This window comes from Sylvia atricapilla, chromosome 2 (assembly GCF_009819655.1).
Source record: "Sylvia atricapilla isolate bSylAtr1 chromosome 2, bSylAtr1.pri, whole genome shotgun sequence".
Taxonomy (NCBI): Eukaryota; Metazoa; Chordata; class Aves; order Passeriformes; family Sylviidae; genus Sylvia; species Sylvia atricapilla.
Genome location: NC_089141.1, coordinates 26,885,638 through 27,014,472, shown reverse-complemented (window position 1 = coordinate 27,014,472; position 128,835 = coordinate 26,885,638). Strand labels below are relative to the sequence as shown.

Genomic DNA, 128,835 nt, shown 5'->3' with positions numbered 1-128,835 from the left:
ACATCTTCATCCAGGGAGGGCAGCTGGGACAGCCTCAGCTCCGTGCTGCATTGCTGTGTTACAGGCAACACGCTTTTAGAAATGCCTCTTCTCTGGTTTCAAAGAAAATGACATTGCCTCTAGGTGTGTTTGTACAACTGCATATATGATGTGGAAATACAGGTACATGCATGTCTGTGTACATGCTGTAAGTACATATACAACATATACGTAGATGTGTACTTGTAGATGTATATAAGTGCATTTGGTCAATGCCTGCAAGGCATTAACCAACATCTTTACATATTTATGCATTTTATGTGTGAGGCTGAGCCTATAAGCAGGCAAAAATTGGTACTTCAAAATGGTAAATCCTCAAGCAGGGGAGGTTATGGGTTAAACTGATGGCAAATCAAGCAATCAGGAAAACAGGACTCCTCAGGAGAAAGCTGCAATAAATTTTTTTTTAATAGATGTTTCACTGCTGGGAGTTTACAAGATGAAGAAGATCTGTGTCTCTGTAGTTGTAAAAAAAAAAAGACAGACACAATTCAACACTTTTCTGGCCTAACAGGGAATTTGAAGGTTAACACTTAGAAATCTTGTATAAAACCAAAGGGGGAGGGGGCTGGAAAGCAGAAGGAAGGGGTATGGAAAAGAGGTATATGGCACACAATAAAAGTGAGAATTTATGAAGCATACAAGGTGATAAGGAGTGTTCAAAATAATCTGGAAAAACTGGATTGCTGCAAGTGCTAACGGCACTTGGAAGCAGTTTTTTTCAAAATACATTGAAAACTAAGAAATAGCAGTGAGAGCCTAGGCTCTTACTGGGTGGATATATGTAAAACTGTTGATAGTAAAGACTTTTAATGGGGGCTTCTTGATACAGAAAAGTTAGTTTTTTGCATATAGAAAGAAACGGATTTGAGTATTCACACTACAGGAGGATAGTAAAAAACTTCTTCATCTTTCTGCAAACTAAGGAAAGTTTTAACAGCATCTATTAAGCATAAGTATTTTCAGATCAGTAGCCAAGCAAATTTGCATCTCAGAGTAATTAAAAAAATTGACTGAGGAGGCATCTGGCCCAATGGAGTTAGATATTTAAAAACTCTGGTGCAGTAGAGAAATCCCAAGATCTTGGAAAAACCTGTGCCAGAGAGAGAGAAAGCGAGATTACACCTGACTGTTAGATGGTCCTGTAGTAATAACCATAGGTAAGAGAGTGTGAAGTTATTACAAGTCAGCTAACAGATGCTCCAATAATTAATATAATTTTCATAATTTAGTATTTAAAAAAGAAAGTTGTGAGAAACAAACCTGACTTCATCCTTTTACAAAATAGTGCACTTGGTTGATGAAAGCACGGGTGCAAACAAATCAAGAAAGTTGTAAATTCTGATAAAAACAGAATAGCATCTGTACACATGACAATTTGCATTACAGGCATTAATTAGCAGGTAACAGGCAAAACTTCAGTGTCCAAAAAGAAGAACCAACCACTGCTGAAAATGTGTGTATCTCTGCAAGAACTGTGCTGTTTAATAATTGCACCAGGAGATACAACTGTAAAAAACACTGTTGATAAAATTTGCAAATGTCAAGGTCAGCAGCTAAAGGAGAGGGAGTCCTTCAGATGAGCGCAAGTCACCTGTCCTGGTGAACATCCTCAGCCAAGACAGGATGCTCAGTGGTGGTAGTGGAGTCTCTTCAGGTCCTGGACCACCTATGGTCCCTCAATATTGCTGATCCTTGAATCCCTCTGAATTGTCTGACCTGTGGGAACATCAAAGTGTGACCAGGGGCAGAGTGTAACTGCTGGTGGAAGCAGTTCTTGCTTATATCCTTTCCTCTTCTCTTCTGATGCTGCTCTTGTGGCTCGGGGCTCACAGAATCTTTGTGGACAGCCTGCTGGAGTCGGACATCCCCGGACATCCCCGAGTGGGTGTGTGACTGCTGGCTCCTGTGCAGACAGCCAGGAAGGACAAGCTGCCAAGAGCAGGAGCCTCACTGGCAGCCACTGGAGAAGTCACCTGTGACTGACAATGCGGCGTTGAAAGCCCAGCAAAGCCTGAAGCTGCAGCACCCACCCACTGAGCAGCCGCCCACACGGCTCTTTATTACCCTGAAAGCCTGGAGAGGGGCCAGAGCAAAATGACAGGAGCAATTAGGAAGGTCAGACAATGCCTGATAGGGGACGCTCTGAGCCATTACTCTGGTCTGGCTAAACCAGAACCTCCCGGTCACACCACAGAAAATACAGAGTATTGGTGGCACCATCACCTGCAGAGAAAGGCACGGTGAAAAACATCCACTGCAAGTTATATTTAGGCACGTTCAGAGCAGAATAAAATATCACACCCTCAACAGTGAGGATGACTGCCCTAGCTATCAGTTGATAAAAGGGGTAGACTATCTTTCAAGGTATTCAAATAAAAGCCAGGTTTGTTTTTTCAAGCTGTCCTTTCATAATAATTTTTTAAGAAAGAAAATTAATTACATCAGTGAAAAGAGACACTGGGTAAAATTCCAAGGCCTGTGTTCCACTGGAAATGAGTGCTGGCAGTTTGTCTGCCTTTTTGGCCCATAAACTGACTTGGAATGAGAGGAAAAATAATGGAGATATGGAAGAAATGCATTTGGAGTGGCCGTGTTCCTCATAAGGAGGAATATACCATGGCATTTGATTCTGACTACCTGCTCTCTGATATTCTCCACTGTGCAATATGCAATTACTGTGTCCCTGAAGGTCTCAAGCTGGCTTTAAACCACAAAAACAAGTGAAGCAGATACTCTGAAGCAGAAAGAAGTAACACTTGCTGATAAACAAGGTCACCTTGTGCTTAAGAGCGATATTCATTCCATTTTAAATATAAAACACTTATTACAGAAAATGTCACTGAGACTAAGAGTGCATCAAATATAAACTTGATTGCATTAAGAAGACAGGGATAAATAATATTAGTCATTCTGCTTCTTTGGGGGACAGCCATGCTGCCTTCCAAGGTCAAATGTGCCGTGGCCAAGTGCCACATGGCATCACTGCCTGGCCACGTGGATCGAGGAGCAGGAATCTGGTCATCATCTGAGTAGCAGCTGGGCACCCCAGCCCATTGCAAGGCACATTGTGTCAGTGTAAATAAATATTAAATCTAGGTGTTTAAAACTAACTCTTTAGGAGAATTGTTGGACATGAGAAACAAAATTTTATACATGTTTTGCCAACCTGCAAAACAAAAGATTAAGTTCTTTGCACCTGAGCCAACAAAGATTACTTGGAGGCTGTGGCTGCATTGTTTTGTGGATATGGACAAGCCAGAACGTCTAAGGTGGTATTAAAAGAGCAGATATTTTTCAAACAATAAAACAAAGCTCAAGATTATTTTTTCCCCATAGGTTCCACTTGTTTGATTATGCCTCTGCTCATTCGATTTAAGTTAGCAAAATAGATTCAGCAGTTTAACTCTATTGGTTTAAAAGCACTTTATGAACAGAGCTGAAGCTCAGCTGCCTCCAAGAAAGCATACAGTGACCAGAGGCAAAGCATTTAAATAAACTGTGTTTCCTTCAACCTCACATTGTATCATAATCACACATTCTGCAGTGCTTCCAAAGCAACTGTGGGCATTGCTTCTCCAGCACAGGTACAGCAGCACAGGCACCATGTTCAGCCAAAGGCCTTTTCTGGAATGTGGCAGACACAAGAACAGGAGAGGCCACTCCCAACCCTCCAGGTCAGTGTGCCAGCCCTCACCAGCCATGCACCTGCCACCTCTGTGACACCGGAATTCAGCATAAGTGCACCACAGGAAAGACACGGCTCACCAAGGATTGCTTTTTAAGCCGTGGAGATGTCACTCTAGAAACATGTGAGAATACTGGATGGAGCTCTGGGCAACCTGGTCTAGTGAAAGGTGTCCCTGCCCAGTGGGTTGCAACTAGGTGATCTTTAGGGTCTCTGACAACCCAAACCATTCTCTGATTTTATGGCATCTCTGAAAATGTCAGAAGCCTTGAGGGTTGTGCTCACCCTCACACATCATTGCCAAGTTCATCACAGAACAGACTGCAAAGAGCCCTTTACTGGGTCTGAAGGGTTACAAGGATGTAACTCCCTGAAGAGTACAAAATGCTGACCCAAGACACGACCTCACTAGTGCTGCTTGTTTGCTTCTCCTAGTGACACCAATGTTCTGCACTGAACACTTTCTCTGACGTGTCCTTCACCTGGACTTCAGTAACATGAGCAGTGATAAGCTACAATGGACAACAAAGTGCCTGTAATATTCCATGTCCTCTGCCTCTCAAAAAACCCACAAACAAACAGAAACCACACACACACAAAAAAAAGAACAAAAGGAGAAAGAAGAAAAGGGAAAAGGATTGGTCTTTTCTCAAGGCCTCCAGCTCTGTTACAACCAGTCCTAAATTGTGTCCCAGACAAAACAGGGGATCCATGCTTCTCTCCAGAGCGTGACGTGTAACATTAAGTCAGTCCAGCTTCCACCCACTGCAAAAATATGCTCCTCCTCCCAGCTCAGTTGAAAATTCCAAAATTCCATTTCTCCGAGGACACCCAGGTGGGTTCCCATGCATTTTCTTCAATGAGTGATGAGCAGATGCTGGAAAATGGCAGATAGTCTCTCCAGATGAAAAATTAACTGAGAAGTTCAAGAAGCCCATCTGGAGTGGAAAGGGTTGATTTCAGGCTCCAGGACCAGCAACAGTTGGCAGCAGCCCCTGGTGAGGAGAGACAGCAGAGAGGCAAGGACCATCCCTACCCATGTCCCCAGGTGGTTGCAGCATTGGGAGCTCCTTTTCCTGCATCAGGAAAGGAGAAAGGAGAGGGTCAGCACCAGCAGGGAAGCTGTTCATGACACAAACACATCCCTCTGTCACTGCTGCTGTCACCTTCACCAGGAGCTGCGTCAAAGCACCTGGACCACCACATCCCTTATGCCCTGCAGCAAGTGCCAACCACTCCACAAGTCCTGGCTGGCTCCAGTACCACAGGCAGCATTCTTCCAAGCATGCATCCAAACCTTCAGGAGGTGGACCATAGCACACATACGGTCAAGTGGGCAGAGGACAGTATGGATCTCCTGCTGGGGACACAGGCACCATGGAGTGGTGTGCCAGGCTGCTTCAGACCCTCTTAGACACTAGCTGTGCTAATCTCTCATCTTTTTATTCATGTTCTCTCCATCAGAAGCCCAAACAAGTCCCAGAAGCTCTTCCACCACCTGCCCCTGGCCAAACTGCGGCATCACATTCAGCCCTTTCCCCTCCTCAGGTACCACGCCAGGGGTAGACACTGGGTAACACTGCTCAGAGCAGTTTCACCTATTTTACTCTGGAGATCCTTTAAGACTCTTGGACAAATGCCATTGCTCCCAGCAAAGTTGTTACTGTTTGCTTTGTCAGTGTGTTGAACAGACTTTTCCGCAGCTACTTCAGTTTCAGACACGTTCGCTGGCAAACCCCACCCTGCTGAAGCATGGTTCTGCCACCCTGATCTCATCACTCAACGCTTCACACAGGCTGCAGAGGTGTCTGTGATGGCCTTATCTCTGCACAGTCCCTGCACAGCCTGATCACTGTTGTGCCCTTCAGAACATCTGGCAGGAGCCTGATGCATTTTAAGAGAGATCTGATAGTTTTGATTCCTTTTGCTGGTTGTTCCTGGTTTGTTCCTTGCTGCCTTTCTATGTGCAACATTACAAAGTTTCTCTAATTTTCCAGTTGTAGACAGCTCCAGACGCTTTTTGGAACCTCTCTTACCCCACTGGACATTTGTTTCTGTAGCCCACAAGAAAGGTGATCATGCCATTTTTCAGCCCAAGAGCATGCCCAGTTACTAAGGACAGCAAAGTGTGAAAGGAGTGAATTCAGGTGATGAAAATGGGAAAGGAGTGACACTTCTGGACACACAGCAGACAATAGTTGTGGCAGGTGCTGTTATAGGCCATCAGTGCTGGGCACTGGAGTGTCACAGAGAGAGGATGAAAGAGGGGTAAGGGGGAACACCCCCAGCAGGTAGACAGATGTGGTTACAAGAGGAGGCAAAAGGGGTTAGGGACAAATGAAGGGTAGTGGCAGCGGGTTGCATGGGATGATAACACTGATACGGTTTTCACCATATCCAGGTGCAGCTGGCAGAGAAGGAGAGCATAATTTTCTTCTTTTTTGAGTTCATTCACTACTGTTCTTTCCATTCAGCTCCCTCTCCTTCCCTTGTTTCCAACACTACATTTTATCATTTTCTTTTTCCTCTTTTTAAAACAGTTCTGAAGTCCTATGTTTGTTTAGTATTGATTTCTTTAAAAATTGCTGGCTTTCCCTTTTATATTACTGTACATACCTAAACCATCCTCACAGACCTCTCCTCCCATGAAATACCATCAACATCTTAGTAAGTCCTTAGCATAAAAGATCTATTGCTTCAGCTGATAAAAACGCGCATCCTCATACCAGGAGTAAAAACTTTGAGATTCTTTACTGCCAGGGGGATGTGAAAGACAAAAGGCCTGAGACCCCTTGAAGTGGACCATTTTCCAAGGTACAGAGGAATATTTTTTCTGTAAAAAAACAACCTATGTGTCTCACTTGATGAAAATCCCTTCCTACCCCAAAATCCACCCAGGAGTACAAACCCCTTGGTACGTGAGAAGTATCTGAAGCTGAAATCTTGATATAAAGTTAAAACAAGTAATTACAGAGTGGGACAGTGACTACAATGAAGAAATCTCACTCTTCTCAGTATCACTAGAAGTAGTCACATGGCTTGACTAAGATTCATGTTTTGTTGGCCAACTTCTTCTGCTTAAAAGAAAGGATGAAACTAAAAAAAAAAAAATTAATATATGAATCCAGATATTCTGAGTCCCACAGAGGACAAAACCTCAGATTATTTCATTCTAAAAACCAAGACAACACCAAAGAGTATCTTGTTACCTAATGCTTCACTTGAATCTATCAAGCTACATCTTGAACAAAATTTAGGTTCTTTGCCTCCTGGACCATTCCAGAGCTTTCAGACCATTTCCAGACTATTGCATCACTGCTAGCCTGAGATCTTGTGAGGCAAGACATAAAACCTCTCAAGCAGAAGAATTAATTGAATGCACTGGAACAAATAAAAGGGAGGCTGGAAAGTGGGGGTGATGCCTTCTGCTCCTCCTTTTGAGAAGGGTGTGGTGGGAGGCGTCCCCTTGGGCCATTTGGCTACGAAATCGGGCCTTGCCCATATGAGAGTTGGGATTTATAGATTAACTTTTATTCTTAAGGGCTTAATTCCATTTGGATTCCCTTTTCAAGGTTATGTGTTTCGGCTTGTATTCCAGAGGAGGAGAGATCACCATCAGCAGAGCTGAGAAGCAGAAGCAACATGAAACCACTGGGGTGGGAGTGCCTGGGGGGGCCGTATCTGAAGAATCACACGAGGCAGTGTCAAAAATCAAGCTAAACATAAGCAAGGCTGTCCTGTCAGCAGCTATGGTAAAGCTGCAGGCAGGCAGCAGGGAGCACCAGTATCCACTGAGCTGTGCCGAGGTGGGTGCTGCCTTGGGCCGGCAGGGGACCAGCCCCAGCCCTGCCATCTCTGCTGGCTGCCGAGCAGCAGCCGCCGGATGAAAAACTGGTCTGAGGTGGCTGCTTCTGCCTCCGATTTCCAAAGAACAGGCAGGAGAGATCAGGAAAGGGGTGGGGACACAGAGCCAGGGAGTCAGGTGGCTGTGAGAATGATTATATTGTTAGGGCTGGAATGAGGAAATTGAAGATTTCACCTGGGGAGAGCAGTGGAGGGTGGGGGGACGTCAAAGAGGCTCCGTCTTGATTTCCCACTCATTAATTGCCCCTCAGGACAAAGCAGATGCAGAACCAGTCCTATAGGTTTGCTGGCTGCTGTTCCAGCCTGGACTGTCCACCCAGCTTCCAGATGTGCGTTAGCTTAGCTCTGCCAATGGGTGGGAATTTTCATCCGGCCATTTCCACACTTGGTCCGACAGCAGCAGGAACGAGATCATTGTCTGTGGATCTGGCTGTGTGATCCTCCATGAGGGAATCTGCAGCAGAGGTAGAGCTTGGTGACCCTCATTCTCTGGTGCAGGACAGCGGGTCACAAATAATGGAGATAGCAGCTGGCTCAGACACAAAGTAGTGTGGCTAAAGGGTCTGGGTCACTGGGCCTCTTCAGCACCTTGCCTGACACAGCACTGCCAGGAAGCAACATCTCTTATCCTGAAATATCGATGACAGGTGGCAGCCAGCTCCACTTTTCAGAAGCTAATTCAGGTTTGTTAGATGAGTCTTCTGGGGTCCACTCGCCTTGACCTCATTCTCCTAGGAAGAGAGACTAGGTTCTCTCCACGCAGACTCCAGCGGGACTTTCTCAGTCCTACAATATTTTATTTTCATGATTCTACCCAGTAGTCTCTCATTTTTCATGTGAATAACACACACAGCTTCAATTTTCCCCCAGGGCTCCCTTTTGCTTCACCAGAGTGGCTCTCTGCAGCCACTCGGCTCCTACAAGGTACAAATGAATACATGCATTGAAAATCAGCCTCCTGGGGACACAAAGGAGTGGAAGTGTGTACAGGGACATGCTCTTGCTGCTGTGGTTATTTGGGATAGACACCACTGCTGCCTGTCAAGTTACATCAGTAGCAAGGGAGAAGGCATCCAACAACCCAGTAGGTTTGCAATTCCAGATTGGTTTGCAAATTCCTGATGGTTTTTTAATAATGACCCTCTTTGGAGACCACCACCTCTGCCTCAAGGGAGTCCCTGCACCCTGGGGAAACACATCCCTGCTGAAGACAGCAGCCATTCAATGTGTAGCCTCACATTCACCCATCTCTGTCACCAACTGTGCTGCGGCTTCTTCAGCCAAACAAACTTACAGCAACACTCATGATGCTATTCCTTGACTGTTCAGGTCACTGGTTTTAATGTAGAAAAATATAAGCAGCTGCAGGTAATCCAGGAATAATCCTAAAATAATCACTGGCTTTTGATTTGTAGCAGAAGGAAAATACAATTGCATTTGCAGATATACAAAAGAATTAAATGGATTGAAGTCTTAGAAGTTGTTCAAAAACATGTATCATTTGTTACACTTGGAATCCATACTAGACAGGGAGATTTTATTTTTTTTTTTCCTTTTTTTTTCCCATGACAGTAGGGACAGCAGCAGTGTGTAGAAAAGAAGGTTGTTCTATTTTAAAATGTTGTGTGCACTACAGATCATTATCAAATTCCTACCTGGGCAGATAATCGACGTGGCTGGTAAGGGAACATTTCAAATTTGATGCCATAAAGAGTGATTCATGTTTACTCAAAGGTTGTTCAGTAGCAATAAAAAGCAATTGTGCATTCAGAGCTTGTGAAGATGTAATATACAGAAGCACTGCCCAGAACAACAGGGCACTTCCCATTTCACAAGAGAAGGAACTAGCGACAAAGATCTTCTCAGCATAAAGCTCCTTGGATTTAAAATGTTGTTAGAGGTGGAGTAAAAATTACGAACCAAAATTTCCAAAGAGAATTTGTAGTGCCTGATGGAAGATCTCTTTCACTCTCTTGCAAGACTTGGGATTTCGGAAGACAAATTATCCCATAATTGCTGAGCCTGAATGGCAGTGAGGGTAATAACCATCAGTGTCAAAACCAGTTCCATCAGGCGTGACTCACCTTGATAGGTCAATACCTCTGCATGGAAATATCCAGAAAGCTGTGGATGGGCAAAATGCTCACAAGATTCTTGTGTGAGGAAAGCTTGAGAGAAGAGTGAACATAATCACCTAAATGATCAACAGGAGTTGCTTTTGTAAACTGCATCAGTAACTCCTTACCACTGTCTTCTGTTACAGTGCAGTAACAGAAGGAGGCCCAAGGAAAACGGTACCATTTATGGCTGACAATCTGGGTCAGAAAATGGTCAATTCAGTAATCTATTTCATGTACACACTAGGAAAAAAAAATAACAAAATCTGGGGAGATGTAAGCAACAATTTTAAAAACCCTAACCCTGAAGACTCAGCAAATTCTGGTCTTCTTCTGATGGAGATTGAGACTGGCAGCAGAGCTGGCAACAGGAGACTTCTTGTTTGCATTTTCTCCAAAGTATTTGAAGAATCAAGTGAAATTGTGTTTGTGGCAATGTTAAAGATAATTTTTGGTTCCTTTGTGCATTGACAGTTGATCTGCAGCCTACCTGTGTGACCATGGGGACATAAGCACTTTTACAGAGCCACGGCCAAAGGTGATATTCGCATGACTGAAGCAATTGGAAGTCACCTCAGGGCTGATCCATGCTCCAAGGTGTGCCACAGCAGCAGATAACGCACACCAGCCCAAGCAGCACACTGGGGGGAGAAAGAGGGAAAGGAGAATTGCTCAGAGCACAGCTGTCACAGCCACTGGAAAAGGTTAAAGGACCAATAAATGGCTTTTTAATTCTTAAAAAAAAAAAAAAAAAAAAAAAACCACCAAATGACACATGGATAAAGTCTTCTGAAAAATAAATTTAGATGTGGATGTGTATAGAGCGATACACAGATCCATGTGTATTACCATTATCTGCTATTCTTGTCCAAACTTGGTCAAAGGCCAAAAGTTCTCCCAAACAACATGGTGATGAAAATTGTCAGCTATGACAAAATGTGAGAAAATTGCTTCAGACTGTCATTTGGATACAGCAAATCAGTCCAGATGTTTGAGGCTTTAATTATTCCTCAAGTCAAAAAATGTAAGTTACCTTTGACTCATACCAACAAAGAGGACCATGTTTGTGAAGTTGTCCTGGGGTGACAGAAGTAATTTGCAAAGATTAGTTGAAGACAATTTGAAGTCCTTTTACATGCTGTGGAAATTAGAGAATGCCCACTGCTTACCAAATTTGGCTGTAGCTGCTTAGTGGGTGCTGTTGACTTAAATGAATATAAAAGGGGCATTTTCAGGGGCAAAATAACTTCTGTCACTCCAGTAAGAGTCACAATTCCAGTAAGAGAGAAGTGGTACTGGACGATTAGTCCATTAGTGTAACAGTAATTTCAGCAAATTGTGACAATGTAAGTCACACAAGTTTCTCTCTGTGAAGAGACTGGATTAGAGCTCCATAGGTTCCATTGGCAATTGTAAGCCCCAATGCTGTATAATTCCCAGTCTCCAGGTCTATCAGAGTGCATGAAACTTGCAAGTAGCACAAGCCAGAAGAGCTCACACTCCTCCACTAAGTGACATTTCCTACTGGCACTGCCCAAGGTGGGGTACGGAGCTGCACGGACTGTCAGCCAAACCCAGGATACTTCTAATCATGGAATGGCTTGGGTTGGAAAGGATCTTAAAGGTCATCCAGTTCCAACCCCCCTTGCCATGGACAGGGACACCTTGCTCTAGATCAGGTTGCTCAAGGCCTCGTCCAACCTGGCTTTGAACACTTCCAGGGATGTGGCATCTACAGTTTCCCTGGGAAACTGCAGCACTGTTCCAGAACCTCATCAATCTCACCGTGAAAAATTTCTCCCTAATATCTAATTTAAACCTACCCTCCTTCAATTTGAAGCCATTTCACCTTGTCCTATCACTACATGTCCTGATGAACAGTCACTTCCCAGGTCTTCTGTAGCCCTGTTAGATACTGGAAGGCGGCAATAAGGTTTCCCTGTGGGCCTCATTTCTCCAAGCCAAACAACCCCAACTTTCTTCTCACAGCCTGTCTTCACAGGAGAGATGCTCCAGTCCTCTGATCATCTTTGTGGCCTCCTCTGGACTCTATCCAAAAGGACCATGTCCCTCCTGAGTTGGGGGCCCCAGAAGTGGACACAGTAATACTCTGAGGAAGCTGTGTTTTAATAAGCATTTGATACAATATTAGTCCATGCCACCCACTTCTTGCAACTCTCATCTTTAATGAAACTTCAAGAATGGTTTACTGGAGATATCGTTAAGTTTAGAACTGCAGGGGAAATGATGTTTTTGCTTTGCATTGCTCTTTGTCAGGGGATGGAGCTAGCGGAATGCTCCAAGCTGTGGCCGTAGGTTTGTAACAAGCACCTGTCACAAGGCTGCTCTGGCACGCTGACACTTAACTGCTGGCCTCAAAAGTGTACTGCTTGCCATTTTCAAGCATGGGATTTTGCAATATGAAGAGGTGAAAGTGTCTGAGTATTTTGAGTCACTAACCAAACCACAGCTAACTCAATAAGGATCAAAATTCATTAACCAAAGACTCTGAACAAGGACTTATCTGAAGGAGGTAACCAGAAAGAGAAGAAATAAGTGAAAGCTTCAGAGAGAGCTGGTTTGAAAGAAAATAATTTGGAGTAAAGATTGGTAAAGGAATTTCACTGTTATAATGACGGGAGAGTGTTTGGGACTTTCGGTCACATTTTGCTAAGGGTGTTCATTTCCGTGGTCCAAGGAAACACTGGAAGGCTTTGGGTTAATGCCGGGAGGCCTTGATTTCCCAGGCACAGATCAGCAAAACAAGTTCCCACTCGTGGTTGGGACAGGCAGTTACGAACACAAAAGATCGCTTTAGCTGAGGCACCACCAAAGGCGATGCGGTGTATCACTGACTCGCCCCCAGCCTTCTCTGTCCCACCTCTCGCAGATCTCGCCCGAAACTCGCGGCTTTGCCCTTGGAAAGCAGTTCGGCGATGAAAGCCGGGCCCTCACCGCCGGTCGGCGGCAGCGCAGGGTCCCGGGGGGACGGACCGTGGGGTCCCGGCCGGCCGGCGCTGCCTCGGGGACCGGCGCTGCCAACTTTCTTTCTGCATCGCCTGGGCTGGCTGGGACGCCGCGTCCCCGCCGGAGGGGATGGGAGGAGGAGGTTCCGGCTGCTCGGCGGCCGTACCTGGCCGGGGCCGGGCTCCCCTCGGGGGGCCGGGGGGCCCCGCCGCCCCGGGAGCGCCTTGACCCCGCCGGCACCGCCAAGGTCACCGCCCCGACGTGTCCCCGGTCCCCCGGCCGCCGCTGCCCCGCCGCCGACACTCGAGAGTTTAAAGAGGCTTTTCTTCCCCGGGAGCGGCGCCTGTGGGAAGGGGAAGGGGCAGGAGGGGGCAGGCAGGAGGGACAGGCGGGAGGGGCGGGGAGAGGCTGGCAGGGCAGGAGCCGGGCGGGGTGCTGGCTCCAACTGGAAAGGAACCGGTCCCAGCCCTGCCGGGGAGGCTGCGGGAGAGCCGGCAGCGCTGGGCAGAGCACACCGGCCCCGGCCCCGGTCCCGGTCCCGGCCCGAGCCGCCGCCGCCCGCCATGGGCACCGCGCTCCCCGTCAGTGCCGCGGCCCCGGCGGGGAGGGACGGGGAGGCTCCTCGGGAAGGGAGGATCGTGTGACATGTGGGACGGGAGGACTCGCAGGGGGACCTGCAGCCTGGGTGGGGGTCAGGGAGGAGAGGGTGAAAGCAGCGGGGCTCGGGGAAGATGGTGATGCAGAGCGGGTTTGGGCAGCGGGCGTGGATGGCTTCCCGGAGCCACGGTCTCGCTGCGTGACCCACTAATGCTGAGTTTGTGCTGCAGAGTGGGTCTGTGAAGGCAGGGAAGATGCCAGAAGGGGAGAAAATGAGACAGTGTAAGCATGAAGAGGAGCAGCAGCAAAAAGAAGAGAAACGGGAGGGTCTCATCGAATTCTACAGCTCCTACCAGGAGCTATTCCAGTTCTTCTGCAGCAACACAACCATCCACGGCGCTATCCGTCTGGTGTGCTCCAAAAAGAATAAGATGAAGACAGCCTTCTGGTCCGTTCTCTTCTTTCTCACCTTCGGCTTAATGTACTGGCAGTTCGGGATCCTCTACAGGGAGTACTTCAGCTATCCTGTCAACCTGAACCTCAACTTGAACTCCGACCGGCTGACTTTCCCGGCTGTGACGCTGTGCACCCTCAACCCGTACAGGTAAGAAAGAGACTTGCAGAGATGTTGACTGCCTTGACTTTGATGGGTGCAGGATAAAGGCAAATATTCTGGTTCTCCTCGTGGCCCTCGACTGCCCACTGTTGTAGTGGTGCCGGTGGAAAGGACAATTTTCAGAGGCCTTTGCTGCTGCAGGGCACTCACAGTAAGGCATGTGAGCTTAGGCAGCTCTCCTTGATGGTGCACTTAGCTGGCTGCAATGTAAACTGCCGGAGGGCTAGAGCAGATTTACTTCTCTCCTGCAAGATAGCCTCCAGCAAGGGGTTAGATTTGCAGCTGGTGGCAGGAATACCCGGAATCACCCCAGCAAGGGATTTGCTTCACGCCTTATTCCTAGCTGTTTGTGTGCATCCAGCCCTAAAACTGCTGGTCTTCTCTCCCTGCTGTGCAGATACAGCGCCATCCGAAAGCAGCTGGATAAGCTGGACCAAATCACCCAGCAGACACTGCTAGACCTCTATGACTACAACATGTCTCTGCCGCAACGGGACTGGTCCTCATCGTCCACACAAAGGCGTAGTTCAAGGAGCCTGCTCCATCATGTCCAGCGCCATCCTCTGCGGAGGCAGAAGCGGGATAACTTAGTGGACTTGCCAGAGAACAGTCCCTCAGTGGACAAGAATGACTGGAAAATTGGCTTTGTTCTGGTGAGATCCCTAGATACCCCGTGCCCTACCCACTCCAGTCTCTGCCTGGCTACTTTTGTCTTGTTAGTCGTCCCTTCCCCTTCCCTTGGCCGTGCCTTTCCTTACGTAGAAGTCTGATTAATCTCCACTGGCTTTTGCTAATGACAGATAAAGGTAGGGGTGAATCCTTTGCTCCATACTGTCCTGCTCCCCAAATTCTGTCCATGTTTATGCAGGCCCCAGGGGACATGTCCATGTCAGCTACATCTCTTCCCAAGAGCAGGAAAACCTTGTCCTTCCTGAGGGTACATCAGCCTTGCAGTTGCTTTTGAGAGCAGTTTATCAGCATCAGCTGCTGCATTGCCCAATAATAGCACAGGAGAAAGTATTTGATGGTCCTGGGCCACCTGAAATGGGATCATGGTCACAACTGCTCCTAGGTAGCAGCTTCCTCGCCCTAGGGTATCTGTGTTTGCATTTAAAAAGACACTGAAGGACTGAAGCTAATCGCTCAGCAGTTAACTGGAGTTCTCACAGGATCACAAAAACTTTTCTGGACACACCCTGAAGGAAGGGCTCTCCACGCAAGAATTTAAAGCTCCTGGTTTTATACCAGGTAGAATTTATGTGCAGATTACCCTGTACACCTTGCCACCTCCCGGGTTTTACTCAGCCTCGCTTATTCACCTGGCGTTGCCCTTCCACCGGGGACCTGCCCTGGGTTTTTTCCGTATCCTGCTGATCACTTCTTGGTCACACACTGGAGTCCTGTGGAACTCTTCACATCCTCGGTCATCTTCCTGTGCTGAGGGAGCACAGCTTATCCACGGGCAGAGCCTTGTCTCCTGGACAAAAACACTTCTCTGACACGGCTTTTCTCCTTCTTAACAGTGCAATGAGAACAACGACTGTTTCCACCAGGCGTACTCCTCGGGAGTGGATGCCGTACGGGAATGGTACAGCTTTCACTACATCAATATCCTGGCCCAGGTGCCTGATGCAAAAGACCTGGACGAGTCTGACTTTGAGAATTTCATCTATGCGTGCCGCTTCAATGAGGCAACGTGTGACAAGGCGTAAGTAGTAGGGGAAACACCTCTGAAAGCACTTATTGTGTGCCAGACGTTCGAGGGGAATCAAGGAACCCACTTTGGAGAACCTCTTTTCTGAGGTCAGATCGTTCCTTGTTCAGTTCACATTTGAAAGAACAAATGATCTTCCTTGAGTCTTTCCCGTGGGTTTTGCGTATCAGGGCCACAAGTTCTGTGACCTGGAACTATGAAACTCGAAGGATGATTTTGCCTTTTTCTGGGTTTCACACAAATTAAATAATTATACAGGTACAAACATCAGAGTGGGCACAGATGTACAGCGTAGAAGTATTTTTATTCTACCCTCCACAGTGGTAAAGTGATACATATCAGCCCACAAAAAGGAAGAAGAGAGTTGATACAAAAAATCAGTAAAAACATATCCCACTTTTCTCCTGCCATTATTGGTCAAAAAGGCCCAAGGAGATAGTGGAATGAAAACAATCTGCAAGGGAGGAAAAGAGGTAGGAAAAGCTAAGAGTTTCATCAGTATTAGGAAGATAATACAGTAATTGCTAGCACTGCTAGAATCCATTTGGGCTCTGAAAAGCAGCATGAAAAACCTCATGTAGAAACCTGTCCAGCTCCATGACATCTTTACAGCACATTTTAATTGCTTTTCCCTGTTCATGTGAGTTTACATAACAAATACTGCCCATCTGCTGTAAGCCCCTCTCCGTGTGGATGGAAAACAGAGTTGTTGCTTTCAGAAAGCCCTTCCCCTTGGTTTCACAGCCCTTCTCACTCGTCTGAATGTTTCTGTTCCCCTCTCAGGAACTATACCCACTTCCACCACCCCTTGTATGGGAACTGCTATACCTTTAATGACAACAGCAGCAGTGTGTGGACATCCTCGCTGCCTGGGATCAATAATGGTGGGTGAGAGCCACTCTTTGGTAAGAACAGCTTAGCTCTGTTTTCCCTAGAAGCTACGGGCATCCTGCTGTGCTTAGTACTGGTGGGGGGAAGATTGCAGCCCTGCTGTGTCTCTGCCCAAGCTGTTTACACCCATGTGGGGACAGATATCTCATGGACATGGCTGTCCTTCACCACTGCCCACTGAACTCTCTCTCCCTCATCAGTGCCTGATCCTCATGCTCTTTGCTTCCTCTGGCCCTTGTGCTGGCCCTTCCTGAAGTCCTCTGCTGAGCCATAGTGCTTGTGCTCCTGGTGTTCACCTTCCCCATTTTCCTCCTTCAAGAAACTGACCTGTTTGTGTTCCTAAACCCCCTGAAACCTCTCCAGACCAAATCGTCAGGCTTTTCTTCCATCTGGTTCCAAGTTTCTCCATGAAATCTCTCTCAATACCAAATTCTGTTTTTTCTAAGCCACAGTGATGAAATCCAGTTTTCTCTGGCCTCTTCTAGACCCTCCAGCTTTTTCTCTGGCCTCCCTCCAGCCATCCTCTATTGCTGCCATGCTCTGGTGCAGCCCTTGTCATTGTCTGTCTTCTCCTTTATCTCTTCCAGCCTCCCTTCCAACCATCCTGCTCTCCCTTCTCTGCTGCACCACAGCTGGCCATGACCTCCCTCGCTCTCTGATATTCCCTCAGGTCTCTCTCTGGTGGTGCGCACCGAGCAGAACGATTTTATCCCTCTGCTGTCCACGGTGACAGGAGCCCGGGTCATGGTCCACGACCAGAATGAGCCAGCCTTCATGGATGATGGGGGTTTCAATGTTCGTCCTGGCATCGAGACCTCCATCAGCATGAGAAAGGTGAGCAAGCAGAAGGCCTGGGAACTGTGGATGGGAGGTTTAACTTGGGGGACCTACAGTGTGTAAGGGAGGGGACCAATCACATGGAGTGAAGGGCGAGGAAGAAGAACAGCTTGCTGGAGTAGATGAGAAGCATTTGCCTACAGTTTATTTACAGTGAACAATGAAATGGAGGCAAGCAGGGGGAGCTGGAATCCGAAGAAAGCAGAGAGAGCAGACACTAAAGGATGAGCAGTGTGTGGCACGGGAGTGGGAGCAGGACAGCAAAGTGGAGTTGTGTGCAGTGAGAGTTTGCTGTTGCAGGAGATGACCGTGCGCCTTGGGGGCAGTTACAGCGATTGCACTGAGGATGGCAGTGACGTGCCAGTGCAAAACCTGTACTCATCCCGCTACACCGAGCAGGTAACTCACCCTCTCCCCTCCTGGGCAACCTTCTTTCTCCACTTTCCTGACATGCTTCAGCCCCCTAACGGCCATGCCTTTCCTTGGGCTCTGTTAACAGTGTGGTGTGATACAGGCAGCAGTGGGTTTGGTTCCCTTGATCAGCCTTTTCCACCTTATGTGCCTCCCAGGTCTGCATTCGCTCCTGCTTTCAGCTCAACATGGTAGAACGCTGTGGCTGTGCATATTACTTCTACCCCTTGCCCGATGGAGCAGAGTACTGTGACTACACGAAGCACAAAGCCTGGGGTAGGTGGACAGCAGAGCTCATGCCCACCTGAACCTGTTTGGTCAGCCCATGTCCCAGCACGTTTCATTGTCTTCAATGAGCTTCCTGGTGTGAGACATCCAAAAGACAGTCTTACCTTGGATGATCAGCCCCTTGCAGAAGGAAACCTCTTCTGGGTTCCCCTCGCTGTCACACACCACCTTTTGTCTAAAGATACTGTGAGCTTACCTGGATTTACTGTCTTTGCTGTTCAGGTTACTGCTATTACAAACTCCTGGCTGAATTCAAAGCTGACGTGCTGGGCTGTTTCCGCAAGTGTCGGAAACCTTGCAAGTAAGTTGATCGTCATTCGGGCAGGAAGATTGGAAAGTATTCCTGGAAGTGTTGGGAAGCATTCACTGACTGGGCAAAAACTCGAGTCAGTAGCTGAGACCCAACCTTGAAATGATATTGCTCCCATCAGGAAGCCAAAATGGCTAGGAGCGTCAGGGTTGGCTTAGCGGTGAGCTCCCAAGGACTGTGCACTCCACATGCTGGGAAGCGGGTGGAACTTCAGCATGGAAGGGAATCTCCAAGTGTGCCTGGGGATGGCAAGACCTGACCCTGTGGCTCCTACAGCTTCAACACAGCCTCCTCTTGCCTTGCAGAATGACAGAATACCAGCTCTCAGCTGGATACTCCCGCTGGCCTTCTGCTGTCTCAGAGGTAAGCAGAGGGTGTCCTGGCTTCCCAGCACTGCTCCCACCTCCCATTTAGTCCTTCCTCAATTGGTGCTAAACCTGCAGGAGGTGACTGTGATCACGTAACACAATTTATTGCACTTTCATTTCAGGACTGGGTTTTCTACATGCTTTCACAACAGAACAAATACAATATCACATCCAAGAGGTGAGAGCCTCTAAACAGAGACTGTGTCCAAACCGGAAACCATCCCACTGAAATGTGTGTGTTGGAAATGTCAGAGTTAAGATTAAATCGCTGATGGGAAGAGATCAGGCATGGGACCTGTGGACAAGGGCAGTGGATTTGAGTCAGAGTAGATATATACCGAGACTTCAGCGAGGACTGGGGACCCAAGTGAAAAATATTGAAGGAGGTCAGGTGCTGATATGAAAACAGTAAGCCCCAGCACATTAACTGCTCATGAAAGAGTGGGAAGGAGAGGTGTGCAGGAGCTTTTGCCACAAACATTAGGTTTTACAGTACAGTGTCAGAAGTGCACTTTAAGTACCAAGGATTGTATTTAGTGCAGAATGAGAAGCTGCAGAGATGGCAGAAAGCCTTTGGGTGGTATGTGTGGGAGAAGGATGGGGGGCAGAAGGGGACAGACAATTAGGCTTGGCGAGGAAACACAGGAATTGAGGAGTTTGGGTTACTGAGCATCATCTTTCATTCACAGGAACGGAGTTGCCAAAGTGAATATCTTTTTTGAGGAGTGGAACTACAAGACCAATGGGGAGTCTCCAGCCTTCACGGTACACACTTTACTACCATGTCTTCTCTGGCCACCCATTCCCCCCACGACGACGTCCCTCCACTGTGGCCAGCTTTTGTTCCAGCAGCATTGCTGGATATTGAGTCACTTTCCTTTGGGCAGGGTGAGGGAAACCCCCCCTAGCACCACAGGGAAGAAGGAAGAGGCAGGCAGACAGTCCCAGATGAGGGGTGTCATCACTGCTCTTTCTCCATCTCCTGCAGGTCGTGACTCTGCTGTCCCAGCTTGGGAACCAGTGGAGTCTCTGGTTTGGATCCTCTGTCCTGTCTGTGATGGAGCTTGCCGAGCTGGTTCTGGATTTCATTGCCATCACCTTTATCCTGGCCTTCCGCTGGGTCCGCTCTCGGCAGAAGCTGTCTCCACCGGGACCCCCTCCGAACAGTCAGGATAACGCTGCTTTCCAGGATGAGGCACCAGCTCCCAGTGCTCCACATCGCTTCACTGTTGAGGCTGTAGTGACCACGCTGCCATCCTACAACAGCCTGGAACCACGTGGGCCGAGCAGGGATGCTGAGGTGGGACACGAGTGAGGCAGCAGCTTCTTCCACCATTCAGATGGGTGGCAGCTGGAGCAAAGGCTGCACACTTTGTCTGCGGGGCCTGTGTTTCCTTCTTTCTGGGGTGCTGCACATGGACCATAGCAAAAGACTGCTCCATGGTTGGCCTGGGCTCACTGCTTTCACTTCTGTAGGCAAATTCTTCAGTCTCATAAAATACTATTGCTGTGGGATCACCAGGGATGAGAGTTGATCTACTGTATGTATGGGGGAGATGTCCTCTCGATTTCCTTATGCTCTGTGCATGTGCACACCTACATGTGCATGCATGCTTTCTTTTCCCTCCAACAAGGATGCTGCCACAGTTCTGGTCTGTCATTAATTAAAGAGGTTTGGCAGGTGTGACTGGCCTCCTCTGTGGTACGACAAGGAACAGGAATGGAGTCTCAGCTCAGCTATAAATCTCTCAACAGCCTGAGCTTTGTTAAGCTTTCCCTAAATTGGTTGCTCTTTCCTCATTCTTCATGTCCAGCTCTGATCCCAAGACTGGGTCACCTACCCTCTCCTCCCCCCCGAGGAGAGGCTACTTAAAACAAGAACCACTGGCACAATCTCAATCTCAATTACGCACAATGCTCTGGAGAGGTGCTCAAGGCTTGCTGCCACTCCCAGGTGTGGGACAAAACATCCCATGCAAAGTAAAGGCTCCCTTTTCAAGCTTCCTTTATGGCATTGGTAGATCCCCCCTTCCTCGGGATACACCATACCTGTGTACGTCCAGCTGTTTGATTGTTTGCCAACAGCTCTGGGACAAACGGATCTCTACGTTTGCTTGACCTTCCCTGCTTTCTCTCTGAGGGAAACAAAGAGAGTTTGGCAGGATTATGCACACCGTCCAAAAATCCCAAACAGTACCTCTGCTGCCATGGGATCCTGCAGAAGAGGATCAGAGCAGCACAGGTCATGCAGTGCCTGTTCTGCTCCTCCCAGCCCTTGTCTGGTCCACCCACAGAAACCCTGCAGAGCGTCTTCTTCCTGAGGGAAGCACGGGAAAGTACTGCAGGCTTTAATCAACAGTGCTTCCAAGGAAAGCCTCAGCCTGTTTGATTGGACCACATAGGCAAAAATGGTCTTCTTCTCAGGAACTAACTTGGGGACCTTTGTATAAGAGAACACGTTTCTTGTAGTGAGCTTGCCATAGTCTTTTCTTACAAACACTCAGACTTCTGCTGCAATGCTGTTTGCACTGCTCTTTATGGGGTATCAAGAGAGCAAGGGTGATGTCCTTAAAAAACAGGATTATCCATTTCAGAGGACAAACAGAGATACCAGAATTTAAGCAGTTTAGGCAAAGACCTGTGGAACCCTGTAACCAATCTCACTGCAAACAGCCACTTTTGAATTTAAAAACTAGTTAATCATAACAAAAGAAAAACTGAAACAATTCTAAAAATTAAGGTAGATGCACTGCCCTTGGGAAGTTGGAGGAGTTTACTGCAGTATCTAAACTGTTGTCTAATTTTTCCCTTTGAGATGCTAAACACATGCTGGTTGTATTGCTCTTGCCTTGATTACCTAAATGTACTTTTCAATTCCCAGCAGAGAGTGATTCTTTTTCTTCTACATATAAACACACACAAATGCTATGTTCTTTATTGCACAAATAGTCCTGGTTTTACAAATTTTATCCCAGTGCTCAGCTGACAACTCTTGTTTGAAAATAAAGATAATGTCTCTCTGCTAGGAACAGAAGCAAGTAATTCAGGGGGTGTCCTTCAGCAAGGGTGGCAGCCCAGCAGGGGGGAGAGGCTTGCAATAAGCATTTAGAGATGTGGACACATGTATTACTCCTTAGAGGCCCCACTAGTAAAAAAAAAAAAAAAAAAAAATCAGAGCTTCTGCAAACATGAAAAAAAATGCATTTTGTGTGTCTGGTTTTAAATGAAGTAAAAAAGAGTAACTAATGGAACCTCAAAACTGCCTCTGTGAAGGTACTGTCATGTTCTCTAAAAAACACTGCCCAAGAGGCAGAGCTAAAAGCTAGGTTTAGTTACTGAAAGCAACTTTGACCACAATTAAAATACAAAAGGCAGGCAGATAGAGGAGCTAGGATGCTGCACCCAGTCCTTGATCACGAATTCAGTTGATGCCTTGGGTGTTTTCTAGTGCATGAATGAGCACTAGAACCTGACACTGGACACAAAGCTGTTTGGTTCACAAAGCCACCTTCAAATCAAGAAAGGAGAAAGAGCAGGTGCAATACCTAAAAAACAGTCCTCTGTATACCATAAACATACGGTGATTCATATGGTAAGCATGATCTTTCCTCAATAACCAAAGAGTAAGGCACGATTGTTCACATCATAGAACCATAAATAACCTTGTAATAACCAAGAAATTGATGAGACCTGCTGCATCACGCATAGTTAAGTGGGTGATTAAAGCAAGATTAATCACAGGCATAACTACTTGCCACAGTAAGTTCTCTTCATCATAAAGAAATAGAGCTGCAGAAGGGGTGATGTATTCTCTGGGGGAAGCTTAAACCATACTCTATCTCTTCCATAACAGTGTTAAAATGTGGGGAAAAAAAAAAAAGCAAACCAGACTTTGACTGATGAACTCAAAGTAATGGCATCATTTAGGATAGCTGCAAATGCAGTTAAAAGCCTTTACAAGTGTGAGGAAGCAGGCATACAAATTGGTAAACAGATTAGCCCTACCTGTCCCGTGAATCAGTGCAAAAACTGCCGTCTTGGGAGAAATCAGGCGCTTGTTCCAGAAATAATCCCTGCATTTCTTGTAGGCTGGCAAGACCACAAATGAGCTCAACAGATGTATAGTGAGCTTGGTCTGGCTGAAAACAAGAGGGAAGGCCAGCAGTGGTGAGTGGTGGAGTAAGAGCCCCAAAAATGGGAGTGTTTCACTGAGAACATGAAAAATCGGAGAAAAGGGAAAAAAGCATGCATGTATGGGGATCTGCAGGTCAGCAAAAGGTATATTAAAAGGTCTGAGCTGGGGTGAATTTGTACAAGAGGAGAAAGTTGAAGGGATGTGAATGCTCAGTAGTCATAGGTGTGTTAAGAGGCATAGCAGAGTTATTTTGAGGACATGAAAAATGTGGGGTTTTTGGACTGGGAACAGATGTCAAAACTATTGTTTTTCCATAAGAATTAAGGTAATAGAGGAAAGGCATGGAAGTACAACATAAATGTCTAGGGAAGCTAGGAAAAAAAAAAAAAAAAAGAGAACCATCACTTTGGAAAAAAACCCAATACATTTAGAAGAACTAAACCCTGCTTGCTGGAGGGCTTAAGAGAAACTGGACAGATAGGTCAAGGTTTGTCTGCACAGACTGAGGTCAAACCCAGAAGGAATTTGAAGAAAGGGTTACCACGCTCTTGGGACAGGCTCAATAAAATCTACAGGCTCACAGGCTACATGAAGAAATGAAAAGGGCAGTAGTGCTGCTGGTGAAAGGACACGGGAAGCACAGTGATCCGGAACACACCAGGGGACCAGTCACAGTTCTTCGTATTTAACAATATGCAATATTTAAAGGGGGTTTCTAAGCACAAGAAGGGAAAATGTCTTCAGTTTCCAAGTGCATGCTTGAAAGCAATAAACTAAAAAGAGCTTATAATCTTCATTAAATTTCTAATAAATTTATGGCAAATTTAGTTTTAAAAAAATAGTACAAAGGCTCTTGGAAAAGAAGGCTCTGAGGAAAGAATATAAAAAGAAAGTGTCACTTTGTCCTCTTCAGAAATCATTTAGCGGGTCTGTGCACTGAAGGAAAGGACGTTATGGGGCTGAGCCTGGGGACCAAGTAAGGGTGTTCTGAATAAGTGTTGCACTCTATCTCAGGCCAAAAATAGGTCAAAGATTATCAGGAGTATGGAGGGTCAGGTATCCAACAGACATGGCTGAATTGCCTATTTGTAAAACCTGTATCTTTATCTGTTACATCTCTCAGAGCAATTATTTGTTTAGAGGTCAGAACAAAGATGAAACCTCTCCCTTATTATCTCTCTTCACCAAGTTAAGGCTTCCAACCCCAGTGGATACATCAGAGCAGAGACCTCTGTCACTTCCCAAGGAAGCCAGGCTCATTAAAGTACTGTTGATGCTTCATTCCAGCTCTGGAGAAAAATCTGTCTTCCCCACCATCATTTGGTTACTCTCCAGCTGAGACAACAAACCCCACCACTGATGAGAGCCTGCACCCAGAAAAGGCCTCAGGAAAGGCCAGAGCAATGCCTCAGGCATCTAGAAACAAGAAGGTTTAGGGTATATCCATTTAGGAGCAGTACAACTGAGGTTTTTCTTCCACATATGAAGACATCAGGACGAAGCAGTTGACATGGGAGCTGCATGGTGCACAGGATGGGTTGGAAGGGACCTTAAAGATCATCTTAGCTCCAACTCCCTGCCACAGACAGGGACATCTTCCACTAGACCAGGTTGCTCAAAGCCCCATCCAACCCAGCTTTGCACACCTCCAGAGATGGGGCATCCACAGTTTCTCTGGGCAATCTGTTCCAGTTCAAGGGCATGTTCAGTATGTTCAGTGTTTAAAGGCAGAGCTGGAATTTTTAATTAGACATATAAAGAACTGTTCTCCCAAAGCTTTCGCCTTGCTTTTGGAGCACATTTAAAACCTTGTTTTGTCTGGGATAACAGAGTGCAGGAGCAGCAGGAATGCTGATGCAGTAAAGGATGGCACCTCAGAAGAGCTTCCAGTAGAGTGATATTTTCAATGCCGACCAGAAGATTTATGACTAGACATGCAAGTCTTTGCAAACATCCACAACATGACTCATGAACTGGATTCAACCCTGGGGCAACTTCCAGCAGTATGCTTCAGCCCCAGCTCCATGCTCCAAAGCAGTTGCCAGTTTTGGAAAATGAGCATTCAATCCCCAGCTTTGGCTAGGGACTTAGACACTGCATCATCAACAAACTAAAAATGCATCTGTCCTAAGAAAACATCTTCCCTATCCCCCTACATGAATGAGGCTGAGAACTGACAGGAGCGCAACACAAAACTTGGCAGGAATTGTAGCACGACTCGTTTGTTCAGGTTCTGCAGGCCTGTGGAATTTTAGACTGTACATGCTGCTTTAATCCACCAGCCAGTCCAGACACCCTCCTTTCCCAGGAAGACTTCCATCTTTGAAGAATTAGTCTAGCTGCCTTGCTCCAAATTCATCACTGAGAGTTGTTCTGGTGTGTTCATTGTTCTGGTGTGATTTTAATGATGTTTAAGACTGGACAATGACTCATCATAAGGGAACCAGAAGCCACAGGGAAGACTGTTTTACAATCTAGCTTTTGTAGCAGCAAGGACAGATAAGGGCACAAATAACTAATTTTAAAAGAAGTCTGCACTGGACAAAGCTCTGTCATTTCCTTTTAATGAGTTTCAAATGTACAGTGAAGCAAAACAAAGGGACACTTACTTTTATTCCAGTGATGCTCCAAGATATGTTGTGAACAGCATCCTGCTCTTGGAGGTCTTCATTTGGTTCCTGAACTTATATTCCAACACCAATGGAAAATTGTTTTCTGGGCTTAAGGATCTGAGGTTATTGAAATCTAAAGACAGCACAGCCTGAGAGCCAGAGCTGCCACTAACACACTAATGCACAGGAGTCAGTCCCCTGAACAGGACAGTGGCTGGACATTTGGTGGCTGAAAGTAGACTTGGCTCGGGCTCTTCCTCCAGAGCTGCTGGTTCTCGTATTTTGTTAGACTTACCAGAGACAGTCCAGCACAACTGGAACTACCATCATTTTACAATGGAAAACCAGCCACTGCGTTGAGGGACAGAACTTCAGGAATGTGTATGCTATGGAAGTCACAAAAAAAAAAAAGAAATCCAAAAGTTTTGTATCCCAACCCCTTCCCGTTCACTGACAGACCAGACAGACTCAGTAAGGTGGTGAATTGTGTTTCTTAGAGACCATTAAAAGTACATGAGCTGATTTCCAGAACATGCCAGAGGAGATTACAGTTGTGTTTATAGAGGAAGTAAATAAACTGCACGTGCATGAGTGGCTGTGATGCCGTGGGCAGCAGAGTCCCTTGCTTTTACTAAGAGGGCCTTGGTGATTTGTTTTGCCCATGCACAGAGACACAGAGGAGGGGAAAGGGAACAGAGGGGGAGGCAACATACAACATCTAAGAGAAAGAAATGAAAGAGACAGCCTAGGGGGACCTCAGCTCCCAGAGAGACAGAAGGAATGGGGCACCAAAGGCTTGTTTAGAAGAGTTAGAGAGAATTGCTGGTCTGGGGGCCTCAAGCTTGTAAGTCTACCCCCTAAAATGAGAGCAGTAAGTAGCACAAGCAGGCCCTGGCTCCTCTTCAGTAGATGCACTTCTGACCGTCCATCCCATCTCAGTTCCACAGGGAATTAGGGAAGTGCTCAGGGGACGAGGGCTGCTTCACTCCAGATCTTCATCTCTGCCCTCCCCTGAGGTGGAGAGGAATGGGAATTGCAGGGAGATGAATTCAAATGAAAATGCTGGGGTATGGAAGTGAGCATGCAAAACCTAGCCCCTTGCCAGGTGCCCTGGGAGGTGGAAAGGGCCTTCCCCAGCACATCCAACGAAACAAAAAGCATCTGCTCCTCCCATCTTTTGTACTTTGCTCCTATCCGGGAGGACATCCAGTGTACTCCCAGCCTCCTCTTAAACCTAAAGAGATCCCAGTGTATTCTAGAACAGAGGCGGAGCTTTCTAAATTAGAGTACCCTCTTTCCAGTTTAGATTACAGGCTACAGCTCAGCTTGTTAAAAAAGTTAAAAGACAAGATACATATTCCTTGGAAGACTCTACAGAAACAGGGCAGCTCATTTAACCCATGTCTGACAACACATTCAAACAACTCACAGCTCTTGTTACTTTTGATGGAGAAGAACAAGGGAATCGCTCACAAAAAGCCAAGGCCACAAATTCACTTCCATCACAGAACACTCCAGACCTAAACTCAAGAGAACCCATAGCAAGTAGGAGGATTCAGTTTGATCAGCAAGATCTCTAGAGACATAAGTTGCCAAACTGAGACATCTGATGTCACTTTGCAATATCCGTGCACCATTTCCCTTTGAATCCCCAGCTAGCCATTTCAAGTGTTTTCTAACTCCTGCTGAAAGTTAGGGCTTTGAGGCAGCAGAAACAGAGCAAGCGGATATTCTAAATCAGAAAGCTATGCAGCTCATTCGGTCTCATCTGGAATACCTCCAGCCCCCTTCACCTCTATCTGCTCTGGCAGTGAGCTTCCTTGACGTACAACCCAGTCACACAAAAGCAAAACACCAATTCCTGTTCTGCCACTGCTCCAAAGTCTTCCTTCTGGAAAGCTACAAGATAGTAGGAAGCTACAGGGTCCTGGCTTGTGTGTGCATAGATGAAAGGCATATTTGACACTCCCCACCAGACTAATTGTTCATTTGTTGCTTGTGGAGACTTTACTCCCACACATGCCTTTTAGATAGCAGCAATGCTCCTTTCACTTAACTCTGTTTAGCCTGATGCACTTGACTGAGGTAATCATGTAGGCCCTCCTTTATAAAAACTGAAATGGCCATGTTCAGGCAGCAAGTCATCTGGAAATAAGGACAGGCAGAATAAATCATTTCTTCAAGTGCTCACCTCTCCATGGCTAGAGAAATCTACATTACTACGTGTAGCTTAGATGGCTCACAGCCACTGGCCAACACAAACTAGCTTTTATTTCAGAAGCTCAATGAAAAGCTCAAGTCATGCTGCCACTCTTTTTAGGCAGAACACTAAAGACTCTCACATGCTGAAGTCCTTCATCCCAAAAGGCACTGTGTTAAGGCATTCTTATTTTGCTAGAGTTCACACAGGCACTATTTGACAAGCTTACACCCAAAAATAAACGCAAAAAGTTCCCTGCAGAAGAGCTAGAGCAAATAGCTACCTACTCTTCCTCAGCTTCCCTTTCCTCTAAACTTAGAGGACACTCCTTAAAGCTGCAGCAGCTACTGAAAAGTCTACCTATGTTTAGTAAGCAGCTCAGAGTTCTATACAGAAGATAAATTAAAACCAATAAAGAAATCAATGAAGAAGCCAGGTGAAAGGGAAGGAAAGGAAAAATTCAGAGGCAAGAAGAGACAGGCAAGGTAATAGGGGACAGGAGGGGAAGGATCTACATTTAAGTAAAAAAGTAGACTGGAGACAAAGCAATAAAAAAAGAAAAAAAGGAAAGAATAAAAGGGCAAGTTACACCAAAGGTCCCTCAGAGGATTTCGAACCACCCACCAGGGAAGGAACTTGCCAACCCATCCACTCCAGGGTAAATGCCCCTCATACAGGTTTATCTGACCTGGCAGGCAGAATTTCCCATTTCTACAATGATGGCATCCCCCATTCCTCATATTACTAGGTAAAACATACCATTTCCACACTAAGTGAGGGAGTTCCAGCACTTCTATCTCCCTTTCCCAAAGACTGGAGTTGACATTATGCAACTAAGACCATCAAGATCTCAAAACAAAAAGGAAAAGTTTAAAGTACTCTAGAGCTAGTGTTTCCTCACCTTTGAGCCTGAGGTTCTTGGTACTTACGTGCAATCACCACCACCACAAGGGCACCAATCACTCCCATAATGATCATCATCTGAAGAAAAAGATTGTCCAAGAGCAATACTCAGAACAGATTGACAAGTTCCCATCCTTCCTGACAGCCAGGGAAGCAGGGCCCTGAAGGCAGGACAGCCAAGACCTCAAAGCCTTCCCACAGCAAAAGAATCTTAAGCATTTGAAATGGTCAGTAAGCCCCAGCTACACTTGCAAAGTCCTGCAGGAGAAGAGCAGCCCAGTTCCCTCCTGAGGAAGGAGATCACAGCACTATGAAACTCACCTTGCAGTTCTTCCACCAGTACTTCCTTTTGAGTTTTGCTGCGCTACTTTCGAATACCGAGGCTCCAGCCTGAAGTGCATCTGCCCGGTCATCCAGCTCTGACAGCTTCTCGTCTCGCTGCAGCACCTTGTCTACATTCACACACATTATATCAACCACCTGCAGAAGGAAGAATAGTAGGAGAAGTTACACTGGTAAAAACACTTGAAAATGTAAGAGCAGCAACTTAGCCAATATTTGATGCTGCATCACTAACAAACAAAAAACACAAACAAGGAGGAGGGAAGATCGGGGTAAAAGAAGTAATTTCAAGTATTTCAAGTCACTGCCTACTTTGAAATGAAAAAAAAAAAAAATCCGACTCACTCTTAAAACATCAGTTCAAGTACACTTCAACCAGGTTCTCAGCCTCACATTCTCATCTGCTTATAAGAGCTCTCCATTCCAGCAGCAAGCCAAAGCCACCCTCCTTATGAGAGGAGTCATGTGCTCACTCCCCGAGAGCTGCAAAAATTACCTTATGAGCTTCATGTTGCTGCCCCGGTGAGGCACAAAGGCGCTACTGCGCGTCAGCAGCCAAGCCACTGACATTGATCCCGGGAAGCCAGGCAAGGGTTCCCCCACATCACTGCACACAGTGTTCCCTTGAAGCAGCCCGCAGGGATTAAGAGCTGTCCTGGATGCTGTACAGCTTTATTTCCATAAGAGACGCACGATAACGAGGTACCAAAAAAAAAAAATCTAGCAAGCCTGGCCCTTGGAAGTCATATCTAGAATTAAGTGGCTTTTAAACATAAAGCAATCTCTCCTCCAGCCTCTTTAATAGCTCTGCCACCCTATTTTTGAGTACTGAGAATTAATTAATCTTTGGCACGATGAAAGGAGCCACCTCCTCATCGACAGACACCGGTGAAGAACATCGCTGCCGGAGAGCAGCGGGAGAAGGGTCCAGGCATCCATCAGGCAGAGCTACTGACCTCCTGCACCTGGGCCTGCGTCTGCTGCAGGCGGCGATTGCTGGTCAGATTGGGGGGAGCCCCGGGGGGACCCCCACCGGGGGCTGCCCCTTCGGGAGCTCCTCCTTCAGGAGCTCCTCCTTCGGGAGCCCCGGGAGCAGGCTGCTGAGCTGGCTCAGACCTAAGGGAACACACACATTAAGGGAAGAGAAAACGCAAGCTTGAGAGAGAATCCACGCGAATCCCCAGTGTTCCCAGGTTGCACCGTCGCTGGATCCCGCCGGATGGGGAACAGGCGGGCTCCTGGGAGAGGCTAAAGCAGGGGGGTAGTGAAAATAGAACCGGCCCCTCTTCAAAGGAGCTTGCGGGTGCGGTCGCCCCAAGCACTACGGCTTCCCGGGGGGAACAGCGACTGGGCGCACGGACGTGACCAGAAGAGGGGATCGAAGCTGGGGAAAGAGGGACAGGGTGGCAGCGCGGGGCACTCCGGGGAGACCAGGCAGGCACCGAGCTGGGCGCAGTGGTGGCAGCCAGCCAGGTTGGCTCCAGCCGGGACCCCGCACATCACCACTGGGACACGGCCCACACACCCACTCCCCACGCAGTCGGCGGGGGAGCAGGACCGCCCGGGGGCGGTGCGGGCAGCCCTGCCTGCGGCTGCTGCAATGCGCCACCCGACCCCACCACCGCCGGCCAAGACGCGGGCTCTGCACTGACCCCCTCCCTCACGCTCCAGCCACCACCCCTGCGCCGCTCCCGCTGCATCTCGCCCGCGGCCGGTCGGGCAGACACTCACATGGCCGGGCCGGACAGAACCGAGGGGCACCCAACACAGAGCTTCGCACCGACAGTCCCCCAACCCCGGGACCCCGCACTTATAACAGGCAGGGCCCCGCCCACAGAGCCACCAGCCTATCAAAAGTTGTTTCGCCGGGTGCGGCAGCTCGGCACCGCCCCCTGGTTTCCTCCTCAGCCAATCAACGCTCCGCACCCTGCGGAAACGACCAAAATGTTAGCCCCGCCCCTATACCGCCATCGGTGAAGCCCCGCCCCGCCGTGCGGCTGCCCAATGGGAGCAGCGCACTGCGCCCCGCCCCCGCCCTGGCCCCGCCCCCTGCGGAGGTCCCGGGGTGCCCGGGCCGGGAGTGCCCGACGCTCCCTCCGCCCCACCGGGCCCGGCCTCGCACCGGACCCACGGCCCTGCCGCTGGACCCGCCGGCCCCAACATCCCCGAGCGGGTCCGCTGCGCTCCGTGTACGTCATGCAGGGCCTGATCGTCGTTACCTGCCCCGTGCAGTTTTCCTCTTGGAGCCCAGCCCGGCTGGTGCCGTTGTGGTGCGGAGCGCTCCCGAAATCCCACCTCCGCAGTGTGTCTGTTGGCTCTGGTTAAGCCGCTGTCCTTGCAATTAAGAGATGGTGCTGCTGGCCGACTTCCACCATACAGCACGTCATGAAAGCGAAGCTGAACAAGCCCCAATAGAGCTTCTGCAGCCTGCTGGGAGAAAGGAGGCTCCCACAGCAGCCCCAAGAACAGCAATGTGTTTGGGGTTTTTCCATCTAAATCTCTGGTAAAGCCTCCTGGATCAGAAGGGGAGATTCTCCAATTCAGGACAAAAAAGGGAGCAGGAGATCACTGGAACAAGACGACTCTTCATAGAGAATTTTGTGTGGTGAGTAGAGAGTGACAAGCGTGGGCTCACATCTACACTACGTTATCCTTCCATAAGGTGATGCAGGACAGTCATGTAAGTTTTTAGTGTCAGATCTCACAGATTTTTAGGTACACAAAACAGATATGTTACAGATTACAACATGGTAACTAGAAGAATCATGGTTACAAGGTGAAGAACAATGCAGCATTGTGACTAGAGACGTGATTTTCAGATAGGAGCAGACGAGCACTGACCTCAGAACTCCAGGTTTTTACATTCTGCCTTCAGATGGAAGGGACAAGTTGAGAAAGAAGCTTCTGTAGCCTGCCAGCCTTTCCACTGCAGTCTGAGGAGCATTCCAATAACCACTGCAAATACGCTTGAGCTTACAGAACTAGTGGCTACAGAGCCCTTGCCAGGTTGGTGCTTAGGGACTAAGAGAAAGGGTACAAGATACTTTCTCTGATACTTTTCCAGTTTCTGACATATTTTTAGTCAAGGATTTGCTATACCTGCTCAGTCTCCACTTGTGCAAGCTTCCTGAATCCGTAATGCCTTTTGGCAAGTCCCACAGGTCTGTCACCTTGTTCCAGTGAACGTGGACTTCAGCTGTTTAAACAGTTTGCCTTCACTTTCCTCAGGCTTAGGCCTAAGGAAAGTTCTTTCCATTCATTCCCTGCCACTTCCAACCAAATGCTTTTGGAAACAGAGCAGCGTTGCAGCAAGATACATCAAGTCAGCAGATAACTCCCCAATTACTTAGCAACTAAATTAAGGACCAAGGCAGAATTGATACACAAATGCCTGCTCATCTAATGGATTTTTCCCAAGTGTACAGTGGTGTGATGTTGGACTAGAGAGATGCCAGCTGTGACTCACCGTAACTTCTCCTCTAAAGGAACTGGCAACAGTTAGGGAAAACTAGAAGCTAGAATTTTTAAAAACATTTAAATACCTGAATTACTTTTGCAAATCTTGCCTAAATTATAAACAAAAGGCCATTTCGTCATTAAGCGTCATTAGCAGGGGATCAAGACATCATGAGTGTGGAATGAGAGAAATCCCATTCTTAACATAAGTTTTGATGCATTTCAACTAACATTTGGATCGTTCATACTTAACCACACATGAGTGGAGGGCAAATGGGAAAGCTGTGACGGGAAGACATATTAGCAGGACCTCATGGCAGTAACGTGAAAAATTTGGCTATGAGGGTAAGCTGGAGAATACTGCAATTGTCACGTTAGATGTGTGAACCTCGGGCTCAGAGACTGAAAGGATGGTCAAAGCCTGGCCAAAAAGCCAGAGGACCAGAGGGTCAAGTTCAGGGATGCAGGTTGAAACAGATGCCTGCAAGAACTACGTTAGAAATGACTGAGGGGGAACAGAGGAGCTGAGGCCTGGAGCAGCAGCAGAACCTTGGGACTAGGATAGAAATAAGCAGCAAAGGTTGTAGAAAGCACTGGGAACTCAACTGTGTGAAAGCTGGCTTTATTCTGACTGCAGTGCCACAAAACTACACTCCACACGCTGAAGCCACTGCTGTTCTCTAGCGGTGCTTTCCAGTGCGATTGAAGCGCTTGTACAAGTACCGGATCCTCTTGTTGAGTTTGTGATAGTCCTCTGCAAACATCCGATCGCCCACCATCTGCTTCTTGCGGATGCACCTCTGCAGCTCGTTCCCCCGCCAGCCTCGCAGCCAAGTGGGCCCCATGATGAGATTCTTCGGGTGGATCTGGAAGCCGCCTGAGAACAGGAGAGCAGAGACAGATGAAGCCAGGCACTGGAGAAGGCTGATCCCAGGGTGGCCGGCCCAAATCCTCCCCGCCCTGTCGCTGCTGGCAGAGGCGCCCGCCCGCAGGTGAGCCCAGCCCCGCTCCCCTCCGGCCCCGGGAGCGCTGGGGAGGTGCAGGCGGGGTGTGTGTCTTACCCAGGATCCCCACGTTATCGTACACCCCGAACAAGGCCCGTTTCTTCGTCCACCGATCTACCGGCTTGCGTTTGGGCGGCTCCTTGACGCGGATGGGCCGGGAGAGCCCTGCCAGGGGCGAGGAGAGCGGCACGGGGAGGCCGGGCCGCGCGGGAGCCCAGCGCGCCCCGCCGCAGTCGCTGATGCTCCGCTCGGCGCGGGGCAGGGGAGCGGCACGGCCCAGCAGGGCCCGGCCCGCCGCTCGCAGCAGCAGCGTTGCCGCCGCCGCCGCCATGGGGATGACCCCCGGTGCCGCGGGGACGGGAAGAGCGGCGCCGCCGCCGGGCCGCCCCTTCCGCCGGGGAGCGCAGAGGCGCGCGGGTGACGTTGCGCCAACGGTCGGGAGGGCAGAGGAGCCGGCGATTGGGCGAGCGGCCGGCGCGCGGCGCAGCCGCCGGGCGCTGATAGGCCCGTGGCGGGAAGGGGCGGGGTGAGCGCGGTCCGCGCGCGCTGTTTCGAGCCCCCGGGGCCGTGCGGGGCTGTGGCGGCCATGGCGGCAGCCCCGGAGTTCCACCTGCCCCTCGCTCCCGCCGATCTGCTGCAGGATGGCGGCCCCGGGCGCTATGTGGTGCGGGAGGTGCTGCTCGCCCGTGAGCTGCCGCCCGCACTCGCAGGTAAGGTGTCCCCGCGCCCCCTTCCCGGTCGGGCCCGGTCCTGCCGCCGGCTGACGGCCGTCCCCCCGCCTCTCTCCGTGTTTTTCCGCAGCGTTCCGGACCGCCTTCCGCGCGCAGGGCGCGCTGGCCGTGCTGCAGCACTTCGACTGCGTGTACAGCGTGCTGCAGTGAGTACGGGGCAGCGACGGGCGGAGGGGCGGGCGCTCGCCCCTCGGGCAGGGGCTCTTTGCTGGCCGCACTTACGCCCTGTGTTTGTCCCGCAGCCACTTCCGGTCCGTGGGCACGGCTGTCAAGGAGGATGCCCTGGAGCTGATGATGCGCGGTGGGTACCCGCTGTTTCCGGCCGACGCAGTACTAACGGAGAGGTTGTTCTTCCTTGGCAGCTCAATGATGATATAAAGGCTAATGTGACTCGGCCAGCTGGGCTGCACCCTCAGCTCACTCCTGTCATACGGGTCTGTAATCTTGGTGGACGATGCTGAGTTGTGCATGTTCGCTGTAAGGGCAGACCGACAGAAAACCCTCTTCCCCATGTCCCTGGCAAATACATCTGTGCGATGTATCAGCTCAGAGCGAGTGTTTCTCTGAGCTGACAGAGGGCTGTGGGGATAGGACAAGACAGTATGCCCAAGGTCTGGGTTGCAGGGGGCAGCCCATGTTACAGGTGGTGAGATGTGAGCACACATCTTTGGTAATCTGATGACTGCTCTAAGTCTTCCAAAGAGAGGATGGCTGAGGGACCTGGCAAAGAGTGCTCATGACTTTCTGCTTCTCCTTCTCCTAGTGGTGTCCCATCATTCCAGTGAACTTCCTGCTATCTTGAGCGACTCTGGGCTCAGCCATGCAGACCGCACTGCACACCTCAATGCTCTTAAGATGAACTGCTATTTGCTGACTGGCCTGATGGATGCCTTTGAAATGGAAACCTGTAAGAACAGCTGTTTGGAGGCAGATCCTGGTAGGAAGGTAGGTGAGGGGACTGGGGGAAAGATGATGAAAGTCAGAATAAAATTTTAAGCTTGTTGAACTCTGTAGTATCTGTCAGATTTTATAGCTGAGTTTATATAAACACAATGCCAGCAAGAGCAGTGAATAATGTGGAGCGCTGGTGCTTCTGTGAAGCTGTGCATGGAAAACAGCCAAAGGGACAATCATGTCTAAACATCAGCAGGGACTTGGATGACCTTTCTATTTTGTTCTTCAGTTTCTGGCTGGAACTTAGTGAGCCAGTATTTTCTCAGTATTTCCTTTCTGTGGGTAGAGATGGCGGCAGTGGATACAGGTATAATCCTTAAACCACACGGGGCACTGGTGCTGGCCTGAGGTGAGAGACAAGAATGGGGGGGGAAAGCCCCCTGTGATCTCACACATCTCACTGTGTGTCTCTTTATGTTGTAGAATTTAACAGACTTCTTATCTTTTGAAGGAAGCAGGGTAGTGATGGAGTTTTGTCTGTTGTGAAGCTGCTGATGTATCTCACAGTGTAATCTCCTTTCTAGAACAGGAAGAACCATGCCAAGACTTCTGGATCTTTGTGGGAAGAGGAGAGGGAGCCACTTTTACGGCTGCTTACACAGCTGCTGCAGCTGGATCTCCGTCCCCTTTGGGGTGGTTTAGTAGTGGAAGAAGAGTTTTTCAGGTATGAATTGGAGCAGGTGTATTTGTGGAATGAGTGATGATTCTGAGGGATAAAAGGTTAAATGATAAATCTGCCAATGACATGGTATTACAGCCCTCTGTGGGGTGCAGATCATTGGGAAACTGAGGAAAGAGCTTGAGGCAAAAGCAATGTGTATAGGAACCACCTCCTCTTCCCACATAGGCCACAGAAATTCAGATGTTTTGCTAGTTTTTGGAGGACTCTGGAGAATCTCTCTAACAGAAATATGTGGTGTGCTAGAATGATGTTTGTGCAAGTTGTGATAGTGAGGTTTGCTGTCTGTCTTCTGTGGGTTTAGCTTAATGATGGGAAGCTGCTACCGTATCCTGGAGAATCCAAGTATCGGCCTTCAGAGGTACCGGGTCACACGGGAGGCTGTGACACATCTGCTTGCTGCAGCTCTGGTTCACTGTGACCACATGTTCAGTGAGTTCCTGCTCTTCTGCCTTCTTCCTGAAGCCATTCCCAGTTACTTTCTGTGACCTCTTTCCTCCTTCTCATGTGTGAAAGGTGCCACTCTGAAGATCACACAGATGCTGCAGCACTTCGAACATGTAGCCTCAGTGTTTGCACAAGCCGTGAGCCTCTGGGCTAAAGAATATGGTCTGAAAAGCCTGGTGGGTGAATTGCTAAGGTGAGAGAAATACCTGGAGCCTTGCACTTCTATCCCTAGCAACTTGAGGCACTCCATTCCTTGTTTCATCTTTCTGTTTAGGGAAATTGGACAGAAATGTCCTCAGGATTTGGCTCGTGAGGGTTCTGGAGTCAAGGGTTTTGCTACTTTTATAAGTGAACTGGCTGAACAGATTCCAACTCTGGTGCTCGCCAACATGAGTGTTCTGCTGCCTCACTTGGATGGGGAGGTATGTTTCTGCAAAGTCACCTGTCCAGAAAATGGTAGAGATGCTGCTATCCAGTTTTTCTGTCTGGAAGCAAAACCTCTTTCACAGAGCTCAAGTACCCAAAACCTGCTTTATTGGAAGAGGTTCTGCCCTAACCTAAAAGATGCAAAGGGAACAGAAACCATGACATTTCCTGTCTGGTTGTTGCTATCAGATGTCAGAGAACAGGAGACTGCCTACTCGTTTGAGGTCCCTGCTGTTGTCCCTTGTTCTTCAGCACTTAATGAGTTTGTCACTGCGTTACCTTTTCTTTACCTGCTGTAAGTGTTTCTCATTTCAGTACTTGCTTCTGTGAACCTACCTGGATAGCAGGGTTTGGGTTGGAAGGGACCTTAACACCTCTGCCAGGGACACCCTCGACTAGACCAGGTTGCTCAAAGCCCCCACCCAACCTGGCCTTAAACAGTTCTAGGGATGTGGCATCCACAGCTTCTCTGGGCAACCTGTTCAAGTGTCTCATCACACTCTCAGTAAAGAATTTGTTCCTAATATCTAATCTAAAACTGCCTTCACTTTGAGGCCATTCTCGCTTGCCCTGTCACTGAATGCCCTGGTAAAAAGTCCCTCTCCAGCTCTCTCATAGCCCCCTTTAGGTACTGGAAGGTGCCTCCCCAGAGGCTTCTCTTCTGCAGGCTGAACAAGACCAACTCTTAGCCTGTCTTCATAGCAGAGTTTACTCTGTCTTGCAGGCACAGCTATGTTCACCCCAGCTTAATACAATATCCATACTGAAAAAATTCACTTAGGGCTGGAGACTGGATTTGGCAGGCCTAAACTCGGGGCATATCAAATCATGTCTTTTGGTCTGTTCCTAGTTCAACAATTCCTGTCTTGGCAGAGTTACATGATGCGAAATGCCATTCTGGCAGCCATGGCAGAAGTGCTGGTGCAGGTGCTGAATGGTGACCAGCTGGAGAAAGCTGCCCGTGGCACTCGGGACAGGTTTCTGGACACGCTGCAGGCCCACGTGTGCGACGTCCATAGCTTCGTTCGCAGCCGCGTGCTGCAGCTCTTCACTCGCATCGTTCAGCACAAGGCAAGTCTGGGCTGGGCAAACGGGCTTGCCTCAGTCATCTTCTTCCCATCTTGTGTCTTCGGAGGGAATTTCTGCCATCTGCTTTTTATTTGCAGAGATTGAAGTTTTAACAGAGAAAGGTGCTCTCCCTGTGTACTGTGGTGTCTGCAGTTTCTTCCAAGAGACCAAAGATCCCAGGGGTGGGGGAATTGGGGGGTAGAAATTAAATGCTGCTCATTCTTACCAGGACAAACTAGAAGAGCATACAGCCTCTTTTCGCACACTGGTATGGGAAAACATCACAGTTACCAGATATACTAAGACTCAACAGGATCCTGTATAACCTAAATCGTTGCTTTCTCTGGAGCCTGGACCAGAATATATCCAGAGGTTTTTTGAGCCCTAGACTTTTCTGTAAATCTAAAATCTGTGCTTTTTAGTACATGAATATGTCTGCAGTAAACTTTTCCCAAGTCTCTGAGCCTTCCTGATAACTTTATCTGTGCTCTCGTTGTGTTCTAGGCCCTGCCTTTGACTCAGTTTCAGTCTGTGGTGTCACTGGCTGTTGGGCGGCTCAAAGACAAATCTGTCATCGTGGTTAAAAATGCCATCCAGCTCCTGGCTGCCTTTTTGTCCAACAACCCCTTCTCCAGCAAGGTAATTCTGATTTATATGGTGAATATGTTAGATATCTGTTTGCAGGCTGAATATCTGCAGTGTGCTCTAGCCAGGGCAGTAATGTGTTTCTGTGTCTTGTGGAAGGAACAAAGTAGCCTTTGACTCTGAAGGTGGCAGCTTTCTAATCTTCTCTGGTTCAGATCTTGCCTTCTTGGGCTGGTCCCTCTCTTGGTAAAATTCCTAGCTATGCTGAAGGCCAGGAGGGATGTGATTGAGGTAAAAAGCTGCAGCAGTTTTGAGTCCATTGAAAGGTTTCTCTCGTTAGGATCAAAATTAGTTTTTTAGAATATTCTTCGTGGATCTGCAGCTCTTTGTGTTCAGCTGCACCTTCTCCTGAGTTTCTGATCCCTAGACTGACAACTTAGAGCAGTTCTCATTCTAGGATTGGGGCCAGAGTGTACTATTCCAGTTCCCCAAAACAGGGTTATCTATAGGGATTCACAACTAAAGCAGGGAGTGGAAGTGAGAGAATTCTGGTGTTTCAGGAAAAGGAGAATAACTAACATGTTTCTTCTTCTCTTCCTGACATCTTCAGCTAAGCTGTACTGACTTGGATAAGCCACTGAAGAAAGAAATGCAGAAACTGAAAGAAATGAGGGATCGTAACAGACCCACAGCAGGTAACTTCCTTTCTTCTTTCCACTTTCTAGGACAGTCCAGAATTTACTTTTTCTCATATTAAATTTGCTCCCAGGTTGTGACAGCTTTTGTCTCAGATCTTACCTGTGTGAAATGGTGAGACTAGATAACTGGGATTAAACTCACAACAGTTTTCCTTATGGTGGTGTTACAAAAAGATCATTTTAATATCCATGTCTAAATCAATAGTCCTTATAGCTATATATCCTGTTTTCAAAGTAAGAACTGAAAATGTCTATTACCTATGTCTAAATCAACAGTCTTTACAGCTATATATCCTATTTTCAGGGTAAAACCTGAAAATGTCTATGAACACCCTCCCAAGTTTTTCTTTTCTACCACTCAAGGACTGCTTGAGTCATGATTTTGGTCAGATATTATTTAAACTTGATATGTAGGTAGCACCAAAGTCCAAAGCTAAATAAATGATGGTTCTCTTACTTGTCTTTTTTTTCTACCTTCAGTGGTTTTTTTGCTATTTTGGTTTGGTTTTGGTTTGGTTTTTTTGTTTTGGTTTTGGGGTGGTTTTTTTGTTTTTGTGGGTTTTTTACGTCTCAGTTCTTGTCTTATTCTTACCACAGTCTGGGTGGGATCAGCAATGGGAATAGTGCCTGCCTGGGGAGGAGGTAGGGGAAGTAGAATTTCTAAGTTCCAGATGAGTTTTTCCTTCCCATTAAAGGTGTCACCTGAGTCTGTGTTCTTTATTCTCTCTGATTTTTAAGTAGCTCCTGTGGTCACCCCAGAAGAAGAGTGGGAAGCAATGCTGCCAGAAATTAGGGCTGCCACACAGCAGCTCTTTCAACCACTGCAGAAAGGGGAAGAGGAGGAGCTGGAAGTTGAAGAAACAGTGGAGAGGACAGTGGAGCAAATCACTGGGCTGTTGAAGAAGCTGAATTACAAGTAAGAACGCTCTGCAGTTTGACAGTGTTTATCTCAAGGGGTGATTTCCAGTAACATTACTCCATAGGAAAAGATTTATGTGGGCACCTACCACAAGATGCTGGTAGGAGCGGCTTTCTCAGGTGTTCAGGGCAAAGTTGGATGGTTTCCTTTGTGTTCTGCTGTGATGTGTTGCTGATACTCTCTTGGGCCATATCATTGTCCAGGAGCGCCACCCGCCTTGTGCAGAAGGCCCTGTGTCGCTTCCAGGGAAAGGAACCTTTCATTGGCCCTGATGAGGAAAACGAGGAGGCAACAATCCTGGGTGTTCTGAAGAGACTTTACACAGGTAACTATATCACTCTGTTCCGTAAGTCCAAGAGGGAAGACTGTTGAGTCAGACTAAAACCAAAGTAAAATCCTCTGGAATGCTCTGTCCTTCCTTCTGACCTGTAAGGCTCAGTCTGTGGGTACTTGACGTCACTCCGATCTGCAGCATCTCTGCATTGTTTGTTCATCTAGTACCCTGGCATTTTAGCTGGATCATACTGATCTTAATTTCTGGTTGGAACAGTTCCACAGTCCCAGTAAATGTACATTTCTGGTGCTTTAACTCATGTAATCTGAGGGGAGCAAAGCCAGTGTTGCCACTCCCACCCTTCTGCCCTGTCTGAATTTGTCAGGAGTTCTGCTTGCTGAACAGGTAGTAGCACATAATGCTTACCCCTAGCAGCCTTGACCAAGCATCTGGTTCAAGCAAAGTCTTGGTTATCTGGGGTCTGAGCCTCTGGGTGTATTTTCAAGACTTCACATACTTTATGTTTGGCATTTCTTTCTGCATAAGGTTGCTTAGCCAATCATGTTGAGCATATTTCTGTTGGAAAGCTGTTGTCTAAAAATATTAGTGAACTCTCCACACTTACACAAACCTTGCTTGGGAGCAGCAGTGTTTGCCTTCTCTCTGGTTCCCTTTTGGGGCCCTCATCTATCTTTGGGGAATTATCAAGTTCAGATTAACCCCATCAGCATTTTAATGGAGTTTACCCCAACTGGACCATGCCTTTCTATACCTGTTTACCCAAGCTGGCATGTCTCTGGAACATCACCGGAACTACTTGTAGTAGTACTGGAACTTGCTCCACAGCACACTGAGATTTTGTAACTAGGTCTGATGGCAGAATTTGGATTTTTGTATCCTGGCTCACGGAAGGTGTCACTGTGGGATGGGGAGAGGAGGGTTAAAATGCCCTGAACTGTGCCTGTTTCTCTTGTATCTTCAGTACTGCTCACAAACAAGTGTGCTGTGTAGGTTCATGCCCAGGTGAGAACAGTGAGGATCCTCCAGGTGACAACAGCAGTGATAAGATTGAAGAGGTTGCACAGGATGAGCAGGCTCAAACAGAGCTGATCAAACAGGAGATGTTGGTGCAGTACCTGCAAGATGCTTACAACTTCTCAGTGAAAATCACAGAAGCTCTGAACCTGATCAGCAAGATGATGTATGAAACCTCTGTCTCAGGTATGTGAAATAACCATGGGGCCCTTTTATTCCCACTCAGTATTTCTAGACCTTTCCTTGCTTGAGAGAAGGTGTTGGAGTGGTAGAGCTCCAAGAGAAGGAGAAAAGATTCAAGGAGCTGCTCTTCACTGAGTAGATGTCATAGACACTTCCAGAGTATTAGAAAAGCAAGCACCATCTAAACGAGTGTAATGAAGGGGTTGAAGAGGGCATGAACAGGGTTTTTAGGAATCAATTTTTTAAATACCAAGGTTGAAAAAAATCTATTTTATATGTTTAAAAGTTGTTTTTAAAAACATATGAAATAAAATGTATTTGAACTTCTTGAAATGAAAAAAACCAGCCAGGTGACAAAGGGAGTTTACTTGTGGAAGCTACCCTTCCTCCTGTGGGGAGGGATGGATGTTCATCAGCTCAGCTGAGGCTCTCCCAAAGTAAGCCTGGCCAGTGAAGCTGAGTTTGGTTATGTGCTCAGTGCCCTGATACAGCTTCAGCTGTTATGCGGGCCACAAGAGGGGAACTAAGCAGCTGCTCTCATCTAACTCACCTTGCCTCAAACTTTATTACCTGGTTAAATATGAGCCTGATCAACAGGTTCTGTGGCCTGGTCAACAGGTTCTGTGGCCTGGTCCTCTTCAATGCTGTAGAGAAAGGTGGTGATCAGGTGGCCTTTGAGTTAATTCAGCTATTCATATTTAATATTAGAACTACTGTACTACACTTAGGCTTTTTTTGTAGTGTTTATCAGAAATTGGCATTTCCAACGGATGAGGGGCACAACTCCTGCTCCCATCCTCTCCAGCATATCCACTTGCACAGATCTGGGGTATGGATAGGTGTGAGCACTGCAGTGCCCCAGACTTCATGCAAACACTTCTGAGGCTTCATCTCTGTTGAGGGCTCATGTTACTTGCAATAAGCACATGGGCTTCCCCAGCAAGGTTTGGTGTCATTAGCTATTTGCACACACAAAAATGAACTCCTGGGTACAGTGTCTTTACACGTCCTTTGACGTTCAAGGCCAAGAAATTGCCCTACCTGGTACTTAAACACCTGGGGGTTGATTGTGGGGGTGTTTTTTTAAGGGATGCACAAATTTTAATAACTTTTCATCTCCCTGTTGTCCTGTGCTGTAGTATAAGGAAGGCAAATTCAGTGTCTGAACAGTGGAGGTGTTTTGAGACATTGTCTCCATTTGGAGAAAGTACGCTGCTGGGTAAGGGACTGCTGCTAAGGGATGTGTCTGCTCAGATTTAGCCTTTTTTAATTAAAGATTTAATATTTGAAGACTTAAATTTTTCTTCTGCTGCAAATTATGTATTCTGGTGTGACTGGAGGCAGGGAAAGCATACCAGCTTGCCTCTTAGATGTTCCTAATTCTGATTTGTAAGGGCTTATATTGGTAAAAGCTCTTACTTAACCAGAGGTCAGACTTTATGAACTGTTTGTTGTACAACTCCTCTGATCACTGCTGTGGATGTCTTGTGATGCTAACTTGATGGGGTTTTTTTGTCCTATGAGGAGACTGGGCAGTCTATTTTAGGAGTAGTCAAGCTGGAACCAACCACAGTATTCCTTACCCCATTTGTACATCAAATAGCTTAGTTCCTCTGGTTATACCATTGCACTAGGGCTCATATTCAGCCGTCTGCTGCGACTATGAGATCTTTTTTTCCCAAAGCTACTGTTTCCTAGAAGAGAATTTTGTTCTTTCTCAAAGATAGTCTCTGTCCTCTTTCCCTAACTTTATCGCATTGGATTAAGCTGTATATTGTTAATTTGTGTCTCTTTTCTGGGACATCTACATCTTTGTACTAGTGATCCCATTCTGACTCCAGCCCTCTGCAGACAGTAGTAGTGATCTCTAGATGCTCGTACAGCTTGCTGTGAGAGCAGTACTCCTATGAATTTGTTTTAGTGGCCTCACTAATGGTAACTGGGGAAGAACTGCACTATCACAACTGTTCTCTCTGCAGTGGTGCAGGAAGCCATTGAGTTCTTCGTGACAGTGTCACAATTTGGTGTGCCCCAGGCACTGCTTGGAGTCCGCAGGATGCTGCCCCTCGTATGGTCCAAGGAACCTGGAATTAAGGAGGCTGTGCTGAATGCCTACAAACAGCTCTATCTGAGCCCCAGCGAGGATTCAGAGAGGTATGGATCTTCCTAATCAGATTTGGTTTTCCTTTCCCTCCCCCATCCCCTTTCTGCTTGGGAATGGGGTATGGACAGGAAGAGCACTGAGAGTTGCCATGCTTCATGCTGAGCTGAAGCATAAGGTTATTATCTGAGTATCCCAGTCTTCCTGCAGGACCTACTGCTGAGCTTCTGTTCTTTGTTTGTAATAGAGCTCATGTGTAGGAAATACATGCAGCAAAAACCTCTGTGAGACCTTGTGAAGCAGATGCTGAGAATTACTTGAAGTTAAGCTGTTGTCAGGCACTAATATTTACTGTTCTTATAAATTTCACTTTCGTACAAAGCATTGCCTAAATAGTCTGGGTAGGGTCCCTATCTGATAGGGAACAAGAAGTGTTAATTATGAATGTTTCTCTTGCCAGCAGGGTTCTTGATTGGCAACAATGAATTTCAGCCCGTTAGGAGTCAACTGTTGATATGGAGTCATCCCATGTCCAGGAATCTTATATATTCCACTCTCTGTGGGCAAAGGTGTTGGCCAACGCCAGCTGTCCCATTTTGAGTTTCTTATAACTAATATTTTATCCTGCTGGGATAATAAGAGGAACAGTGTGGTCTAAAGTTGAAACTGTATTTCTGTTACCAATGCTCAGGTTTTTTTGCTGACAAATCGTACATGCTATGGCCTTGGTCACATGTAGGCATTCTGCTTCTGATGTACACATTCCCCTTTCTTTATCCTTCACACTATACAAGGTTAGTTCTTATTTGGGTGCTTTCACATGTATTTCTATTTGTATTTCAGTCAGACCAATCTCAAATCTTTTTCATCTTAATGATTTCTACATCCATTAGACGGGAGGATGTTAAAAGGCTTTTGTTGTTTATCCCTCTTGGGGATTTGGTGGTGGGAGCTGGCTACCAGTTGCAAGTTTGCTTCTTCCATGCTAGGAAAGAGCTGTGTCTCCTCCCTGCTGTGGCACTTTATTTGCCCTTTTTTAGTGCTTACCCACTTGTAAATCCTGTTGGATACTTGTGCAGTAAGATAAGTATGATCCCTGATGAGATGCACCATAACGCACTCTCATTTGTACCGTCAGGGCAATAAAGAGCACCTGCTGCTTCTTATTTCTTCCTGATAATATTGCCTGGAGACAGCACTTCTACAGTTTGTGCTCCATCTTCATTTGTTCATAGGGAGATTTTTCAGTTTGTAGGGAATTATACTTTGACTTGTGGTTGAGAATAAAATGGGAAGTGGCTGCTTAGTGCCTCTGCCTGGATCTTTGAGCACCAGAAGGAGCACCAGTGCACAAGGCAATGGACTTTTAAGTCCACATTGTAGTCATTGTCACTTGAGTTGGGTGACTTCAAGAACTCAGGATTGTTGTGGGAGTTTTCCTGATCCTGTGGATCATTTCTATTATTCAACAGATGTTTTCAGCTCTTTCAATAGGGCACTAATTGTGACAGTTGCTTTTTCTTTACCTTTTACTTTTTTATTGTTATTTTTCCCCTTTCAAAGGGCCAAGGCACAGGCCCTGGTGCATTCTCTCTCTCTCATCATGGTGGATGCATCACTGGCAACGATACAGTGCTTAGAGGAAATAGTGAGTATTTGCTTTGACTGAGTCTGGATTGTGTATCTGTTTTGTTAAAATGGCAGTCACTGCAGATTACATCTTTACTTTGAAGTTCATTCTTCTTTACTGGTCTCTAATTTTTAAATTGCATTCCTTTTGCAGATCTCAGAGTTTGTGCAAAAAGATGAAATAAAGCCTGCTGTGACCCAGCTGCTTTGGGAGCGATTCACAGAAAGATCTCCCTGCTCGGCGCTCGAGCGCCGCGCTGCTGTGATGCTGCTGGGGATGATGGCACGGTGAGCCTGGGGCCAGGTCAAAGCCTCTGAGTGGAAGGATGTACAGGGAGTCGATTTTTATTGAACTGTGGGTGCTGCATCAGCTGACTCTTTGGCTCTAGCTTCAAAAATAGCAAGCCTGTCATGGGGTAATGAAGCCTGGAACTAAACATAGTCCTGCTAGATCCCACCAGCACGGTCTCTGAATGATTATGATGGGATTATTTTCCTTCTGTGAATGCCCATCCCTTCCCAGAGTTTACGGTGTCACAACTCTGCAGCTTTGTCTGTGTTTGGATAAGAACAGTGAGAAGCTGCTGAGTAGAGATGTCTGAAGCCTTTAGCATGAAGGAAAATGAATGTCTCTCACTTTCTGGGGGCAAAAAAAATGTATCTGCACTAAAAGGTTTTCACTTCCTCAATTTCCTAGCCCAGTTACCCTTTGGCATTCAACTTACCTACTCCTCCTGCTGTTCTTACTTCAGTCCTTCATTAGTCAGAAACAGGCCTGCATAATGATGATCCTAAAGTTCTTTCACAGGCAGAAAGGGGAACAGGTGGGTGTGGATTTGGGATTGGCTTTTTTTTGGATAATGTTGGTTTGGTTTGGTTTGTTTCCCACAGTAGGGGAAGGAATGGTATATATCACAAATCCTGAGCTCCTGTACCGTTTCCTACTTTCCAACATTTTTCTTTTTCTTACCCCTGTAAGTTTTTGTCCCTTCTGATAGGAAAGAAGAGTCAAGAATCTTCTTTCTTTACAAAAAGGCTGTGCCCACTGTTGATCACTTTGGAGAAACTCATCTCCTAGTGAGGAGTGGATGACACTGGCTTCTGTGGAATACTGCTTGCTGCTTCTCTAGCTGTATCTTGAGTCATTTGAATGGGTTTTATTTTTTCCCCTCTTACTCAAACCACTGCCTTCCACAAGGCACAAGGAGTATTTCTCTTGGTTGGCCATACTTCTGTAAACTTCCAGCAGCACCTCACGTGGTATCCCCATCCCTTCCATTCCACAGAGGAAAGCCAGAGATCATAGGTAGCAACCTGGACATCTTGGTGACAATGGGGCTGTCTGAGAAGGCATGTGAAGACTATAGGCTGCCTCAAGAAGTATGCAATGTCATATCCAAGCTTGCCAGTAACCCTAAGGTAAGGCGTTGGGTTTGTTCTTGAGGTCATCCAGAAACAAAGAAAGGGGGAAAATTGTTGGTATGGAAGAAGAGAGGTAATTAAATTTTTACAGATTTTGAAATTAAGTAGGTTAAGACCATTCAGCAGCACTGTCTGGAAAGCTTAGCACACATCAGTGAACATGTAATAAAAGAATTTTCATTAGGCAAGAGGCTGAATTCAATTAGTAAAGAGTTCAGTGCACAAGAAAATATGTTTTCCTTTCAATTCTCTTCTTCAGACTCCCAGTTCTAAACTGATTTGTGTTTTCTCAACCATGAAGCCCTTTCCTCTACTGATGTTTTCTGGTGGTGTGATTCTTTCGCCCTCCCTATTAATTGATATTCAGGAGTTGTCAGCTGTACAGCAGAATATAAAACATGAAAGGTTTACAAACCATGTTGTACTTAGAACAACATGACAGTTGATGGCTTCTTTCCCTGGGAAACAATTTATCCTTTTTTTTTTTAATGCACTTGGGAAAAAAATCTGGGTTTTGACTCAGTTATTTGAGGCATTTTGGTTCAATCACAAAACTTCTATCACAAAGTTCTATCACAAAAGCAGTCCCTTCACAGAGCAGCATCATTTTGTGACAGCCCCTTCCACTAGGGATGTTGTTGCAAGAACTTCATGAGTTAATGTGTATCACAATATTCTTAAATGTTTGAAGGATGGCTGTAATTCAATTTTTGGTTGACTTAAGTCTGCAGTTAGGCTTGTATGTGAAAAAGGACTGAACTGAAAATATTTGATTGACTGATTGGCAGTAGCTCTTCTCCCCCCCCACCCATCCTTCCAACCAGAAATTCAGCACAGAGGAGAGGACTGTGATGAATCATGAGTTCTTGTTTCAAGCTACTGAAAGCTGGTAAATCCTCAAGCAAATTCTGTTTTGTTCAAATATATATTCATCAGGCAGACATAGGTGTGCTGGGACACCTCAGGTATTGTCATACTTGGTTTGTAATCCTCTAGGTTATCTTATTTCCAACCTAAAAGGTGGTGTGACTGATACAGAATATATACAATAACCTAAGTCTGAGGTGGTCTTGGATCCAGACCGATCCTGTGTTATTTCCACTGATGGTATTTTGCTTTTAAACAAACCCATATGGTTCTGGAGTACCCCAAGGCAAGTTGACTTACTGTTGATGAATCTAAGATGCTCCAGAGGTTTCCCTCTTCATTCATTGCAGAGAGTGAGTAAATAATATCAGATTTTAAATTCTTTTGACATTTCAAGAGTTATTTTGATTTAAGGTGAGATGGTGGAACTGTCTAGGTTGGTCTTTGACCCAGCTTTAAATCCACCCAGTGTAGTCACCATGCTGTCATAAGTGACAGCAATGTCCCTGCTGCATATTTAGCTGCAGAGCAGTACTGGATGTCCCTGGCATGGGTTTCATTAACATTGTGCACACAAGAAGGTTAAGTACTGGGAAGGGCATGGGGGGATCTCATGTGCTGCTCCCATGGGTGTAACTCACCTGTTGTATCTGCAGCAAACACTGGAGAAGAACAGTGCCCCTTTTCGACTGCCACAGAATCACATGCTCTTTGGTTGCCTGAGTGAGACTGTGAGTAAAGGTGAGCCCAGGTCAGCAGGAGGTTTGGAGGAGATGGGGTTGGGCTGCAAGACCACCTGTGTTATCATTGGTATGTGTGAGTACATTACTCCCTCTTCTCATCAGGCTTTGCCCAGCCAAGCAGTCACTGGATCCCCTTCATGGAGTCAGCTATAACACTCATCTACCAGCTGGCAGAAGGGCCAGAGGAGATCTGTGCTGACATCCTGCATAAGTGCAGTCAGCAAGTTCTGGAGAAGCTGCAGGAGGCTGATGAGCAGAAAGCTGGTGAGGAAGAAAGCTCATGAAGAAAATCTCTGCCTATGGTTTCCAGTGCTGCTTTGGGTGGCCTTGAGTAACTGCAGAAGAACAAAGCTGAGGGCCTGTGGAAGTGTTGGCATGGGAGGGCATGAGTGCTGTAAAGGAGTCTGTGGAGTGTGGAGATGGGTTATACTTGAGTGAGACTTGGCACTAACAGGGAAGAGGTCTAGATCAACACTGAACTGTGGTCATTTTTCTCCTTTAGATGCAGGGGATTCTCCAGGCAAAGTCTCTGATGGTGCTGGCAGTCTCTCCACATTCCTGCTGCTGCACCTGGTGTCCCTTGTGGGACAGGTGGCACTGCAGCAGGTAGTGTATTTGGAAGTGTCTGTGAGTGCAGAGCTACGCCGACGCCGCATCCTCAAAGAGGAGAAGACCAAGAAGAAATCTGACACCAGCACAAGGAAACAGAGAGCCCGGGTGAGAACCGGGGTTTTTTCATATGGGCAGCTCTTCTAGTCTCCCAGTTACAGCAAACTTCTGGAGGAATGCAGTCCTGAGGTTGCATGAGGTACAAGGTGATTGATGTGTGCTTCAGGAACAGAAACAAACACATACTGATCAGGATTCACAGGAAGAGCTGAATGACGCTATTCACTAAAACTCCCACACTGGTCTTGAGTTATGAAGAGGCAGAGAGGAGGGAATGAAGGATGATGTCCTGGCTGTGCTTATCCTCCTGCTTCAGGTGAACATTCCCCTTTCACTCATCACTTTCTTTCTTACCAGTGCAGTCTTTTGCAACTGATGGAGTAGAGGTGAAGAACATCCATTTGTGCCCTGAGTTCTGGAAAAAGGCTTCCTAGAACCCCGGTCCAGAATATTTGAAAGTCCTATCCTCTGTTAGGTAGTAATGATGAAGGTTTAACAGTAGTCTTTTTAATGTGACTTGGATGCTACAAATACCTTGTTTGGTTAGGTCTACCTTGTGCAATAAGGCCCAGAGTTAGGTCCAGAGTGCAATGAGGCTGACTTCCCTGGGTAAGAATAGAGAATATTGTGTCCATCTAGGTATCCAGTCTCTTAGATGCTTATACTGCTAAGTCTACAGAGAACTTTGTAGTTTATTTCCTCATCCACCTGCTTATCACTGTCACTACCATTTTCCACACAGGAGGAGGTTATTATGAGATTTTCAAAAAAGAAGCAGTTGGATACAGAGTTAGTCTCCATTACAATGTCCATCTCTCTTCACCTGTGTTGCTTTTTATTTGCTATAAGGTTTCCCACAATCTTGCTCACAAAACCAGCAATTCAAAGGCTGCTTTAAGCTTCTTGCTTTTAGTATTTGAATGTCCCTTAAGTTATGCAAGACTCACACATTGTTGCTGGATGTCTCCTAAGTCTGTAGTGTCAGTAGTTTAAGCTTTCTTTACATTCTGGGCTCCTCATTACAAGAGAGACATGGAGCTCCAGGAGCAGGTCCAGTGGATGGCAATAAAGATGATTAAGGGGCTGGCGTATCTCTCTTAGAAGGAAAGGCTGAGGGAGCTGGGGCTCTTATAAGCCTCAAGACAGGGAGGGGACCTCATCAATGTCTGTAAATATTTGAAGAGGGGGTGCCAAGAGGATGGAGTCAGGCTGTTCTTGGTGGTGCCAAGCTAGGATGTGAGGCAATGGGCAGAAACTGATGCACAGGAAGTTCCACCTGAATATGAGAATGAACTTCTTTATTGTGGGGGTGATGAAGCACTAGAACAGGTTGCCCAGAGAGGTTGTGGAGTTTCCCTCACTTGAGATACTCAAGAACCATCTGTACACAATCCAGATGTGTTCCAGGAAGACCCTGCTGGAACAGGAAGGCTGGACTTGATTGACCCACTGTGATCCCTTCCAACCTAACTGTGATCCTGTGATTGGTGATTGGTAGCATGTGGACTGGAAGATCCTGGACTACCCTTCACAGCTTCATTCAGTTCTTGGGGGAAAGTGGGTTATTACACTCTGTGTCAGTCTGTTCTCCACTCCACTTGTGCAGCTGGTAACATGCATATACCTCACACCTGAGAGAAGAGAACCCTGTGAAGAAAGAGGTTATTGTGGCCTGACATCTTTCTTACAGTCTCCTCTCTGCACAGAGCACAGGGAACGAGACCACTATGGAGGAGGAGCTGGGCCTTGTGGGAGCCACGGCTGATGACACCGAGGCCGAGCTCATCCGTGGTATTTGTGAGACAGAACTTCTAGATGGTAAGTGTGGCTGCCACCGAGGATTACTGGCTGTCTGCCTGGATGAAAGAGCAGGTACAGTGGGTCCTGAAGGAGGAAGGCTGTTTCCTTTGGAAGGAAGCACTGTGATTTTCCATGGTGTCAATTTCAATGTAGGCTGTCTGTTTCTTGGCTCTGCCTTTCTGGAGGTGGTTATTCAGTGGTGAAAGTGAGTCAACCACTTTGCAAACTAACCGTAGTTTGCAGCAGCTCTGGGATAAATGGAGTAGTTGTTCTTAAAGCAGGATGCACAAACAGCGCTCTCATGCTCACTGTCTTTATCCCCACACTCTAGGGAAGCATCTGCTCTCTGTCTTTGTTCCACTGGTGCTGAAGATCTGCACCAACCCTGGACTCTACAGCAACTCAGCGCTGTCAGCTGCTGCAGCCCTCACTCTTGGCAAACTCTGCATGGTCAGGTATGCCATGCCAGAGTTCTTTTCCTAGCCTTCCTAAGTACTAAAGCACAAGCAAATGTTGCAATTCCTTTTCCAAGGAAAGAATAAACACAGAAGAGTGTTCAGAGACTGCTTTTTTTTTTTAACTGTTTTTTTCCTCTGCTGAGAGATGGAATTTTGCTATCTATCCCTTCTTTCCTCTACCCTGTCTTGTTAGCTCTGAGTTCTGTGACTCGCACTTGCGTCTGCTGTTCACGATGATGGAGAAGTCCACCCTGCCTGATGTGAGATCCAACCTCATTATTGCAGCAGGAGATCTAGCCATCCGCTTCCCCAACCTGGTGGAGCCTTGGACATCACATCTCTATGCCAGGTAATGCTAAACACATTGTCAGGAGAGGACATTTGATGAAAACCCTGTGACCCTGTGGAAGGGTGACACTGGACCTCCAGACGGTGAGAATGACCCAAGAAAGCGAATTTGAAGATGCTGGTGCAGGGAGACAGAGCTGTGGGCTGTCATGAGACACTCCCTCACTGCTTTCTGCAGTAACTGTTTGCTCCTGTCAGGTTGCGGGACCCCTGCCCGAGTGTGAGGCAGACGGCTGGGCTGGTCATGACTCACCTCATCCTCAAAGACATGGTGAAGGTGAAGGGCCAAGTGAGTGAAATGGCAACTCTGCTCATAGACCCAGAGGAGGAAATCATGGGAGTGGCTCAGAACTTCTTTGGTGAACTCGCCAACAAGGCAAGTGGATGCTCAGGGACCTTATTTCACAAGAGCAGGGAAGGGCTGTTGGTGGCTGCATCAATTACATAAGTCCTGGAGAAGGTGCGTTAATGGTGTAGAGCCATTGGTCTGTCTCTCTCTGGACTAAATAAGGGTAGTTAAAAGAAATTTTGCAATACAAGTTTTGCTTCATCCCTGCCTGATGTTGCTGAATTTGACCTCATCTATTCACACTGGAAGGCAGGCTCCAAACCACTGCCTTTTCCCTTTGCTTTCTTGTGTATGCCCACTGCAGGGTTAGGACCAGTTTTCTGTAGCTCACCTTTAGGCTTTACAGCAGATTTCCCTAACCTTATGGCTCAGGCAGTGCACCTTCTCTGAAACCTTTCTGAGTTGTTCTTGGCTGTGAGACACTTAAATTGTAGCAGTTTCTGCCCAAGCATGTAAGAACAGGAGCAGCTTTACCCCCAGTACACCATTTGTTCCATGTGCAGGCTCACATGGGCCCTTCAGAGTTTGAGATTTACTGCCTGCAGAGGCTGCAGTGACACTGGGGCTTTTCTTGTCTTGGTTTGCTTTGTTAAAGCAGAGCTGGCCACCGACCACTGACTTCCTATCTCTGCAGCATGTATGACAGAGCTATGTAAAAGCAGTTGGAAAGAGAATATGAATTGGACCTTCTCAGGCAAGCTAGGAAGCAGTTCCATGAACTGTTGGTTCCATGAAACATGGCTGTTTCCTTTCTCAGAAAGCTTTTTTTGTTGGGTTGTGACAAGGTGGGAAGGCAAAGAAACTGCATCCAAGTCTGCCAAAGAGCAGAGCTGGGGTATAGTGTTTAGTTTGTTGGTTAGCTGTTTTTTTCCCCCCAGCCAAACAGTCCTGGATAGGTTTGGCTGGCTGTGTAAAGCTTGTTTCAAAAAGCTGATGCTTTCAGTCAGTAGATTTGGGGTAGAGAGAAAGGAGGTAATTTTAAAGGGGCAGCTTATTTGGTTTGACTCAAATTATCCTTTATAATTCTGTATCTCATGTAGAAATTTGTGTTCTGCACAGGGTAATGCTGTCTATAACCTGCTTCCAGACATCATCAGTCATCTCTCAGATCCTAACAGCGGCATAGAGGAGGAATCCTTCCACACTATTATGAGGTATTCTGAGGTTAAATAAATCTCTTATTACCTAGGACTATGTTTAGGCAAAGGGGATGTCATCTAGGGAAGAAAAATTGTACACTGACATATACAAAATGCTTTTTCTGTTTTTCTCTTTGATCTGACTTTTTCAGTCTGTATTGGAAATAGAGTCATGCTGAGGGGAATTGATTTTAAAGCCACACAGTTGGGGGTGAGGAGAGACCCTCCAAGGAGTAACCACTAACTCAAAATTACTTTCCCTCTAGAAAAGGAAAATAGTTGGTTTAGAAATAGAAAAGTTACATATCAGAACATGCAACACAAGGAAAACACAACAGGTTTTAAAGACTGCTGCATTTGCCATTTTGGTGGCTACTGGAGTTTTGTAAGCAGTTTTAGTAAAGCTGTAGTTACAGTAACAGATTTGGGTCTGGGGTGGCTTTCTGGTGTTTTGTGTGGGTTTTTTTCGTTTGGTTTTTCGGGGGGGGGGGGGGGGTGGTGGGGTGGTGTTGGTTTGGTTTGGTTTTTTCCAAGAAAGCCTGACTCTGGAGTATAGAGATACTGGATTATTTCAGTCTGAGGTTATTGATTGCTCATAGACATCACTAATAATGTCCTGGTAAAGTACAGACATTTTCTTCTTATTTCTGAAACTTAACCACATGAGGGTTTTTCTGAGTCATTTGAATACCTATGGATTATAGAGGGAGGTGTTAGACAAAAGTATTGCTATTGCTGAAGAGAAGAACAAGAAAATCTCCTGTGATTTTTCAACTAGTCTTTCTATGAGAATCCAGTGCATTTAGGAAGAGGGATGGGATTTTGAATAGGCAGGAATTGCAAGACACAGAAAAGGTCAATTAGTGAAGGTGCAATTGAGAGTAAAATTAATTTATGGTGGCAAAAGTAGATGGATGTTTTGCTTTAAGCTTTAATTAAGAAGGGTAATGTGAAATACTGGGAATTATAGCTTGTGGTTCCTGACAGCACACACAAGAAAAAGGAAGTGGAAGTTAATGTCTGAAGTGAAGCAAACCATCACAGGGAGACAAGAGGCAGCATGCAGAAAAATTCCAGATAATTTTGGAATTTTCAGTACTGTTTTTAATTAATATTAAACTGGGGGTATTGCCACACAGAGAGAGCATAATAAGTGTAGCAATTGCATTAAAGTGTGATTGGTGGGGTTAAAACAGGTGTTAGATGGACTTTTGACTTTTTGACAACATACATGGAGACAACTGGAGGTGTCTGGCAAATAAGAGAAGAGGCAGTATTGATTTAACAACGTGGACACATATCAAATTAGCGTAAGGATAATCAATTTTAAGGACCTGATCATCAGTTAATGCACCACGTATCCTTTAAATAGGAAAAGAAAGGAACTGGTAGTTGAAACTGAACTATTTCCCCATGCACCATTATTTAAAATGCTTGTATTGTGGAGAGGATCAGGTTTAACTTGGAAAGCATGGTGGACAAAAGCACAGGCTAGGAATGAAGCAGAGTTTTATGCTCCAGGGTTCCTTACTGAACATTGAGAATAGGGAGGTGTAAAAAAGATAAGGTTGTGTGGGAACCATCACAGTTAAAGGACTAATTTTAGAGAATGAGAGTTACAGTAATAAAAACTGAGATCAAAACTGGCAGAACAAAGTATAAGGTGGAATGTTTAGAAGTTGTTTAACCTCTTATTTGAAGGTATTGCTAAAGTTTGCTTCCTGCTTTAGCAGCCCAGTTTTTTCTGGTAGAGGGAAGCATTGGCAGTGCTGGTGAGACCTTGTTTGGAATGCTGTCACAGTTCTTCTCATTTAAGTTAAAGATGAATTGATGTTGGAACAAATGCAAAGGGAGGACTCTTGAGATTACTGTCTCTGTGATATATCTTAGAAAAGCAGCTTGGTGTGGTGGTTGTAGACATAACAAAGTCTGAACAAGAAAGTGCTTTAGAACAATTATATCAAGGCCAGTGGCAACCTGACTGAGCTAAAGTTAACAGAAATGTTAGTACAAGAAAAAGGAAGAGCAGCAGGACCTTCTTAATAAATAGAAGTTATTCAGTGATTTCTAAGAGGACATAGTGCAAAATACACAAGTACTTAACTGTGCTAAAGTCCAGGTGTCTCTGTTTCTCAAGAAGCTAAGGAAAAATGAATTAGGTTAGCATTTAAGTTCTGTTAGGCTTTGTTCCCATTTTAGTGCAAAGTAGTGCTCACTTTTGCATTGATCCAAAATGCAACAACACACTTTCAGCAACTTAGTAGTGAAAAAGTCACAAGTTTTTGAGGGAGAAAAATACTGCATGCTATAGTGTTCCCCTCAAGCTTTGCTTGTCAGACAAACTAGTCTGTCATTGCAACCTGTGAAGTGAGGAGATTGCTGGAGGTGCTGCATGCTCTTAAAACTGGATGGAAGGAGCAGATAAGAAGTCAGCACTGCTGCCTTTTCAGCATGCCTCCTACCTGAAATGGGGATTCCTCTGTAGGCTCCAATCTTTTGCTTTTTTTTTTTTTCCCCTTGCAGACATCTGTTCTCATATATTACAAAAGACAAACAAACAGAGAGCTTGGTGGAGAAACTTTGTCAGAGATTCCGGACTGCCAGGTGGGTTATAATCTTCATTTTCCTGCCAAGCACTTCTGCTTGTCAGGATTTTTCAGAAGAAATGAGCTTGTATGTGGTGGTTGTAAAAGGTTCCCATTAAGTTCTTCATGTGGCAAAGTGACAAATGCAGCATAACTTGGTTTAGGTCTCCCTTTTTTCTTTTAACTGCCTTCTCCTAAAAATACATGAATACTTATAAATTAATTCTGGCTTTATTATGCAGTGACTGACCCCCTCTTCCTTCCTTTTTTAAGGAAAAAGTTTTGTGGCAGTCTAGATCTGCATTATAGCTGACAAGGAGACATCCCACATGTGGATTTTACGTACCTTTGTGATCCTTCTCCACAGGCTATTCCCTTGCAGCTCAGCTAGGAAATTAGTGTGTTCAGCTGAGAAGTTGGGATCTCTCCAGCAGTCCTGTCTGGAGTGATCACAACTATCAAGCTGACATAGGCCTGTCCTTGTTCTGTGTGCATGGGCTGCTCAGTACCAAGTCTTCACCTGGGACTCTGTTTTGGTTTTTTATTTTACCTAAGGGCTTGTGCCACCATACACTTCAGCTTTTGCTCTGCTCCATCTCCAAGACGTGCGTGCCTTGCTTGTGCATTGCTGATTACAGAGTATAGAGTGCAGGACCCATGCTGTGAATCCAGGATATAATTTTGCTTTCTGAGTTTTGGGGTTTTTTGGCTGCTTTTCCCCCACTCCCACAGCTGTAACTTCACTGACCCAGGAGTATGCTTTTTGTTTCTTTCCAAGAAGAATAATAACAGAAATTTATCTTCTTCCCTGCCATGTTCTTCTAGTGAGATATCTTCACTTTAACTTCCACTGACTTTGGTGTACTCTGCTTTCCTCCATTCCTGTCGTCTTCCTTCTCCATTGTTGTGGCTTTGCCCTTGAGATTTAAGCTGTCTGCTTATCTTGGCCATTTGTGCGCAGTGCCTGGGCATGTGACCTGCGCAGCTGCCTCAGGGAGTTGCATATTTCCCAAAATATTTGGATTTTGTTTCCTGAGCAAGAGTCCAGAGTGGTCCCTCTCTCCGAAGTTGCCTCTCAGGAGCACTTGGTGAGCTCTTGACACCACATTTGTAAATAACCATCTGCGTCTAAGTTGTGTCTCACCTTTAGTAGAATGTCCTGATATTTCTGTACCACAAAGGTGATCAGCTTGGTGCACACTAGTGGTAGTGCTGGAGCAAGACTCTCACTCTAGGCCAAAACAGGAGCTTTTCAGAAAAGATTCTGCAGCCACCATCACCCTCCTCAGCATTTCTGGAGTTATAAACATTACAACTTGCCAGGTGTCTGTCAGACTGTAAAGGTGGAAACACCTGGATGCTGCAGCTTTGTTCTCCGTCTGTCTGGGTTTGAGCAGAGCATCCTGAGACAGCATAGAAAGGTGGTAGAACATTCCTGAGACACATGGAAAGACTGAGGCCCTCACTTTGTGTATATTAAAAATAGGGGGTTTGGCCTTGCTTTTCACCTCCCATTCCATCACAGTGATACATTAGGGATGTTTGTGCTTGTATTTTTCTTTCCATTTGGATTTATTCCAGTAGCTTTTGCTGGAATTTGAATGTAGTCCTTCTCTGATACAGCACTTGTTATTTGTTGACTTTATGACTTAATGAATATGACCTTCCTTATGTAACTAACCAGGAAAGGGAGAGAGAACATCAAATACAGCTTCTTGAGATCATCTCAAACATGCAAAAATGAACAGCCAAGGGGGGTTTGTTATGTGGTTGAAATAAGGCCTTCAAGAGGAGTCCTGACTTCACTGAGTCTTTTCCTCCTGCTCAGCAACAACTTCTGACACTTTCCAAACAAGTAACTGTGTTCTTTAGCAGTGGAGCCTTCATGTTTTTCCGACAGGCACTAAGTCAGTGTCATGGAATACGGTGGTGGTTATGTGTGGTATGGCACAGCACCCTGCCACTGACCGATAACAGAACAACCTGAATCTCATGTTCTGCAGGGCAGAAGCACCTGCAGGAAATGCTGGTAATCCTGGGTGAGATGTGCTCATCCTCACACGCCCCTTTTTGTAGGAGCTAACGGTGATCTTTGTCTTTCCCAGGACTGAGCGTCAATATCGGGATCTGTCCCACTGCCTTGCTCTGCTTCCAGTCTCGGAACGGGGCCTTCACAAGCTGCAGGACAACTATGACTGCTTTGCAGACAAGCTCCAAGATCCAGCTGTCTACAATTGTTTCCAAACTGTGCTGGCTCGATTCCGCAGAGCAGGCGTCAAACCTGAGACTAAAGTAAGGGGTGGGACAAGGGTCCAGGCCAGAAAAACAATTTTACATACAGTGACTGGAAAGCCCTGCAGTTTTTCATTTTAAGCAGACTATTCCTAACACCTAGCAATTTATCAATTTATTTCTTTAATTTGATGGCAATTCTGCTTTGGATGTAATACTTCTCTCCCCTCACCTTTTCTTTTTTTCCCCCCTCCACTGCTGTTTTACATCTCCATCAGGCTCTAGCTGAAGAGCTGGAACAGAAGCTGTCTGCCTCCCATAACCGAGGACTGGATTCAACAGAGATATGCCCGGATGGCAGTCAGACTCCAATGCCAGTGCCAGCCAAGCGCAAACCAGTAGGAAGTATGTTCCTTTTTGTGAGATTCCAGCCTTCCCCTGATTCTGCAGTCCAGCAGAAACAGCTATGGACTTTTCCTCAACCTTACAGACAGAAGTTTACTGCCTTGCTCTGTTTTTTTTCCCCTTTTTCTTGGCAGGTTCACACCGCCAGCCCCTAAGCCCAGTCAACACGGATGATGATTTTATGACACCCCCATCCCGCACCCTCCGAAATCATAAGCGTACCCAAAAGTGCCCTCCACGCAAAAAACCCATCATTACCTTCTCCAGCGACGAGGAGAACAACTCTGAGGATGGTAAGGCCCTGCACACATGGGCTCTGAGGGGGGAAGGACTACATATTTCTCTGTTCAAGGCAGTGGAGTGCTCATTATTGACACGTTTTACCCTCTTTAGAGCTATCGGCAGAATTAAGAGAGGAAGAAACCCCTACCAAAACAACTCCCATCACCAGATCTTCAGCCCGACAGCTGCGCTGAGAGAACCATCTGCCACTGCCTTTAACTAAAAATAAAACCTCTTTTTATGGAACCGTTGCCTTCTCTTGTCTGAACTACCCCATAATAAAGCAGTGCTTTAAATCAGGACAAAATGGAAGTTAACACCAGGCTGAAGCAATTCCAACCTTTTCTTCTGGTATCTCCACAAAAAAAGGCACTTATGATGAACATAGTTGCCACTTGGACTGATTTTGCCCTGGCTTCGCAGATGAGAATAAGATGCTCTTATTAAAATAATAATTTAAAAAAAATCTTTGGAAGAAAGTCTTTCTAAGAAGGCCCAAACTACCCCCAGAGTAGAAAATGCTCATTCCTTTCTCATATTGTATGTGCTTTATACTACACTATTCAGCTTTTAACACAGGACCAATGCAATTGTGCTGGGTTTAGGCCCTTTTCTATTTCATCCTTTTTGAAGCTTTTGTCCTGTAAAGCCAAGCAGGCTTTTGAGGGGAAGGTACCTGCATCTTTTTCTTGTGCATATCTCATCAAAGAAGTGTTCAGGGAGTGGGGTGTGAGGAGAAAGGGAGAGAGAAAGGCTAACTTAGATCAGAGCACTTCAATAAACAATAGGTAAAGTCCATGGAAAAAATACATCTTTTAAGAGCTAAAAAAACCAAAACCAATCCAACACTTAAACTTTAGAAGTATCTTGTAATAATACTAGTTTGATAAATTAATAAGTATACTGATACCCTTGATTGTCTTAGTGATTTCTGGAATGTATTTGCTGCAAATCCAATTATGTTTCAAGTAAAATTGGCAGGTTTTTTCCTTTCACAAATGCCACATCAGCTTTCAAGTCAGTCCTGGCACTCCTTAAACTGCCCTGTGAACATGAAGTGCCCTAAATTAGATTTTGTGTTAATCACATAAATAACCTTTAACCTTCTGTCTAGAGGCAAGTTGGCATTTGTCCCAGAGCTCTTTCCTCTTACAGAATTATTTCCTCTTACCTTGTCAGCTGCCTAGAAAGCAGACTAGTCACTAGCTGAGCAGGAATGGGAAGGGTGGTCCTCCTCTCCACTGGTTCTCGCAGATCTGCAGTCTCTGTCTCTGAGGCTTTACCGCCTTCCTGCAGTTGTGGTCACCTGGGTTCACCCAGCAAGTAGAGCATGCTGCTCAGTTACCTTCTGTTCTAACTGCAGAACTAGCTGCTGTAGCTTATTTGGATCCCTATTTAAAAAACCCAGTCATTAGGAAGTGCATAGCTTTGCACTAACCTGAGCATGTGGTTTTTCATGCCAATATCTGAATGGACATAACCATGTTAAATGCTTCCAGAAACAAGTAAAGGGGGGAATGATGGGGTGACAGATGTATTTATAAACACCCCGCTTGAGTCCCATGACTCACTGAAAATACCTGCCCACTTGCCACCAGCCTAACAGCCAAACACTAATACAGATATGCTCCAACTCCAGAGCATGCCAGTAGCCACAGGACAATCGCATGAAATACAAAGATCAGAAGGCTACAGCAATATTGTCCCTCTCCCCTCCTTCCTGATAAAATATTCAGTGAAGGCTCCAAGAGCCAAAGGTAGCAGCTACAGCATTGACAGTAAATACAGCACAGAGTCATGCACACCATACGTGATTTCCTCACCACCCACAGGGTATGACACTCACATACAGGAATAAAAAAAGGAAAGGACAGCACATATGGATGTCTGCCCAGCCTCGAGGTTTTACAAGTGATAGGTCTTGTGTAGATGTGAGATAATATGTTGCCAGTGCTGCAGTAGGGGAGATATGAATGGGTGGATAGAGGAAGTGAGGTGGCCATAAAACTTTTTTTTTGCTCACCTTCAGGCCATACTTTTCTACGACATGTAGTTGAACTTCTTCCTTCAGGAGATCCACACAGTCACCTTCCTGTGTGAAGGGAAGGAGAGTGTGACAATCAGTGACCAGACTGACACGCAGGCTCCGCTGCTTTGCAGTCTGCCCTTTGCTCAGTCCCAGACACTGTGCTGCCCGGGCAGAGTGAAAAGTCAGTGAGAGCTGATTGGTCCCTTTCTGAAGCGCGTGCAGGGGGAGCATCCTCCTCTCCTCACTGTTCTCTCTTGATACAAGAAGAATTAGCAGTCGTGCTAATTCTTCATGGACAAAGGAAGTCCTGAAGGAAGATGAGGCAAAACCCAAGAGGGGTTTGGGCAGCTACACAGTGGTTGCAGCCTTAAGTAGATATCTGCTGCCTTTCTGTTCCTCACAAGCATGTATTTCGATGGCTGCCACAATGACCATAAATCACTGCTAAAGGAGTAATCCCACTCCTTTGCTTCTAAGGCAACATCAGTGGTGTTTCCATTCTCTAGGGACTCCTGATCATGGTTACTCTGAACTACAAATGGTACCAGTGGAATAATGTGAATATTGTACACTTCTAGAGCCTGCAGCAACCATCATCATTTTCTACCATCTTGGACCAAGGGGGGTTCCTTTAGGGTACCTCACTCAGTTCCCAAATCTCTCAGTCTCACGTTGTCCTGCTCCTTTCCTATATATGCAACTGTTTGTAGAAAGCTGATTGTGATTCAGCAGGAGACCACTTTTCTGGTCTTGCAAGCTCCGGAGTCAGTGCCCCAGCATCCAAAGGGGAAGGGTTTTTATAAAGAAAACTTGTTAGCATCAGAGAGGAAAGAAGGACAATAACCTATTTGAGTCTGAGAAAACTGGGGCAATCGAGGACTTGTCTGCCAAAGCCTTTCCACTTCACAGTCATTGCCAGGACATATTAAGAGTAACTATTCAGTTCTACTGCAGTCCCAGCAAGGATCTGGGATGCGGAGCAGCTGCAGCGTCATGGCACCTGAGTCACTGAGCACCTGCATTTTACCCAGGCTCTGCTGGATTTGCAAGACCTTACAAGAATCTGCAAGAAAATTTGCAAATTTTCTGCAGTCTCTGAAGTTTCTTGCTTGACACAGGACAGTGATTGCCCTTTCTCTCTTGCCAGCCCCAGCTCTTGCTGAACCCAAAGAGGGCACTTGTCATCTGGATTCTCGGAGCCTGTCCACCCCTGCAGGGCTCAGTCTTTGTGCAAGTGGACTGGAATTTTTGAGTAGCTGCAAACACATTTCTGGCATTCTTCTTCCAGTATGGGGGCCATCCCATTCAAGGGATGCCAGATCAAACTGCTGCTACATTTCATATCAAAACCAGATTATTACTGCTTTTGCAGCACTTAGGAAAGGACTTTCACTCAGGAAAGGACTGACTCTGACTCATGTAACCTGTGCGTTCCAGCGGACTGCCAGCAGCAGGAGAGCTCGAGCACACTGACTCAGCTCTTTCTGGATGGCCACATGTGACAGGCAAGTACACAACAGCATCCTCTGGGACACCTTGCATGCAGCACGAACATGTGCTTACTTCCTGTCCTTCCTTTCTTTTCCATCCCTCTGAAACTTTCACACCAGATGGCTGCTCACACTACCGCATCCAGCACAAGGAGGGGCTGGCTGTGCACACACATCCTGTACCTCGTTTGTGCCCAGGCACCCCCATGGAATGCCCACGTGGGGTGCGTGTCCCGTGACTGTCCAGCAGTCCCCTGTGCTTTGTAGATTCAAAGGTTGGTATAAGAGTAATCCTGTTTCCCACAAAATGCCTTGGTGGGGCCTCAAGAGCCCCTCCACGTGCTGCCAGAGGGTGACAGGAATGCCAGACAGGAACACTAGAGCATCACATTGCTCTGGACACAGCACCCGTGGTGGGCTGCAGCCATCAGCTGGAGCTAACAGAACTGGATGTCCACAGCAGTGCAAAGCACTGCTTCCAGCATCAGTGCTCCAGACTGAAAGCCCCTACTCACTTCTCATGGACTGGATGCAAAAGGTTCGTAAAACTTTCTGTCTCCTTGAGCAGAGAAGAGATAGACTCACAAACCTGCACCTGCAAGTGCCAAATGCCTGGAAGGAAAAAAGGGAGGAAAGGAGGGAGAGACACAGCAAATATCTGAACTGTGACTTTTTTATATTTTTTCTTCTTTCTTTGAAAAAAGTAAACAAAAGCAGGCAGCAGAACACGTCCTGTCAAGTTCTGACCCAACTGTTTTGTGCAACAGTACTGAACAAAGGGAAGTTCGGGGTGTTGTTAAACTCCCCCAGCACACCCACTGCTAATCCTGTACTGGGCTACAGTCCCCCCATTCCTCTCCCCTGACAAACTTTGCTGATTAGTTTCTGTCATCACACCCAGGCTGACTTCTGCACCCTGATCTCCAAACAGTGACCTCATTGCCTTGTTCAGCTGGTGAGAAACTACAGTAAAATGGAAGAGGTAAACAAAGTGGGGGGAACTAATGGCCAGAAGATTTAGGAGGTAGGAATCTGCTCCTTGCTATCCTGCTCCCATTGTGTGCCTGAGCTTGAGAAAGTGCAAGCTGAGTCTTGACAAGCTCTTTTCTGTGACGGTTCCTCTGGAAACTCAGCCCAGTCCTCCAGATGGTGACTTGGGACAGACAGCCCGCAAATTATGTGCCCAATAGTACTAGACCCACGCTCCTGTCACTACAACAAATTCTGTGTACTACTGGAATTCACCCACCTTCTGCAGCAGGAGCTCTTCATTCCCAGCCCAACTGTCTCACCAAGATAGAAATATTAAAAACAAAAGCCTGTGTTGTCACAGAGCTGAATTTGTGTCCACTCTGTGCAACCAGCAGTGTGCCTACCTCTTAACTGAGCTGCAGTTCATGCTCATACCGGTTAGAGAAATAGCATTAACAGCACTCTGCCTATGAGGAGTATGTTCAATACTCCTACACAACGCAGCCTTCAATATCCTCCTTTTGGGACACGTTTCAAAGTGTCACCCTGTCCCTGACCCTGACAGACACCTCCAGGTCCTGGCCAGCAGCAGCTCAACTCGCATTTGTCTTCCCAGACACTCAGTAAACACCTTTGTGTCTTTTTTCTTTAGAGGAAGGGGTCTTGCTGAGCTCACCCTGAAATATATCACCCTGGACAAAAGGGCTGAAAAGTTAAGGAGCTCCAGGGGGTGGTTCAGCAGGGAGCTGGGGCCAGTCGCCTGCCAGAACCAAAGCTATAAAGGCAGAGAGGGGCCAGGGACCACATCCGACACAGATGCTGAGAGTCCTGCCCTGCCTCCCACCAGCCCTGGGATAAGAAGATGCTGGGGCTTCAGTTGTGGTCTTGCTCATTTTTCCTCTTGGTTCTGCTCTCTGCCAGCGTTCAAACAGTGTCCTTACCAGGACAGAAGCTACAGGTAGGAGGGAGTGGGAGAGAGCTGAGGTTGATTTCAGGAAGGGAGGAGGAGGGGTGGTTGTGTTTGAACCTCAAATGAGAGGTGCTCCCAAATTCCAACTGCAATGAGGCTGCTGTCTATTCTTGTTGCATTCTCTCCTTCAGCAGCCTCATCTCTAGGGTGACTTTATCTTTATAACCCAGCCATTAAGGAGAACCAGAATTTCAAGACAGGAAACAGACAAAAGCTTTTTAGAGCTCTGCAAAAGCTTTTAACAGTGAAGAGCCTGGTCCTTTCTAAGCCCACTGTGTCAGCAGCCACCAGATATTACAGTCATGTCTCCCATCATTTTCAGGGCCTGGTTCTGATGTTTCAGAGGGAAAATGCGTCCTGTCAGGCCAGGAGTTTTGCTCCTAAGCTCAGTACTAACCCCCTTAAAGACCCTCTTTAAGACCAAGAGCCCTGTCAGGATGCCAGCTAAGGGCTTCTTCGCTTGAGTAAATACTTTATCCTCAGCAATTACAGCAATAATATTTTTGGCTTTCAAATCTAGCCAGCTCCCTGTTACCCAAACCCTAACCTGAGCCCCAGCACCTTGCCTTTACATCACCCTGGGAAAGCCACAGGGAAGTAGTCAGGACATGAACTAAAATCACAAGACTGATCCTGCTATGACTCACCACTTTCAGTCCTCCATGAGGATGCCTGTGTCCGCTTCAGTTAACTTGCCACCACAAAGAGCTGCACAAAGGCATCCTCAGCCTTAGCTCAGCATCCATGTGAGAGACAGATGTGGAACGGCTCCTGCAGGCTGCTTCTCTGGGCAGCAATGCCATGCCTCCACTGCACCGAACACACCCTCCAACCTTTATCTCCCAGCAGTGCTGGGGGGTTTACAGTCCGCACAGCCAACCTAGAGGATTTCCAGCAGATGGGGAGTCCCCCTTCCTCACACCTGCTCTGCTCCTGCCTCTCCCTCATCTTTAGCAGCAGGTATTTGAAGCAGGACCATCCTTCCCAGCAGCCCTCTGGAAAACATGAAATGGTATACAGCAGCCTGAGCACACAGAGGTGCTCAGCATCCACAAAAGCAGCAAGGACTGAAGATAATTGCCTTCCAAATCTGGGCCAGAGCAGAATGTGCGTGTGGTTTTTACAAGAGCAGGGCAATCTGCCCTGCAGCTGTCTGCCTGCTGTTTTGAACGGCAAAGCCATTTCAGATAGTGGGAGCCGCTGGTCAAGCCCTTCCCTGTGTCTAAATGCAATGTCACAGGCTCAGTGCTGTGAGCAGGCATCACTTCAGTGTCCTGCCTGAGCCCTCAGGAGGATATGGGCAGTGGGGTACCAGGGGGTACAAGGCTTATCACCACAAGCACAGTCTTCACCCCACTCTCCTCCGTTTATCCCAGATGCTCCTTTCACGATTGCTGCCCCTGGAGGCCGAGTCCACGCTGAGCGAAGAGGACACGAAGGAGGGGTCCAGCTTTGGTCCTCGGCTACTCTCCTCCACTCTCCCCCTCCTCCCATCTGGGGCCAGAGCTGCCCGTCCATCGCTCTGGCGCAAGAACCTCGCCAGTCGCAAGTGGGCACTGCCTGGAGACTGGGCCTGGAAGGCCATGCCCAGGGGTTGCTTCGGGCTGAAACTGGACCGAATCGGGACCTTCAGTGGTTTGGGGTGTTAGCTTTGGACGGCCTCCAAGGTGAGAGGGCCAAGAGAGCAAGCGGGCAGGGAAGAAGTGTAGGGCAGAGCTGAGCGCACGGACAGCGAGGGGATGGGGCAGCGGGGCAGGCTGTGGGGACACCACCTGCAAGCCGCCCGGGCAAAGGCCGGGACCGGGGACTCCCCGTGCTGCCGGTGCGGGGCTGGGGCCCGGCCGGGGCGAGAGCAGGCGGGCGGGACACCGCTGGGCGGCTCACCAGGCCCGCTTCCCCGCGGCCCGAGGGCACCCAGCCTCGGGAACCCGCGCGGCTCGGGAACCAGCACGGCGCACCGCTGCGCGAAGCCTTGAAGCTCCCGCCCCGAAAAAGGGAGGCTGAGGCGGCGAGGAAGCGGCGCGGCGGTACGAGGAACTGTCCGGCTCCGCAGCTGCGCCCCGAGGCAGCTGAACCCCCGCTCCGCCGGCAGCCCCCTCCCTGCTCCCCGTGCCTGTGGACTCGCTCATTAAAGAAGCTGTACGAATTTGCCGCGTCCGCGCTCGGCGGTGGCCGCCCGCGGCCGGGGCTGGGCGGGAGGCGATGGCAGAGGCCCCGGCGCCCCCGGCCCCACGCGCGGGGCCGTGCCGGGCCCCGCCGCCGCCGCCATGCCGCGTGGGGCGTGCGGCACGCGCGGCTGCGGCGCGGTGCGGCCGGGGGGGCGGACACGGGTGAGGAGGGATCGACCGGGCGCGGGGCACAAGGGCCGCGCTGGCTCACCCCGGCCGCACTCTGCCCCCGCCTGAGCAAACACTGGGGCCTCCTGTTTGCGCTGAAGCTTCCCGCCCGAGAGCCTCCCTCGGTGGGCTGCGGCTGGGGCACCACCGACCCCGGCACGAGTTCGTAGCCCTGCTGCTGTGCCCCGCGAGCCATCACCATGTCCTGGCCTTTAAGAAAAGGTTGTAACCTCAGCTGGGTCTAAACTTAGCCACCAGCCCCTCGACAGCACCGGGAATAGCAGTGGTATAAGGAGAGTAGGGTTACGTTTAAGGTGCATGACCCCTCTCTTGTCCCCCACCCCAGTACCTGCGTGGTTCCCCCAGCCTGGCCACCCCCTCCCTTATCATCAAAGCCCTGCTCAGACGAGCAGACAGAGGGCCATTCCAGCTCCCACCACCCCCACCTGCTCTGTCAGTCCAGATTTGCATCCCCACTGTTGCCACACCTTCCTCCGGGATGGGAGATTTGGCATTTGCGCGTGCTCTGGGCGTTGTACCTAGGGCGGGTTTGTCCCGCCGCACCTGCCCCGCACGGAGCCGGGGGATGGAGGCGGCAGGGCTCGGTGAGGGAGCCCAGCATGGGGGGCGGGGAGCCGGGCAGCGGCCATGCCAGGAGTGCTTCCTCCTCGCAGGCAGCCAGGGAAGGCGGGCCGAGGCGGCAGACGAGCAGGATTTCCGCCGTCACGTCCCGCGGGCAGCGGCAGCAGTGCCGCAGTGCCTCATTAAGATGGTGCTCACGCTGCCGCCCGTGGCCTGCCGGGGCAGCGCTCGGCCAGGGGCCCAGTCCGGAGCACGCCTGGCTAAACCCGCCCAGAGAGGGGGGTCCCTGGAGGAGGGAGAACTTCCAGCCAGTACCTCCCGTGCCGGGGGGAATGGGGGACGCCTGCTCCCTCGGGGGTGACCCCAGCATCCCTGCAGTCCCTTTGCCCTTGCAGCCATAGAATCATGGAATGTTAAGGGCTTGGAATGGAACTTTTATCCACTTCCAACCCCCGTGCCACGTGCACGGACACCTCCCACTAGAGCAGGTTGCTCAAGGCCTTATCCAGCCTGGCTTCGAGCACTGCCATGGTTGGGGCATCCACAGCCTCCCTGGGCAACGTGTTACAGTGGCTCATTACCCTCACAGTAAAGAACTTCTTCCTAATATCCATTCTATATTTTCCCCCTTTCAATTTGTACCCATTACTCCTTGTCCCCACCACTACATCTCCTGACGAAGAGTCCCTCTCCGGCTTCCCTGTAGGTCCCTTCGGATACTGGATACTACTCCATCCAAGGGGGCACAGACTGCAGCCGGGGCGGGTGGCTATCTGCCCTTTGTTACCAGGCGAAAGCAGCGCACACCATCCTCCGGAGCAGCAGCAAGTCCGGCGGGAGCAGCCCCTGACCGGCAATCAGCCGGGGGTCCCTCCCCGCCTCCTCGGGCAGGGGCGCAGCTGCCCATCCCCGCCCTGGGGACAACTCCCCGCAAGGACCGGTGCATCTTTCACCACCGCCACCAGCATCACCAACCCCCTTGGGGTGGCTCGACGGGAGGGTAATCGCTACGGACCCTCCGTTCCCGGCGCGGGGCCTTTGTTAACGGGGGGCGGCGGGGCGGGGGAAACGGGGGGGGGTCTTCGGCATCCGCACCCGCAGCACGGGCGCACGTAGCCCGGTCCGGCCCCCGCGCTGCCATTCGACAGCGTCGCGGCGGGGCGGGCCTGCGCCCTACCCACACGCGGCTATAAAGGGCGGCGGAGAGGCGTTGCGCCACCTCCTCACTGCGCGCCGGGCGGTTCGGAGGCAGCAGGTAACGGCGGGGCGGGGGAGATGCGCGGGGGGAGAGCCGGGCGGCGGGCGGTGGGCGTGTGAGAGCCCTCTCCCCACACACGCACGCCGCCCACCGGCAGGGGGTGCGGCAGCTCCCGGGCGGAGCGGGGCCGCGTGGCGGCGGGGCCCACGGGCACAAAGGCGGCGCGGCGCAAAATGGCGGGGGCGGCGTGAGGGGGGCGGTGAGGCGAGGACGGAGGGGTGTGTGAAGGGGGGATGGTCGCCGGAGGAGGAGGGGGCGGATGGTTGTTGTGGCGGGGGGGAGGCGGGTTAATCGCCCGGGGCGGGGGAGCGATCGCCCGGGGGGGTGGGGCTTGCTCCGAGCCCGGGTCTCCCCTCGCCCCTTCCCCAGTCCGCTCCCCGCTCGCCCCTCGGCGCCGGCGAGGCGTTAACGGCGGCGGTGCGGGCGCGGCTGCCGGGGGCGGCTGGTGCCGGTTCTCCTCATGCCCCTACTGGTGGTTTCTGCCCGCAGGAACATCCCGAAGCGGTCAAGATGGTGAAAGTCGGAGTCAATGGGTGAGTGCCGGGGCCGGCAGGGATTTTGGGGTGGGGGGGCAAGGACGCCTCAAGGGCGCGGGGGAAGATTTGGGGGAGGGAGAGGTGGAATCCCGCCGGTCCCGCTCCGCCGGCGCCCCCCGGGGCAGAGCGGTGCTGCTGACTCATTTCTCTTCGGATTCGGGGTGACTCACTCCGGAAGGGGCTGCCGTTGCCCGGCTGCCTTAGTTGCCCTCTCCATTCCCGGGGATCCCTGCAGCCCCCCACCAAAAGGTCTCCTGGTGGATCGTGTGTCGATGGCGGCCCCGGGGATGTGACCTTCTGGTGCCGGGCCGAGGAGTAACCGGATCCCCGGGGCTCTCAGTAAATTTAGCGATTGACCTTTCCGGGGCGGGGGTCGCTCTTAATCTTTAACCGGGGTGCCTTGGCCTTTGGACGAGCTGCAGGGCTCCCTCCCGCCCTACCGGCCAGGGAGCAGTGGATGATCCCGAGGGAAGGCTGCCAAGGACTGCCTCCCATGCCCAGCTGGGCTGGTTCCCTGTTCCGCCTCCTCACGCATGTCTTTCTCTCTCCAGATTTGGCCGCATCGGCCGCCTGGTCACCCGGGCTGCCGTCCTCTCTGGCAAAGTCCAAGTGGTGGCCATCAACGATCCTTTCATTGACCTGAACTACATGGTGAGTTGCTTTGCAGTGCCCCCTCTGGGCCTTTCTGAGTACGGCTTCTCTGGATCTGTTCTAGTAACTTCCCAGTGTGTTAGAGGATGATGGCAGCCTGGGTCCCTGACCTTCTCCTCCTCTCTTGATTAGGTTTACATGTTCAAATATGACTCTACTCATGGCCACTTCCGGGGCACTGTCAAGGCTGAGAATGGGAAACTTGTCATCAATGGGAATGCTATCACCATCTTCCAGGAGTAAGTATCTTTTTCCCCATTGCTCTTCTGGAGATTGAAAGCAAGTGTCTCATGAAGCAGCTCTTAAAATTTTGTCCCTCCTTAGGCGTGACCCCAGCAACATCAAGTGGGCAGATGCTGGTGCTGAATATGTTGTGGAGTCCACTGGTGTCTTCACCACCATGGAGAAGGCCGGGGTGAGTATGCTACAGAGGCACAGGGGAGAAGTGATAGTGCTGCTTCTGCCTGTGGGGCACTTCACGATCTACAGAGATGCTCAAGATGGGGCTGTGAAGGAGAAGAGATCTGAAGAAGCAAGCTTGGAAGCATCCTGAGTTATGTAATCTCTTACCTCTCTCTCTCCAGGCTCACCTGAAGGGTGGTGCCAAGCGTGTGATCATCTCTGCCCCCTCTGCTGATGCTCCCATGTTCGTGATGGGCGTCAACCATGAGAAGTATGACAAGTCTCTGAAAATTGTCAGGTAAGGAGAGAGGAGCATGGCTTCTAGCCTGGAGCTCTGACCAGCTGCCAGGGGTCTCACTTCACCTCAGTGGAAGTGTTGCCTCTGGCTGATGTGCCTTTATCTCTCTCTACCCCAGCAATGCTTCCTGCACTACTAACTGTTTGGCGCCCTTGGCCAAGGTCATCCATGACAACTTCGGCATCGTGGAGGGTCTCATGGTAGGTCTGCAGCTTGGTGCTGAGGGGATGACCTCGTGTGAGAGGGAAAGCATGTGTACTTCCTGTGTCACCTGGGATGCTCCTTCTGGAGAGTATTGGCTGTGTTCTTACTCCCGTGCTCTTCCTTCAGACCACTGTCCATGCCATCACAGCCACACAGAAGACAGTGGATGGGCCCTCTGGGAAGCTCTGGAGAGATGGCAGAGGTGCTGCTCAGAACATTATCCCAGCGTCTACTGGAGCTGCTAAGGCTGTGGGAAAAGTCATTCCTGAGCTCAATGGGTGAGTGTTGCCCCTTCTTAGAGGTGTCACGAGGAGGCAGAACGTTCCTAGGCTGGCAGGGGAGTGCCAGATGCTGCTCCTTGCTGACTCACATCTCTCACAGGAAACTTACTGGAATGGCTTTCCGTGTGCCAACCCCTAATGTCTCTGTTGTGGACCTGACTTGCCGTCTGGAAAAACCAGTAAGTGTTACGGATGAGGTCCCAACAACTTCCAGATGTGCCCTAGCTTCCTCTAAGCTCTGTATTGCACCTGGAATTGTCCTCTGCATCCATCTTGTCCTGAAGATGTGATCTCTGAGAAGAGCACCTGCTGGGGTGTTCCCATGTGTGTCTCCTCCTTCCCCTGCCCCTGGTGGACATTTTGTGTGAGTTGGGATCTGAGCATCTTGGATCTGTCTCTCCTCAGGCCAAGTACGATGACATCAAGCGGGTAGTGAAGGCTGCTGCTGATGGGCCCCTGAAGGGCATCCTGGCATACACAGAGGACCAGGTGAGGAACGCCTGCTCGCTCGGCTGCTGGTTATTGGCACTGCCTCATTTTTCTAAAGGACTGTTGGCAGCAGCTTTGCCAGGATCCTGGTTTGGGCACTTTGAGTACACACTGGGCAATCATATGCATTACAATTCCATGTGTTCCAGGTTGTCTCCTGTGACTTCAATGGTGACAGCCATTCCTCCACCTTTGATGCGGGTGCTGGCATTGCACTGAACGACCATTTTGTCAAGCTGGTTTCCTGGTAGGTGCAGCCCTGTGGAATGTGGGGGTTGGCACAGACAGGTTACAGACTTGGGTTGGTTACTGCTGGTGATCCAGGTGGATACACAGACCTCCATCCTCACTGTGGAGTGGGATTGCTTCTTACCTGAAATTACTATAGCTGCCTCCTTCCCCTCAGAGGATAGATGGGAGTTCAGTTGTGTGGGATGGGGCAGAGGAGCAGAAAAATAAAAGAAGGGGTGCAAGAAATGGGTCAGCCATTGACAGTGCTTGTTTTCTGTCCCTAGGTATGATAATGAATATGGATACAGCAACCGTGTTGTGGACTTGATGGTCCACATGGCATCCAAGGAGTAAGCTGAACACACAGCCCCCCCTGCTGCCTAGGGAAGCAGGACTCTCCTTTGTTGGAGCCCCTGCCCTTGTTCACCACCGCTTAGCTCTGCATCCTGCAGTGAGAGGCCAGTTCTGTTCCCTTGTCTCCCCCACTCCTCCAACTTCTCCCCGAACCTGGGGGAGGTGGAGAGGCTGATAGAAACTGATCTGTTTGTGTACCACCTTACATCAATAAAAGTGATCACCATCTGAAAAGCCTTGTCTGTCTGTCTGTCAGGGGGAGATGGGAGGAGCGGGGCATGTATGTAATGAACAGCTACATGCCACAGTCTCAGCAAGCTGCAGTGAGGAGCTGGGAAGTGCAGCGTGCCGAGCTGCTTGTTCCACATGGGAGAGCCCAGACTCCAGCCCGTGAGCCAGGATGAGGTGTGGTGCAGGTATGGTAGGGTGGAAAACAGCTCTGTGGCTCCATCCACCTAGCTCTGGATTTGCTTGTCTGATGGGCGTATGCAGAATAAAAGTGCTGAGCAGATCACGCTTGCGTTTGGTTTGGTAAAGGGGTGCACAAGGAACAATTCTCTTTCCCCTGCCTCGGTGAGGGACAAGGAAGATACTTGCTGGTGTTACAAGGAGGGTATTTCACTTGCTTTTTTACCTTTTGAAATGAATTGGCTTTGCCCCAGAGGAAATGGCTGCCCAGGGACGTGTCGGAGGCCAGCATCGGCATGGTGGTGGCCAGTCTTAATTCTGGCTTAATTCTGTGCGTAAGGAGGGGCAGTTGCAGTTAAGCTGCTGAGCAGCAAATCTCTGCAAGGTGAGTGTCAGTCCTCTGCCTCCCTGCATTAGTTCAGGAAGCATGAATGCTGCTGGGCAGGGACGGAGCCTTCCATGACCTGTGAGCACTAGGACAGATAAGCAAAGCACTGCACAAAATCACGTGGCCCTCCATTTTTAGCAGCTTAATTTAGCATCTCAGGGCTGATGTGTTCTCTCCCTGGCAGGCACGGTTGGAGCTGTTGTCCGGACCCCAACTGCTTTAGACCCAGATCTGGATGCTGCAAGGACGTAAGCTGGAGGACTTAAACTCTCAGGATCAAGGTATGCTGGACATGGTTTCCCAGAGCCGCTTATCTCCAGCAGTTGGGCTGCGTAAGAATTAAATGTTTGCTGGACTAAAGGGTGATGACTCAAAGTTGCATTGTAAAGAGAAGGTTGACTAACGTGCCTCTGGATAGGAACTGGGATTCTGAGCAACTTGTTAGCCCTGGGATAGCAGAAATACTTAGATTACACCACAAATGGCCCTGTCACTGTGGCTTTAGGTGACTGGCATTAAGTGGGAGCTGCCTGGTGCTGGAGCTCACTGGAGGCAGCCTGCCTGTGGAGCTGGGTTTCTGCTGGGGGCACTGTGTAGCCTGGAGACCTGTCAAGATTACAAATGAGTCTTGGGTTGGTCCCATCCTGTCCTTGACTGCTGTGCCTGGGTGCTTTGAATGGCTGTGTGCTCTGTGCTGCTACCTGCATATTTGTGTGTGTGCCAGTCAACGCCTCACTTGATAATCTGGAAGTGCAGAGAGGCTACCGAAACTCCTCAAGGGGGAGAGGGATGGATATCCTGTTTTCCCATGTAAAATATATTTTGAACTCGGTTAAAAGCTGGAACATTTCTACAAGTCAACTTTTTCTCCTAGAAAGCCTTATGTTTCCTAAGCGAGATAAGGTTACCTGAAAATTGGTAGAGCAAAGAATTCTTGTTACTTACAAGCATGAGCTGTATCCAGCCTGAGATCAAATTGCTCTGGGAATGAGCAAAGTCATACAACCTCGGGGTGGAGGGAAGAGTATGTGCTCTCAGACCACCAGCTGCTGGGAATATTCTGAATAAAAGTTCACTTTGTTTTAAAATACAATTTCAACTGATTTACAATCTCATCTCTCCTAGAAAAATTATATTATATTGAGACGAGGAAAGCCAGGAATCACAGCCTTTAAAACATGTTGGTCCTGTATGGAAACAGGGAGAGTGAGTGTGGTAAACTAGTCATGCAGCTTTTGGACAGCGCTGGAGGGCTTGGTTTCCTCTCTCTAATATAACCTTCCTAAAATGCACAGCTCTTCCAAATCCTTATTTTGCATCCAGACACTGTGCCTGCAGATGGCACCACAGCAAGGCCCCTCCGGACAGATGGAAAAACTAGCTCAGTGGCCAGTCTGTCTGAGAACTGCAACCCTGACCTAAAAAAACCTGATGTAATTTTTTTTCCATCAGTTTGCAAAATCGGCATATATGACTCTGGATGGCATTGAGATAAAGATGGGAGATCAGCTGTGGCAGCTGCTTCTGTCTCTGGAGAGGAGTTTTTCCCCAGGTAGGGGAGCTCTAGGTTTGTTCTGACAGCGTTTCTAAGGAAAGCAGAATACTTGGTCAGGCAAGGCAGATGCTCAGGCAGACATAAAGAGCTCTCATTCAGCAAGGGAGTGAAAAGCGATTGTGCCACTTTGCTGGGACAAACCAACTCCAAGGGCAGCTGCCACAGGCCAGAATCCAACCTGGTTTGTGAGCACCTTGCAAGGGGAAGGTACAGAAAGACACTGATCCTGGCTAAAGGGTTGAATCTGCCTTCCTTGGCTGGCCGGGTACCAGGGCTCACTGCACAGAGCCACGGTAGGAGAGGGATGCACCTGGGAAAGCTCTCTGGGTGACCCAAGAGACAACTTCTCTGATGGGCAGCCACCCATTTCTAGGGGTGGTAAGCTGTATGCTTTAGTCTCCTTTTTTAAAGACAGCTAAGGGTAATTAGCAGTGGTGTTACAGAAAAATTTTGGTTTATGGTAACTTTGAACATTTAGAGAAATTATTTTATACTTCCTTGGCATTTGCACAGACTAGTACACATGCATTGCTTCCCCAAGAAAGGTCCTCAGACCACCTTCATGTTGAGATGTCAGCATGAAACCTCAGCATTAATGATGATGCCACGTAGTGAAAACCAGCTTGGGCAGATATGGCAAATAATTAAGTTCACTTGAAAAATCACTCCAAAATGATGATTGTGTAAGCACAGCGAAATAAGGTCTTGGACATTCAAAACAAAAGTAAATCAGTCTTTGAGCAAAGCAATTGACAGGAGCAGGGCAAGGCAGAGGACATACACATCTCTGAAAGACTCAGGACACAGTTAAAAAAGACAAACATCTTAAAGGATAATGTTTCAACCTCCTTCATAACTGATGCCATTCTCAAAATGCAGGTTCATGACTTAGGGTATGCAAATAACCCTGGAGGCTCCAGCAGTACTCACATTTCATCAAAACCAAGCTGCCTACCTTTGGGCACTCACAGTGTGTGCACGCTGCAAAAACAAGTAATTTGTTACTTACTCTTCTGAGGTGAATGTAATCTCTTACTCTAGGACAGCTGACTTACCTCCATATATTACCTTACTAACAGAAGTATCATCTTCTTGAGGGAGTTAATTAAGTGTTCCCTAGAAGGAACAGTAGTGCTGGGTTATACTTCACAGCGTAAGATTTGGAAAGGCAGATGTCAAAAAGCAGACGCTGTAGTCAAATGAAAATAAAAGAAAAACTCATAAATACTAATAAATGAAACTTAGTAACCTCAAGGGGAAAAAAAAAAAGAGATTCCGTGACAAATAGAAAAGGAAGGCTGAAAACCTCTTTCGAATGCATATTGGAGATAAGAAAGCTGCCAAAGAGCCGTAAGATGGTGTGGGAGTGATTAGGCAAGCTTAAGTCCATGAATGAAAAGTAAAGTTGATGTTTTTCAGTCAGAGGAGCTTTGGGACGTTGCCAGACAGGAACTTTTCCCTGGCAGCAATGCGATGAAGCCACCACTGCAAACTGAAGCATCAGGACTTGCTAACATGTCTGTGACACGAAGAGCAGCATACCACGTGAGACTCGGGTGGTCTCCAGCAAGAAATGGATGAACAGGTAACTGTGCAGCAAATAATTCACCACTCACCTCAAACCCCCCACCCCCCATGATGAAAAGCAATGGAATTTAGGAAAAAACAGCCTGGGAAAGCCTTTCAAAGAACTATCTGAGGACAGGGAAGACCACCCTCTCCAGGTTGAAAACTTGTGGCAAGGCTGGTGGCAACTGAGAGATGTGAGTGGCCAACATCTGAGGCCATCTGCCCCACCAATCAACACTTGCAGAACAATTTGGAGCACGGGATGCCAAGGTGTGTGTTGATTATGCAAAATGACCCAAAACATTAAGCCCTGAATGAAGCTGTGGAAAGGTGCAGAAGGATCTTGTGACCAAGTGACTGGGTTTTTAAAATGCTGGATGAAATTCAAGGTTGCTAAGTGAGAAATACTACATGTGGTGGGGGATACAGCTCTGACATTGCAGGCCTCAAAGCCGTCTTTTGACATTGCCCAAACCTCCAACAAACAAGTGAGCAATTTCTGTTGACCTTGGTCTGAGTCCTGTGACAGGGGGGAAAAAAAAAAAAAAAAAAAAAAAAAAAAGGGGGGGGCTTGTAATCTCTGCGATCTCCAGTATTTCAGTTGCCAAATTGGATACTGGTTTAGGTGCTGGACACCAAGTACCAAATCTCACATGGCCTTCAGCTTCCCCATTTCCTCAGAATCCTCATATGCCTTTATCAGCCTAACTAAACTGCCATCTAGAACAACATCATGCAGTGACTTGAGGCACTGCACAGAAATGCTCACTTGTTTTTCTTTTTAGGAGCAAAGTAACTAAACTTTCCACTTTCAAAACATTTTTTTTTTCCAGCCTGGAATCATGGTTAGAAGTCTTTGGGCCATCTGTTCCAATTTCTGATGCAAAGCAGGACAAAGGACACCAATGTCACATGTGGGTAAAAGATGTTTAAAGACATCTTCAGTGTCTGGCTGAGAACTTCCACAGAATTGCAAGCTCCTTTCTGTTTCCTTTCCAACCCTTCTGTTCTCCCAGGCAAGGTCAGTCACTATTTCTGTGTCTGTGCATTACTATATATGTATGGCAACAGAACCTCTCTTTCAACCCTATTCAGAAGTATTCTGTAATGCCTCTGGGCACTTTTGACTGAGATATTTAGCCCTTTTTAGAGTCTGTATAATTTCTAGGTATCAAAAATGGTATCAGTTTTGTCTGTCAATTCTTTGTCCTTCTATAAATATTACTAAAAGTGCAGATTTTTTTCCTGTTCCTTCATGATTTCTCTCCTCCTCCCCCCTCCACTGGTTTCTCATTGGCTTTTGTCCATGCCCTGTCAGACTAAGCACTGACGTCATTTGCTTGCCCATCCACCCAGGCTTTTCTTTAAATGTCTTCCCTGATGCTTTTAAAAACTGACCTCGGCGAACCATGGATTTCAGCAGCCAGTGCTTTTCTCTCAGCACAGAGGTTACTGTGCTTTGCAAAACACTGTTTGCAGGAACGCAGCGACCGCGCTGTGCTTTAATTCAGCATTGCTCATTCCAACTCCCCAGGAAGCCTCAGGCTTTGTGTGGGGGCTTGTTCATCCCTACAGCACCCCATGCACCCCACATATTTGTGTGCTCCAAGTCATCTGTGCCTGGAACTGCAACAGTGCTCAGCTGGAGATCCTGTCAAGGATCCTCCTTATTGCTAACTGCATGGAAAAAAGTGCTTCATCATTCCCTTTTGATCACATTCTGCATTTTCCACATACAGAACAGACTTGTCTGGTGAGTACTTCTCTTTTTTTGCTTTGTTTTTATTATTTTCCCAATTTCAGTTAATAAAAATTAAATATTACTGTTAGGATTGATTTTTCCTTAAATATACCTAGAATAGTATGTTAGTTCCTCAGACATTCAAGTATTGTTTTTTCTCTGAGGTGACATGAGCAGCTGAAGACCTTTTTTCATATAAGTGAATTATTCTGTTGTCCCTCTATTCTTTTTCTCCTAACCACAGTTGCTGGAGTTGTTACAAGGATTATTTTTGTTACTGTAGGTCAAGCTTTATTTTTATTTCTGTTAGTTATTCTTATTTCTAAGTACTTTTGTCACATGGCCACTTACTCAAGGAAGTTCACTCACTGAAAGTTATCTTACATTACTAAATCACAGCTTTTTGAAAACCTGGGAAAACACTGCTCTTTTCATGATCTGCAAGTTCACTTATTTGACTCTAAGGAAAAGCTACAGAACACCACACAGTTCTCAGCTGTGACATTTTGTCCTGGCTGATGTCTCAATTTTTTTCTCAGCTGATTCCTTGTCCTTAGGCAACCATCAATCCTAGCCCAATCTTCATCTGTCGTAAGGACATTTAAAATCATTGCCTTACTTGGGCATGCCATCACTTGTAAATTGATGAGAAATTCCCCCTGGCACAGTATATTCTTTGGTATCCCAAGCCAAGGTCTCCCACTGACAACACAATTTTCCTTGTTAAGCAAAGCAGGGAGGTACTTACAGAATAAATCAATGTGGTTTTGGGGGGGATTCAGGAGTATATAAAAGACCCTTCAATGCCTTGATGAAACTGCGTGTCAGAGCATGTTTGGCTATCAGCTCTAGAGTGAGTATGACTTTTAACATAGCTTGTAAACCAAATTCACAATGGCTCTTGTCTATTTGTTAATCCAACACGTTAGATTGATCTAGCAGTTCTACCATATGGCTGTGACCCTTAAAAACATCAGGTAACTACATTTCTTACTATTCTGATCATTTTTATTTCCTCTTGCATTTCGCCCAGGGTCTGCCCTTGAAGCTGAAAATGCTGCCTCTTCCCATCTGTTGTGACATTTGTCCAGCTTGATCCTGATGGCTTTACCATCACTCCTAGCATTAATCACTAAGTGAGGCGGCTTGCCAGATGTTTTCCGGAGTCTGTCCATGTATCATCCAGGTGCATTTCCAGTGAGACAGCACTCCACCGTGTTCTGCATTAATTCTGACCTCTCCTCTTGAAAGGAGGTTTCTTCCCTGTAGCCAGCGTACTTGACCTACTTGATCATCATGTGTGAGTTCTGGGACACCCTGTGTCACAGGTACCTGAGACACAACTACCATAAATGTATAAAGAGTATGGCCAAAAGGTAAAAGGCTTAGGAGAGTCAAGCTCCCAGCTCAAACTGAGAAACACGAACAGTGTTCTACGCAGCTTTGTCCTCTAGTAATTCTTGTCTAAAAAACATAATAAATAAAATAATAGAACGGGCTAACGGGGAATCCAAGGGTGTTCTAGGGAAGGCTGTCAGCATCGCATTTAGGTCCATCCAAGGAATCCTGATATGGGGAAAGCTAACTCACACAATCGCAAGTCATGCAGGATGAGTGACAAAGTGCCTCCAGCAGAAGGGTGCTGGGTGGAAAATACAGGACCTTGACTGACTTGACAGACAAGTCAGATTCTTTCAGTGATATGATCTAAAAGAGATGGGATCCAGGAATGAGTGAAGGGAGGGTGCAAGTTCACTTAACACAAGGAAAAAGATGTGGGCTACTTAGTGGTTAGGTTTCCTGAACCCTCTGAAGCTAGTAAGCACCATCCCACACTCATGTGGTCAGGTGCAAGGAAAGTGATGGTCCCCACCCACTCTGGGAATATCTGCTAGTATCCATCAAGAAATTCAGTGGGCCTGGTCAGAATCCCAGAATGGGTAAGGCTGGACGGGACTACCAGTGGAGTGATTTGGTGTCAACCCCTCTCCTCAAGCAGAGTCATCCCAGAGCACATGGCACATGATTGCCTCCAGACAGTTCTGGAATATCTGCAGTGAGAGAGACTCCACAACATCTCTGAGCAATCTGCTCCAGTGCTCAGGCACCTGCACAGCACAGAAGTTCTTCCTTTGTTCAGGTGGACCTTCCTGTGTTCCAGTTTCTGTCTGTTGTCCCATGTCTTCTTGACACCAAGAAAAGAAGCCTGGCTCCCTCCTCTGACACCCAGCCTGCAGATACTTATAGACATTGATGAGGTCCCCTCTCAGATATCTTTTCTCAAGGCTGAACAGGCCCAGCTCCCTCAGCCTTTCCTCATGAGGCACTTCATCACCTAATGATCTTCATTCTCCTTTGCTAGACCTGCTTCTGGAACTTCATGTCTCTCTTGTACTGAAGAGCCCAGAACAGGACACTGCACTCCAGATTTGCCTCCCCAGGGCTGAGTGGAGCTTCACCTCCCTTGCCCTGCTGGCTATGCTCTTCCTAATGCACACCAGGACACACTGCTGCTCCATGGGGAGCTTCTTGTCCATGGGGATTCTCAGGTCCTTCTCTGAAAAGCTGCTTCCCAGCAGGTCAGCCGCAACCTGTGCTGGTACATGAGGTTATTTTTCCACATAGGTAGAACTTTGCTGAATTTCAGAAGGTTCCTCTCTGTCCATCTCTCCAATGTGCTGAGGTCACTCTGAAGGGCTGCACAGACTTCTGAGGTATTGGCCACTCCTCCCAGCTTGGCATCATCAACAGACTTAATGAGGAAGCATCTACCCTTTATCCAAGTCATTGATGAGTAAGGTAAACAAGGATGGGCCTGGTACTGAACCATGTGGGACACTGCTAGCGACAGGCCTCCAACTAGACCCTGTGCCACTGACTATGACCCTCTGGGATCTGCTGTTCAGCCAGTTCTCAATCCACCTCACTGCCCACTCATCCAGTCCACACTTCCTAAATTTGTCGACGAGGATCTTGTGAGAGACAGTGTTGGAAGCCTTGCTGAAGTCGAGGTAGACAATATCCACTGCTCTGCCCTCATTCATCCAGGTAGTTGTCTTGTGGTAGAAGGCAATCATGTTGGTCAAGCATTGCTTTTAGTGAATTCAAACTGATTTTACTGCTCACTTTCTTGTATTCCACATGCTTAGAGAAAACTTCCAGAATGAGGTGCTCCAACACCTTGCTGGGATTGGGGTGAGGCTGACTGGTTTCCTGGGTCCTTCTTCTTGCCCTCTTTGAAGAGTGGGGTGACATTTGCTTTCTTCCAGGCCCCTCTCCTGATCACCAGACCTTTCAAAGATGACCGCTGTGGTGTTCACCAGCTCCTCAGCACTTGTGGATGCATCCTGACAGGGACCACGGATTTGTGGATATCCCCTTTCCCTAGGTGATCTCTAACCCAATTCTCCCTGCCCAAAGGAGAATCTTCCTTCCAACGTTCCTTTTCCCTCATCTCCTGGGTCAGAGATTCTTGAGGGCTGGTTTTGTCAGCGAAGACTGATAAAAGGAGGCTTTCAGTATGCCCGCCTTTTTTGTGTCCTCTGTCACCAGGGTCCCAGCTTTATTTAGTAGCAGGCCCACATTTACCTTAGTTTTCCTTTTGTTTTTATACATTTGAAACAAAGCCCTTCTTGCTGTCCTTGATATCTCCTTGGCCACACGAAGTTCCAGATGGGCCTGACTCTGACAACAACACTGTATTTTTTCCAAGTAGCCTGGATTCTACCTCTGGTGTATCTCCTTGTGTTTGACACTTCCTTGTTGATCCACAGAGTTTTCTCCTTGATCCACGGAGTTCTCCTGTCCCCTTCACTCAATTTCTTGCTCATAGGGAGAAGAATTTTGAGCCTGGAGGAAGTGGTGCTTGAATACTGACCAGCTCTCTTGGAACCCTCTTGCCTGCAGGGCCTGTTCCCATAGGACAGGGTTTCTGAGGATGAGAGCTCATCTTTCAGATGAATCCTAGGGAACATCACCAGGGAGGGGGTAGAAGAAGTGACTGCATGCCACAGGATAAGAAATACATTAAGTGGGGAGCCAGTACTCACTTAAGGAGCATGTCTGGCACTGCCTGCTGAAGTCCTTTGCCAGGAGGCTGATGTCAGCACGGGGAGCATGGAGTGCAGAGCCATAGCAGAGACCTGTGTGTCTCACTCCAGCTCAAAGGCTGATCGTGTCTCTCCGTGCCTCATGGAGCCCCTCATGCTCTCAAATGGGCCTGTCCCAGCCCAGGGACAGCTTTTGCTTCAAGGGAGGGATTCTGTGCCACTCCTGTGGCTGACAGTAAAAGTTGTGCCTGTCCTCATCTGGGTACAACAGCCTAAATGCTGGGGAAGGAGAAGGCAGAACAATCAGCAGCACCTTTCCAGACTGCCCAAGGAACTCTCTGCCAATGTGGACTACTGAGGAGTAAGAAGCTAGACGAACCAGTCTGCCTAAATATTCACTGGGAAGACCTTATTGCCAATCCAGAGATACGATCCTAAAATGATGGTCTTGGACAAATGTTCAAGATGTCAGCACTCAGCAGCCACAGTCCTGAGCTGAATGCTGACAGGGGGACTGCCCAGATGCATCCTGCCATGGAACCCCATTCAGCCAGTGCCTGGACTGTTCTTGGGCATTAAACATTCACATTAACGCACTGACACTGAGATAGACAGGACTTGATTGCTTCCTGAGCAGGCGCTGCCGAGAGGTGTCCTGAAAAAGAAGTACCATTAGGGACTCAAGAAGCAACACAGCACTGAGTAGTTCCTAGACATCACAGTTCCCAACAGGGAGCATGGTGGAGAGAAGCAGGCTCAATACTCCCCAAAGAATGAAAAGGAGCCCACAGAGAAGAAGTCAATAGATAAGAAGGACCACATCTCATTTCAGCATCAAAGGTGTGAGGTCACTGCCAGACAGGTGGGTGGCCCAGCTAACACTGGAGGCCTTGGGCTGTGCTTCCCACACTGAGAAATTGCTGAGGCAAAGGATCCATGTCACGTATCCTGCCAGAGAGATCTTGGAGGCTGTCAGACTGGTGGGGGAACAGAGCCTGTTGCTGGTGAAACAATTCACCAGGGAACAGCATCTTGCACACGTGGGTGGCAGAGATTTTGGTTTCACTGCAGAGTCCTGGCAGGCAGTGTGGGACCAGGGTCACCATGTGTCCTGGGACACGGGTGTCTAGCAGCACCTGCTGCTCCTCTGGGCAATGACTGCTTGAGGCAGAGATGTCAGTCTTTCTGTGCTTCATGCCTGAAATCTCTCAGGGTATGTACTCTGCAGTCTTGGGGGTTGCTTAAGCAGTACTAAGGCAAAGGTATGCGCATCCTGGATTATGCACAGGGGAAGCCAGAAGTTGTCAGCTACTCACAGATCTCTCCACAGGAGAGAAAGAGCCAAAAACACTGCAAAGACACCTACAGGAAAGATGATTTGCATGAAAATAAAGTGCCTCCAGGCAGGATAGGAACTGATCCCCGATCTACTCTATGTGAGGCATCATCACTTGAAAATATAAAACTGAAATAGTAAAATACTTCCTCTGGCTTAAGCTCTTTTAGGTAGAAAAATAAAGAGGGAAGAGGGAAAGAAATGGGAACAGTTGAACGAGGTGGCATGGAGGTGGGGGCTAATGGCAGGCACTGAGGCACACACCTCCCATCTACCTGCACACCCACAGAAATCCAAGGCTTCTGCTGCTTCCCAGCACCCTGCTGCTCCCGTGAAACACTTTCCCAGCTTCCTGCAAGTGAAGATGGCAGTCAGGAGTCACAGCCCAGCCACAGTAGACCACAGGCTGAGGAACTGCCATTCCCCAGCACCATCAGTGCTCCACCTGCACCCTGATTTCCTGCTCAATTCTTCTGCCATTTGCAGGGACTTGCCTCCCTGCCAGCTCAGCCCCTGCTGCAATGCCAACACATGCCTCTCAACACATCGTGCAGGCACGGGCAGAGCACCTCACCCTGTCCAAACACAGACACTGTGCTGGGGTGCACGGATGCCACCGCGCTCCCAGCTGAAGCACCCAGCAGCAGCACCACCCAGGGCACATCTACAGAGAGAAACTCTTGCATCCATCAGCCCCTATTTTATCTTCCATACCTAATCTTAGCAATGATCCAAATCTACTGCCATGTATTTTCTCTTCCCTTCAGTACCTTTAGTGGGAAGCATTTTTTCTCCAGAGCTTCAGCTGCATTGGCTGTGCAGGTTATGTCCAGTTCTCAGTGATCACACTGCCTCTCAGGAGGCTGCTCACTCCCTCCTGACATCCTGCCAGGCCCCAGCCTCCTGTTTCCACCACCGGAGGAGCAGGTGCTGCAGCCAGCCAGGAAAATGCTACAAGAGATGGTGGGACAAGGGATCTCCTACTGTGGTTACACTGAGGTGGGATGGAACTGAGGGCAGACAGGAAGGTGCTCTGGGATGTCCCGGTGTGGCAGAGGAGGCCAGGAAACAGGAAGTCACAAGCCAGGATCAGTTTCATTTTCAATCCCTCAACCTCTGCATTGATGATGCTCCAGGTTAAAAACAAGGCAGCCCACAGAGCACCAGTGCCTGTTGAGGGCCAGTGGCTCTCAGAACAGGGATCTCAGCACTGTCCCATCTGCCAGTCCCACCTGGAACGCCCAAAGGGCTGGGACTGTCCTGTGGGGAGACCCATTGATGTGGCCTTGGGATCTGATGGACGACAGCCCCACGCCAAGCCGCGCATCGCCCGCGGCAGCACAGGGAGAGCCCACACCCAGCGAAGCTGTAGAAAAGGAAATTGTCCCATTTAATGACCTCGCCCCCGTAACACAGACGTGAGCGCGTCGCCGACGGGCGGCAAAGCAAAGTGCACAGTGAGCGGGACTCGGTCCCCGCCCGGGAGAAGGGCAGGGCTCGGGGTGCCCGGCACGGCGTGCGGACCACCGGGCGCCCGGCCAGCAGCAAGGACAGCGAGAGCCCCGGGCTCCGTCCAGTTGGCACCAGTGTCAGGTCCAGTTTGCAGGGAGGTACGGCTCTCGTTCGGCTCCGTGTAGCGCAGGGAGGGCGGGGGCAGGTCAAGTGTACCAGGACGGAGGCCAGAGGAGGTGGGTCTGGGGGCGCCTGGGAACGCATCCTGCAGAACGCCACCGTGGCAGGTTTGGAGCCTCCCTGCCCGAACCACGGTTTAACCAAAGCAGGGAAAAGGGAATAGAGAAGGGGCTGAAGGCAGAGCAGCCCGGGCAAGGGCCCTCAGGTCTATCTAACTATTCCCATTTGCAACGTATCCGGCGAGGGGGTGTGTGGGATCTGCCAAGCACCCCAAAACGAGAGTGAGCCTGGGTGACAGACGTTTACCAGCAGTTCCACGTCCCTGACAATCTCTCCCAGGTGTGACTCAGGCAACCCCGTGCCAGGAAGGGGGTCCAAGGGAGCCGGGCCTCCCCTCATTATCTGATGGAAGCATCGCTGGGGGGATCACGGTCAGATTCCTCGCTCTCCTCATTCGGGGCTGACTCGCTGTTGGAGGTTGGGGTGAAGGCAGGAGACTTTCTGCAGAGAACAATAAAGGGCAGCAGTCACAGCATCACCCAGGTGTGGGCAGGGGTCACCAGAGCAAGAAGGAGAGAAGCTCCAGTGTCCCTTTGGGCATGTGCGGGTCTGCAGGAATCCCTGGGTGCTGGGAGGGTGTCCAAGGGGACACCAATCAAAAGCATAAAGTGGAGCTGTAGGAGATGCTGAAGGGCCCTGCCCAGATCAGGACTCTGACAAGGTATGTAAGGCTAGGGGTCTGTGAAAGTTCACCACAGGGGTCCCCAGCCTGGAGCCACCCTGGCACAGGACTTACACAATGTCCCTGCACAATGGCAGCTCCTCTCTCCATCAGAGGGGTCTGACTTCATGTGTCAAAAGTGACTCCTGTGTGTCTCCTACCTTCTGCAGAGGTGGCACCATGACCTGTGTGGAGGCCAGCCAGGAGCCCAACAGCCTCTGGGAACTGCCCTCTCTCCATGCCACATGAGGGCAGGGCAGGAGTACCACCCAGTCTTTCAGCTCCCTCTCACTACCACCCTGGCTTCAGGCCCAGAGCACGGGTGTCCCAGCTCTCCTGCTGAAGCTCACCTGTCCCCAGACTGGGTGATGAGCCGCCGGCAAGTCTCCATCTGCACATCCAGGCCTCGCTTCATGCTGCACATTTCCATGTACTCGTGCAGGTGCCGGTTCATGTCATTCTTGGCTGTGGCCAGTTCCAGCTGCTCAAGGGAAACGGTGCCGAGATGATGCCAGGGCAGTGGGCATGGCCAGAGTGAGGGCTGTCACCCACATGACCAGTGACCTGCTCCAGCATTGTGTCTCCCTCCCCTAGGGACCCACTCCCCCATTTCACACCCTTCTGTGCCATGGCCTCCCCATTTCCTCCTTCTCCCACCTCTATTTGGTCGATGGTTTCCTGGTACTCCTTCTCACGGCTCTTGAACAGCGACTCAGTGTCCTTGATCACCTTCTCCAGGCTGTCATCCTGCTGCTGAGGAGAGCAGACAGCAGGTTTAGAGGTAGGCAAGTGTCCAACATGAGGAACCAAAGGCAAGAGAGAGACAAATCAGAGAAAGAACTGGCAGCATTGGGAAAAGAGGAAGAAATATATACAATGTAGTACAAATAAGATAGGAGTCAGTCCTACCAACATGGACTTGAGAGACTCAGGACTCGCCACATTGGGCAGTGACCACATCAACCCGAACAAGCCCGGCATTGCACTGAAGATTTGGAGAGCACAGACCATTCCCGAGCACGACACATCCCCAGGGGACTGCCAAGGGCCAAGGATTTGGGATGACAAGGGCGTTGGCCAGACACCAAGGCCTCTGTTTGGGCAGTTTTGCTGCACAGTGGGTAGGTGGGCTGGAGAACACGAGCAAGGATCACCACAGACCACTCAAGCCAGAGAAGTCTTCTCTTCTCAATGGGCTCTGGCTCTCCACACGTGTGTGCACCCCACCCTCAGCACACCCCTCTGGCGACAGGTCCCTAGCCTGTCTCTAAAAAGGAGACTTCGACAGGGATGCTGTAATGTATTCATGCAGAAAAGGCCAGAAAGCATCTGTACAGGCCTGCAAAGGGAAAGGGGCTGAAATCTGGTCTTTGAGACAGCATCTTCCCAGGCTCAGGCAGGATCGAGTGTCCCAACCCAAGGAGACCTCAGGGCCCTGACACCACCGTTACCTCCCCCTGCACCTCTGCGGCTGCAATGGCATATCCGGAGAAGTCCTCCCAGAGGAGCAGCGTTTCTTCTGTCTCCTCCCACGTGAGGCTGTCACAGTCATCCTCAAAGTCATATTCCCTCCTGGGCACAAGGGAACAGCATATCAGCACCCAGCGGGAGAGCCACAGCAGGCAGTGGGCTGTGTCGGTGCCAAAGCCTTGCACCTGCTCATGGGCAGGGCTGCAGCTCTTGGGGGTCTGGCCAGGGTAAACTCAGGGGTGCCCAAACCCAACAGCTGATGGGGAAGGGGCTGGCTTTTCGGCCAGGAGCCCCAGCAAATTCAGGCAGAGATTCCCAAAAGGCGGGAAGGGGGGCAAGAGGAGGGGAGCAGGACCAGCTCCCACTCTCGGCATAGATGGGCTCAGGTCTCCCAGGGGGTCAGTCCCACTGTGCCACAGACCACAGGGTGAATGAACATTCTCCACAGCAGCATCTCTCATCTTGCCCCCTCCGGGAAGGGAAGCCACAGACCATCCCTACCCTCCCCATCCCAGGACCAGCAGGGAGCCTGGTGCTGGAGCCTGGCTCGACACCGTGGGCAGAGGTGCACAGCAGCCGCACTCACAGCTGGTTCAGCATCCTCTGCATTTCCTCATTGATACTCATGGCCGTGGTCTCGTCCTCCTCCTCCTCGTCAGGTTTCCGGGAGGCATCGCTCTCTGACAGCGAGGTGTCCTCGTCGCTGACCTGCTTGCGCTCCCGCTTCCGCCCCACCGAGGCTGGGACCTTAACGGGAGACAAGTGCAGAGACTACAGAAACGAGGCCGGGTCCGAGGTCAGGAGCAGGTAGTTGGGAGGAGATGGAGGGGAAAGGAATGGTGGAGGGACAGAAAGGAAGGGAAAGAGAGAAAGACAGAAAGAAAGGAAGGAAGGAAGAAAAGAGAAAAAGAGAGAGAGAAAGAGAGATGGGCTCATTATGATCAGGTTAAAGATGGGTGCAATGGATAAAACATGGTTTTAGCATTTTCTAAAATTAAAACTAAGCAACTAAAGATGGAATTTATGAATCTGATGAAAAAACAATGTGGTTTTACTGCAGAAAAACTCAAATCACCCACCACCCCAGTCCAGAGACAGGGAAACACAGTGACAGAAACAGGAAAAAAGAGACAGTCTGAAAAAGGTGAAATATGTCAATATTTAGAGTCCGACCTTTTTTAAAGAAAGTTTAAAATTTGTAAAATTTCTCAACTGAATGGAACTAACCAATTGCTTCTGTAGGGACAAAGAGCGAGACAGAAGGGCAGCAACATCCAGAAAGAGAAAAGAGACAGAGACAGAGAAGAGAGACAGAGAGAAGATGACGGAGAGGGGAAGGGAAAGGAAAGAGATGGAATTAGAGACAGACGCTCAAGCAACTTGTCTCCCTCCTGCAGCTGTTCCCCTAGCACTGTGGGGTCCCCGGGCCCAACACAACAGGTCAGCAAGAGGTTGAGGGGACTCTTGATGTCCAAAGCAACATCTGGAGCTTTCTACCTCCACTCTGTGCCCCTTCTGCCTGGTCCTCCCGAGAGAGACAGAAAGCAAGGGACTGCAAGGACCAAGGGTGAGGGTGACCGAGTGTCTCCCCTAGCAGGGGGCTGGTGTTGTCTCTTCTACCTCCTTTGGGATCTCTCCTCCCCACAGCTGGTGGCTGAATCTGGAGCAGCAGCAGGCGCTTCTCACCTGAAACATCTTGATCATGTCCTCGCAGTTCCGCTGCTGTGCCACATCACACAGCTTGGCAGTGATGTCGATGCGACGGCAGATGTCCATGTCCACCTTCATGGCCTTCTCCTGGATCTTGGTGTCCAGCTCCGTGATGTTCTGAACCCACAGCACCACAGGAAGGGGACAAAGGAGGAATATTAGGCAAAACAGATGGCAATAGGTGCCTGCCTTCCCCCCTCATGCAGGACTGCTCCAACATCCCTGCTTTGCTCACTGTGCCCTGGACCAACCCTGCCAGTGCTGGATGGGCCCCACCAAGGAACTGCTTTTCTACACAGCCAGACCATTTGTAGAGGACACTGCTGTGGGGTTGGAGAGGCATTAGGGACTCACATTGCTCATCAGTCCCTTGAAGACAACAAGCTCTGCCTTGAGCTGCTCCACCTTCATGGCCAGCTCCTCCTGGCAAGCTTCAGCCTCCTGGGCTTCCTGCACCAGGGAGAGAGAGATGTGCAAATATGCACCAGTGTGGGGCAGCTGGGGTGCAGGGGAAGGGGGAACAGCAGTGCTCACCTCCTGCAGCTCAGTCACCCGGTCCTGAAGCTGGACACGCACCGTGTACTCCTCTTCCCATCTAGGGAGACAAACGCTGGTCAGATCCCATCGGCCTCGCCTCGCTGGCTGCCAAAGGGAGAGGACGGAGCGGCAGCTGCTCACCCCAAAGCTATCCGAGAGGGGGGGATGACAGCACTGGGCCGGGAAGGAGAACGTGCCCAGGAATGCATGGCCTCTTGTTTTCAGGCAATGGCAGCTGCCAAGCCCACTGACCCCCCCGGCCACGAAACCTGCCCCACCACAGCCACCCGCCTGCGATGGGGGGAGCTGGGGACACTGACCGCAGGCTCTGCACGGCAGCTGGGCTGCACGCCCTGCCACACCGGGGCTGGCCCATCGCCCGTCACAGCCCACGGCCTCTCCATCCCCCTGAGCCCCACAGCCCCGGGCACAGCGGCTCCAACACTCAGCAACAGGTCTGCAGACGTACTGCAGAGTTGCCGTCATCTGCATCACTTTTGCGACCATGTTTGTGTGTCTGCAGTGTTGCAGTTCAGGCTGTCCAGAAACACCAAACCCCGATCTCGACACCAAACCACCTCACAGTGTGAGTGACCACGACGTGCATGAAGGGCTGCTCTTCTGCCTGTCCCAATGCAGAGGGCTGCCCTGTGCCAGGCCACACTGCCTGGGCAGGGGGCACAAGACTTCTTGGCTCTGCTACTGCGTAACAGGTCGGATTGAAGAATGCTGTTTCATCCCACAAGGAAGCAGGATGGATTGTGCCACTTTATGCCGGGCTGTCCAGTGGGTATTGGGCTCTGCAGCTTTGCAAAAAGCAGAGCTGCAAGGCGCCCAGCCTTGCTGTACAAAGACACATCCCCTAGCAATTATTATATTATATTTCACTGCATGAGATCAAGCTCTTGGGTCACGCTGCAGTGTTGGCCCAGCCCACGGTCTGTTGGGAGGCCATCAAGCCATACTGCTCTTGGCTAAATGACGATCCCATAGAGCAGGGGGGTTGGCATGTGCTGCGGTGCGGCATGGGGCAGGGCTGCTGCAGTCTTACCCAGCTCCTGGCTCTTTTGGGAGAGTCAGATTTTTCCAAGAAAGTGAGATCGCTCTGGGATAGCGACCAGAGCTGGGTCCTTCCTGGTGCTGTGAGGTCTGGTTTCTATTTAGTGCCTGCAAGCACCGACACAGGCACTGTGACTCTGCACAAGGATGTGAAAAATCTCTCCTCTCACTTAATCACACCAAGTTTGAACAATAAATCCTAAAGTCTAGGAGGCCAGAAAACATATGAAAAACCCTCACATTTGTTATCTGAGGGTATCTGGACAATCTGATGATGTGGGAGAGCCCTGGCTTGTGAATTTCTAAGCTCTTAACACTGATCCTTACTCAAACGAGGACAAAAGTGTGCACTCCTTGTGTAGGTGTTGGATCCATACCACAGCTCCAGAAGGGTAATCAAAGAGTGTTCCCATCCCTTTGGAGAAAGAGAGATGAAGGGAAAAGAAACGAGAAAGTTAAAAGGTAGAACTGCCCTTATATGGGAACTGCTCAAACAAAGCCTTCCTCCCCAGGGACAAAAACGTCTTCCACCAAAAGAAAAAAATTTCAGCATCTTTCTCAGTGTGGCACTGCCTCTTTTTCGGTCCCCGCCTCCCTCTGGGTCTCTATATAGCCCAGACTCACTGGGGACATAGAGCATAGCTGCAAATCCTGAGTTCATTTCACACCAACGTTATGGAAGATGAGCGCAGGTCACACACACACCAGCTAAAAAGGCAGGAGAAAACAGCTCTGCACCCCACCGGGGACAAACCCAAGCACCCATCCCTTGCAAACCTCTCTCCTGCTCTTCTCCTGCCTGGCTCCTTCTGCCCTGCTCCCTCCTGCAATGCACCACTCCTAATAATAACCTGCCTGCAGCACTGCGCCCACAGCCCCGCACGGCCGCCGGCCGCTGCCAGGGTGCTGCCAGCTGGAAGTGAGACCACCTCACACAACCCCACGGCCACCAGCACAAGCCAAGGGGAGAGGGGAGGCCCCTCCTGCACTGCTGCAAAGCAACAACCTGCCCAAAGGCACACAGCGAGGGCAGGGGGGTCCCAGCTGCACGCAGACCTGACCAGCTCCTCTCCAGCGACGGGAAAGCTCTCCCAAAGCCAGGGACGAGAAAAGATGCAGTGCTGTCTGTGCCAGACGTGTCCCTTCAACGAGTTCACTTAGAAAAATCAACAGTTCTCCCATCTTTAAAAATCCTGCCCACTGCAACAGGCACTGGGGTGCTTTACCCCATCCTGCAAGGTCAGTGCACACTGGGGCTTTGGGCTGCTCGGGGCCTGAAGCTCCATTTATCCCCTCTTGCCACATCTGAACTATGTTTGAGCTCACCTTAATGGGGATGGCCCTGCAGCCTGGCACAGCTCCTCGCCAATTACAACAACAAAAGACCTTCTTGAAGCATTTTAATAAACAAGGGGGCTTATAAGAATGATTGAGAGACTTTGTACCAGACCTTTTGCCTGCAGTGACAAGAGGCGAAGGTTTTAAACTGAAAGAAGGCAGGTTTAGACTGGTCATAAGGAACAATTTTTTATGATGGTGGTGAGACACTGGAGCAGGTTGCCCAGAGAAGCTGTGGATGGCCTATTACTGCAAATGTTCAAGGCCAGCACTTTGAGCAACATGATCTAGTGAAACCTCACAGCAGTGAGACTAGACTAGGTCACCCCTAAAGGTCTTCAACCCAAACCATTCTGTGGCTCCAACACAATGACTCCACACCCCCAGCGTGTCCTTGCAACATTCAAGATAAGAACTACTTGTGATTACAGGTAGCAGGTGTAGGAGACAGCACAAACCTGATGAGAGTCCCAGATCCCATACAGCACTTAGCAGGTCTGTATGACAGTCACAGGCACCCTTTGCCTCCATCCAGGCCACCTAATTTCAGTCTGCTCCTCCCAAGCGCAGCTCCTGTGAGCCTCTCTCCTGCTGCTGCAACTATCCTCATCCCTCCCTATATCCCTCACAGCCCTCCTGGACCCCTGACTTGAATTCCAGGTCCTGTGTATCCAGAGAGAAGTTCCTGCTGCACTGCTCCAAGTGCTGTCCTGAAAAAAGCACAAGCTCCAGCATCCAAGCCACTGGGTAAGAGAACTGGGAAGTCCTGTGTTAATATGGCCTCTTCCATCTGTCCCCAGGCAGGTGGCAAAGGCATGACACCAGCTGCACTGTCCCCATGGCAGATCACAACCCACTGTGGCAGGGAACTCTCAGCTCCCAAGGGATGTTGGTCTCAGCCCCTAGGATGGAGAAGGGGGTGGAAATGGGATCCCTCTGTCCCATTCCCCTGTTTGGGACCTGACTGTACCAGTCACAAAGTTCCCAGTGCTGGATAGGGTCTGGGGGTGGGGTCTGCTTTCCCCCAGCTCCTGGTAACACACTCCAAAAATAGATCCCACCAATAACATTGGCTCATAGCAGCTTGTGGTGCCCCCCCATCTCACCCTCAGCAGTCCCCCTGTCACCCCCTCTGCAGCCTTCCCTGAAGCTCACTTGCCAGAGCAGGACAACCCTGAAAAGCTTTCCATTCTCCCAAAGTTTCAGCAGCACCAACAAACCCAACTTGGTCCTGTCTGGCTGACTCACTTTGAGGCTCGAGCTTTTCTGGCCAAAAAACTGGCTCCACCTTCCCACTCTCTGATCTGAAAATCCTTCTCTGGATTTTCCTCTCTCTGACCTCTGGCTTAATACTAAAAGGCCTTAGGTACATGCAGCAGTTGGTGGGTAAGAAGAGATGCCAACTCTTCCTTTCCACGTGCCTCGCTCAGTGCCTTTGGAGCATCTGACAGGCAAGTTTGCTCAACCTAAGCCTTATAAAGCCAAAAGCATAAGGTGTCATCTTGGCACCCCAGCCTTGATCCTTGCACCGGAGCCCACGGCTGTGCAGAACCGGTCAGTGGCACGGCTCCCGTGGGGAGTTGGGTGTGGAATCACAAACTTTCTAACTGCTTCTAAAGCATCATAACGTGACTTCTGCAAAAACCCCGACCCAGTCACTGCGCTGGTGTCAGTCGGCAGTGACGCTCCCACCGGCCCCGCGCTCTGACCCCGCGACGCCGGCCCAGCCTGATCTCATCCTACGTGCGGATCCGGGAGCAGCCTCGGACACGGCCTGACACAAAAGGACGGCCGGCAAGAGGCGAGAGCAGCGCCCAGCCTGCACGGGAAAGAAGAACCGGCCAAGAGATTAGCTTTGCATTCTGCTTCGCCCTTCTCCAAGGCACGTGCCAAGCCACAGCTATTTTGGGTGGAGAGGAAAGCCCCCGAGGAGTGGGGTGTCCTGCCTCGGCTCTCTGCTGCTGAGGGGGCAGCTGGAGAGCACTGGCGAGGGAAAGGGCCCAGGAGAGGCAGCCACCCTGCTGAGGGGCTTCTCAACACCTTCCGACACATCCAGAAAACTCTTCCCGGCGGCCTTCTCCAATCCGAACCCGCTCACTGCTGCATGTCCGCCTTCCTCACCTACTTTCAGACTGCTCCTCCTTCCTGAGCATTTCCAGATCCCCTCGGCTTTAAAACACAGCTCCCGGAACCATTCCTGGAGTTATTCCTTCCCTGCCTGGAGAAGCATTTCTAGTCCCTCGTGCCAGGTTGGTAAGATGGAAAAAGGCTCAACGAACATCCCGAGAGGGTTCACACACCAGGCGGCAAGGGAGGAGACCCGTACACAAACAAATGCTTTCAGGGCTCCACAGTTTTCCTCACGCTGCCTGCAGCCCGTGCTCCCGAGAAGTCTGGCCAGGACTGCCGCCTTCCCTCCGTGCTTCTCCCGCACATCGCCCACCGGGCAGAGCCCTGCAGCCTCCCCGGCCGTAGTGTCGGTGGCCCGGGGACCGCCGCTGGTGGCCCTCGCTCCCGCCGCCCCTTCTCACCTGCGCTTGTACTCGTCGCGCTCCCTCTTCACCTTGGCCAGCACGTTGTAGAGCGCTCGGATCTCGGGGGTGATGGTGTCGATCTGCACACCCACCCCGTCGGGGTGGACCCAGGAGACGCCGGGTCCCTGCACCAGGGTGGTCTCGGGCCCCGGGCCCAGGCGCCGGGCTTGCGAGAAGGACCAGATGGTGCCGGGCATGAAGCGGGAGCCGGCGGAGAAGGCGGAGGGCTGGCCGGGACCACCGGGGCGGGAGCCGGGGGACCCCAGCGCCCGGGCCGAGCCCAGCCCCAGCCCCGGGCCCAGCCCCAGCCCCAGCGTGCGGATGGGCCCCACGAAGCCGGTCTGCACCGCCTGGTCCCGGCGCGGGGGGCCGCGGCCGCGGCCGCCCGCCCCCTCCTCCAGCGCCTGCTGCAGCTGCTTCTCCAGCTGCCGGTTGCGCCGCTCGAGCTCGTGGACCTTGGCCAGGAAGCAGCGGAACCGCAGGTTCAGCGTCTTGAGGACGCTGATGTTGGAGCCCAGGTCGTTGCGGAGGGCCATGGCGGCGGGCGGCGCGGGGAAGGGGCCGGCGGGCGGCTCCCCGGCCAGGGGCTCGGCGGCGGGCGGCGGCGGCAGCTCGGGGCCCGCCAGCCCCTGCTGCTCCTGCGGCAGGAGGAAGAGGTTGGGGCCGAAGAGCGGGTTCATGGCGGCGGCGGGACGGGGCGGGGAGCGCCGGGCGGGGGGGATGCGCCCGGCCGGCCCCGGCGGCGGGGGCGCGGCTTCCGCTGCGGCGGGGATGCGGCGGCGGCGGCGGCGGGCTCCGAGAGCCGCCCCCCGCTCCCCGCCGCCGGCCCCGGGCGGAGCGAGCGGAGCAGGGGACACGGCAGAGCCTCCCTTTCTTCTGCCGGCCCCCCGGCTCTCCCCCCGCCCAGGGGCGGCCTCCCCGCAGGGTTTCGGGGCGCCCCGGGGCGAAGGGACGCGCCCCGCTCCAGCAGGATTCCCCGCAGGGAGGTCCCTCTCCGGCACCGCTAGCTGAAGCCCCGCCTGGTACCGATTTCCGTAACTAGCTCAGCCGCAGCACAGTGTGCCTCTGCCTCCTTTTTAATATTTTATTCTTTTTTTGCATAGAATTCAGCGCTTTCCCAGTTATGCCCTTAAAGAGGGCATAACTTTGCCTCTGCACCCCAAACCTTCGCGTTGTCCTCTGTGGAGGCCTCAAGACAGCCGTGTCCTTGCTGTGCCAGCAGCCCTCCTACGGGGAGCTGCCGCTGGACAATGGCGAGCCGGCGGGCAGAGGAGGCTGTGTGGAGGCAGCCTCTCAGATATCATGCTCGGCTTGCAACTGGCCTCCTCCTTCCTTGTTCACAAAGCAGCCTCGGGTCTTGTTTCATGTCCCTTATTTTAGCCTCCTTTAAGTCATTCTCTCTTACCCCCTGACCCCGACCCCAGGTGAGTTTTGCCGAAAGCGCTGCCATCGCCCCTCACCCCATTATCCGGTGGGTGGAGACTGCGCACAAACCGATCACGACATAAATATTTTATGGATGCGGACACCTGTGTTCCATCGCTGTCTGTGTGCTCCCAGCCTGTTCCCCCAGGACTTCCACTGAGGAGCTGTGCCACGCGTGACACTTGTGCAAAGCGGCTTCTTCTGATGTCTCAGCTGAGCCATCAGCAAGGGGTTTGAATTCAAAGGGACACCCAGCGACACACTACTCTGTGGAAGGGGCTGGGCATGCTCCAGCGGGGGGACTGTGCTACAGCCCTTCCCGTGGGACCAAAGGTAAGGCTCAATCCACACTGCCAGGAACTTCCCAGCTCCACTGAGGACGGCCAGCTTTGTGAGTCTTGACCGGGAGTCTGCCTATTGTGTGTTCCCTGATGCTTCTCTTCCAGGGCTACAGGTCTCCTCCATTGCTCTTCTGCCATCCTGGCCTGAGAGTGGGCCAAATCAAATTTGTTCCCCTCTCCTGCCTTGCTGTGTCCAGCATCAGTTATATCCTGTGGCCTGCCTATCTCCCCTGCCCACAGCTCAAGGCTCCCCGCAGTAGCCCCCAACTGCATTTATAATACTTTCCTCCCCTCCAGAAACCATCTGCATCCTCTCTGGCACACCCATGACCACCGGAACTCGGCTGGATTTCAGTCCCTCTAAGATGGGCTAAGACTGGAAAAGAAGTGAGCCTTTATCTTCTGTCACCTCCTTTTTAATGCTTTTCCTTTTCTCAACGAGATGTTCCCTTGCGCTGCCTCTGACTAGAGAGGCTGAGTGGTGGCAAGCAGTGCTTTTGTCCAGGAAGAGGAGGGCAGGAAGGCTTTCCTCGTGGACAGGCAGAAGAGATCCCCATCTTCCAAAAACCAGCACTGCAACAGCAGCTGGTAGGGAGCAATGTGCCTGGCAGCAACGCTACCAAATAAACAGCCAGGGAAAAGAGAAGGACAGATGGACAAGAGGGATCCTGGTCACAAAGCTTGTTTTGAAGCAGCAGTGACAGCTCCAGCTCAGAAACCTCCCAGCATGTGACCTTTAGCCACCGCTGACTCCCTCCTTCCTGCTGCCCCGTCCTGTCACCCGCCCCCCACGCTGCCACAGCCTGCCTGTGTGCCTGGCAGCCCGTGCTTTCTGCCAGCATCCTCCCCCCTCACATGCTCCTGGTGTTACCCCTCCACACCCTTGCATCTGGGCGAGCAGGGTCAGACAGGGGGGATCTGCTGCTGTGTGCAGCCAGCGAGGAGCACAGGCAAGAGCAAGGCCACAAACTGTGCAGCAAGTGCTTTCCCAAGCTCTGCTTGGGCTGCTCCTGTCCGGCTGGGGAAACCCAGCAAGTGGAGCTGATTAATGGAATGCCAGTGGAGGAAGGCATTGCCATCCATCACGAAAAGTTTTTTTTTTTTTCCAGGAGGCCAGCACAGCACTGGAGCAGGTGGTGGAATCTCTGTCTGTGGTGGTTCTTGGGGCTCGGCTATGCAAATCCAGTGATGTGACCTGGTGCCGGAACAGCCCTGGTTACGGCAGGAACTGGGCTCCAGCACCTCTTCCCACCAACACTCCTGCTGTCTCCTGGACAGGAGGCAGTGTGGAGCCTCCTTTTATCTCTAACTTCCCTTGCTTAGGATACTTGCTGGAGTAAAGGATTCTTACTAATGCTGAAGATGACTGGGGAAAAGGGCCAGCCTATTCTAGTTACTCCTGCAGAAGCCCAGAAACTAGCGACAATCCTGCTACCCAGGGGACCAGAGCACTCCTCTGGGCTTAAATCTCACTGCAGCACACCTCCTTCTTATCTTCTCTTGGTTCACCTGGCACTTCTCCAGACCTTCTGACTACTCCTGCCCCCAGTTTATCAGCTCAGGGTCAACAGTGGCACTGCTGGACCACAGGTGCTGACATGCAGAGCTGCTCATTACATCTCTTAAAATCGTACCTGTAGCCAATGTGGAAAAAGACGCTTATTCACAAACATGGTGGTATATATCTTCTTTCTATAGATTTTAACGCCAAGAAAGAAACACTGCATTTTCTGACCCTGTGCAAAATAGACGGTGCAAATTCCTGTAGTTCAGATCAGGTACTTGTGTAGGAGTCTGTCTCTAATTGCTGACAGCACAGTAAAAAGAGATTAGGCCTCTACCACTATCCTCCATGGGCAAATCAAGGCAGGTTCCCCAGGCAGCAACCCCCTATTAAAATCACCTGTCTCCTTTGCATTTCCCCAGCTTGTGACATCCATTACCAGGCTGAGATGCTCCTCCTCTCCCAGATCTCAGAAGTTCTTGGTAGCTAACACATCCTCCTTGCAAAGGTATTTCATAGGTGAAACCTGTCCAAATGGGCTCCACAGCTTTCACAGAGGCTCTTTTCGTAAGGCATAGGTCTCCTTGGTGTGTCTGTACCCCATCTCCTTGCTCCCTCCAAGTACCTCAGTGTTACCTTCTCTCTTGCACAGCATAGCTGAAATATTTCTGTGTAAACTCTCCAAGTCTTCCAGCTTCCAAGATCCTTCACTAAAACTGACCCATGAAATTGCTTCTATCCACAACCAGAGGGAGGTGTTGCAATGAACACACAACTTTTGGGCCTGGCAAAGTCATCAGCCCAGTCAGCTGCCTGGATTTGGAAATGTGGAGAAATTGGTGCAGAGGAGCAGCTGCCACCAGTGGCTGGGTGGTCGCCACACTTGACAACACACAGAAATGTTCCCGTCTAACAGCAAAGGAGGGAATAAAATTTCTTCTAAAAATACAGAAACACCAGTCCAGGAGGGAGTTTTGGAGCCAGGTCCTCATAAGAAGGCAGCTCTAGGAAGTACCGAAGCCTGGGACCTAACTGACCTTACCTTCTCAGCAGTTCCCAACTGACTCCATCAGGCAGATGGGACTTGCAGACATCCTCCTCAGGAGCTCTCCACATCCTCCCTAGCAGGGATGGGCAGCCTGGAGGAACAAGGCCCACTGATGGGACTTGGGCCATTTGTGGATTCTGCCCCTACAAAAGTGCCTGTATCTCTGGGTGTTAGGTGCAATGTAATGTGTGCACGAAGATCCAAATTTCATACCCAAGTCCCTGAGGTGTGCAGTGCAGGATTTCAGCCCCTTCCTCGGGATACAGCCAGACATGAGACAATGCAACCAGAGGCAGCACGCCCGGCCCAGAACAGACATTACAGCACATGACATCACTGGAGCCAGTGACCGACCCCCATCGCTGCTGGAGTCTCTTCTCTTTCCATTACGCACTCTTGTCCCCAGAAGTCTGCGTTTTCCTTCCTGCCCCACCCCAAGGGTGCAGCAGTGCAGGCCCTGGCTCTCCCTGCTGGCCTGCAGAGGGGAGCTGGCAGCACTTTGCAGCCTGCAAGGCAGGAGCTGCCAGCTGGCTGTCTTCATTGTGCCCTGATAAGGCTTCTCCAACAGACTCCCAGTTTGGGGAGAAGGACTGCACACAGCACAGTGGAACAGATATCACGACTTCTCTCAACAAGCTTTTAATCTGTGACAGCATTTTTACCCCTCAGATCTGCTTTCAATCCTTGCTCTGCCTCGGTTCTTGCTTTGCTCTGTCTCAGCTCTCACAAGCCACGTTATCAGCAGCTTTCAGATATTAAAACACATTAAAGGAAGGTACTGAAAGATGATCCAGCAGTCACATTTTCCAGAAATCTCAGCTTGCAGGTAACAAAAGATTTCCAGAGAAGGAAGGCAGCTGCAAGCACAAGCCTAATGTGTCACAGCCTTGTACCAGAATGCAGGAGAAACCACCAAGCTTTGTCCCCAGCTGCTGCACCCCCAGGACTGCCTCTGAAGCTCGATGGCGGCATTTCAATGTCTCACTCAACATTCCCTCTCTGAGCAGCAGTAACTGCAATGGCTGAAATCAAGAGCAGGAGATCAAACCACCAAAGAGAGATGAAAATTCCTCCCATCTCTTCCCAGCTGTAACAAAAGGCTTGCAGGCATACCAAGTGATTGGAACAATGCTCAGCAAGAGAGAAGTTTTATTGACAACAGTTAAAACACCATTTTTGCATTTCATAAAGCATAATCCTGCATTCCAGGGCTGAAATTCCATCATAATTTGGACATTGCTGGAAACCAGACAGTTACCTCGGGATCCCAACCAGGAAAACTCTATCCCTGCTGCTGGGATTATTAGGATAAACTGGTTCTCAAGCTGAGGCTGCACACTCACATAGTTACCTCAGCAGGCAGCAGCAACAACATGGGACAGCTCAGCATCACTCCCGAAAGGACAGGCCCAGGGCTTAAAGAGGCTCTTGCTGCTTCTCTCACCAAAACTTGGAATCCATTTGTCCTCTCTGAACATTTCCCAGTTTTACAGTCTTTATGCAGATGGGGCTACCAGAAATGCAGTACTGAAGCAGTAATTCCTTCCCTTGGGTGCTATTGCACCCAGCATTTATTTAATTATACTGAAAGACACCAAAAATCTTCCCTTGGGTCCTCTGTATTCAACAATCCAGACCTCATCACACAAGCCCGAAGTGGGACAGTTGCATTCAGAGGCTCCTCCCTGACCTATTTCACTGGGGAAACATGGGGAAAAGGTTAATTTTCAGCTATGAAGATATTTGTTTAATGGCTATTCAACACAAAATGATAAAGTCAGCCCCCCCAATCCTTCCCCACTCTAAACAGAGTTATAATAAATAAATCACACAGATAGATAAGCTCTAAAAAGCATAAGATAACAAGGTCTGTAACAAAGACCAGGACTCCTGAGACACTGAGAGATCGAACCATTACAGGAATCACTCAGCTGTAACCTTAAAGAGCTCCAGCCAGAAACTTCACAAGTGGTAAAAAAGCAGCATTATCATGGGCTTTGTGGGAAAGAGCAGATCTGTGATGGGATGTTTGAGGGTAACTGCAGGACCGTGTAAAGTTTATCATGGAATGTTTCAAGATTATGGGAGCAAAACCTACTATGGGATGTTGAGGGTAGGGATAGAAGGAGGTGAAAGGGAGGCATCAAGCTAAATCAGGGAGAATTGAGCATGGGAAATGGAGAGAGGAATAAAAAGGAGCCAGTCACATGGGTACTGGCTGCTGGTCAGTGTGCCTGTGTGGCTGAGCCCTGCTCCCAGTTACCACGGTCTGTCCTGGCCTCGCATTAAGCTAATCCCAGCCATTTTCCCTGCACGCACACACGCTGCCAGTCCCATAGCTAACTGCAAGCTGTGCTAGCCTGCAAACAGGAAAGGAGGTCTGAGAGCCAGGCAGCAGACAGACCACAAGCCTGAGAACCAGCTGCCAGTGACCCACCAAAGTGTGGGCAGACAATCTACCAGCACAGCCCAGCTTTGATGGGTCAGGGAGCAAGACAAGGATTAGGCCTTTTTCGTTGCTCATGTTTTTTTAAGTGCTGTTTTGTGTTTCCCTGGGCACCCATCACAGCAGGTTCCCTCAGTTTCTGCTGATCACTCTGTGCCTGGTGGCATTGGTAGTGAGTGGGAAAGCTGCAGCCTCACATGTAGCAGACCAGGACATTTAAAGAGCAACAGTCCAGACAAAAAAGCTTGCTATGTCTTAAGGAGAAGCAGTTGCATCTGGGTGAACATAAAGGCAAAAAGAACTTCAGTGCACAACTCCACAAACCCAAAGCAATCTCTGCTCAAGTCTGGGAGGCCAAGAACTGAGACTGCCAGGGACCAGAAAAATGATGAAATGGGGACAGTCACAAGAGTGAACTAAGTGACAACAGGGAACTAGGGAACCACTGGGCTAGAGCCTTGCCCAGACAAAGCACTCAGCTGACAGCTCCACACAATACAGCCTTCATGCAGGCAGCAAGGATTTCAGCTCCCACTGCTTCTTCACAAACATCCCTGTTGTAGGGAATAAGGACAGACACCAGAAATGCCAGAGCATCAGCTTGGAGTAAGAGCGGTTTCTGATGCAAAGGAATAAGGAGATGCAGTAGAATTCCGCATTCTGTGTTCCAAGGAAAAAGAACAAGACTTGAGCAAGAATATAAAACTTTTAATGGGTCAGTGCATCAGTCCTTGATGCAAAGGGAAAGGAGCAAAGGGGGCTATCATTGTCCCAGGTGCTCAGAGCTGCAGAGATAATCTGCACAGAGCAGCAAAGTGGGGGTACACACAGAGCTGCAGCAGCCTTTGCCCTCCAAGGAAGGGACCAACACGTGGAAAAGCAGTTCCTCTCACTGTCCATTCGCTTTCACTCTATGCTTCTTCTTCCTGGTAGGGACTTTAGGCCGCATCATTCTGGGAAAAGGCCGGGCAGCCTTCAAGGGTCTCCTCTGTGCTTGCAAGGAACGTTTCTTCTTCAAAGCAGGCTGGGGCAGCTTCTGCTCTTCTTCAGCTTTTGATCCATCACGTTTCTTCTTTTTTGGCGAAGGCTCCGTGATGATGGTATCGGGGACAGCGGGCGGAGCTTCCACAGCAGGCCCTTCATCTGAAACTGAGAGGAGGGCGCTGTGAGAAGAACCCGCGTGGCTCCTGCAGGGGAGGCAGCCGGCCAGGGCAGGCTCAGCCAAGTGCCAGCACCACGTTACCTTTCTGTGCCTGCGGGATGGCATTGGAGAACTTCTTGAACTTGGCAATGAAGAACCCATCCATGTTGTGCGTGTGGGGGTAGAAGCGCCGCGTAGACTTGAGGGACGGGTGGAAGCGACGGTCTTTGAACCTGCAGGAGGAAGTGGGGTGAGGAGTGATAGAACACCTCTGCTCAAACCTGGCTCCCAAGGAGCAGTCACACGTGCAGCTTGTGATCTGGCACGCACCTGGTGAAACCTTCCTTGCCAAAGTCCAGGCCTGTGGCCACCAAACGGACATTGCGTTTCTTCAGGGCATAATCCACAACCCACTCGTTCTCCTCCACCTGCCAGAGGCTGAGAATTAGGATCCAAAACTAACCATCTCCTGAGGAGGAGGTGACCACAGCAGATCATGGTAGAAGGCACTTACCATGATGGAGCAAGTGCAGTAGACAATGTAGCCCCCTGTCTCTGAGGCAGCGTTGACTGAATCTATGGCGCTAAGAATCAGCTCCTTCTGCAGGTGGGCACAACGCAGGATATCCATCTCATCCTGAGAGAGAAAGAAAGGTTAGGATGCCACAGGCACAGGGAAGCACCCCAGGCCTCTGCTATGGATTAGGTAATGACAGGAGAGTAAAGCACATATAATAAATATACAAGAGTCTGGAGTCTTCTACAGAAGCAATCTCAAAAAACTAGCCCTGGTACAACACACAGAATAAGAAAGGAAAAATATACTGTTTTCAAGAACTCTGAGAACTTTGTTCTCGAGAACAAAGCTGCCCCAAAGGCCCTTCTCTCATGACTCATACTTGAGTCTGCACTGGTCACCCACCTTGTTGGTTTTGACAGCAGGATCCTTGGAAATGACACCTGTTCCGCTACAAGGAGCATCAAGCAGGACACGGTCAAACCCTCCAAGAACCTACAGGCAGATGTAGATTTAGATTTGGAGGCAGATGTAGATTTGGAATTATGCTTACAGGTGGGGACTCAAAACAAGGCCCAGAGTAGAAGGGGAGCCAGAAGACTGTGAAGGCAGGAAACACTCATTCTCCCTCCTCCCCGTCCACCCTCCTGCCTCTGTATCAAATAACCAACACACTCCCCAGCAGCTCTGCTCATCCTCCTGTGACAGGTGACTTGGGAGAGCACTGCTTCACTAAAGGGACGGCACAGCAGCTCTGGGTAAGCACTGTAAACACGAGCATACCTTGGGGAACTGGCGTCCATCGCAGTTACTCACAACAGCATTGGTGACTCCCAGCCGGTGCAAATTCCCTACCACACTACGCAGCCGCTCGGCACTGCTGTCATTAGCCAGGATCATCCCTGTGTTCTTCATAAGCTGAGCTGCCAGATGGCAAAACACACCAGGCAAGAGGCTGAAAACTTCTCGTGCCTTTGTCTCCAGTGACAGCCACCCCCTCCTTTCCTCGAATTCAGTCCCTCTCTATTCCCCCTTTCTGTGCAGACCTGTGGAAACTCCTCACTGGACAGAGCACCCCTCCCAAGGCTCCAGGGTGGTACCTATGTAGCTGGTCTTGCCTCCAGGGGCACAGCACATATCCAGGATGCGCTCATTCTCCTGCGGAGCCAGCGCCATCACAGGGAGAAGACTAGAGGCTCCTTGCAGCATGTAGTGTCCAGCCAGATACTCTGGGGTGGCACCTGGGCAGGGAAGGCAGAACAGAAGATGATGACACATGCAAGAAAGGGAAGCAGGAGCGGGTGAGCTCAGCCCTGTACGGAAAAGACAATCTCACCGATGGGCACAGTGGAGTCATAAATAACAAGTCCTGTCTTTGACCACTTCCCCAAGGGGTCAAGATTCACACCACGGTTGATCAGAGCCTGCAAGGCAAGGAGAAGGGACTGAGACACCGCTCTGTGGGACAGGCAGTTCAGGACACAGCCACTGGCTCCTGCTCACCTGTGCCAGGTCCCGCCGCCGCGTCTTCAGCGTGTTGGTGCGAATGGTGACAGGGCGGGGAACCTCGTTAGCCTCCAGGAAGTTTACCAGCTGGATGGACAAAGGGACAGAGAACAGAGATAAAAATGAATTCTCAGGGAGGCAGCCAAACCTCCCCATGGGTGAGCACAGCTACGAGCAGGGCAGGATCCCACCTCAGGGAGCGGGAAGATGTCCATGAGCTTGGTGAGCAGGAAGTCACTGTAGGAGTAGTAGGCAGCCATGTCCCGGCGCAGCAGCGCCAGGTATTCCTTCCGGGAGCGCCCCTCCTCTCGCTTCACCCCAAAGTCCTGCAGCACCTCCATGTTGCCCTGGATGCGTTGGTGGATGACGTGCAGGTCAGGAGGCTCAGCAGGTGGGAACACCGTCAAGGAATCACCAACAGCCAAGGAACTCGCACAGGGGCTCTTTACAGGTACAACCAACCATGCCAGACTCGCGCGCCACAACAGTGCCCGCGCCAAAGGCTCTGCTGGAATACTGCTCCCATCAGAGCTCAGCAGATGCAGGACTCAAGGCATGAAACCAGACAAAAAACGGTTCCCAAGGCAGAACTAGAGGGTTCTCTAGTTAAAGCATTAAACATTACTCTAGATAAACAGAGAAAAATAGACACCCCCCCCCCCCAAACAATAAAAGAAATGTCTTAATACTGAAAGCATTACCTGCAGCAGAAAAGAGACTAGAAGTTCCCCAAGGGCAACCGAGGGGTACAGAGGAGAGTAAGAAGGCAGGCAGGAAATTAAAATCACCAAAGTCCAGCAGCAAGCACTTTAGATGCTAGAATTGCTGTCATCAGAAACTCTGGGAACAGGGCACATGAACACCCACCAGGAAAATCAGGGTAGAGAGGAACAAACCACATAATAAGACATCTGTATGTATTTAGGACTAGAAAGGAAATTAGGGCAGGTTCCAAGCCCCATACAGGGCATCACTGATTTCCTAAACTGTGCTATACAGAAGCACAGCATTATACAGTATCTATTAGGACAGCTCAGCTAAAAATACCTTGTCATGCACAGACACTTTTGCTAAGCAATATGCATGATAAAGTCCAAGTGAAGCTCTTTGGTTGAAATCCAGGCCCCGTGCTGCATCATGCACATGGCTTATGGATGTCACAGATGAAAAGGATATCTTCCTTCTCAATGTCTTCACTAGTTGGCAGTTTAAATTGTTCATCTATATCCAGGTTGAGCTGCAGATCTGGGCCCTCTTCTTCCTTCTGTCCCATTTTCTGCTTGCTTGCCTCTTCTGCTTCTTCTTCCTCCTCCTCTTCGCTGTCATCTTCACTGAGGCCCTCCCTAAGGACAAAGAACAGGATCACACAGACACTTCTCAACTACCATTTCTTAGATGTCAGGAAAGGCAGAAGAATAAGAACACGGACTCATCTGTCCGGGAAAGGCTCTACACACTCACCTCTCAGACTTCTGCTTCAGGGCAGCTTTTTCAATAGGCAGCAGCTAAATAGAAACAAAAGATTAATCAAAAAACATCCACAGTCTCCCCTTATTTCCCACCATCTGTGAAATTTACTTGTCCTGTTTAAAAGGGAAAACAAAAGCACTGAAGGTTATGCTGGAATCAGTTGTTAAACTTGAAATCATTCTTGTGAAGGAAACAAGGGGAAAGTTCTCCACCACCTCACCATCTCCTGCCATTAAAGGCATCCTTTCCCCTCAAGCCCAAGGGGTCCTTTCAGCCAGCAACACCAAGTACTTTTTGTGTAATTAAGGGCAGGAAGTTCCTACCTCTTCTTCCTCTGATGATGAGGCACCATAATCATCCACCATTTCATCGCTGCTCCCATCCTCCTCCTCCATCTCCCAGCTGCCCTCTTCTACCTCACCATCACTGGATAATTCCACGTGGTTTCCTTTAGGCTGGGTTTTCTTTGCTTTGGCTGGAGCCAGCCACTTGGCATTGCCATCACTGAAGCCAGACCGGCCACGGGCAGTTTGTCCTGCTGCCTTTACAGCACTTTTCTCCTTCTGTGGAGACAGCTGCTCTTCAACTAGAAGCAGAAGTGGTTAAAAGTTAGGCATTATTCCCAAAATCAGCCGTTTTGCTTTCTCAGCAGTTACACAAAAAGGCCTTAGTCTGAGTCCTGAGCTGCCTGTCCAGAGGGAGGGACTGCTTGCTCTCTACATCCTATAAAGTACTGGGCATATTCTCACCTCTCCCTCAAGGAACCTTTCTGGAGATCTAACTAGAATTACCAAAATAAAATACTGCCACAAAATTCTTATGGTATTTGCTCTGACATATTAGGGTACTCTGTGTCCAGAATCTTTGTCTACGATTCGTTCTTTCTATTTGAAGAGTTTCCTGGGCTACACAAGATGCAACACAAAGATTTTAAAGCCTCAGCTACAAAAACAGCCAACAACCTTGCTGTGAATAGAGGATAAGCAAAAAACGGATTTAACATACAGAAGAGAGACCTTTGACTAGTTCTTCAGACAACACTGCCTCCTGGCATGGCAGACAGAGATCAGACAGAATTCACTGTAATTATCTATTAGAGAGAACCCAAAAGAGGGCCAAGATGATGAAGGGTCTTGAGGGGAAGACTTGTGGAGCAGCTGAGATCACTTGGTCTGTTCAGCCCGGAGAAGAGGACAGAGGGGAGAGCTCACTGCGGGCTACAACTTCCTCAGGAGGGGAAGAGGAGGGGCAGGCACGGATCTCTTCTCTGTGGTGACCAGTGACAGGACCCGAGGGAACAGCAAAGTTATGTCTGGGGAGGTTCAGGTTGGATAGCAGAAAAAGGTTCTTCACCCAGAGGGTTGCTGGGCACTGGAACAAGTTCCCAAGGAAGTGATCACAGCACCAAGTCCATCTGAGTTCAAGAAGTGTTTGGATAACACTTCCAGGAATATGGTGTGACTCTTGGAGTGATCTTGCGCAGGGCCAGGACCTGGACTCCATTATCCTTGTGGGTCCGTTCCGCCTCAGGATACACTAGGATTCCGTGATTTAAAATAATCGAATTCCACACGTCCCTTGCCTTGAAAACGACGCCAGAGAAGGACAGTGGCGGCAGCGCCCGGGGGGAAGCAGGACGGGGCCCGTCAGCCCGGTTCGGACCCGCTCCCACTCACTCACCTGTCGGCTCCGGCTCTCCTCCTCCGGCTCCTGCGAGCGGCCTCCTCCCCGCCGGGCCGCTGCCCGCTGCCAGGCGCCTCTTCGCAGCCCTGCACCGCGAGGGGAAGCGGCGATCAGCCCCGGCCCGGCCCGCACACCCCGGCCCGCCGAACCGCCCCCCTCACCTCTTTCTGCCATGACTGGAGAGCTTCTTCCTGCCGGTCTCCGGCTCTGCGGGAAGACACGCGGCGGTCAGACGGCCGCGGGCGCCGCGGGGCGGCCGCGGGCCGGTCCGGGCCGCACTTACCTGGCGGCAGGAAGCGGGCAAGCTCCACCTCGGCCCCGCGCTGCTTGCGGGCCTTGCGCCCGGGGCCGCGCTTCTCCTTCTTGGTGGGGTCGAGCTTGCGCCCCATGGCCGCGCCGCGGGACCCCCGCCACACGTGCCGCGCTCACCGCCGCCCCTGCGCAGGCGCCCGCCGCGGGCCCGCCCCCCGCGCCGCCCATTGGCCAGCGCCGCCGAGCGTGACCGCTGATTGGCCCTGTCCGCAACGTCAGCCGCGCGGGTCGCACGGCCCCGGGAGGCGGGGGGCCGCGGGCCCGCCCCGCCGCAGGAGCCCCGGGAGCGGGAATGCTGCCGCGGGCATTCCAGGAGGGGCCCGCAGCCCACGGCAGGGGCTGGACGGCCCAAGGCAGGCAGCAGAGGCAAGGGGGAAAGGAGCTGTAGAATCACACAGTGTTAAGGTGCGGGTGAAGAGGTTTAAAGATCATTTAACCCAACAGCCATGCCAGAAGTAGGGACACCACTCCTGAGACCCGGTTCCTCAAGACCTTATCGAACCCGGCCTTGAATACGGCCAGGGCTGGGCCATCTACTACTCTTCTCAGAGGCGTAGGAGATCCCAAAAGCTGCTCTGATACAGCAGAAGAACATGACTACCTCTTCTTTCAATGTTGAGACCACATACCCAGTACACTCATGACAATAGAGACATCAAAATAAAATACAAGGAAACTTTATTTTTCAGTTTTATCAACATTTTGCTCTGTTTTTTGTTGGTTTTTCATTGTTGTTTTCTTTTGTCTTCAAGCTGCTTATTAGTTGACAAGTCCGGTCAGTTTTTTGTATTAAAAAGGATTTTGATGGAGGTAGCTTTGTCTCTGTCCTGGCTTTTGCTTGGTCTTGCCTGCACACTTGTCTCAGTAAACAAACTCAAAATAAAATTAAGAACTGGAATTCCAGGCGGAGGCAAGGAGCAATGCAGCCAGGTTCTCCATGTAACAGACATGGCGCTGGGGCCTCCAGTCACTATATACAAAGTCCATCATACATCCATCCCCCTGTTTCCTAAACACACTCCTTGCTCCAACGGGCTGGCTGCAGAGGAAGGAGTTTCTTCTCCTTCCAAGAGACCTGAGCAGCAGCTTCCATGGAGGGAAACAGCACCCAGTCAGGAATGTCAGGCAGAGGGGCAGAGTGTGAAGGGGTGGGCTAAGGGGGTCATCACTTCAGCTTGGCTGAAAGGTCAACAGCACTGGGCCAGGAACTCACTGCTGCTGGGCGACCTGCAGGGCGAGAGAGGAGCACCTGAGACTCACGGGCTGGTCCCCAGAGCCCAGCCTGGCCCACGGAGGCCCCCACCCCCCAGAGCTCCCTTACTGACCAGAGAGGGTACGTACTTGTTGGGGCGGGGGCGGCGGCGGGGGCTCACTGCTGCGGTTGGCCAGGCGGCTGAGGATGTTGCGCTCCGACATCTGGAGGCGCACTGCCACAGGGGGGATGCGGGCAATCGTGGCAGGCAGGCGAGTCACATCTGCCTTCATGTCACTCAAAAGCTCCTCCAGCTGCTTCAGAACTACAAGAGAAAGGGACATCTGTTCGGACGGGGAAGGGACAGCACTGCTAAACACCTCTCCCACCCTTGTTTAACACACTGCATTACCTTTGTGCAGCACAGCATTGGCTGGTTTATTCCCAGCCATTGACTCCTTGGATAGGTGCTGGTGGCTCTCAGCCAGGCATTCCACCTCTGCAAAACGTGTGTTCAGAGCCATGGATGGGTGAGATGGGTCTTCAGACATGTTCAGATAGGCAGCTCGCCTCAACTGTTCCTCGATCACCAGCGCTTGCTCCAGGAGCTGCAAGGTGGGGCAGGAATGAGTCTTTCAGCAGCTGCCTGAGGAGGAGCCTTGTTTGCACCTCCACTCCCTCCTAATCCAATACCCCACCATCTCATAAAACGAGATTGTGCCACTGAATCCCCTCTCACCAAGCGGTTTTACTGAGTAGCCCAAACCATTAAGTGCTTTATGAGGCAAAATCACACACACAAGAAAACCAGGGTACATTGGGTCTAATAGATTACTGCAACTCCTCTAGTATTTTCATTCCTCCTCTGATTCTTTTTACACATTCTTTATGAGGTAAATGCGATGGAAATTATTCTTTGAACCCAAGGGAAAAGTATTCCATCCTATTTATAGAAAGAGTCTAAAATTGTAAGCATTTGGAGAAATCAACCTGTCAGTGTAGAGTTCATCAGTCAGTCTATAGTCAATCAATGTTTTGCCCCAAGACCAAGACCTACATGGCTTTCACTTGATCTTAAATCACTCCCACAACTAAGTTACGTTCACTCCTAAAGAGGATGAAGTAGAGACTGAAGGCAGCAGCCTTTCCAGCAACCCAGAGTTCTGTTCAGGCACACGGAGTGGGTTGTAGCAGACCAAGCAGAAGCTGTGACAAGAACAGCGACTTGAACCTCAAGCCTCTTTCTTATCAGTTATTCAATGAAAATTTGGATAGAGAGCACTGAACCAAGCTCCCCAATATAATTTCCAGAAAAAAGGAAGCTCCTATCATGGAGCAACTGCATGATCCTGAGATACATTGCTTTTTTTATTACCCCAAAAGAAAACAGCACTGCATTCATCTTTCCCTTTCTTGGTGGAAACTCGGAACCACAAGAACTTGTTCTTAGAGATCCAGGCAGTTATCATACTGAATAGGAATCCTTACCTTAAATCTCCTTGCCAAGAATTTATTCTTTATTTCCAGGAAGTTACCCCTGTTCATCTCACCCTTGAAGGGTTCATTGAGGATGGCGTAACGTGGATCATTCTGAATATCCTGCCAACGGGCATAGCCATGACTGAGATGGGATGAGCTCAGGCAAACAAAGGCAGTGAAAACAAGGGAATACACAGCCCAGGCAGTACTGTTCTCCAGAGGGAGTGGGGAAAGGGGGTACAGAGAGGGGATGAACAGCAGCCAAGGAAAAGGAATGAGATCTGTGACCTGCTAAGTCTTAACTATGCTTCAGGAAGCTCCCCCTCCCACCATCCCTATCACTCCTGTGAAGATAAAGCACCCTCTCACATAACCTACTCCAGTCAGATCCAGAACAGTCACTTTCACTGTGACAAATCATGTACAAGGTGGAAGAATGTGTCTGTCATGACAAGGATACTTGATAATCCCAGCTAGGAGCCAGTAGTCGTGACGCCGATGCCAGATCTCATAGGTCTTCTTGGTGACAGTTGCAGCCCGCTCTTCATTCTGCCAGAGGGAGTGTAGTTCTGGAAAGCCAAGAGACACCAGAACAGTTGGAAATTATTTCACAAACACAAGCAGGAGCTTATAAACACGTTCAAGCCGATAAAGATCTCATACCAGTGAAACCACCATCTGCTATGTTGAACATGAAGCGTTGCTTTACTGCCTTCTTATGCCTTTCATCTACTGACTCCTTCAGCATCTCTCCGTTCTGCAGCATCACCACGTCTCTCTTATCATCGTCCTTTTTCTCGTCTGTACACACAGGAAATTATTACAACAAACATGGCAGATACCACAACAAGTTGGACCCACAAGGAATCCTTGCAGAAGAAGGGTTAAGGAAGAGAAGGGAGTCATCGTGCCTCACCTTTCTCATCCAGAGTGATTACAGGAGGGTCAGGGGGATTTTCAGCAGCTGCTCTGTCTTCCACTTTCTCCACATCAGCTGCAGAAAAGACTAGGAACGTGAGATGTACAGGAACATAGCAAGTCCACAGTTTTGTTTTTCAACCAGTGAAACCCAATACTATTCCGTAACTTCCCACTGATTTTCTACATTCAAGCATATTTCTTTAGGATCAAGTGCTCTGTACCTTTGTTTTCTACTTCCATTGGTTCATCTGGTCTTTCCTTCACTTCTGTTTCCTCTACTTTTTTTTCATCTGCTTCTGTGGAGTTCACCGGGGATTTTGCTTCCTGTGGTGGTGCCTCCACAGACTGAGCACACTGCTGAGGATAAAGACCAGTGAGACACAAAGTATAGCAGTGCATGACAACAGAACACAATCGCAATTGCTTGAAAAGCAGAGACACACAAAACTCTGAGGTCAATTCTGAGGACCAGAGAGTTATCTTGAATATTGCTCTAAAAACTCATCCCTGCCTCAGCTGAAATTAAGAGGGGGCAGCAGTAGAGAAATTCACAAGAGAAATTACAAGGCAAAAAAGCCAAAACTCACCTCCATAGGGGCCTCTGTTTCAGCAGCAGAGGCACTGAGCTCCTTCTCTGGTTCAGCTGGTTCTCCTTGCTCCTTAGCACTAGCTCCTTCTTCTACTTTTACTCCATCTTCTGTATATTCCCCACACCAGGGCAGCAGAGCAGACAAAGCAGAAGCAAATCAGTAAGGTCTTCCCTGTTACAAAACCCCCTTCCTGGGCGCTCCCAGAGATCAGGCCCCACAAAATGGAACTAACATGACCCCTCCCCACCCTTTTCCTGCCCACTATAAATGCTGGGCTTCTCACTGGTGCCAGTTCATCCCAGAAAAGCCAGTGTCCTCTCTTGCCTTTAAGGGCTTGCACATGTCTTTGGCAGCCCTCCTAACATGAGAGTAAGCTGATCTGCGTCCACCCCCAGACCCCACCACCACAGTTCCGGTGAGGGGAACAGCCAGGGTAAGGTCAGGACGCAGGGTTGAACAAGAGGGGAGCCCTCACCAGGTGGAGGAACAGGGGCAGGTGTATTCGGCTGCGTATCCCCTGGTGTCGAAGGAGTTGGAGTTTTGGGAGAGGGTGAGCTGGGCTGTGAAAGTTTCTTGTTCTCCTCTATCTCTGCCAGTTCTGGCATACTCCAGCGGCCGTTCACATGCTCAAATTCCTGCACCTGCACAAGAGGGAGAGAAAGAGGAGTCATACACTAGAGGAGTCATACAAAGCTCATCCTTACACCTGTAGAGGCAGACCACTGAGGATAGAACGAAAGCAGGTGTGAAAGGAGAGGTAAGTCTCTAACACAAGACCCCAGTAACTACAGTTGTATGGCCAGCAAAGACCACACTGCTCTGCTAGGCACCCACCTTTTTGCGTATAAGTGACATGACCCCAATGCGAGTAAGGACATGCTGCCGAGAAAGACCTTCCCGTGGGACCCCATCTGCAAAGGTCTCTGCACCATCAGCTCCAGGTTCACACAAATGGCGCATGAACAGTGAGACATAGGCCCTGCAGGGATTGAGAGACAAGCAATTAGTCCACAAACTGCATTATCTGGAGACATGCATTGACAGACTCCTTCCAGCACATAAGGGAAATTACCCTGAGACTCTTAACCCATGGTAAGAGGTTGTGGGCCCCAGGCTCCTTCAAGGGAGAATTTCCTAACAGAATCACTATGTACATAGAGGGGACACAGCTAACTTAAGAGTCTTGAAGCAGAAACAATCATAAACCCAAGAAAGACTCTGGGGAGAGAGTAGAGCCTTGCTACTCCTATAAAAGCTTTTCTTTTTTTTTTGTGACTGAAGAGTCAGATCCAAGTAACAGAGTTAGCAACAATCCCAGCTTATACTTCATTCTCCCACAAAGAGTCAACCAATTAATTGAGGAAATACAGTCTCTAAGAAAAGGTCCAATTCCCATTCTTCCCCAAAAAGACTATTTGATGTCAGTCTTCCATTCCTGTCTAATGCAGACTCACTTGAACTCTTTCTCTGACTTGCCACGGAGGTCCCGAACAAGCCACTGAGTGGTGAAGGCATCCTGAGGTGGCATTCCATAGCGCATGATGGCATTGAGGAAGGCTTTCCGCTGGCGAGCATTGAAACCCAACACCTAGGATGAAGGAGCAGATAGACAGATATGGCAAGAGGAATACAGGAGCAGTGGGATCCAAATGCCTTCCTTGGTACAACTTACCTCAATGTTCCCTCCCACACGGGCCAATAAGGGAGGCAGAGGCTTATCCTTATCATTTCTCAGGCCCTTGCGGCTAGGCCGACGAGCTGCTGAAGAGAGAAACGCAGCTAAGTAAAGAGACAATACACAGCATACTGTTGTGTGAATACTGCCCCAGCAGGAAAGCACAACAAAACGTATAAATCGCCCAAATCAAGTCCCAATTACTTCCACACTCCAAACCAGCTAGGATCTCTTGCTCCAGTAGAACTTACCTTCAGACCTCTCATCAAAGTCCTCATCTCCTTCTTCAGAAGCAACTGAATAGTCTGACTGATTATCTGACTGGTCATCCTGCCAGTCTGAAAGAAAAACAGTACGTGAGCCTGAGACGCTACTCCGTTACTTCCCAGCAACATATACTTACACCTGTTTTTCCCTCAGGGTCCTATGGATTTGTACCTCTATCCTCCTGTGAGCCATCGTTGTAGTTAACTTGCTTGCGAATACGTTTGCCCTTGCCCAAGTTCCTGGCCAGATCCTCCTGTTGTTGCTCATAATGGTGACGGAGAAGTTTCTCCCAGTAATCAGGATCCACTGATTCCTCCTGCTTAATAATTTCCCGTTCAACTTCCTCTTCCTCCTGCCAGACAGGTAACAAATTCAGGGCTCTGTGCTCTAAGTCCTAGCTTGTCATAGCAGCTATATTCCTGCCTGCTTGGCCTTAAAAGCTTCAAAGCTCAATTAACTTAATTGATTCTCCTGATTCTCCTGATCACTCAGGAGAACATATCAGCTGACATCCACCTCATACTCACCCCCATCTCCTCCTCACGAACCACATACTGGGCCACCTTGAAGGAGCTGAGATATTCATTCATGCCCTGAAGTTCTGTATCTTCTGTTTCATCCTGGTTTCGATCCAACAGACGCTCAATTGCTTTGTCATCATAGTGGATGACACTACTGTCCTCACCTTCTTTGTTATCCCCTGAAGGAAGAGTACAAGACAGTGTTGCTGTATGGCTCTCAACAGACTATGAAAGGGAATGCCACCCTAGACCTTCTTTGTAGAGCTATCATCAGCACTGTGTCTACAGTCTCTCACTAAATAAGGAACCAGATCTCCCCACCCCTTTCAGTTCTACTCCCAGGCACTCACCCCCCTCAGTAGCCTCATCCTTGAAGAGCTCTTCAGTGCCAAATTTCAGAATGTCATCAAGTTCTTGTTTAGACATGGAGCCCGTCTTGGAGCCCAACCCTGGTCTCACTACCAGATGAGTTAGCATCATCTTCTTCTTGGCCACCTGAGTGATTCGCTCCTCCACAGAGGCCCTTGTCACAAAGCGGTATATCATCACTTTCTTGTTCTGTCCAATTCTGTGTGCACGGCTGAAGGCCTAGAAAAGAGATGGGCTCAGAACAATCTAGAGCTGCACAAGCAGCAATCTGATATACCCCACCTACCTCCACAAGCTTCCCACCTGCCTTCACATCAGCTCTTAGCATTAGTGAAGGCTGTGCCCTAGAAGAGCCCTCTACTATTTCACTTCCCATCTCTACCCACGCTCACTGCTCTAATTTTGCATATTTCTAGAGGGGAAGCTTCACACTCCTTCACTCTTTCTGACAATTTAATTTCTCCTCTTCCTCAAGGTTACTTCATAGTAAGCAATCTCATTCAGACTCACCTGGATATCATTGTGGGGGTTCCAGTCTGAATCGTAGATTATCACAGTATCTGCTGTGGCCAAGTTAATACCAAGACCCCCAGCTCGAGTCGAAAGCAGAAAGCAGAACTGCTGAGCTCCAGGAGCTTAGATGAAAAAAAAAAAAGAGAACAAAAGTAATCAAGGGAGTGCACAGTACTCAAATAAGGATTTTAACTGACCCACATCACCTGACAGGGAATTGCTACTAATTTAAGATTCCAGGAAAGCAATAGAAGACTCAGGGCACAACAATCCTATGATGAGCATTAAGCACATACAAGCCAAGCTTTCATTTTACAGAAAAAGTAGGAAAATCCATACCATTGAAGCGATCAATAGCCTCCTGACGCATGTTCCCTGTGATTCCTCCATCAATCCGCTCATATTTGTACCCTTCGTGTTCCAAAAAATCTTCTAGAAGGTCCAACATTTTAGTCATCTGCATATCAGAAAAACACCACACCAGAAGAGTGAGGGACAAATGGATATCAGATCAAGAGACTTGTTTCTAAGAAAAAGTATTCCAGGCCTAAAGGTTTTCTTCCATATACCTGAGAGAATATGAGCACTCTGTGACCTCCCTCCTTCAGGTTCTTTAACATCTTCTGGAGCAGCAACAGCTTTCCAGAGGCTCGAATGAGTGCACTGCCATCATACATGCCATTTGGCATTTTTGGAGCTTCCTAAAAAGAAAAAGAGAAAGAGGGAATAAGGGGCAAGGAACAAAAACAGCTTGAAGGGATTTAACTTGGTCTTAGTCCCTCCCCAGCTGATGCTGACTCACACCTGGTCACTTAGTTTGGCACAACCACAAGGTACAGAACTGCCTGTATGGAACACCTGTGCCTGTTCTCTTGCAATTTGACTCCTACATACCCTCCTCTTTTCTTACTTAGTCCCTACTCTTACAGTCTTCACCACCTCATGTGAGTCAAAAGACAGCTCCTACTTGTCATATAAATGTGCTGGAAAACAAAGGTCTTAAAGCATGTTTGGCCTAAATAAAGACAAGATGAAAGAAATATAGAAGCAGAAAGAAAGAAATGGGAACCCCATCCATGCCTTGCCTAGGGAGCTAGCTGGCCTCCTGATAACAGCCAGCAGGGAATTTGCCTATACAGAATAAGTGACTGGACGTACCATAGCAGCCACAGGAAAGAGGTAGGGGTGGTTACAGCACTTCTTCAGATCCATAACAACATTGAGCAATGAGACTTGGTTACCACCACCCCGTGCATTCAGTGCCTCAAAGTTTCTCGTCAAAATGTATTTATAATATTTCCTGAAAACAAAAAAGAAAATAACTCAGACAGTTGTCATGAAAATGACTAACCCACTCTTCTCTTGCTAAACTCTGTGCAGCTTCTGGCATTACCTGCCAGCTACCTAGGCTCTGCCAGGGGCACTCACTATCTCTTTATCCCTTAAACCAGAGCACAGGATTAGTCCTTCATCTGCTCTAGTGGCAGCCCACTGTGCAGAAAATCCTGTAGAATAAGGATAAGGCTGTTGCAGCACCCTCTTTGAAACTGCAGAGCAGAGAAACAGTAGCTCAACAGCAGGTGCTCTCTTCACCCCCACACTCACTTCTGCATGGGACTCAGCTCCACTCTGACAATGAGTTCAGTCTTAGATGGCATATTCTTGAAAACATCAGCCTTGAGACGCCTCAGCATATGTGGGCCCAGCATGTCGTGCAGCTTCTTGATCTGATCTTCCTTGGCAATATCCGCAAACTCCTCTAGGAAGCCCTCCAAGTTACTGCAGGGAAACAGACACTCAGCAAACCGCACAAAGGAAAAAGAGCAAAAGAGCAAGTGAGGGGAAAGGAATGACAAGACAGGCACAGGCTGACTGGCACTGCAAGACATACTGGAATCTCTCGGGCGTCAGGAAGTTCAGCAGGTGGAACAGCTCTTCCAGGTTGTTCTGCAGGGGAGTTCCTGTAAGCAGCAGCTTGTGCTGGAGGGAGTAACCATTCAGCACACGGAAGAACTGGAAAAGAGAGAGCAAGGAAGAAAGTGGGAAAATAAACCAAAACAAGCACACACAAATACATCAAAGGTTTATTAAGTCATAGGCTTACAAAAAAAATTCTAGAAAGTTGACACCAATCTAGGGTTCAATTTAGATCACATCAGCTGTTTGGACAAGAGTTCCAAGTAGTTCACATTCCAGTCAGGGTTACTAGACTGATCTTATTTGGATCATTGTTCTGCATAGCTAAACCATGACTGCAGCAAATCCTCTGAGCCATCAGGTGCTAGTTGGTCTCCTTTGCTCTTACAAGTTACAAATCTTTCAGATCACAAATCACTTCTAGACTGCTGTACTATGTATTTTTTTTTGCTAAATTACCATTCCACATTCCTACAACTACTCTGCCTTGAGAATTCTAGAAATAACTAAGTCACTCTTCCTATTCATATTACTCCTGGCAGCGTTCCAGAGCTCTGAACAAGCAGAGGAGAAAAAGAGCTAAGGGTTTGCCAATGTGTCTTGGAGGTAAATTACACTGGTTTTCACAACAACGAAGTAATTCCAGCCAGATGTGGTGAGCAGTTAAGCACAAGTGTACCATGTTCACCTGCACAAACTGACAGTAAAGCAGTAATTTATCTATGAGCTTGGCCATTTCTTTGCTTATCTTACACTTAGCATGATACAAGGTCAAACTTAATGAAAGCAGCTGTACTAGATGGCAAACAAAAAACAAATCACTTATGTTTTGGTTACTGCACCAGAAGAGTACTTCTAGTGGCCTCCACAGGGATTTATCTTTCTATGTAGTTATAGTTAAAAATATTCTTATTTTGGAATCAAATGTGGAAGTTGCTAATTATATCTGCAAAACTTTAGGAGATAACCCAGATTTGTCAAGAAGCATCTGACCTATCTTACAGCCAAACACCTATAAGCTACTCTTACAGGACAGGAAACTGCTGTAGAAAAAGGTTTAATGGCTCTGCATAGTGTCAATGTGTAATCTTGAGACTTTACATCCTCCTTCAATTAATTAATATTAATAGTAAGCATTTTTTCCTGCTTCCAATGGTTTCAATGCTAAGCATAGAACAGCATCCAGTCTTGCTAACTACAACAAAATAAGATCTAGAAACTGAACTGCAAGCACAGCTGTGATGTCTCGGGAAGATGCCCCACGCCAAGATCCAAAACACTAAAGCCATTTGAACAAAACAAACCAACAAAGAAATCAAGCAGCAATTTTGTCTACAGTCTCCAAGAACCTCTAAAACCAGCTTTCCAATAATAATTGTCTTTGGCATTCTGAGCACTAGAACCCAGCTGTAGACAGACAAATCAATACCAGAACTAAGGCACAAGGCCTAGGGAGGGGCTGGATTAAGAAAGTACAGTCACGTCTACTCAATTCAAACAAACTTAGTTAAGGTGCAGCCTCATATTAAAGCAACTATATGGCTTTCAGCACCTATCCAGGCATTTCTGAACACGTCTGGCCACCTTCAATCTCTGTAACACCCAATTAGTTCTGCTACAAAGCCAGATGAATGCAGAGAGCAAGCGTACTCTGGAAGCAGGGTAATTCTGCTCACAGAGCATGTTTTATGCTCAGCATGGTAAACCTTTTCAGAACTGAGGTGGTGCAGGTATGTGATCTGTTTTCAGAGAAGTCATTTTGTATTTGAGAACAACAACCACATCCAGGTTTTTCTGTTTTTCAGTCTACACCAGTTGCCCATTCATGTGGAAAGAAAGATATTTTAACCAGTGATCTGTATAAGCAGACTTGTTGCCAATGATGATTGATCTCCAAATGCAGTCTGTTGATTTTCCTTTTTAGTAACACATCAGATTTACTACTGAACAAATGACTAAGAGCTGTCTCTCTCCCCTGCAACATATGCCATGCCCATGAACCACCTATGCTTCTCTGTACCTTAGACTGATTGTTCTTCAGTCTGTGAGCTTCATCCACAATGAGACAGGCCCAGTCAATAGAGCCCAGTATGGCCATATCAATTGTGATCAATTCATAGGAGGTGAGAAGCACATGGAACTTGACAGCAGCCTCCTTCTGCAAATGAAAAGAATGAACATGTTATGGGATAGTGGATGCAGTGTTCCTCCACCAAGTTATCCTGACGAGCTCTGGTCAACAGCACATCAAAAACTTTCATACCTCCAGTCTCCTGTTACAAGATTTGAAATGCTGCCCAAACCATTTCAGCCTTTTAATTCCCTATTGCTCTCAACGCACAAGTCTACCCAACCCTCTCAGTACCTGCTACTTTTGGACAGATGCCAAATATTCTAACAGAGATGCTTAACAAGTTGAAGTATGTTAAGAGAACTGAGATTTGGAGAAAAGAGGCTCATGATAAAGCTAAGACTTCAAAAGATAAGTAGTTTACCATGGAATTTCAAATTACTACTAGTACTTAAGGTTGTTGACTTCAAAAGGAAGGAAATGAGTCTATCTGCCTCTGCCACTGAAAATGCTTTAGCTTCCATCTTGGTTCTACAAAAAGCAGCACCTAGGTCAGGCTCTTCCTTCCTGTCTGGGCACAAAATGCAATTTCTCATATGTCTGGGTATGGCCTGTCAGCCAATTCCTCAGGATGAAAAAAAATTCATGCTTCTTTTGTATATTTTTCTTTTACGACAGTGGCAATTCTGATATCAACTTAGGTCTGTAGCAAAGATGCACAACTTCACAGGTTAAGTAGGGAAGATAGAGGGACTTGCCTAGGGTCAACATTACCATAGTCAACTATCTTTCTCCAGGACTTCATCAGTTCAGACTAGTAGGAGTGTTTAAACAGTCTACAGCAGGAGTCTAAACACCCACTTGTCATCAATTTGCAGTTATTTCCCCTTAGAAACTACAAGCACAATCATGTCCCAGGGATAGCAGAGAGTCTGAATCTCAACAGCTGAAAGTCAGTGGAGTGCATCTCTATTCAGGCTTGTGTTACAGCAGAGTTCTGTACCTTCATTCTGGATGCTTTTTTGCCTCCACGTATGGCATTATCCTCAAAAGTGAACTCATTCTCACGGATGATGGCCCGGCTGTCTTTGTCCCCGACATAGGTCACTACATACATATCTGGGGCCCACATCTCAAATTCTCTTTCCCAGTTGATGATTGTGGACAGTGGTGCACTCACCAAGAACGGACCCTTTGAGTGGCCCTGTAAGTAAGAGCCAGTAAGAGCATTAGATGACTGCAATCACTAATACAGGCAGAATCTCCCTGGGCAGTGACCTCCTAGCTCTCACCTCTTTGTACAGGGAATACAGGAACACTGCTGTCTGCACAGTCTTTCCCAGACCCATCTCATCAGCCAAGATTGTATCTGTGCCCTGGGCCCACGAGAAGCGCAGCCAATTCAGCCCTTCCAGCTGGTAGGGATGCAAGGTCCCCCCTGTTACATCGAGGTACTCTGGTTGCCGGTCATATTTCACTGTTGGCTGTAGTGGAAAGAAGGAAGAGTTGGAATCCTTTTATTCACTTAGACAACTAACAAGAGTTCTTTCTTAGCCATCACTATGTTCACTAGCACAGATGAGGCTTCACAGATGACAACCAGACTAGCACCAAACCCAACTTCCAAATGGCCAAAGGCATCTAACAAGAAGCCTTTTCTTTTGTAAAACCCTTTCACCAAGAGCTAGGGAGTCTGACCCAATGGACATGGTGGACCTTTGTATGAAGGCTCCCTAATATCACTTATTCTTTGAGCTACAAGGGAGCTCTAAACCATATGCTGTTCACTTTTTGGTTTCCTATTTACCTGCAGGCACCCCAAAATAAGCAGCTCTATCAGATGGCTCCAAAGCAAAGAACAGTAACTTACATCTACTGTGGGAGTCTCAGGGGGTCTTTCCAGTTTCCGCATCTTCACTTTCTTTAACTTCTTACCAGGCCTGCCCTCTTCACCTCGCATCAGCTCCCTATGCAGACACAGTCCCCAGGACACAAGTTTAATGGCTTTTTATTAACAGATTAGGAGAAAACTCTTGCAGAGAATAGGAGGACAATCACCCAACTCAAACAGGCTCAAGAGAACAGGGCTGGAACCTTCCTGAACTGATAGAGTGGCACAAGGTCCCTGCCCAAAGGCATAAGGAGTCAGCAACAAGAGGATGTTCTTGCCCATTTCCGTCTATTAATCCAGCCAGTGCTAGAGCTTGACATACTGCAATACTTTCTCTTGAGTGAAGGGAAAGGAAAACAATCTCTAGTCTCCTACCTATGATTCCAGTAGGCTTGCTTGTACAGGTCATAATCTTGAATATCCACATCTTCACTTTCCCAGGATGCCTGGTCATAGGGTAGGTCTCTCCATTTAATCAAATAGTGGACATTCCCCTTCTTATCCACACTGCAGAAGAAACCAGTAAGTCTCAAGCACAGTGATATGGCAGTATTCCCCCCATCCATGCAAATGGAAGGGATGGACTCAGTGAAGCAGCAGAAACAGAGCAACAATGTATGTCATACCAACAAAGAACTCACACTGCTTCTCCCAGTCATACTGCAGTTTAGCTCATCCCCTCTCCCTTAGCCTTGCTTAAGGTCTTTGTTGAAAATCCTCTTTGTTACACCCCCTACCTATGATTAAGGATCCTGTGGATCATCATCCACTCTGGCTTGATCCCATATCGATAGAAACGCTCCTCCATCTCAGCATATTTGGGGTCCTTGTTTTTTCTCTTCCGGCTTTTTTCTTCTTCCCCTCCAAAGTCTCCTGAGGGTGGCTCATCCATGTCATTTTTGCGTTGGTAGTTACGAAACATGACCTGGCAGTGCAACTCCAGCTGCAGTCAGGACACAAGCAGTCAGTAGTTGTTTAAGCCTCAACTGTCCACCCTTACACCATTGTTAGTTCCTCCACTCACCTGTAACTCTGACACCCAGGAGCAGTGCCAGTAGGACATGCCCTGCCATTTAACAAAGAACTGCCTTTCAGGCCGACCCTCCAGAGGCTTCGGGGGCGGAGCATTAGGGTCTGCATCAGGTGGACGTGGTGGCGCGGGGCCAACTGGGGGCTGACCCCATTTCCAGATCAAGATCTTCTGCACCTTTCCTTTCAAAGCTGGGCACTGGGAAGTTAAACAGAGCTTGATGTATCACAGTGTATGTACTCTAATAACATGGAAGCAACGAGGAGCAGAAACGGAGTCACTTCTATGGTTTCACTACACAGACAGAATATATGCTAGGCTTGATGAGCCCAGTAGTCTGCCTAACTACAACTTTACTGAAAGTTTGTGCAAAAAATATTTGGCTGTAGAACTAAGGGCCCAACATAAGCAGTTTTTTTCTTTATCACCAAGTGAAAGCAATTAACACCATTTATACTACCTATTCCAAGAACTTTCTGGAAAAGCATGGCATTTTTCTCCTAACCATCTACTAAGAAAGGTCTTAGCATTACAAAGCTTATGACAGTGCAAAACCAGTTTGTCTCAGCATCAGTTCAAATTACTTTAAGCACTGAATTTGCTTGCACTTGTTCTCCTGCTTCTACACACATACAGGAGCCCAAAAAAGTGATCCCTGGCATGCTGGATAAAGAAAAACAAAACAAAACAAAACAAAACCAAAACAAAAAAAAAAAAAAAAAAAAAAAAAAAAACACAAACAAAACTGTCCAACTACCCTGCATGTGAACAAATCTCATGAGACTCAAGAGGCTGTAGCCTGGTTCTTTCCACTGTCAGGAGAAAGCAATCAATCAAGGCACAATACCACTACAAAAAGTCAGGCTTTTAAGCTTTTTGACAAAAGTGTATGAGGAGACAGTCTTCAAAGGACCATCTATTTCCATAGAAATATGATGATCCAAAGGGATAAGATCAATCACCTCTTGTAGCAATAGGAGAATGGTACCAGCGGAAACTCACAGTGCAGCGAGGACACAGCCATTCTCCATTGGGAATCTCAGGCAGTGGGGGATTCAGACAGTGGATGTGATAGGACGAAGGACAGGCATCACAGCACAGCAGCTCTCCTCCATCCTTGCAGACTCTACAGAACTCCATATGGTGGTCATCCTCTTCCTCAGCATCCCCCACCACATCTTCCAGGATTTCCTCACCTTCAGAATTATCCTCCTTCGCCTCCCACTGAATGCCCTCTTTTTCCTATGGAAGACGAAATAAAAACAAAGTGATTATTTCATTACCACAGAAACAGCCCCAAGTCACTTGACATGCCCCTCATACATGACCTCTTGCACCATTTGGGGAAACCAATACTCACACAGTGCGGGCAGCTCCATTTGCCCTCTGGCGCTTTCTCCATATCAGGGTCCAGGCAAACCATGTGGTAGGCACGAGGGCAGGTATCACACAATATAATTTCTCCTCCCTGCTGGCACACCTCACAGTAGTCCTGGTGATCAGTCTCATAGCCATCCACGGCCACTGTAGAGTCCTCCTCACCTGCAGAGGGTGATGAGGAGTGACTGTAGTACAAGCCACAGCTACAGGTTTCCTATAGCCAGGCAGGATATACTCCCAACAGCCTACACGGCCATCTAGAGATCCAGAATACAAAACTCTTACTCTATATAAACAAAAAGGCTGAGAAGGAAGACCTGGAAACAGGAGCCAAATAAGTCCCTTTGTGCTCCCTTTCACCCGTGAAATAAAAGATACAGTCAAGGCCAGGAAAACTCAGCACTGCATCTGCTCCCCTAACAAAGAACTCCTGGAAGAACTTCCAAAAACCTTTTTCTTATTCAAAATAGTATCAGGTTTTTCCACAATCAATTCTCCCTCAAGTATGCTGTTAAACATCACTCCACACAGACATCCCTCTAATCTTTCTACACACTTAGCTATGCTTATTTCCAACTGTTGGCAGGTATCTATACCTTTCTTTTTCTTCTTCCCAGCCTTGAGTTTTTTGCGACTGCGGCTACTACGGCTTGTAGAGCCATCTGAAACAGAGTAGCTGTTGATGCTGGCATCATCAAAGTCTGACTCCACATCCAGATCATCATCTTCACTCTGAGGTAGGAAAGAGAAAAGCTTTTTTTTCAGACACACATGCTGGGGGGCAGCAATCAGACACACACCCCAGCATCACTATTGCATCATGACTTCTTCCTCCCGAGGTCAAGAAAGGAGCATCACTTACTGATGATCTTTTACGCTTGGAACCAAATCCTCCCAGTTTGATTTTCAGTGGTGCCACCTTCTTTGTTTTAGGTTTCTTGATATCAGGAATACGAGGACTGGCCTTTGGCTTCCGCCGGGCATTGGGTCCTGGGAACACAGGAGGCAGAGTCAGAAGGGCTATTGCCTTGACACCACTCACATTCTATCCTCCTGCCAGACTCTGCTTCTCACCTTTGCCCTCCTTTGTCTTGGCTTTCCTGAGTGGCACATCTACGGGGGGCTGCGGCAGGACAGCATCCACGTTTGTCACCATACTCTCGACTACTGCAACAGCTGCTGCTGCAGCAGCTGCCACAGATGCACCTGAACTTCCCTTGAAGGGGTTGTTTGTGCTGAACTCCCTCCATTTGGCTCCCAGTACCATCATCATCTTTGATACTGCTATTTTAGGGTTCTTGGCTGCAATAAGTGGCCTGTGTACAGTTAAGGAAGGAAGGAAGGAAAGGTTACTGAACCACCCTGAAATTTAGATTATTCCTTCCCACTGCCACCCCCATTAGCACCTTTATCTCAAACTACATTCCGTTCTAATCTCTGATCTCAACAGCCAAAGATTCTCCCTACTCTCACCCTTCATTCCATGTGAAAGATGCAAATGTTTGGGGGTCTGGAAAAAAGAAATTAATTTAGCAGAGTTGAGAAGAAAGGGGACTGGGAGAACCTACATCATCACAATTACTGAAAACAAAAAAGCTGGGGATCAAATATTTTACTGTTGTTTCAGTTTGCACTCTAGGTACTACACTAGCATGCACTGAGGTTCCAAAATCAAGGAATCTAGTTTTAGTCCCCGAGCCATTTCACGTGTAGGCTTGTAGCTCACCTGACAAACTGGCTGAAAGCTTTGTAGTTGGTGAGTGTGCGATAATCCTCCTCTGTGAAGATGTGATCAATATCCTCCATGCCCCAATCTTCCAGGAGCTGAGCAGATGACTTGGGCTCCTATGAAAAGAGAATCATGGCAACTCTGAGCAGAACTTCCACACTCCACAGATGACCTAGGGAATTTTTTCCCCCCACATTTGCTTATCACTACCATAGGACACAGCCACAGTAGCGGATCAGTGGAAACAGAAAGTATTTGGATTCGATATAAGTTCCATGTGTGCTTAAAGCAGTAGAGGGAAGAATGCAAGGTGGGAAGAAGGTCAAGTCAGGAGGGTCTAGTGGAAGAAGAGACTACACAGTCCCAACTCCCTGTGCAATCCCAAAGGGACAGCACAATGATCCCCCAAATCAGATACACGAAATAAGAAGCAAGCAGTCAGCAGGGTAGCTTGTTACCTTTGAGTCATCATCTTCTTCCTCCTCTTCCTCCTCCTCCTTGCGCTTGGCTTTGTTTTTCTTTTCCTTCTTGGGTCCTAATTTCTTCTTTTTCTTCTTCCCAGGGGTATAATCACTGCCCTCACTGTCAGAGCGCAGAACCTCCTCTTCTTCCTCCACAAACTCATTCCCCTCACCAGAGCTGTCCCCTAGCTGAGGAGGGAGGGAGAGACCAGGCATGAGAAAATACCCTGGGATAAACACTAAGCACTGCTCTCTCCCCAAGTTCTACAGGATTCATTCAAAAGATTGCTGCTACTGGCCAACAACAACAGTAAGCACCCTCGCCCTACATATCCATATTTTAAAGTGTGACCTTAGGCATCCTTCTTCTTACCTCCTTCTTCTGACGCTTGCTGAGCTTGGGCACTTTGGGTTCCTTCAGTTTCTTGGGCTTCTTCTTCTTCTTGATTTTGGGAGTGTCAGCCTCTGACAGAAGCTCTTCTTCTGGCTCTTCTTCGGGTTCTGGATGTGAAGAGGTGAGGAGTCTTATTTAACCCCCATCTGTGCACTCCAATACAGCCCCCCTTCACAGAGATCAGCTTGTCTGCTTCTTGCTACACACTTACAAACAGAGGTGGTTACAACTCTAACTGTCCATAACAGATACTCAAAGATTGTATCCTAAGGTACCATCAACATGGTTTCCCCCTTCCCAACACCACCTATTTGCACAATCTTGCTTCTCCAAGTAGAATTGCACTCAGAACTCAGGGATAAGAAGTTTGCCATAACCCAACAAGAAGAGGAAAGAGCATAAAACAGATGGCCACATCTAAAGGGGGGCAAAACAGCTAATGCATTTGAGAACCCGAGCAAGATACTGTTTCAGTCCATGGATCTCCAGAAAAGAAACCATCTAGCCCTCTTCAGCAGTACAGAACATCCTACAGCTACATGCAAATACAGGCTAGTAAGCCACTACTTTTCCTCCTCTATAGGGAAGTTGTTACTCAGCAACTCTATTCTGATCCAAATTAGAACCTTCCCCCAGCCCCAGCAGCTAGCAAGCTGATTGCCTGGCCAGAATACATGCCAATTCCCCAGCATCAGTGCACACTTCCATCTGTGTGCCCCCGTTCCCTGGCTGTCCTTGGCCCGAGGGGCAGGGGCAGCCAGACAGCCCTTCCTTCTCTTTGTGGCAGGCTGCAGGAGCAGCGCGGCCACCCGCCCTCGCCTGCTGCCCCGCCCACTGCACACAGCCAGAGTCACTCCTTCTCCCTCCAAGGGAAAATGGCCTCCTGACCACCCGAGCTGGGCAGGATGGAGGAAGTCACAGGTCAGAGGAGGTACCGCAGCCGGGGTTGAAACAGCAGAGATAGAGGTCTCAGAACCTGGAGTCCCGTGCCTGGCTGCTGCCATATTCCCAACCAATGGATGTCTCTTTGCTCCCATGGTGCTGCAACACCAGGTCCTTCACGGATCATGCATCTTCTCCCCCAAGTTCTGATTTAGAGCCTCTAATGACCTACCCTTTCCAAAGTATCACCTAAACCTCTCCATTTCGCAGTGATTTTAGAGTTTTTTCATAAAGATTTGCATTATTGATGATCCCATTCTGCCCAAGATCTCAGAGGCACCAGAAAACTCCAGAGACAAGGTTTAAGAAAAAAAATGCCAAACAAATAAAAATCCAAAACCCCACAACACCATCTTCTCTTCTCCAGTTACACTTCTCTTATACGACACTACAACACTCCAGCATGAGTTAGTAGGAAATCCCACACTCGTACTACAATTAAGTATATACATCACTCCTTTTTCACAAGGGAGTGAAGAATCCAGATGCTTGTCCACAGAGCAGGTCATCAACAGCAGCAGCAACAAGAAAAAAAACCAAACCAGAAGAATTCCCTGGGCTATAACTCAAGCCTCATGTTGATGATGAGGATGCAAACACAAGGGAAAAAGCAAGACACAAGGACAAAAAAAAAAAAAAAAAGCAAAGGTGAGCAACCAGCACGGAGCAAGAATCACAAGAAACCTCAATAATTGGGTGTGGTGATGAAGGAAAGTGGGTCACGCAACAGCCCAGGGCAGTTTTCTCTGGACGTCAGCCGGCCTGAGTTCCCAGATGAAAGCAAGCCAGGCAACCTGCCCTTTCACATACTACCCCCCTCTTCCCCCTCCCCATTCATGAAAATTGAAATTTGCAAGCATTTTGGTACCCAGCCAGAATTGGACACTCCGCCTCCATCCTCTACACCTCCTCCAAGCACAGGCCCTGACAACCTGCAATGGCTTGGAACAAAGTCAGCTCCACCTGACACAAAGCCGCAAGCCTCTCACTTCGAAGTAACCCTGGGACTCGGATTTTAAAAACGTACGCGTGATTTCCAGTGGGAAAAAAAATTACAATCCCCAACACATCATGCATTTCACATACTCAGCTTGAGACCAACATTATCCCCACTCCACCTGCATACCTGGATGCTGGGGGATAGCGTTGTTCAACAGGATCTCCATCTCATCATCATCACTGCCCCCTGAGCACGGTGATGGAGATCCAATGCCCGAAGCCATGTCCTCCACACTGGGGGAGGCCTGGGCTTACACAGGTTGTCGTCTTCTTGCCAGTCTGGCCAGGACTTCATTGAAAAGAAAAAGAGAAAGTTACAGCGAACCTGAACTCCGTTCTCCCAAGCAATAGTGCTACTAAGAGATCTGCGAGAAAGCTTAGACAGCAACTTTACTGGCTTTGGAGCCTATGGATAATAGAAACACTGGCAGCAAGTGTCAGTTTAGAGTTGCGATAAAGCAGGCTTTGAAGACACCAGATATTAAACTGAGTCAGCAACTCATCTCTGGCGAGCAAGCCAAAACAGCTGTCCTAAAGGAAAACTCTCCCGTCCTCTGCAGCCGGGTACCCTCGGTTATGTCTGCCTTGGGTCGGGAGAAGGCGGCGGGGCAAGCTAGGCAGCCGGGCTTCCAAGGAGCCCTGGGGCCAGCGGGGCGGCTGTCAGCGCGGTGCCCTGGCCAGCAGCCCCAACCCGCCCCGGGCTGGCACTGCAGCGCCGGCCCTGCCCCTGCCCGGCCGCCGGCCGCACACAAAAGGCCGGGCGGTCTCGGCAGCCCCGCTCCGCCGCCCCCGCCCGGAGCGGGGCTGCGCGGCGCAGGGCGGGGGCGGGGGGCACCGTCTCCCGGGCGGGGGCGCGGGGCGGGGCCGGGGAAGTCCGGCGGGCGGGCGGGCGGCGAGGGGCCGCCGTTCCCCGGGGACCGGCGCAGGCCTGGGCTGCGGGCAGCGGCGAGGCGGTTGCGGGGCGGGGGAGGAGGGGCCGAACCCGTCCTGCGGCCGCCCGGGCAGGGGGACGGCGCTTTCCCGGAGGAGCTGCGGCCGCGGCCGACGGGGCGTCCCGCGGAGAGACGCGTCTGCTGGCCTAGACGCCCCGGGAGGCCGCCGATGGCCCTGCCCGCCCTCGTTCCCTCCCGGCTCCTCACCCGGCTCCGGACCCCGGCTCCCCTCTCGCCGCTGCCGCCGCTGAAGGGAAAATGGCTCCGGCCGCGGCACCGCCTCTTAAAGGGGAAAAAAAACCCGGGTAGGCCCCGCCCCCTCCCGCCTACATCCCATAATATGCCCTGGGACCCCGGCAACGAGCCCCGCCCCCGTCTCCCCGGCGAACACACACCCCCTTCCCCCCCCCCCCGCCCCCCCCGACATCCCATAATATTCACCCTCCCCTCAGAACTTCCCACTCACTGCCCGGCCCGGCATCCCATAATAATAACCTCCCCTCCCGCCGGTAACATCCCATAATACTGCCCCCCCCCCCCCCCCCCGCACCTTCACCCCGAGAAACATCCCATAATACTCCCTCACGCTCGCACCCCTTCGCTCCGGCATCCCATAATACTGACCCCCACCAAGAAACATCCCATAATACTG

General features: G+C 49.1%; 9 protein-coding genes and 2 non-coding genes across 27 annotated transcripts; 5 read left to right on the top strand and 6 right to left on the bottom strand.

Moving 5' to 3' along the window:
• The first annotated feature begins 13,110 nt into the window (after positions 1-13,110).
• Positions 13,111-22,167, top strand: SCNN1A (sodium channel epithelial 1 subunit alpha). The gene is made up of 13 exons (XM_066341172.1): positions 13,111-13,256; positions 13,503-13,876; positions 14,286-14,541; positions 15,412-15,596; positions 16,386-16,486; positions 17,164-17,327; positions 17,631-17,729; positions 17,900-18,017; positions 18,252-18,330; positions 18,645-18,702; positions 18,830-18,885; positions 19,397-19,472; positions 19,696-22,167. Exons 1-13 carry the CDS (start codon positions 13,239-13,241, stop codon positions 20,020-20,022), a joined length of 1,911 nt encoding a protein of 636 aa, XP_066197269.1. The 5' UTR covers positions 13,111-13,238; the 3' UTR covers positions 20,023-22,167.
• Positions 22,168-27,373: 5,206 nt separating this feature from the next.
• On the bottom strand, positions 27,374-30,671 carry VAMP1 (vesicle associated membrane protein 1). Of its 2 annotated transcripts, none has more exons than XM_066341175.1 (5): positions 30,631-30,671; positions 29,856-30,015; positions 28,879-29,037; positions 28,584-28,635; positions 27,374-28,188 (listed from the first exon to the last, which is right to left on the bottom strand). In XM_066341175.1, coding segments are annotated over exons 1-5 (390 nt in total). In that variant the 5' UTR covers positions 30,633-30,671; the 3' UTR covers positions 27,374-28,171. The 2 variants fall into 2 exon arrangements, with proteins under 2 accessions (XP_066197272.1, XP_066197271.1); XM_066341174.1 differs by having other exon boundaries at positions 27,374-27,599.
• A 2,290-nt stretch (positions 30,672-32,961) lies between these two features.
• On the bottom strand, positions 32,962-33,733 carry MRPL51 (mitochondrial ribosomal protein L51). Its single transcript, XM_066339069.1, has 2 exons — positions 33,417-33,733; positions 32,962-33,232 (listed from the first exon to the last, which is right to left on the bottom strand). Exons 1-2 carry the CDS (start codon positions 33,688-33,690, stop codon positions 33,036-33,038), a joined length of 471 nt encoding a protein of 156 aa, XP_066195166.1. The 5' UTR covers positions 33,691-33,733; the 3' UTR covers positions 32,962-33,035.
• A 212-nt stretch (positions 33,734-33,945) lies between these two features.
• Positions 33,946-58,842, top strand: NCAPD2 (non-SMC condensin I complex subunit D2). 2 transcript variants are annotated; one of them, XM_066341171.1, is made up of 31 exons: positions 33,946-34,069; positions 34,161-34,236; positions 34,333-34,391; positions 34,854-35,035; positions 35,569-35,708; positions 36,028-36,155; positions 36,240-36,363; positions 36,445-36,592; positions 37,470-37,667; positions 38,169-38,303; positions 38,860-38,944; positions 39,689-39,863; positions 40,070-40,191; positions 41,152-41,361; positions 43,338-43,512; positions 45,023-45,107; positions 45,243-45,376; positions 46,375-46,507; positions 48,034-48,118; positions 48,223-48,384; positions 48,623-48,837; positions 50,496-50,607; positions 50,921-51,044; positions 51,241-51,396; positions 51,594-51,771; positions 52,804-52,898; positions 55,407-55,487; positions 57,574-57,760; positions 57,979-58,105; positions 58,240-58,398; positions 58,499-58,842. In XM_066341171.1, the coding sequence occupies exons 1-31, from the start codon at positions 33,946-33,948 to the stop codon at positions 58,579-58,581; spliced, it is 4,197 nt and encodes a 1,398-aa protein (XP_066197268.1). In that variant the 3' UTR covers positions 58,582-58,842. The 2 variants fall into 2 exon arrangements, with proteins under 2 accessions (XP_066197268.1, XP_066197267.1); XM_066341170.1 differs by having other exon boundaries at positions 39,686-39,863.
• Positions 34,452-34,774, top strand: LOC136358297 (small nucleolar RNA U85). The gene has a single exon (XR_010743058.1). It is a non-coding gene; the product is annotated as a small nucleolar RNA U85 (small nucleolar RNA).
• A 4,898-nt stretch (positions 58,843-63,740) lies between the features above and the next one.
• LOC136373965 (C-type natriuretic peptide 2-like) lies at positions 63,741-65,501 on the top strand. The gene is made up of 2 exons (XM_066339056.1): positions 63,741-63,836; positions 65,225-65,501. Exons 1-2 carry the CDS (start codon positions 63,741-63,743, stop codon positions 65,495-65,497), a joined length of 369 nt encoding a protein of 122 aa, XP_066195153.1. The 3' UTR covers positions 65,498-65,501.
• A 1,778-nt stretch (positions 65,502-67,279) lies between these two features.
• On the top strand, positions 67,280-71,704 carry GAPDH (glyceraldehyde-3-phosphate dehydrogenase). The gene is given in 13 exon segments (XM_066341169.1): positions 67,280-67,837; positions 67,839-68,021; positions 68,514-68,557; positions 69,112-69,211; positions 69,344-69,450; positions 69,536-69,626; positions 69,796-69,911; positions 70,030-70,111; positions 70,242-70,393; positions 70,497-70,575; positions 70,802-70,885; positions 71,035-71,132; positions 71,401-71,704. Coding segments are annotated over 13 exon segments (1,749 nt in total). The 5' UTR covers positions 67,280-67,294; the 3' UTR covers positions 71,471-71,704.
• Positions 71,705-83,883: 12,179 nt separating this feature from the next.
• IFFO1 (intermediate filament family orphan 1) lies at positions 83,884-94,220 on the bottom strand. 6 transcript variants are annotated; one of them, XM_066341163.1, is made up of 9 exons: positions 93,515-94,220; positions 88,584-88,644; positions 88,404-88,499; positions 88,026-88,166; positions 86,926-87,110; positions 86,321-86,441; positions 85,527-85,619; positions 85,220-85,350; positions 83,884-84,649 (listed from the first exon to the last, which is right to left on the bottom strand). In XM_066341163.1, exons 1-9 carry the CDS (start codon positions 94,195-94,197, stop codon positions 84,547-84,549), a joined length of 1,614 nt encoding a protein of 537 aa, XP_066197260.1. In that variant the 5' UTR covers positions 94,198-94,220; the 3' UTR covers positions 83,884-84,546. The 6 variants fall into 6 exon arrangements, with proteins under 6 accessions (XP_066197260.1, XP_066197261.1, XP_066197263.1 ...); XM_066341164.1 differs by having other exon boundaries at positions 85,527-85,622; positions 86,333-86,441; XM_066341166.1 differs by having other exon boundaries at positions 86,333-86,441.
• A 6,754-nt stretch (positions 94,221-100,974) lies between these two features.
• Positions 100,975-107,026, bottom strand: NOP2 (NOP2 nucleolar protein). 2 transcript variants are annotated; one of them, XM_066341160.1, is made up of 16 exons: positions 106,882-107,026; positions 106,760-106,805; positions 106,596-106,684; positions 105,239-105,501; positions 104,907-104,950; positions 104,622-104,788; positions 103,637-103,836; positions 103,443-103,532; positions 103,276-103,363; positions 103,040-103,180; positions 102,723-102,862; positions 102,345-102,434; positions 101,937-102,059; positions 101,753-101,850; positions 101,525-101,655; positions 100,975-101,430 (listed from the first exon to the last, which is right to left on the bottom strand). In XM_066341160.1, the coding sequence occupies exons 1-16, from the start codon at positions 106,985-106,987 to the stop codon at positions 101,171-101,173; spliced, it is 2,076 nt and encodes a 691-aa protein (XP_066197257.1). In that variant the 5' UTR covers positions 106,988-107,026; the 3' UTR covers positions 100,975-101,170. The 2 variants fall into 2 exon arrangements, with proteins under 2 accessions (XP_066197257.1, XP_066197258.1); XM_066341161.1 differs by having other exon boundaries at positions 100,975-101,424.
• A 545-nt stretch (positions 107,027-107,571) lies between these two features.
• CHD4 (chromodomain helicase DNA binding protein 4) lies at positions 107,572-128,483 on the bottom strand. 9 transcript variants are annotated; one of them, XM_066341151.1, is made up of 40 exons: positions 128,391-128,483; positions 127,379-127,540; positions 125,290-125,417; positions 124,914-125,105; positions 124,453-124,571; positions 123,801-124,042; positions 123,589-123,716; positions 123,323-123,458; positions 122,707-122,888; positions 122,349-122,588; positions 121,341-121,544; positions 121,054-121,259; positions 120,692-120,823; positions 120,296-120,392; positions 119,718-119,909; positions 119,429-119,629; positions 118,375-118,512; positions 116,329-116,450; positions 116,043-116,216; positions 115,596-115,737; positions 115,007-115,138; positions 114,777-114,894; positions 114,435-114,559; positions 113,906-114,143; positions 113,562-113,734; positions 113,206-113,386; positions 113,019-113,129; positions 112,765-112,853; positions 112,547-112,680; positions 111,927-112,071; positions 111,568-111,733; positions 111,090-111,199; positions 110,724-110,859; positions 110,498-110,575; positions 110,245-110,382; positions 110,042-110,150; positions 109,591-109,723; positions 108,515-108,710; positions 108,236-108,427; positions 107,572-108,137 (listed from the first exon to the last, which is right to left on the bottom strand). In XM_066341151.1, the coding sequence occupies exons 2-40, from the start codon at positions 127,473-127,475 to the stop codon at positions 108,076-108,078; spliced, it is 5,838 nt and encodes a 1,945-aa protein (XP_066197248.1). In that variant the 5' UTR covers positions 127,476-127,540; positions 128,391-128,483; the 3' UTR covers positions 107,572-108,075. The 9 variants fall into 9 exon arrangements, with proteins under 9 accessions (XP_066197248.1, XP_066197254.1, XP_066197249.1 ...); XM_066341157.1 differs by having other exon boundaries at positions 108,252-108,427; XM_066341152.1 differs by having other exon boundaries at positions 110,724-110,856.
• LOC136358293 (small Cajal body-specific RNA 11) lies at positions 111,402-111,540 on the bottom strand. The gene has a single exon (XR_010743054.1). It is a non-coding gene; the product is annotated as a small Cajal body-specific RNA 11 (non-coding RNA).
• Positions 128,484-128,835: the final 352 nt, after the last annotated feature.

Bases quoted from the DNA above. Each gene is read 5' to 3' on its own strand.
- SCNN1A (XM_066341172.1), top strand. The intron at 17,328-17,630 runs GTGAGCAAGCAG...TTGCTGTTGCAG, and splicing joins CCTCCATCAGCATGAGAAAG to GAGATGACCGTGCGCCTTGG. The intron at 18,331-18,644 runs GTAAGTTGATCG...CTTGCCTTGCAG, and splicing joins AAGTGTCGGAAACCTTGCAA to AATGACAGAATACCAGCTCT.
- VAMP1 (XM_066341174.1), bottom strand. The intron at 29,038-29,855 runs GTCAGTAGCTCT...TTCCTTCTGCAG, and splicing joins CGCAGGCCCAGGTGCAGGAG to GTGGTTGATATAATGTGTGT. The intron at 27,600-28,583 runs GTAAGTACCAAG...CCTTATTTCCAG, and splicing joins TGTGGTGGTGGTGATTGCAC to ATGACTTGCTGCCTGAACAT.
- MRPL51 (XM_066339069.1), bottom strand. From the start codon at position 33,690: ATGGCGGCGGCGGCGGCAACGCTGCTGCTGCGAGCGGCGGGCCGGGCC. The intron at 33,233-33,416 runs GTAAGACACACA...TCCTGTTCTCAG, and splicing joins CGATAACGTGGGGATCCTGG to GCGGCTTCCAGATCCACCCG.
- NCAPD2 (XM_066341170.1), top strand. From the start codon at position 33,946: ATGGCGGCAGCCCCGGAGTTCCACCTGCCCCTCGCTCCCGCCGATCTG. The intron at 36,156-36,239 runs GTGAGTTCCTGC...CATGTGTGAAAG, and splicing joins TCACTGTGACCACATGTTCA to GTGCCACTCTGAAGATCACA. The intron at 51,772-52,803 runs GCAAGTGGATGC...TGTTCTGCACAG, and splicing joins TTGGTGAACTCGCCAACAAG to GGTAATGCTGTCTATAACCT.
- LOC136373965 (XM_066339056.1), top strand. From the start codon at position 63,741: ATGCTGGGGCTTCAGTTGTGGTCTTGCTCATTTTTCCTCTTGGTTCTG. The intron at 63,837-65,224 runs GTAGGAGGGAGT...CGTTTATCCCAG, and splicing joins TACCAGGACAGAAGCTACAG to ATGCTCCTTTCACGATTGCT.
- IFFO1 (XM_066341162.1), bottom strand. From the start codon at position 94,197: ATGAACCCGCTCTTCGGCCCCAACCTCTTCCTCCTGCCGCAGGAGCAG. The intron at 88,500-88,583 runs GTGAGCACTGCT...TCCCTGGTGCAG, and splicing joins GGGTGACTGAGCTGCAGGAG to GAAGCCCAGGAGGCTGAAGC. The intron at 85,351-85,526 runs GTGGGAGAAGGA...TCCCTTGAGCAG, and splicing joins AAACCATCGACCAAATAGAG to CTGGAACTGGCCACAGCCAA.
- NOP2 (XM_066341160.1), bottom strand. From the start codon at position 106,987: ATGGGGCGCAAGCTCGACCCCACCAAGAAGGAGAAGCGCGGCCCCGGG. The intron at 106,685-106,759 runs GTGAGGGGGGCG...CTCGCGGTGCAG, and splicing joins TCCAGTCATGGCAGAAAGAG to GGCTGCGAAGAGGCGCCTGG. The intron at 102,863-103,039 runs GTACCACCCTGG...GCCATCTGGCAG, and splicing joins AGGCAAGACCAGCTACATAG to CTCAGCTTATGAAGAACACA.
- CHD4 (XM_066341151.1), bottom strand. From the start codon at position 127,475: ATGGCTTCGGGCATTGGATCTCCATCACCGTGCTCAGGGGGCAGTGAT. The intron at 114,144-114,434 runs GTGAGTCTGAAT...TCTCTTTTCTAG, and splicing joins ACCCCCACAATGATATCCAG to GCCTTCAGCCGTGCACACAG. The intron at 113,387-113,561 runs GTGAGTATGAGG...CCTGTCTGGCAG, and splicing joins TTCGTGAGGAGGAGATGGGG to GAGGAAGAGGAAGTTGAACG.